Raw genomic sequence first — 141490 nt, 5'->3', positions numbered from 1 at the left:
CCAAAGGGAGTGCAGAAGTGCCACAACATGGCTGCTTTCACGGCTTTTCCCTTAGGAAGAACCCTAATACCCGGCTGATTTACCTTCCTAGGGTTACTGTTAGGCTTAGGCCTAGGACTTTTAAAACCAGGAAGCCCTGGGCTCCAGGCACACTGCAGCTGCGAAAGGCATCCCAAGGGGAGCGCAAAAGTGATGCAACTTGGCTGCCACCAATGATATTTCCATGAGACCATCCCGAACCATAGGCTGATTTTCCTTCCTAGGGTTAAGGTTTGAGTTACGCCTAGGGTAAGGGCTCTATTAACCAGAAAGCCCTGAGTTCCAAGAACACAGCAGCTGCGAAGGACTAGCCAAGAAGAGCGCAAAAGTACCACAACATGCCTGCCTCCACCGCTTTTTCCTTGGGGACATGCCTAATTCCTGGCTGATTTGCCTTTCTCGTCTTAGGGTTGGGGTTCGGCCTAGGGCTAGGATTTTTAAAATCAGGAAGCCCTGAGTTCCAGGCACACTGGAGCTGTGAAAGGCATCCAAAAGGGAGTGCAAAAGTGCCACAACATGGCTGCTTTCACGACTTTTTCCTTGGCAAGAAGCCTAACACCAGGCTGATTTACTTTCCCAGGGTTACTGTTAGGCTTAGGCCTAGGGCTAGGATTTTTAAAACTAGGAAGCCCTTAGCTCCAGGCACACTGCAGCTGTTCAAGGCATCCCAAGGGGAGTACAAAAGTGCAACAACATGGCAGCTTTCACAGCTTTTTCCTTGGCACCATCCCTATACCTAGGCTGATTTATCTGCCTAGGGTTAGGGTTCAGCCTAGGGCTTGGATTTCTTTAACCAGGAAGCCCTGAGTTCCAGGCTTACTTCATCTGCCAAAGGCATCCCAAAGGGAGTGCAGAAGTGCCACAACATGGCTGCTTTCACGGCTTTTCCCTTAGGAAGAACCCTAATACCCGGCTGATTTACCTTCCTAGGGTTACTGTTAGGCTTAGGCCTAGGACTTTTAAAACCAGGAAGCCCTGGGCTCCAGGCACACTGCAGCTGCGAAAGGCATCCCAAGGGGAGCGCAAAAGTGACGCAACTTGGCTGCCACCAATGATATTTCCATGAGACCATCCCGAACCATAGGCTGATTTTCCTTCCTAGGGTTAAGGTTTGAGTTACGCCTAGGGTAAGGGTTCTATTAACCAGAAAGCCCTGAGTTCCAAGAACACAGCAGCTGCGAAGGACTAGCCAAGAAGAGCGCAAAAGTACCACAACATGCCTGCCTCCACAGCTTTTTCCTTGGGGACATGCCTAATTCCTGGCTGATTTGCCTTTCTCGTCTTAGGGTTGGGGTTCGGCCTAGGGCTAGGATTTTTAAAATCAGGAAGCCCTGAGTTCCAGGCACACTGGAGCTGTGAAAGGCATCCAAAAGGGAGTGCAAAAGTGCCACAACATGGCTGCTTTCACGGCTTTTTCCTTGGCAAGAAGCCTAACACCAGGCTGATTTACCTTCCCAGGGTTACTGTTAGGCTTAGGCCTAGGGCTAGGATTTTTAAAACTAGGAAGCCCTTAGCTCCAGGCACACTGCAGCTGTTCAAGGCATCCCAAGGTGAGTACAAAAGTGCAACAACATGGCAGCTTTCACAGCTTTTTCCTTGGCACCATCCCTATACCTAGGCTGATTTATCTGCCTAGGGTTAGGGTTCAGCCTAGGGCTTGGATTTCTTTAACCAGGAAGCCCTGAGTTCCAGGCTTACTTCATCTGCCAAAGGCATCCCAAAGGGAGTGCAGAAGTGCCACAACATGGCTGCTTTCACGGCTTTTCCCTTAGGAAGAACCCTAATACCCGGCTGATTTACCTTCCTAGGATTACTGTTAGGCTTAGGCCTAGGACTTGTAAAACCAGGAAGCCCTGGGCTCCAGGCACACTGCAGCTGCGAAAGGCATCCCAAGGGGAGCGCAAAAGTGACGCGACGTGGCTGCCACCAATGATATTTCCATGAGACCATCCCGAACCATAGGCTGATTTTCCTTCCTAGGGTTAAGGTTTGAGTTACTCCTAGGGTAAGGGTTCTATTAACCAGAAAGCCCTGAGTTCCAAGAACACAGCAGCTGCGAAGGACTAGCCAAGAAGAGCGCAAAAGTACCACAACATGCCTGCCTCCACAGCTTTTAACTTGGGGACATGCCTAATTCCTGGCTGATTTGACTTTCTCGTCTTAGGGCTGGGGTTCGGCCTAGGGCTAGGATTTTTAAAATCAGGAAGCCCAGAGTTCCAGGCACACTGGAGCTGTGAAAGGCATCCAAAAGGGAGTGCAAAAGTGCCACAACATGGCTGCTTTCACGGCTTTTTCCTTGGCAAGAAGCCTAACACCAGGCTGATTTCCCTTCCCAGGGTTACTGTTAGGCTTAGGCCTAGGGCTAGGATTTTTAAAACTAGGAAGCCCTTAGCTCCAGGCACACTGCAGCTGTTCAAGGCATCCCAAGGGGAGTACAAAAGTGCAACAACATGGCAGCTTTTCCAGCTTTTTCCTTGGCACCATCCCTATACCTAGGCTGATTTATCTGCCTAGGGTTAGGGTTCAGCCTAGGGCTTGGATTTCTTTAACCAGGAAGCCCTGAGTTCCAGGCTTACTTCATCTGCCAAAGGCATCCCAAAGGGAGTGCAAAAGTGCCACAACATGGCTGCTTTCACGGATTTTTCCTTGGCAAGAAGCCTAACACCAGGCTGATTTGCCTTCCCAGGGTTACTGTTAGGCTTAGGCCTAGGGCTAGGATTTTTAAAACTAGGAAGCCCTTAGCTCCAGGCACACTGCAGCTGTTCAAGGCATCCCAAGGGGAGTACAAAAGTGCAACAACATGGCAGCTTTCACAGCTTTTTCCTTGGCACCATCCCTATACCTAGGCTGATTTATCTGCCTAGGGTTAGGGTTCAGCCTAGGGCTTGGATTTCTTTAACCAGGAAGCCCTGAGTTCCAGGCTTACTTCATCTGCCAAAGGCATCCCAAAGGGAGTGCAGAAGTGCCACAACATGGCTGCTTTCACGGCTTTTCCCTTAGGAAGAACCCTAATACCCGGCTGATTTACCTTCCTAGGGTTACTGTTAGGCTTAGGCCTAGGACTTTTAAAACCAGGAAGCCCTGGGCTCCAGGCACACTGCAGCTGCGAAAGGCATCCCAAGGGGAGCGCAAAAGTGACGCAACTTGGCTGCCACCAATGATATTTCCATGAGACCATCCCGAACCATAGGTTGATTTTCCTTCCTAGGGTTAAGGTTTGAGTTACGCCTAGGGTAAGGGCTCTATTAACCAGAAAGCCCTGAGTTCCAAGAACACAGCAGCTGCGAAGGACTAGCCAAGAAGAGCGCAAAAGTACCACAACATGCCTGCCTCCACCGCTTTTTCCTTGGGGACATGCCTAATTCCTGGCTGATTTGCCTTTCTCGTCTTAGGGTTGGGGTTCGGCCTAGGGCTAGGATTTTTAAAATCAGGAAGCCCTGAGTTCCAGGCACACTGGAGCTGTGAAAGGCATCCAAAAGGGAGTGCAAAAGTGCCACAACATGGCTGCTTTCACGGCTTTTTCCTTGGCAAGAAGCCTAACACCAGGCTGATTTGCCTTCCCAGGGTTACTGTTAGGCTTAGGCCTAGGGCTAGGATTTTTAAAACTAGGAAGCCCTTAGCTCCAGGCACACTGCAGCTGTTCAAGGCATCCCAAGGGGAGTACAAAAGTGCAACAACATGGCAGCTTTCACAGCTTTTTCCTTGGCACCATCCCTATACCTAGGCTGATTTATCTGCCTAGGGTTAGGGTTCAGCCTAGGGCTTGGATTTCTTTAACCAGGAAGCCCTGAGTTCCAGGCTTACTTCATCTGCCAAAGGCATCCCAAAGGGAGTGCAGAAGTGCCACAACATGGCTGCTTTCACGGCTTTTTCCTTAGGAAGAACCCTAATACCCGGCTGATTTACCTTCCTAGGGTTACTGTTAGGCTTAGGCCTAGGACTTTTAAAACCAGGAAGCCCTGGGCTCCAGGCACACTGCAGCTGCGAAAGGCATCCCAAGGGGAGCGCAAAAGTGACACAACTTGGCTGCCACCAATGATATTTCCATGAGACCATCCCGAACCATAGGCTGATTTTCCTTCCTAGGGTTAAGGTTTGAGTTACGCCTAGGGTAAGGGTTCTATTAACCAGAAAGCCCTGAGTTCCAAGAACACAGCAGCTGCGAAGGACTAGCCAAGAAGAGCGCAAAAGTACCACAACATGCCTGCCTCCACAGCTTTTTCCTTGGGGACATGCCTAATTCCTGGCTGATTTGCCTTTCTCGTCTTAGGGCTGGGGTTCGGCCTAGGGCTAGGATTTTTAAAATCAGGAAGCCCAGAGTTCCAGGCACACTGGAGCTGTGAAAGGCATCCAAAAGGGAGTGCAAAAGTGCCACAACATGGCTGCTTTCACGGCTTTTTCCTTGGCAAGAAGCCTAACACCAGGCTGATTTGCCTTCCCAGGGTTACTGTTAGGCTTAGGCCTAGGGCTAGGATTTTTAAAACTAGGAAGCCCTTAGCTCCAGGCACACTGCAGCTGTTCAAGGCATCCCAAGGGGAGTACAAAAGTGCAACAACATGGCAGCTTTCACAGCTTTTTCCTTGGCACCATCCCTATACCTAGGCTGATTTATCTGCCTAGGGTTAGGGTTCAGCCTAGGGCTTGGATTTCTTTAACCAGGAAGCCCTGAGTTCCAGGCTTACTTCATCTGCCAAAGGCATCCCAAAGGGAGTGCAGAAGTGCCACAACATGGCTGCTTTCACGGCTTTTCCCTTAGGAAGAACCCTAATACCCGGCTGATTTACCTTCCTAGGGTTACTGTTAGGCTTAGGCCTAGGACTTTTAAAACCAGGAAGCCCTGGGCTCCAGGCACACTGCAGCTGCGAAAGGCATCCCAAGGGGAGCGCAAAAGTGACACAACTTGGCTGCCACCAATGATATTTCCATGAGACCATCCCGAACCATAGGCTGATTTTCCTTCCTAGGCTTAAGGTTTGAGTTACGCCTAGGGTAAGGGTTCTATTAACCAGAAAGCCCTGAGTTCCAAGAACACAGCAGCTGCGAAGGACTAGCCAAGAAGAGCGCAAAAGTACCACAACATGCCTGCCTCCACAGCTTTTAACTTGGGGACATGCCTAATTCCTGGCTGATTTGACTTTCTCGTCTTAGGGCTGGGGTTCGGCCTAGGGCTAGGATTTTTAAAATCAGGAAGCCCTGAGTTCCAGGCACACTGGAGCTGTGAAAGGCATCCAAAAGGGAGTGCAAAAGTGCCACAACATGGCTGCTTTCACGGCTTTTTCCTTGGCAAGAAGCCTAACACCAGGCTGATTTGCCTTCCCAGGGTTACTGTTAGGCTTAGGCCTAGGGCTAGGATTTTTAAAACTAGGAAGCCCTTAGCTCCAGGCACACTGCAGCTGTTCAAGGCATCCCAAGGGGAGTACAAAAGTGCAACAACATGGCAGCTTTCACAGCTTTTTCCTTGGCACCATCCCTATACCTAGGCTGATTTATCTGCCTAGGGTTAGGGTTCAGCCTAGGGCTTGGATTTCTTTAACCAGGAAGCCCTGAGTTCCAGGCTTACTTCATCTGCCAAAGGCATCCCAAAGGGAGTGCAAAAGTGCCACAACATGGCTGCTTTCACGGCTTTTTCCTTGGCAAGAAGCCTAACACCAGGCTGATTTGCCTTCCCAGGGTTACTGTTAGGCTTAGGCCTAGGGCTAGGATTTTTAAAACTAGGAAGCCCTTAGCTCCAGGCACACTGCAGCTGTTCAAGGCATCCCAAGGGGAGTACAAAAGTGCAACAACATGGCAGCTTTCACAGCTTTTTCCTTGGCACCATCCCTATACCTAGGCTGATTTATCTGCCTAGGGTTAGGGTTCAGCCTAGGGCTTGGATTTCTTTAACCAGGAAGCCCTGAGTTCCAGGCTTACTTCATCTGCCAAAGGCATCCCAAAGGGAGTGCAGAAGTGCCACAACATGGCTGCTTTCACGGCTTTTCCCTTAGGAAGAACCCTAATACCCGGCTGATTTACCTTCCTAGGGTTACTGTTAGGCTTAGGCCTAGGACTTTTAAAACCAGGAAGCCCTGGGCTCCAGGCACACTGCAGCTGCGAAAGGCATCCCAAGGGGAGCGCAAAAGTGACACAACTTGGCTGCCACCAATGATATTTCCATGAGACCATCCCGAACCATAGGCTGATTTTCCTTCCTAGGGTTAAGGTTTGAGTTACGCCTAGGGTAAGGGTTCTATTAACCAGAAAGCCCTGAGTTCCAAGAACACAGCAGCTGCGAAGGACTAGCCAAGAAGAGCGCAAAAGTACCACAACATGCCTGCCTCCACAGCTTTTTCCTTGGGGACATGCCTAATTCCTGGCTGATTTGCCTTTCTCGTCTTAGGGCTGGGGTTCGGCCTAGGGCTAGGATTTTTAAAATCAGGAAGCCCTGAGTTCCAGGCACACTGGAGCTGTGAAAGGCATCCAAAAGGGAGTGCAAAAGTGCCACAACATGGCTGCTTTCACGGCTTTTTCCTTGGCAAGAAGCCTAACACCAGGCTGATTTGCCTTCCCAGGGTTACTGTTAGGCTTAAGCCTAGGGCTAGGATTTTTAAAACTAGGAAGCCCTTAGCTCCAGACACACTGCAGCTGTTCAAGGCATCCCAAGGGGAGTACAAAAGTGCAACAACATGGCAGCTTTCACAGCTTTTTCCTTGGCACCATCCCTATACCTAGGCTGATTTATCTGCCTAGGGTTAGGGTTCAGCCTAGGGCTTGGATTTCTTTAACCAGGAAGCCCTGAGTTCCAGGCTTACTTCATCTGCCAAAGGCATCCCAAAGGGAGTGCAGAAGTGCCACAACATGGCTGCTTTCACGGCTTTTCCCTTAGGAAGAACCCTAATACCCGGCTGATTTACCTTCCTAGGGTTACTGTTAGGCTTAGGCCTAGGACTTTTAAAACCAGGAAGCCCTGGGCTCCAGGCACACTGCAGCTGCGAAAGGCATCCCAAGGGGAGCGCAAAAGTGACGCGACTTGGTTGCCACCAATGATATTTCCATGAGACCATCCCGAACCATAGGCTGATTTTCCTTCCTAGGCTTAAGGTTTGAGTTACGCCTAGGGTAAGGGTTCTATTAACCAGAAAGCCCTGAGTTCCAAGAACACAGCAGCTGCGAAGGACTAGCCAAGAAGAGCGCAAAAGTAGCACAACATGCCTGCCTCCACAGCTTTTTCCTTGGGGACATGCCTAATTCCTGGCTGATTTGCCTTTCTCGTCTTAGGGTTGGGGTTCGGCCTAGGGCTAGGATTTTTAAAATCAGGAAGCCCTGAGTTCCAGGCACACTGGAGCTGTGAAAGGCATCCAAAAGGGAGTGCAAAAGTGCCACAACATGGCTGCTTTCACGGCTTTTTCCTTGGCAAGAAGCCTAACACCAGGCTGATTTGCCTTCCCAGGGTTACTGTTAGGCTTAGGCCTAGGGCTAGGATTTTTAAAACTAGGAAGCCCTTAGCTCCAGGCACACTGCAGCTGTTCAAGGCATCCCAAGGGGAGTACAAAAGTGCAACAACATGGCAGCTTTCACAGCTTTTTCCTTGGCACCATCCCTATACCTAGGCTGATTTATCTGCCTAGGGTTAGGGTTCAGCCTAGGGCTTGGATTTCTTTAACCAGGAAGCCCTGAGTTCCAGGCTTACTTCATCTGCCAAAGGCATCCCAAAGGGAGTGCAGAAGTGCCACAACATGGCTGCTTTCACGGCTTTTCCCTTAGGAAGAACCCTAATACCCGGCTGATTTACCTTCCTAGGGTTACTGTTAGGCTTAGGCCTAGGACTTGTAAAACCAGGAAGCCCTGGGCTCCGGGCACACTGCAGCTGCGAAAGGCATCCCAAGGGGAGCGCAAAAGTGACGCAACTTGGCTGCCACCAATGATATTTCCATGAGACCATCCCGAACCATAGGCTGATTTTCCTTCCTAGGGTTAAGGTTTGAGTTACGCCTAGGGTAAGGGTTCTATTAACCAGAAAGCCCTGAGTTCCAAGAACACAGCAGCTGCGAAGGACTAGCCAAGAAGAGCGCAAAAGTACCACAACATGCCTGCCTCCACAGCTTTTTCCTTGGGGACATGCCTAATTCCTGGCTGATTTGCCTTTCTCGTCTTAGGGCTGGGGTTCGGCCTAGGGCTAGGATTTTTAAAATCAGGAAGCCCTGAGTTCCAGGCACACTGGAGCTGTGAAAGGCATCCAAAAGGGAGTGCAAAAGTGCCACAACATGGCTGCTTTCACGGCTTTTTCCTTGGCAAGAAGCCTAACACCAGGCTGATTTACCTTCCCAGGGTTACTATTAGGCTTAGGCCTAGGGCTAGGATTTTTAAAACTAGGAAGCCCTTAGCTCCAGGCACACTGCAGCTGTTCAAGGCATCCCAAGGGGAGTACAAAAGTGCAACAACATGGCAGCTTTCACAGCTTTTTCCATGGCACCATCCCTATACCTAGGCTGATTTATCTGCCTAGGGTTAGGCTTCAGCCTAGGGCTTGGATTTCTTTAACCAGGAAGCCCTGAGTTCCAGGCTTACTTCATGTGCCAAAGGCATCCCAAAGGGAGTGCAGAAGTGCCACAACATGGCTGCTTTCACGGCTTTTCCCTTAGGAAGAACCCTAATACCCGGCTGATTTACCTTCCTAAGGTTACTGTTGGGCTTAGGCCTAGGACTTTTAAAACCAGGAAGCCCTGGGCTCCAGGCACACTGCAGCTGCGAAAGGCATCCCAAGGGGAGCGCAAAAGTGACGCAACTTGGCTGTCACCACTGATATTTCCATGAGATCATCCCGAACCATAGGCTGATTTTCCTTCCTAGGGTTAAGGTTTGAGTTACGCCTAGGGTAAGGGTTCTATTAACCAGAAAGCCCTGAGTTCCAAGAACACAGCAGCTGCGAAGGACTAGCCAAGAAGAGCGCAAAAGTACCACAACATGCCTGCCTCCACAGCTTTTTCCTTGGGGACATGCCTAATTCCTGGCTGATTTGCCTTTCTCGTCTTAGGGTTGGGGTTCGGCCTAGGGCTAGGATTTTTAAAATCAGGAAGCCCTGAGTTCCAGGCACACTGGAGCTGTGAAAGGCATCCAAAAGGGAGTGCAAAAGTGCCACAACATGGCTGCTTTCACGGCTTTTTCCTTGGCAAGAAGCCTAACACCAGGCTGATTTGCCTTCCCAGGGTTACTGTTAGGCTTAGGCCTAGGGCTAGGATTTTTAAAACTAGGAAGCCCTTAGCTCCAGGCACACTGCAGCTGTTCAAGGCATCCCAAGGGGAGTACAAAAGTGCAACAACATGGCAGCTTTCACAGCTTTTTCCTTGGCACCATCCCTATACCTAGGCTGATTTATCTGCCTAGGGTTAGGGTTCAGCCTAGGGCTTGGATTTCTTTAACCAGGAAGCCCTGAGTTCCAGGCTTACTTCATCTGCCAAAGGCATCCCAAAGGGAGTGCAGAAGTGCCACAACATGGCTGCTCTCACGGCTTTTCCCTTAGGAAGAACCCTAATACCCGGCTGATTTACCTTCCTAGGGTTACTGTTAGGCTTAGGCCTAGGACTTTTAAAACCAGGAAGCCCTGGGCTCCAGGCACACTGCAGCTGCGAAAGGCATCCCAAGGGGAGCGCAAAAGTGACACAACTTGGCTGCCACCAATGATATTTCCATGAGACCATCCCGAACCATAGGCTGATTTTCCTTCCTAGGCTTAAGGTTTGAGTTACGCCTAGGGTAAGGGTTCTATTAACCAGAAAGCCCTGAGTTCCAAGAACACAGCAGCTGCGAAGGACTAGCCAAGAAGAGCGCAAAAGTAGCACAACATGCCTGCCTCCACAGCTTTTTCCTTGGGGACATGCCTAATTCCTGGCTGATTTGCCTTTCTCGTCTTAGGGCTGGGGTTCGGCCTAGGGCTAGGATTTTTAAAATCAGGAAGCCCTGAGTTCCAGGCACACTGGAGCTGTGAAAGGCATCCAAAAGGGAGTGCAAAAGTGCCACAACATGGCTGCTTTCACGGCTTTTTCCTTGGCAAGAAGCCTAACACCAGGCTGATTTGCCTTCCCAGGGTTACTGTTAGGCTTAGGCCTAGGGCTAGGATTTTTAAAACTAGGAAGCCCTTAGCTCCAGGCACACTGCAGCTGTTCAAGGCATCCCAAGGGGAGTACAAAAGTGCAACAACATGGCAGCTTTCACAGCTTTTTCCTTGGCACCATCCCTATACCTAGGCTGATTTATCTGCCTAGGGTTAGGGTTCAGCCTAGGGCTTGGATTTCTTTAACCAGGAAGCCCTGAGTTCCAGGCTTACTTCATGTGCCAAAGGCATCCCAAAGGGAGTGCAGAAGTGCCACAACATGGCTGCTTTCACGGCTTTTCCCTTAGGAAGAACCCTAATACCCGGCTGATTTACCTTCCTAAGGTTACTGTTGGGCTTAGGCCTAGGACTTTTAAAACCAGGAAGCCCTGGGCTCCAGGCACACTGCAGCTGCGAAAGGCATCCCAAGGGGAGCGCAAAAGTGACGCAACTTGGCTGTCACCACTGATATTTCCATGAGATCATCCCGAACCATAGGCTGATTTTCCTTCCTAGGGTTAAGGTTTGAGTTACGCCTAGGGTAAGGGTTCTATTAACCAGAAAGCCCTGAGTTCCAAGAACACAGCAGCTGCGAAGGACTAGCCAAGAAGAGCGCAAAAGTACCACAACATGCCTGCCTCCACAGCTTTTTCCTTGGGGACATGCCTAATTCCTGGCTGATTTGCCTTTCTCGTCTTAGGGCTGGGGTTCGGCCTAGGGCTAGGATTTTTAAAATCAGGAAGCCCTGAGTTCCAGGCACACTGGAGCTGTGAAAGGCATCCAAAAGGGAGTGCAAAAGTGCCACAACATGGCTGCTTTCACGGCTTTTTCCTTGGCAAGAAGCCTAACACCAGGCTGATTTGCCTTCCCAGGGTTACTGTTAGGCTTAGGCCTAGGGCTAGGATTTTTAAAACTAGGAAGCCCTTAGCTCCAGGCACACTGCAGCTGTTCAAGGCATCCCAAGGGGAGTACAAAAGTGCAACAACATGGCAGCTTTCAGAGCTTTTTCCTTGGCACCATCCCTATACCTAGGCTGATTTATCTGCCTAGGGTTAGGGTTCAGCCTAGGGCTTGGATTTCTTTAACCAGGAAGCCCTGAGTTCCAGGCTTACTTCATCTGCCAAAGGCATCCCAAAGGGAGTGCAGAAGTGCCACAACATGGCTGCTCTCACGGCTTTTCCCTTAGGAAGAACCCTAATACCCGGCTGATTTACCTTCCTAGTGTTACTGTTAGGCTTAGGCCTAGGACTTTTAAAACCAGGAAGCCCTGGGCTCCAGGCACACTGCAGCTGCGAAAGGCATCCCAAGGGGAGCGCAAAAGTGACACAACTTGGCTGCCACCAATGATATTTCCATGAGACCATCCCGAACCATAGGCTGATTTTCCTTCCTAGGCTTAAGGTTTGAGTTACGCCTAGGGTAAGGGTTCTATTAACCAGAAAGCCCTGAGTTCCAAGAACACAGCAGCTGCGAAGGACTAGCCAAGAAGAGCGCAAAAGTAGCACAACATGCCTGCCTCCACAGCTTTTTCCTTGGGGACATGCCTAATTCCTGGCTGATTTGCCTTTCTCGTCTTAGGGCTGGGGTTCGGCCTAGGGCTAGGATTTTTAAAATCAGGAAGCCCTGAGTTCCAGGCACACTGGAGCTGTGAAAGGCATCCAAAAGGGAGTGCAAAAGTGCCACAACATGGCTGCTTTCACGGCTTTTTCCTTGGCAAGAAGCCTAACACCAGGCTGATTTGCCTTCCCAGGGTTACTGTTAGGCTTAGGCCTAGGGCTAGGATTTTTAAAACTAGGAAGCCCTTAGCTCCAGGCACACTGCAGCTGTTCAAGGCATCCCAAGGGGAGTACAAAAGTGCAACAACATGGCAGCTTTCACAGCTTTTTCCTTGGCACCATCCCTATACCTAGGCTGATTTATCTGCCTAGGGTTAGGGTTCAGCCTAGGGCTTGGATTTCTTTAACCAGGAAGCCCTGAGTTCCAGGCTTACTTCATCTGCCAAAGGCATCCCAAAGGGAGTGCAGAAGTGCCACAACATGGCTGCTTTCACGGCTTTTCCCTTAGGAAGAACCCTAATACCCGGCTGATTTACCTTCCTAGGGTTACTGTTAGGCTTAGGCCTAGGACTTGTAAAACCAGGAAGCCCTGGGCTCCGGGCACACTGCAGCTGCGAAAGGCATCCCAAGGGGAGCGCAAAAGTGACGCAACTTGGCTGCCACCAATGATATTTCCATGAGACCATCCCGAACCATAGGCTGATTTTCCTTCCTAGGGTTAAGGTTTGAGTTACGCCTAGGGTAAGGGTTCTATTAACCAGAAAGCCCTGAGTTCCAAGAACACAGCAGCTGCGAAGGACTAGCCAAGAAGAGCGCAAAAGTAGCACAACATGCCTGCCTCCACAGCTTTTTCCTTGGGGACATGCCTAATTCCTGGCTGATTTGCCTTTCTCGTCTTAGGGTTGGGGTTCGGCCTAGGGCTAGGATTTTTAAAATCAGGAAGCCCTGAGTTCCAGGCACACTGGAGCTGTGAAAGGCATCCAAAAGGGAGTGCAAAAGTGCCACAACATGGCTGCTTTCACGGCTTTTTCCTTGGCAAGAAGCCTAACACCAGGCTGATTTGCCTTCCCAGGGTTACTGTTAGGCTTAGGCCTAGGGCTAGGATTTTTAAAACTAGGAAGCCCTTAGCTCCAGGCACACTGCAGCTGTTCAAGGCATCCCAAGGGGAGTACAAAAGTGCAACAACATGGCAGCTTTCACAGCTTTTTCCTTGGCACCATCCCTATACCTAGGCTGATTTATCTGCCTAGGGTTAGGGTTCAGCCTAGGGCTTGGATTTCTTTAACCAGGAAGCCCTGAGTTCCAGGCTTACTTCATCTGCCAAAGGCATCCCAAAGGGAGTGCAGAAGTGCCACAACATGGCTGCTTTCACGGCTTTTCCCTTAGGAAGAACCCTAATACCCGGCTGATTTACCTTCCTAGGGTTACTGTTAGGCTTAGGCCTAGGACTTGTAAAACCAGGAAGCCCTGGGCTCCGGGCACACTGCAGCTGCGAAAGGCATCCCAAGGGGAGCGCAAAAGTGACGCAACTTGGCTGCCACCAATGATATTTCCATGAGACCATCCCGAACCATAGGCTGATTTTCCTTCCTAGGGTTAAGGTTTGAGTTACGCCTAGGGTAAGGGTTCTATTAACCAGAAAGCCCTGAGTTCCAAGAACACAGCAGCTGCGAAGGACTAGCCAAGAAGAGCGCAAAAGTACCACAACATGCCTGCCTCCACAGCTTTTTCCTTGGGGACATGCCTAATTCCTGGCTGATTTGCCTTTCTCGTCTTAGGGCTGGGGTTCGGCCTAGGGCTAGGATTTTTAAAATCAGGAAGCCCTGAGTTCCAGGCACACTGGAGCTGTGAAAGGCATCCAAAAGGGAGTGCAAAAGTGCCACAACATGGCTGCTTTCACGGCTTTTTCCTTGGCAAGAAGCCTAACACCAGGCTGATTTACCTTCCCAGGGTTACTATTAGGCTTAGGCCTAGGGCTAGGATTTTTAAAACTAGGAAGCCCTTAGCTCCAGGCACACTGCAGCTGTTCAAGGCATCCCAAGGGGAGTACAAAAGTGCAACAACATGGCAGCTTTCACAGCTTTTTCCATGGCACCATCCCTATACCTAGGCTGATTTATCTGCCTAGGGTTAGGCTTCAGCCTAGGGCTTGGATTTCTTTAACCAGGAAGCCCTGAGTTCCAGGCTTACTTCATGTGCCAAAGGCATCCCAAAGGGAGTGCAGAAGTGCCACAACATGGCTGCTTTCACGGCTTTTCCCTTAGGAAGAACCCTAATACCCGGCTGATTTACCTTCCTAAGGTTACTGTTGGGCTTAGGCCTAGGACTTTTAAAACCAGGAAGCCCTGGGCTCCAGGCACACTGCAGCTGCGAAAGGCATCCCAAGGGGAGCGCAAAAGTGACGCAACTTGGCTGTCACCACTGATATTTCCATGAGATCATCCCGAACCATAGGCTGATTTTCCTTCCTAGGGTTAAGGTTTGAGTTACGCCTAGGGTAAGGGTTCTATTAACCAGAAAGCCCTGAGTTCCAAGAACACAGCAGCTGCGAAGGACTAGCCAAGAAGAGCGCAAAAGTACCACAACATGCCTGCCTCCACAGCTTTTTCCTTGGGGACATGCCTAATTCCTGGCTGATTTGCCTTTCTCGTCTTAGGGTTGGGGTTCGGCCTAGGGCTAGGATTTTTAAAATCAGGAAGCCCTGAGTTCCAGGCACACTGGAGCTGTGAAAGGCATCCAAAAGGGAGTGCAAAAGTGCCACAACATGGCTGCTTTCACGGCTTTTTCCTTGGCAAGAAGCCTAACACCAGGCTGATTTGCCTTCCCAGGGTTACTGTTAGGCTTAGGCCTAGGGCTAGGATTTTTAAAACTAGGAAGCCCTTAGCTCCAGGCACACTGCAGCTGTTCAAGGCATCCCAAGGGGAGTACAAAAGTGCAACAACATGGCAGCTTTCACAGCTTTTTCCTTGGCACCATCCCTATACCTAGGCTGATTTATCTGCCTAGGGTTAGGGTTCAGCCTAGGGCTTGGATTTCTTTAACCAGGAAGCCCTGAGTTCCAGGCTTACTTCATCTGCCAAAGGCATCCCAAAGGGAGTGCAGAAGTGCCACAACATGGCTGCTCTCACGGCTTTTCCCTTAGGAAGAACCCTAATACCCGGCTGATTTACCTTCCTAGGGTTACTGTTAGGCTTAGGCCTAGGACTTTTAAAACCAGGAAGCCCTGGGCTCCAGGCACACTGCAGCTGCGAAAGGCATCCCAAGGGGAGCGCAAAAGTGACACAACTTGGCTGCCACCAATGATATTTCCATGAGACCATCCCGAACCATAGGCTGATTTTCCTTCCTAGGCTTAAGGTTTGAGTTACGCCTAGGGTAAGGGTTCTATTAACCAGAAAGCCCTGAGTTCCAAGAACACAGCAGCTGCGAAGGACTAGCCAAGAAGAGCGCAAAAGTAGCACAACATGCCTGCCTCCACAGCTTTTTCCTTGGGGACATGCCTAATTCCTGGCTGATTTGCCTTTCTCGTCTTAGGGCTGGGGTTCGGCCTAGGGCTAGGATTTTTAAAATCAGGAAGCCCTGAGTTCCAGGCACACTGGAGCTGTGAAAGGCATCCAAAAGGGAGTGCAAAAGTGCCACAACATGGCTGCTTTCACGGCTTTTTCCTTGGCAAGAAGCCTAACACCAGGCTGATTTGCCTTCCCAGGGTTACTGTTAGGCTTAGGCCTAGGGCTAGGATTTTTAAAACTAGGAAGCCCTTAGCTCCAGGCACACTGCAGCTGTTCAAGGCATCCCAAGGGGAGTACAAAAGTGCAACAACATGGCAGCTTTCACAGCTTTTTCCTTGGCACCATCCCTATACCTAGGCTGATTTATCTGCCTAGGGTTAGGGTTCAGCCTAGGGCTTGGATTTCTTTAACCAGGAAGCCCTGAGTTCCAGGCTTACTTCATGTGCCAAAGGCATCCCAAAGGGAGTGCAGAAGTGCCACAACATGGCTGCTTTCACGGCTTTTCCCTTAGGAAGAACCCTAATACCCGGCTGATTTACCTTCCTAAGGTTACTGTTGGGCTTAGGCCTAGGACTTTTAAAACCAGGAAGCCCTGGGCTCCAGGCACACTGCAGCTGCGAAAGGCATCCCAAGGGGAGCGCAAAAGTGACGCAACTTGGCTGTCACCACTGATATTTCCATGAGATCATCCCGAACCATAGGCTGATTTTCCTTCCTAGGGTTAAGGTTTGAGTTACGCCTAGGGTAAGGGTTCTATTAACCAGAAAGCCCTGAGTTCCAAGAACACAGCAGCTGCGAAGGACTAGCCAAGAAGAGCGCAAAAGTACCACAACATGCCTGCCTCCACAGCTTTTTCCTTGGGGACATGCCTAATTCCTGGCTGATTTGCCTTTCTCGTCTTAGGGCTGGGGTTCGGCCTAGGGCTAGGATTTTTAAAATCAGGAAGCCCTGAGTTCCAGGCACACTGGAGCTGTGAAAGGCATCCAAAAGGGAGTGCAAAAGTGCCACAACATGGCTGCTTTCACGGCTTTTTCCTTGGCAAGAAGCCTAACACCAGGCTGATTTGCCTTCCCAGGGTTACTGTTAGGCTTAGGCCTAGGGCTAGGATTTTTAAAACTAGGAAGCCCTTAGCTCCAGGCACACTGCAGCTGTTCAAGGCATCCCAAGGGGAGTACAAAAGTGCAACAACATGGCAGCTTTCAGAGCTTTTTCCTTGGCACCATCCCTATACCTAGGCTGATTTATCTGCCTAGGGTTAGGGTTCAGCCTAGGGCTTGGATTTCTTTAACCAGGAAGCCCTGAGTTCCAGGCTTACTTCATCTGCCAAAGGCATCCCAAAGGGAGTGCAGAAGTGCCACAACATGGCTGCTCTCACGGCTTTTCCCTTAGGAAGAACCCTAATACCCGGCTGATTTACCTTCCTAGTGTTACTGTTAGGCTTAGGCCTAGGACTTTTAAAACCAGGAAGCCCTGGGCTCCAGGCACACTGCAGCTGCGAAAGGCATCCCAAGGGGAGCGCAAAAGTGACACAACTTGGCTGCCACCAATGATATTTCCATGAGACCATCCCGAACCATAGGCTGATTTTCCTTCCTAGGCTTAAGGTTTGAGTTACGCCTAGGGTAAGGGTTCTATTAACCAGAAAGCCCTGAGTTCCAAGAACACAGCAGCTGCGAAGGACTAGCCAAGAAGAGCGCAAAAGTAGCACAACATGCCTGCCTCCACAGCTTTTTCCTTGGGGACATGCCTAATTCCTGGCTGATTTGCCTTTCTCGTCTTAGGGCTGGGGTTCGGCCTAGGGCTAGGATTTTTAAAATCAGGAAGCCCTGAGTTCCAGGCACACTGGAGCTGTGAAAGGCATCCAAAAGGGAGTGCAAAAGTGCCACAACATGGCTGCTTTCACGGCTTTTTCCTTGGCAAGAAGCCTAACACCAGGCTGATTTGCCTTCCCAGGGTTACTGTTAGGCTTAGGCCTAGGGCTAGGATTTTTAAAACTAGGAAGCCCTTAGCTCCAGGCACACTGCAGCTGTTCAAGGCATCCCAAGGGGAGTACAAAAGTGCAACAACATGGCAGCTTTCACAGCTTTTTCCTTGGCACCATCCCTATACCTAGGCTGATTTATCTGCCTAGGGTTAGGGTTCAGCCTAGGGCTTGGATTTCTTTAACCAGGAAGCCCTGAGTTCCAGGCTTACTTCATCTGCCAAAGGCATCCCAAAGGGAGTGCAGAAGTGCCACAACATGGCTGCTTTCACGGCTTTTCCCTTAGGAAGAACCCTAATACCCGGCTGATTTACCTTCCTAGGGTTACTGTTAGGCTTAGGCCTAGGACTTGTAAAACCAGGAAGCCCTGGGCTCCGGGCACACTGCAGCTGCGAAAGGCATCCCAAGGGGAGCGCAAAAGTGACGCAACTTGGCTGCCACCAATGATATTTCCATGAGACCATCCCGAACCATAGGCTGATTTTCCTTCCTAGGGTTAAGGTTTGAGTTACGCCTAGGGTAAGGGTTCTATTAACCAGAAAGCCCTGAGTTCCAAGAACACAGCAGCTGCGAAGGACTAGCCAAGAAGAGCGCAAAAGTAGCACAACATGCCTGCCTCCACAGCTTTTTCCTTGGGGACATGCCTAATTCCTGGCTGATTTGCCTTTCTCGTCTTAGGGCTGGGGTTCGGCCTAGGGCTAGGATTTTTAAAATCAGGAAGCCCTGAGTTCCAGGCACACTGGAGCTGTGAAAGGCATCCAAAAGGGAGTGCAAAAGTGCCACAACATGGCTGCTTTCACGGCTTTTTCCTTGGCAAGAAGCCTAACACCAGGCTGATTTACCTTCCCAGGGTTCCTGTTAGGCTTAGGCCTAGGGCTAGGATTTTTAAAACTAGGAAGCCCTTAGCTCCAGGCACACTGCAGCTGTTCAAGGCATCCCAAGGGGAGTACAAAAGTGCAACAACATGGCAGCTTTCACAGCTTTTTCCTTGGCACCATCCCTATACCTAGGCTGATTTATCTGCCTAGGGTTAGGCTTCAGCCTAGGGCTTGGATTTCTTTAACCAGGAAGCCCTGAGTTCCAGGCTTACTTCATCTGCCAAAGGCATCCCAAAGGGAGTGCAGAAGTGCCACAACATGGCTGCTTTCACGGCTTTTCCCTTAGGAAGAACCCTAATACCCGGCTGATTTACCTTCCTAGGGTTACTGTTAGGCTTAGGCCTAGGACTTTTAAAACCAGGAAGCCCTGGGCTCCAGGCACACTGCAGCTGCGAAAGGCATCCCAAGGGGAGCACAAAAGCGACGCAACTTGGCTGCCACCACTGATATTTCCATGAGACCATCCCGAACCATAGGCTGATTTTCCTTCCTAGGCTTAAGGTTTGAGTTACGCCTAGGGTAAGGGTTCTATTAACCAGAAAGCCCTGAGTTCCAAGAACACAGCAGCTGCGAAGGACTAGCCAAGAAGAGCGCAAAAGTAGCACAACATGCCTGCCTCCACAGCTTTTTCCTTGGGGACATGCCTAATTCCTGGCTGATTTGCCTTTCTCGTCTTAGGGCTGGGGTTCGGCCTAGGGCTAGGATTTTTAAAATCAGGAAGCCCTGAGTTCCAGGCACACTGGAGCTGTGAAAGGCATCCAAAAGGGAGTGCAAAAGTGCCACAACATGGCTGCTTTCACGGCTTTTTCCTTGGCAAGAAGCCTAACACCAGGCTGATTTGCCTTCCCAGGGTTACTGTTAGGCTTAGGCCTAGGGCTCGGATTTTTAAAACTAGGAAGCCCTTAGCTCCAGGCACACTGCAGCTGTTCAAGGCATCCCAAGGGAAGTACAAAAGTGCAACAACATGGCAGCTTTCACAGCTTTTTCCTTGGCACCATCCCTATACCTAGGCTGATTTATCTGCCTAGGGTTAGGGTTAGGGTTCAGCCTAGGGCTTGGATTTCTTTAACCAGGAAGCCCTGAGTTTCAGGCTTACTTCATCTGCCAAAGGCATCCCAAAGGGAGTGCAGAAGTGCCACAACATGGCTGCTTTCACGGCTTTTCCCTTAGGAAGAACCCTAATACCCGGCTGATTTACCTTCCTAGGGTTACTGTTAGGCTTAGGCCTAGGACTTTTAAAACCAGGAAGCCCTGGGCTCCAGGCACACTGCAGCTGCGAAAGGCATCCCAAGGGGAGCGCAAAAGTGACAAAACTTGGCTGCCACCAATGATATTTCCATGAGACCATCCCGAACCATAGGCTGATTTTCCTTCTAGGCTTAAGGTTTGAGTTACGCCTAGGGTAAGGGTTCTATTAACCAGAAAGCCCTGAGTTCCAAGAACACAGCAGCTGCGAAGGACTAGCCAAGAAGAGCGCAAAAGTACCACAACATGCCTGCCTCCACAGCTTTTTCCTTGGGGACATGCCTAATTCCTGGCTGATTTGCCTTTCTCGTCTTAGGGCTGGGGTTCGGCCTAGGGCTAGGATTTTTAAAATCAGGAAGCCCTGAGTTCCAGGCACACTGGAGCTGTGAAAGGAATCCAAAAGGGAGTGCAAAAGTGCCACAACATGGCTGCTTTCACGGCTTTTTCCTTGGCAAGAAGCCTAACACCAGGCTGATTTGCCTTCCCAGGGTTACTGAGGCTTAGGCCTAGGGCTAGGATTTTTAAAACTAGGAAGCCCTTAGCTCCAGGCACACTGCAGCTGTTCAAGGCATCCCAAGGGGAGTACAAAAGTGCAACAACATGGCAGCTTTCACAGCTTTTTCCTTGGCACCATCCCTATACCTAGGCTGATTTATCTGCCTAGGGTTAGGGTTCAGCCTAGGGCTTGGATTTCTTTAACCAGGAAGCCCTGAGTTCCAGGCTTACTTCATCTGCCAAAGGCATCCCAAAGGGAGTGCAGAAGTGCCACAACATCGCTGCTTTCACGGCTTTTCCCTTAGGAAGAACCCTAATACCCGGCTGATTTACCTTCCTAGGGTTACTGTTAGGCTTAGGCCTAGGACTTTTAAAACCAGGAAGCCCTGGGCTCCAGGCACACTGCAGCTGCGAAAGGCATCCCAAGGGGAGCGCAAAAGTGACGCGACTTGGTTGCCACCAATGATATTTCCATGAGACCATCCCGAACCATAGGCTGATTTTCCTTCCTAGGCTTAAGGTTTGAGTTACGCCTAGGGTAAGGGTTCTATTAACCAGAAAGCCCTGAGTTCCAAGAACACAGCAGCTGCGAAGGACTAGCCAAGAAGAGCGCAAAAGTAGCACAACATGCCTGCCTCCACAGCTTTTTCCTTGGGGACATGCCTAATTCCTGGCTGATTTGCCTTTCTCGTCTTAGGGCTGGGGTTCGGCCTAGGGCTAGGATTTTTAAAATCAGGAAGCCCTGAGTTCCAGGCACACTGGAGCTGTGAAAGGCATCCAAAAGGGAGTGCAAAAGTGCCACAACATGGCTGCTTTCACGGCTTTTTCCTTGGCAAGAAGCCTAACACCAGGCTGATTTCCCTTCCCAGGGTTACTGTTAGGCTTAGGCCTAGGGCTAGGATTTTTAAAACTAGGAAGCCCTTAGCTCCAGGCACACTGCAGCTGTTCAAGGCATCCCAAGGGGAGTACAAAAGTGCAACAACATGGCAGCTTTTCCAGCTTTTTCCTTGGCACCATCCCTATACCTAGGCTGATTTATCTGCCTAGGGTTAGGGTTCAGCCTAGGGCTTGGATTTCTTTAACCAGGAAGCCCTGAGTTCCAGGCTTACTTCATCTGCCAAAGGCATCCCAAAGGGAGTGCAGAAGTGCCACAACATGGCTGCTTTCACGGCTTTTCCCTTAGGAAGAACCCTAATACCCGGCTGATTTACCTTCCTAAGGTTACTGTTGGGCTTAGGCCTAGGACTTTTAAAACCAGGAAGCCCTGGGCTCCAGGCACACTGCAGCTGCGAAAGGCATCCCAAGGGGAGCGCAAAAGTGACGCAACTTGGCTGTCACCACTGATATTTCCATGAGATCATCCCGAACCATAGGCTGATTTTCCTTCCTAGGGTTAAGGTTTGAGTTACGCCTAGGGTAAGGGTTCTATTAACCAGAAAGCCCTGAGTTCCAAGAACACAGCAGCTGCGAAGGACTAGCCAAGAAGAGCGCAAAAGTACCACAACATGCCTGCCTCCACAGCTTTTTCCTTGGGGACATGCCTAATTCCTGGCTGATTTGCCTTTCTCGTCTTAGGGCTGGGGTTCGGCCTAGGGCTAGGATTTTTAAAATCAGGAAGCCCTGAGTTCCAGGCACACTGGAGCTGTGAAAGGCATCCAAAAGGGAGTGCAAAAGTGCCACAACATGGCTGCTTTCACGGCTTTTTCCTTGGCAAGAAGCCTAACACCAGGCTGATTTGCCTTCCCAGGGTTACTGTTAGGCTTAGGCCTAGGGCTAGGATTTTTAAAACTAGGAAGCCCTTAGCTCCAGGCACACTGCAGCTGTTCAAGGCATCCCAAGGGGAGTACAAAAGTGCAACAACATGGCAGCTTTCACAGCTTTTTCCTTGGCACCATCCCTATACCTAGGCTGATTTATCTGCCTAGGGTTAGGGTTCAGCCTAGGGCTTGGATTTCTTTAACCAGGAAGCCCTGAGTTCCAGGCTTACTTCATGTGCCAAAGGCATCCCAAAGGGAGTGCAGAAGTGCCACAACATGGCTGCTTTCACGGCTTTTCCCTTAGGAAGAACCCTAATACCCGGCTGATTTACCTTCCTAGTGTTACTGTTAGGCTTAGGCCTAGGACTTTTAAAACCAGGAAGCCCTGGGCTCCGGGCACACTGCAGCTGCGAAAGGCATCCCAAGGGGAGCGCAAAAGTGACGCAACTTGGCTGCCACCAATGATATTTCCATGAGACCATCCCGAACCATAGGCTGATTTTCCTTCCTAGGGTTAAGGTTTGAGTTACGCCTAGGGTAAGGGTTCTATTAACCAGAAAGCCCTGAGTTCCAAGAACACAGCAGCTGCGAAGGACTAGCCAAGAAGAGCGCAAAAGTAGCACAACATGCCTGCCTCCACAGCTTTTTCCTTGGGGACATGCCTAATTCCTGGCTGATTTGCCTTTCTCGTCTTAGGGTTGGGGTTCGGCCTAGGGCTAGGATTTTTAAAATCAGGAAGCCCTGAGTTCCAGGCACACTGGAGCTGTGAAAGGCATCCAAAAGGGAGTGCAAAAGTGCCACAACATGGCTGCTTTCACGGCTTTTTCCTTGGCAAGAAGCCTAACACCAGGCTGATTTACCTTCCCAGGGTTACTGTTAGGCTTAGGCCTAGGGCTAGGATTTTTAAAACTAGGAAGCCCTTAGCTCCAGGCACACTGCAGCTGTTCAAGGCATCCCAAGGGGAGTACAAAAGTGCAACAACATGGCAGCTTTCACAGCTTTTTCCATGGCACCATCCCTATACCTAGGCTGATTTATCTGCCTAGGGTTAGGGTTCAGCCTAGGGCTTGGATTTCTTTAACCAGGAAGCCCTGAGTTCCAGGCTTACTTCATGTGCCAAAGGCATCCCAAAGGGAGTGCAGAAGTGCCACAACATGGCTGCTTTCACGGCTTTTCCCTTAGGAAGAACCCTAATACCCGGCTGATTTACCTTCCTAGGGTTACTGTTAGGCTTAGGCCTAGGACTTTTAAAACCAGGAAGCCCTGGGCTCCAGGCACACTGCAGCTGCGAAAGGCATCCCAAGGGGAGCGCAAAAGTGACACAACTTGGCTGCCACCACTGATATTTCCATGAGACCATCCCGAACCATAGGCTGATTTTCCTTCCTAGGGTTAAGGTTTGAGTTACGCCTAGGGTAAGGGTTCTATTAACCAGAAAGCCCTGAGTTCCAAGAACACAGCAGCTGCGAAGGACTAGCCAAGAAGAGCGCAAAAGTACCACAACATGCCTGCCTCCACAGCTTTTTCCTTGGGGACATGCCTAATTCCTGGCTGATTTGCCTTTCTCGTCTTAGGGCTGGGGTTCGGCCTAGGGCTAGGATTTTTAAAATCAGGAAGCCCTGAGTTGCAGGCACACTGGAGCTGTGAAAGGCATCCAAAAGGGAGTGCAAAAGTGCCACAACATGGCTGCTTTCACGGCTTTTTCCTTGGCAAGAAGCCTAACACCAGGCTGATTTACCTTCCCAGGGTTCCTGTTAGGCTTAGGCCTAGGGCTAGGATTTTTAAAACTAGGAAGCCCTTAGCTCCAGGCACACTGCAGCTGTTCAAGGCATCCCAAGGGGAGTACAAAAGTGCAACAACATGGCAGCTTTCACAGCTTTTTCCTTGGCACCATCCCTATACCTAGGCTGATTTATCTGCCTAGGGTTAGGGTTCAGCCTAGGGCTTGGATTTCTTTAACCAGGAAGCCCTGAGTTCCAGGCTTACTTCATCTGCCAAAGGCATCCCAAAGGGAGTGCAGAAGTGCCACAACATGGCTGCTTTCACGGCTTTTCCCTTAGGAAGAACCCTAATACCCGGCTGATTTACCTTCCTAGGGTTACTGTTAGGCTTAGGCCTAGGACTTTTAAAACCAGGAAGCCCTGGGCTCCAGGCACACTGCAGCTGCGAAAGGCATCCCAAGGGGAGCGCAAAAGCGACGCAACTTGGCTGCCACCACTGATATTTCCATGAGACCATCCCGAACCATAGGCTGATTTTCCTTCCTAGGCTTAAGGTTTGAGTTACGCCTAGGGTAAGGGTTCTATTAACCAGAAAGCCCTGAGTTCCAAGAACACAGCAGCTGCGAAGGACTAGCCAAGAAGAGCGCAAAAGTACCACAACATGCCTGCCTCCACAGCTTTTTCCTTGGGGACATGCCTAATTCCTGGCTGATTTGCCTTTCTCGTCTTAGGGCTGGGGTTCGGCCTAGGGCTAGGATTTTTAAAATCAGGAAGCCCTGAGTTCCAGGCACACTGGAGCTGTGAAAGGCATCCAAAAGGGAGTGCAAAAGTGCCACAACATGGCTGCTTTCACGGCTTTTTCCTTGGCAAGAAGCCTAACACCAGGCTGATTTGCCTTCCCAGGGTTACTGTTAGGCTTAGGCCTAGGGCTCGGATTTTTAAAACTAGGAAGCCCTTAGCTCCAGGCACACTGCAGCTGTTCAAGGCATCCCAAGGGAAGTACAAAAGTGCAACAACATGGCAGCTTTCACAGCTTTTTCCTTGGCACCATCCCTATACCTAGGCTGATTTATCTGCCTAGGGTTAGGGTTAGGGTTCAGCCTAGGGCTTGGATTTCTTTAACCAGGAAGCCCTGAGTTTCAGGCTTACTTCATCTGCCAAAGGCATCCCAAAGGGAGTGCAGAAGTGCCACAACATGGCTGCTTTCACGGCTTTTCCCTTAGGAAGAACCCTAATACCCGGCTGATTTACCTTCCTAGGGTTACTGTTAGGCTTAGGCCTAGGACTTTTAAAACCAGGAAGCCCTGGGCTCCAGGCACACTGCAGCTGCGAAAGGCATCCCAAGGGGAGCGCAAAAGTGACGCAACTTGGCTGCCACCAATGATATTTCCATGAGACCATCCCGAACCATAGGCTGATTTTCCTTCCTAGGGTTAAGGTTTGAGTTACGCCTAGGGTAAGGGTTCTATTAACCAGAAAGCCCTGAGTTCCAAGAACACAGCAGCTGCGAAGGACTAGCCAAGAAGAGCGCAAAAGTACCACAACATGCCTGCCTCCACAGCTTTTTCCTTGGGGACATGCCTAATTCCTGGCTGATTTGCCTTTCTCGTCTTAGGGTTGGGGTTCGGCCTAGGGCTAGGATTTTTAAAATCAGGAAGCCCTGAGTTCCAGGCACACTGGAGCTGTGAAAGGCATCCAAAAGGGAGTGCAAAAGTGCCACAACATGGCTGCTTTCACGGCTTTTTCCTTGGCAAGAAGCCTAACACCAGGCTGATTTGCCTTCCCAGGGTTACTGTTAGGCTTAGGCCTAGGGCTAGGATTTTTAAAACTAGGAAGCCCTTAGCTCCAGGCACACTGCAGCTGTTCAAGGCATCCCAAGGGGAGTACAAAAGTGCAACAACATGGCAGCTTTCACAGCTTTTTCCTTGGCACCATCCCTATACCTAGGCTGATTTATCTGCCTAGGGTTAGGCTTCAGCCTAGGGCTTGGATTTCTTTAACCAGGAAGCCCTGAGTTCCAGGCTTACTTCATCTGCCAAAGGCATCCCAAAGGGAGTGCAGAAGTGCCACAACATGGCTGCTTTCACGGCTTTTCCCTTAGGAAGAACCCTAATACCCGGCTGATTTACCTTCCTAGGGTTACTGTTAGGCTTAGGCCTAGGACTTTTAAAACCAGGAAGCCCTGGGCTCCGGGCACACTGCAGCTGCGAAAGGCATCCCAAGGGGAGCGCAAAAGTGACGCAACTTGGCTGCCACCAATGATATTTCCATGAGACCATCCCGAACCATAGGCTGATTTTCCTTCCTAGGGTTAAGGTTTGAGTTACGCCTAGGGTAAGGGTTCTATTAACCAGAAAGCCCTGAGTTCCAAGAACACAGCAGCTGCGAAGGACTAGCCAAGAAGAGCGCAAAAGTACCACAACATGCCTGCCTCCACAGCTTTTTCCTTGGGGACATGCCTAATTCCTGGCTGATTTGCCTTTCTCGTCTTAGGGTTGGGGTTCGGCCTAGGGCTAGGATTTTTAAAATCAGGAAGCCCTGAGTTCCAGGCACACTGGAGCTGTGAAAGGCATCCAAAAGGGAGTGCAAAAGTGCCACAACATGGCTGCTTTCACGGCTTTTTCCTTGGCAAGAAGCCTAACACCAGGCTGATTTACCTTCCCAGGGTTACTGTTAGGCTTAGGCCTAGGGCTAGGATTTTTAAAACTAGGAAGCCCTTAGCTCCAGGCACACTGCAGCTGTTCAAGGCATCCCAAGGGGAGTACAAAAGTGCAACAACATGGCAGCTTTCACAGCTTTTTCCATGGCACCATCCCTATACCTAGGCTGATTTATCTGCCTAGGGTTAGGGTTCAGCCTAGGGCTTGGATTTCTTTAACCAGGAAGCCCTGAGTTCCAGGCTTACTTCATGTGCCAAAGGCATCCCAAAGGGAGTGCAGAAGTGCCACAACATGGCTGCTTTCACGGCTTTTCCCTTAGGAAGAACCCTAATACCCGGCTGATTTACCTTCCTAGGGTTACTGTTAGGCTTAGGCCTAGGACTTGTAAAACCAGGAAGCCCTGGGCTCCAGGCACACTGCAGCTGCGAAAGGCATCCCAAGGGGAGCGCAAAAGTGATGCAACTTGGCTGCCACCAATGATATTTCCATGAGATCATCCCGAATCATAGGGTGATTTTCCTTCCTAGGGTTAAGGTTTGAGTTACGCCTAGGGTAAGGGTTCTATTAACCAGAAAGCCCTGAGTTCCAAGAACACAGCAGCTGCGAAGGACTAGCCAAGAAGAGCGCAAAAGTAGCACAACATGCCTGCCTCCACAGCTTTTCCTTGGGGACATGCCTAATTCCTGGCTGATTTGCCTTTCTCGTCTTAGGGCTGGGGTTCGGCCTAGGGCTAGGATTTTTAAAATCAGGAAGCCCTGAGTTCCAGGCACACTGGAGATGTGAAAGGCATCCAAAAGGGAGTGCAAAAGTGCCACAACGTGGCTGCTTTCACGGCTTTTTCCTTGGCAAGAAGCCTAACACCAGGCTGATTTGCCTTCCCAGGGTTACTGTTAGGCTTAGGCCTAGGGCTAGGATTTTTAAAACTAGGAAGCCCTTAGCTCCAGGCACACTGCAGCTGTTCAAGGCATCCCAAGGGGAGTACAAAAGTGCAACAACATGGCAGCTTTCACAGCTTTTTCCTTGGCACCATCCCTATACCTAGGCTGATTTATCTGCCTAGGGTTAGGGTTAGGGTTCAGCCTAGGGCTTGGATTTCTTTAACCAGGAAGCCCTGAGTTCCAGGCTTACTTCATCTGCCAAATGGCATCCCAAAGGGAGTGCAGAAGTGCCACAACATGGCTGCTTTCACGGCTTTTCCCTTAGGAAGAACCCTAATACCCGGCTGATTTACCTTCCTAGGGTTACTGTTAGGCTTAGGCCTAGGACTTTTAAAACCAGGAAGCCCTGGGCTCCAGGCACACTGCAGCTGCGAAAGGCATCCCAAGGGGAGCGCAAAAGTGACACAACTTGGCTGCCACCACTGATATTTCCATGAGACCATCCCGAACCATAGGCTGATTTTCCTTCCTAGGGTTAAGGTTTGAGTTACGCCTAGGGTAAGGGTTCTATTAACCAGAAAGCCCTGAGTTCCAAGAACACAGCAGCTGCGAAGGACTAGCCAAGAAGAGCGCAAAAGTACCACAACATGCCTGCCTCCACAGCTTTTTCCTTGGGGACATGCCTAATTCCTGGCTGATTTGCCTTTCTCGTCTTAGGGCTGGGGTTCGGCCTAGGGCTAGGATTTTTAAAATCAGGAAGCCCTGAGTTGCAGGCACACTGGAGCTGTGAAAGGCATCCAAAAGGGAGTGCAAAAGTGCCACAACATGGCTGCTTTCACGGCTTTTTCCTTGGCAAGAAGCCTAACACCAGGCTGATTTACCTTCCCAGGGTTCCTGTTAGGCTTAGGCCTAGGGCTAGGATTTTTAAAACTAGGAAGCCCTTAGCTCCAGGCACACTGCAGCTGTTCAAGGCATCCCAAGGGGAGTACAAAAGTGCAACAACATGGCAGCTTTCACAGCTTTTTCCTTGGCACCATCCCTATACCTAGGCTGATTTATCTGCCTAGGGTTAGGGTTCAGCCTAGGGCTTGGATTTCTTTAACCAGGAAGCCCTGAGTTCCAGGCTTACTTCATCTGCCAAAGGCATCCCAAAGGGAGTGCAGAAGTGCCACAACATGGCTGCTTTCACGGCTTTTCCCTTAGGAAGAACCCTAATACCCGGCTGATTTACCTTCCTAGGGTTACTGTTAGGCTTAGGCCTAGGACTTTTAAAACCAGGAAGCCCTGGGCTCCAGGCACACTGCAGCTGCGAAAGGCATCCCAAGGGGAGCGCAAAAGCGACGCAACTTGGCTGCCACCACTGATATTTCCATGAGACCATCCCGAACCATAGGCTGATTTTCCTTCCTAGGCTTAAGGTTTGAGTTACGCCTAGGGTAAGGGTTCTATTAACCAGAAAGCCCTGAGTTCCAAGAACACAGCAGCTGCGAAGGACTAGCCAAGAAGAGCGCAAAAGTACCACAACATGCCTGCCTCCACAGCTTTTTCCTTGGGGACATGCCTAATTCCTGGCTGATTTGCCTTTCTCGTCTTAGGGCTGGGGTTCGGCCTAGGGCTAGGATTTTTAAAATCAGGAAGCCCTGAGTTCCAGGCACACTGGAGCTGTGAAAGGCATCCAAAAGGGAGTGCAAAAGTGCCACAACATGGCTGCTTTCACGGCTTTTTCCTTGGCAAGAAGCCTAACACCAGGCTGATTTGCCTTCCCAGGGTTACTGTTAGGCTTAGGCCTAGGGCTCGGATTTTTAAAACTAGGAAGCCCTTAGCTCCAGGCACACTGCAGCTGTTCAAGGCATCCCAAGGGAAGTACAAAAGTGCAACAACATGGCAGCTTTCACAGCTTTTTCCTTGGCACCATCCCTATACCTAGGCTGATTTATCTGCCTAGGGTTAGGGTTAGGGTTCAGCCTAGGGCTTGGATTTCTTTAACCAGGAAGCCCTGAGTTTCAGGCTTACTTCATCTGCCAAAGGCATCCCAAAGGGAGTGCAGAAGTGCCACAACATGGCTGCTTTCACGGCTTTTCCCTTAGGAAGAACCCTAATACCCGGCTGATTTACCTTCCTAGGGTTACTGTTAGGCTTAGGCCTAGGACTTTTAAAACCAGGAAGCCCTGGGCTCCAGGCACACTGCAGCTGCGAAAGGCATCCCAAGGGGAGCGCAAAAGTGACGCAACTTGGCTGCCACCAATGATATTTCCATGAGACCATCCCGAACCATAGGCTGATTTTCCTTCCTAGGGTTAAGGTTTGAGTTACGCCTAGGGTAAGGGTTCTATTAACCAGAAAGCCCTGAGTTCCAAGAACACAGCAGCTGCGAAGGACTAGCCAAGAAGAGCGCAAAAGTACCACAACATGCCTGCCTCCACAGCTTTTTCCTTGGGGACATGCCTAATTCCTGGCTGATTTGCCTTTCTCGTCTTAGGGTTGGGGTTCGGCCTAGGGCTAGGATTTTTAAAATCAGGAAGCCCTGAGTTCCAGGCACACTGGAGCTGTGAAAGGCATCCAAAAGGGAGTGCAAAAGTGCCACAACATGGCTGCTTTCACGGCTTTTTCCTTGGCAAGAAGCCTAACACCAGGCTGATTTGCCTTCCCAGGGTTACTGTTAGGCTTAGGCCTAGGGCTAGGATTTTTAAAACTAGGAAGCCCTTAGCTCCAGGCACACTGCAGCTGTTCAAGGCATCCCAAGGGGAGTACAAAAGTGCAACAACATGGCAGCTTTCACAGCTTTTTCCTTGGCACCATCCCTATACCTAGGCTGATTTATCTGCCTAGGGTTAGGCTTCAGCCTAGGGCTTGGATTTCTTTAACCAGGAAGCCCTGAGTTCCAGGCTTACTTCATCTGCCAAAGGCATCCCAAAGGGAGTGCAGAAGTGCCACAACATGGCTGCTTTCACGGCTTTTCCCTTAGGAAGAACCCTAATACCCGGCTGATTTACCTTCCTAGGGTTACTGTTAGGCTTAGGCCTAGGACTTTTAAAACCAGGAAGCCCTGGGCTCCGGGCACACTGCAGCTGCGAAAGGCATCCCAAGGGGAGCGCAAAAGTGACGCAACTTGGCTGCCACCAATGATATTTCCATGAGACCATCCCGAACCATAGGCTGATTTTCCTTCCTAGGGTTAAGGTTTGAGTTACGCCTAGGGTAAGGGTTCTATTAACCAGAAAGCCCTGAGTTCCAAGAACACAGCAGCTGCGAAGGACTAGCCAAGAAGAGCGCAAAAGTACCACAACATGCCTGCCTCCACAGCTTTTTCCTTGGGGACATGCCTAATTCCTGGCTGATTTGCCTTTCTCGTCTTAGGGTTGGGGTTCGGCCTAGGGCTAGGATTTTTAAAATCAGGAAGCCCTGAGTTCCAGGCACACTGGAGCTGTGAAAGGCATCCAAAAGGGAGTGCAAAAGTGCCACAACGTGGCTGCTTTCACGGCTTTTTCCTTGGCAAGAAGCCTAACACCAGGCTGATTTGCCTTCCCAGGGTTACTGTTAGGCTTAGGCCTAGGGCTAGGATTTTTAAAACTAGGAAGCCCTTAGCTCCAGGCACACTGCAGCTGTTCAAGGCATCCCAAGGGGAGTACAAAAGTGCAACAACATGGCAGCTTTCACAGCTTTTTCCTTGGCACCATCCCTATACCTAGGCTGATTTATCTGCCTAGGGTTAGGGTTAGGGTTCAGCCTAGGGCTTGGATTTCTTTAACCAGGAAGCCCTGAGTTCCAGGCTTACTTCATCTGCCAAATGGCATCCCAAAGGGAGTGCAGAAGTGCCACAACATGGCTGCTTTCACGGCTTTTCCCTTAGGAAGAACCCTAATACCCGGCTGATTTACCTTCCTAGGGTTACTGTTAGGCTTAGGCCTAGGACTTTTAAAACCAGGAAGCCCTGGGCTCCAGGCACACTGCAGCTGCGAAAGGCATCCCAAGGGGAGCGCAAAAGCGACGCAACTTGGCTGCCACCACTGATATTTCCATGAGACCATCCCGAACCATAGGCTGATTTTCCTTCCTAGGCTTAAGGTTTGAGTTACGCCTAGGGTAAGGGTTCTATTAACCAGAAAGCCCTGAGTTCCAAGAACACAGCAGCTGCGAAGGACTAGCCAAGAAGAGCGCAAAAGTACCACAACATGCCTGCCTCCACAGCTTTTTCCTTGGGGACATGCCTAATTCCTGGCTGATTTGCCTTTCTCGTCTTAGGGCTGGGGTTCGGCCTAGGGCTAGGATTTTTAAAATCAGGAAGCCCTGAGTTCCAGGCACACTGGAGCTGTGAAAGGCATCCAAAAGGGAGTGCAAAAGTGCCACAACATGGCTGCTTTCACGGCTTTTTCCTTGGCAAGAAGCCTAACACCAGGCTGATTTGCCTTCCCAGGGTTACTGTTAGGCTTAGGCCTAGGGCTAGGATTTTTAAAACTAGGAAGCCCTTAGCTCCAGGCACACTGCAGCTGTTCAAGGCATTCCAAGGGGAGTACAAAAGTGCAACAACATGGCAGCTTTTCCAGCTTTTTCCTTGGCACCATCCCTATACCTAGGCTGATTTATCTGCCTAGGGTTAGGGTTCAGCCTAGGGCTTGGATTTCTTTAACCAGGAAGCCCTGAGTTCCAGGCTTACTTCATCTGCCAAAGGCATCCCAAAGGGAGTGCAGAAGTGCCACAACATGGCTGCTTTCACGGCTTTTCCCTTAGGAAGAACCCTAATACCCGGCTGATTTACCTTCCTAAGGTTACTGTTGGGCTTAGGCCTAGGACTTTTAAAACCAGGAAGCCCTGGGCTCCAGGCACACTGCAGCTGCGAAAGGCATCCCAAGGGGAGCGCAAAAGTGACGCAACTTGGCTGTCACCACTGATATTTCCATGAGAGCATCCCGAACCATAGGCTGATTTTCCATCCTAGGCTTAAGGTTTGAGTTACGCCTAGGGTAAGGGTTCTATTAACCAGAAAGCCCTGAGTTCCAAGAACACAGCAGCTGCGAAGGACTAGCCAAGAAGAGCGCAAAAGTACCACAACATGCCTGCCTCCACAGCTTTTTCCTTGGGGACATGCCTAATTCCTGGCTGATTTGCCTTTCTCGTCTTAGGGTTGGGGTTCGGCCTAGGGCTAGGATTTTTAAAATCAGGAAGCCCTGAGTTCCAGGCACACTGGAGCTGTGAAAGGCATCCAAAAGGGAGTGCAAAAGTGCCACAACATGGCTGCTTTCACGGCTTTTTCCTTGGCAAGAAGCCTAACACCAGGCTGATTTGCCTTCCCAGGGTTACTGTTAGGCTTAGGCCTAGGGCTAGGATTTTTAAAACTAGGAAGCCCTTAGCTCCAGGCACACTGCAGCTGTTCAAGGCATCCCAAGGGGAGTACAAAAGTGCAACAACATGGCAGCTTTCACAGCTTTTTCCTTGGCACCATCCCTATACCTAGGCTGATTTATCTGCCTAGGGTTAGGGTTAGGCTTCAGCCTAGGGCTTGGATTTCTTTAACCAGGAAGCCCTGAGTTCCAGGCTTACTTCATCTGCCAAAGGCATCCCAAAGGGAGTGCAGAAGTGCCACAACATGGCTGCTTTCACGGCTTTTCCCTTAGGAAGAACCCTAATACCCGGCTGATTTACCTTCCTAGGGTTACTGTTAGGCTTAGGCCTAGGACTTTTAAAACCAGGAAGCCCTGGGCTCCAGGCACACTGCAGCTGCGAAAGGCATCCCAAGGGGAGCGCAAAAGCGACGCAACTTGGCTGCCACCACTGATATTTCCATGAGACCATCCCGAACCATAGGCTGATTTTCCTTCCTAGGCTTAAGGTTTGAGTTACGCCTAGGGTAAGGGTTCTATTAACCAGAAAGCCCTGAGTTCCAAGAACACAGCAGCTGCGAAGGACTAGCCAAGAAGAGCGCAAAAGTAGCACAACATGCCTGCCTCCACAGCTTTTTCCTTGGGGACATGCCTAATTCCTGGCTGATTTGCCTTTCTCGTCTTAGGGTTGGGGTTCGGCCTAGGGCTAGGATTTTTAAAATCAGGAAGCCCAGAGTTCCAGGCACACTGGAGCTGTGAAAGGCATCCAAAAGGGAGTGCAAAAGTGCCACAACATGGCTGCTTTCACGACTTTTTCCTTGGCAAGAAGCCTAACACCAGGCTGATTTGCCTTCCCAGGGTTACTGTTAGGCTTAGGCCTAGGGCTAGGATTTTTAAAACTAGGAAGCCCTTAGCTCCAGGCACACTGCAGCTGTTCAAGGCATCCCAAGGGGAGTACAAAAGTGCAACAACATGGCAGCTTTCACAGCTTTTTCCTTGGCACCATCCCTATACCTAGGCTGATTTATCTGCCTAGGGTTAGGGTTAGGGTTCAGCCTAGGGCTTGGATTTCTTTAACCAGGAAGCCCTGAGTTCCAGGCTTACTTCATCTGCCAAATGGCATCCCAAAGGGAGTGCAGAAGTGCCACAACATGGCTGCTTTCACGGCTTTTCCCTTAGGAAGAACCCTAATACCCGGCTGATTTACCTTCCTAGGGTTACTGTTAGGCTTAGGCCTAGGGCTAGGATTTTTAAAACTAGGAAGCCCTTAGCTCCAGGCACACTGCAGCTGTTCAAGGCATCCCAAGGGGAGTACAAAAGTGCAACAACATGGCAGCTTTCACAGCTTTTTCCATGGCACCATCCCTATACCTAGGCTGATTTATCTGCCTAGGGTTAGGGTTCAGCCTAGGGCTTGGATTTCTTTAACCAGGAAGCCCTGAGTTCCAGGCTTACTTCATGTGCCAAAGGCATCCCAAAGGGAGTGCAGAAGTGCCACAACATGGCTGCTTTCACGGCTTTTCCCTTAGGAAGAACCCTAATACCCGGCTGATTTACCTTCCTAGGGTTACTGTTAGGCTTAGGCCTAGGACTTTTAAAACCAGGAAGCCCTGGGCTCCAGGCACACTGCAGCTGCGAAAGGCATCCCAAGGGGAGCGCAAAAGTGACACAACTTGGCTGCCACCACTGATATTTCCATGAGACCATCCCGAACCATAGGCTGATTTTCCTTCCTAGGGTTAAGGTTTGAGTTACGCCTAGGGTAAGGGTTCTATTAACCAGAAAGCCCTGAGTTCCAAGAACACAGCAGCTGCGAAGGACTAGCCAAGAAGAGCGCAAAAGTACCACAACATGCCTGCCTCCACAGCTTTTTCCTTGGGGACATGCCTAATTCCTGGCTGATTTGCCTTTCTCGTCTTAGGGCTGGGGTTCGGCCTAGGGCTAGGATTTTTAAAATCAGGAAGCCCTGAGTTCCAGGCACACTGGAGCTGTGAAAGGCATCCAAAAGGGAGTGCAAAAGTGCCACAACATGGCTGCTTTCACGGCTTTTTCCTTGGCAAGAAGCCTAACACCAGGCTGATTTACCTTCCCAGGGTTCCTGTTAGGCTTAGGCCTAGGGCTAGGATTTTTAAAACTAGGAAGCCCTTAGCTCCAGGCACACTGCAGCTGTTCAAGGCATCCCAAGGGGAGTACAAAAGTGCAACAACATGGCAGCTTTCACAGCTTTTTCCTTGGCACCATCCCTATACCTAGGCTGATTTATCTGCCTAGGGTTAGGGTTCAGCCTAGGGCTTGGATTTCTTTAACCAGGAAGCCCTGAGTTCCAGGCTTACTTCATCTGCCAAAGGCATCCCAAAGGGAGTGCAGAAGTGCCACAACATGGCTGCTTTCACGGCTTTTCCCTTAGGAAGAACCCTAATACCCGGCTGATTTACCTTCCTAGGGTTACTGTTAGGCTTAGGCCTAGGACTTTTAAAACCAGGAAGCCCTGGGCTCCAGGCACACTGCAGCTGCGAAAGGCATCCCAAGGGGAGCGCAAAAGCGACGCAACTTGGCTGCCACCACTGATATTTCCATGAGACCATCCCGAACCATAGGCTGATTTTCCTTCCTAGGCTTAAGGTTTGAGTTACGCCTAGGGTAAGGGTTCTATTAACCAGAAAGCCCTGAGTTCCAAGAACACAGCAGCTGCGAAGGACTAGCCAAGAAGAGCGCAAAAGTACCACAACATGCCTGCCTCCACAGCTTTTTCCTTGGGGACATGCCTAATTCCTGGCTGATTTGCCTTTCTCGTCTTAGGGCTGGGGTTCGGCCTAGGGCTAGGATTTTTAAAATCAGGAAGCCCTGAGTTCCAGGCACACTGGAGCTGTGAAAGGCATCCAAAAGGGAGTGCAAAAGTGCCACAACATGGCTGCTTTCACGGCTTTTTCCTTGGCAAGAAGCCTAACACCAGGCTGATTTGCCTTCCCAGGGTTACTGTTAGGCTTAGGCCTAGGGCTAGGATTTTTAAAACTAGGAAGCCCTTAGCTCCAGGCACACTGCAGCTGTTCAAGGCATCCCAAGGGAAGTACAAAAGTGCAACAACATGGCAGCTTTCACAGCTTTTTCCTTGGCACCATCCCTATACCTAGGCTGATTTATCTGCCTAGGGTTAGGGTTAGGGTTCAGCCTAGGGCTTGGATTTCTTTAACCAGGAAGCCCTGAGTTTCAGGCTTACTTCATCTGCCAAAGGCATCCCAAAGGGAGTGCAGAAGTGCCACAACATGGCTGCTTTCACGGCTTTTCCCTTAGGAAGAACCCTAATACCCGGCTGATTTACCTTCCTAGGGTTACTGTTAGGCTTAGGCCTAGGACTTTTAAAACCAGGAAGCCCTGGGCTCCAGGCACACTGCAGCTGCGAAAGGCATCCCAAGGGGAGCGCAAAAGTGACGCAACTTGGCTGCCACCAATGATATTTCCATGAGACCATCCCGAACCATAGGCTGATTTTCCTTCCTAGGGTTAAGGTTTGAGTTACGCCTAGGGTAAGGGTTCTATTAACCAGAAAGCCCTGAGTTCCAAGAACACAGCAGCTGCGAAGGACTAGCCAAGAAGAGCGCAAAAGTACCACAACATGCCTGCCTCCACAGCTTTTTCCTTGGGGACATGCCTAATTCCTGGCTGATTTGCCTTTCTCGTCTTAGGGTTGGGGTTCGGCCTAGGGCTAGGATTTTTAAAATCAGGAAGCCCTGAGTTCCAGGCACACTGGAGCTGTGAAAGGCATCCAAAAGGGAGTGCAAAAGTGCCACAACATGGCTGCTTTCACGGCTTTTTCCTTGGCAAGAAGCCTAACACCAGGCTGATTTGCCTTCCCAGGGTTACTGTTAGGCTTAGGCCTAGGGCTAGGATTTTTAAAACTAGGAAGCCCTTAGCTCCAGGCACACTGCAGCTGTTCAAGGCATCCCAAGGGGAGTACAAAAGTGCAACAACATGGCAGCTTTCACAGCTTTTTCCTTGGCACCATCCCTATACCTAGGCTGATTTATCTGCCTAGGGTTAGGCTTCAGCCTAGGGCTTGGATTTCTTTAACCAGGAAGCCCTGAGTTCCAGGCTTACTTCATCTGCCAAAGGCATCCCAAAGGGAGTGCAGAAGTGCCACAACATGGCTGCTTTCACGGCTTTTCCCTTAGGAAGAACCCTAATACCCGGCTGATTTACCTTCCTAGGGTTACTGTTAGGCTTAGGCCTAGGACTTTTAAAACCAGGAAGCCCTGGGCTCCGGGCACACTGCAGCTGCGAAAGGCATCCCAAGGGGAGCGCAAAAGTGACGCAACTTGGCTGCCACCAATGATATTTCCATGAGACCATCCCGAACCATAGGCTGATTTTCCTTCCTAGGGTTAAGGTTTGAGTTACGCCTAGGGTAAGGGTTCTATTAACCAGAAAGCCCTGAGTTCCAAGAACACAGCAGCTGCGAAGGACTAGCCAAGAAGAGCGCAAAAGTACCACAACATGCCTGCCTCCACAGCTTTTTCCTTGGGGACATGCCTAATTCCTGGCTGATTTGCCTTTCTCGTCTTAGGGTTGGGGTTCGGCCTAGGGCTAGGATTTTTAAAATCAGGAAGCCCTGAGTTCCAGGCACACTGGAGCTGTGAAAGGCATCCAAAAGGGAGTGCAAAAGTGCCACAACATGGCTGCTTTCACGGCTTTTTCCTTGGCAAGAAGCCTAACACCAGGCTGATTTACCTTCCCAGGGTTACTGTTAGGCTTAGGCCTAGGGCTAGGATTTTTAAAACTAGGAAGCCCTTAGCTCCAGGCACACTGCAGCTGTTCAAGGCATCCCAAGGGGAGTACAAAAGTGCAACAACATGGCAGCTTTCACAGCTTTTTCCATGGCACCATCCCTATACCTAGGCTGATTTATCTGCCTAGGGTTAGGGTTCAGCCTAGGGCTTGGATTTCTTTAACCAGGAAGCCCTGAGTTCCAGGCTTACTTCATGTGCCAAAGGCATCCCAAAGGGAGTGCAGAAGTGCCACAACATGGCTGCTTTCACGGCTTTTCCCTTAGGAAGAACCCTAATACCCGGCTGATTTACCTTCCTAGGGTTACTGTTAGGCTTAGGCCTAGGACTTGTAAAACCAGGAAGCCCTGGGCTCCAGGCACACTGCAGCTGCGAAAGGCATCCCAAGGGGAGCGCAAAAGTGATGCAACTTGGCTGCCACCAATGATATTTCCATGAGATCATCCCGAATCATAGGGTGATTTTCCTTCCTAGGGTTAAGGTTTGAGTTACGCCTAGGGTAAGGGTTCTATTAACCAGAAAGCCCTGAGTTCCAAGAACACAGCAGCTGCGAAGGACTAGCCAAGAAGAGCGCAAAAGTAGCACAACATGCCTGCCTCCACAGCTTTTCCTTGGGGACATGCCTAATTCCTGGCTGATTTGCCTTTCTCGTCTTAGGGCTGGGGTTCGGCCTAGGGCTAGGATTTTTAAAATCAGGAAGCCCTGAGTTCCAGGCACACTGGAGATGTGAAAGGCATCCAAAAGGGAGTGCAAAAGTGCCACAACGTGGCTGCTTTCACGGCTTTTTCCTTGGCAAGAAGCCTAACACCAGGCTGATTTGCCTTCCCAGGGTTACTGTTAGGCTTAGGCCTAGGGCTAGGATTTTTAAAACTAGGAAGCCCTTAGCTCCAGGCACACTGCAGCTGTTCAAGGCATCCCAAGGGGAGTACAAAAGTGCAACAACATGGCAGCTTTCACAGCTTTTTCCTTGGCACCATCCCTATACCTAGGCTGATTTATCTGCCTAGGGTTAGGGTTAGGGTTCAGCCTAGGGCTTGGATTTCTTTAACCAGGAAGCCCTGAGTTCCAGGCTTACTTCATCTGCCAAATGGCATCCCAAAGGGAGTGCAGAAGTGCCACAACATGGCTGCTTTCACGGCTTTTCCCTTAGGAAGAACCCTAATACCCGGCTGATTTACCTTCCTAGGGTTACTGTTAGGCTTAGGCCTAGGACTTTTAAAACCAGGAAGCCCTGGGCTCCAGGCACACTGCAGCTGCGAAAGGCATCCCAAGGGGAGCGCAAAAGCGACGCAACTTGGCTGCCACCACTGATATTTCCATGAGACCATCCCGAACCATAGGCTGATTTTCCTTCCTAGGCTTAAGGTTTGAGTTACGCCTAGGGTAAGGGTTCTATTAACCAGAAAGCCCTGAGTTCCAAGAACACAGCAGCTGCGAAGGACTAGCCAAGAAGAGCGCAAAAGTACCACAACATGCCTGCCTCCACAGCTTTTTCCTTGGGGACATGCCTAATTCCTGGCTGATTTGCCTTTCTCGTCTTAGGGCTGGGGTTCGGCCTAGGGCTAGGATTTTTAAAATCAGGAAGCCCTGAGTTCCAGGCACACTGGAGCTGTGAAAGGCATCCAAAAGGGAGTGCAAAAGTGCCACAACATGGCTGCTTTCACGGCTTTTTCCTTGGCAAGAAGCCTAACACCAGGCTGATTTGCCTTCCCAGGGTTACTGTTAGGCTTAGGCCTAGGGCTAGGATTTTTAAAACTAGGAAGCCCTTAGCTCCAGGCACACTGCAGCTGTTCAAGGCATCCCAAGGGGAGTACAAAAGTGCAACAACATGGCAGCTTTTCCAGCTTTTTCCTTGGCACCATCCCTATACCTAGGCTGATTTATCTGCCTAGGGTTAGGGTTCAGCCTAGGGCTTGGATTTCTTTAACCAGGAAGCCCTGAGTTCCAGGCTTACTTCATCTGCCAAAGGCATCCCAAAGGGAGTGCAGAAGTGCCACAACATGGCTGCTTTCACGGCTTTTCCCTTAGGAAGAACCCTAATACCCGGCTGATTTACCTTCCTAAGGTTACTGTTGGGCTTAGGCCTAGGACTTTTAAAACCAGGAAGCCCTGGGCTCCAGGCACACTGCAGCTGCGAAAGGCATCCCAAGGGGAGCGCAAAAGTGACGCAACTTGGCTGTCACCACTGATATTTCCATGAGAGCATCCCGAACCATAGGCTGATTTTCCATCCTAGGCTTAAGGTTTGAGTTACGCCTAGGGTAAGGGTTCTATTAACCAGAAAGCCCTGAGTTCCAAGAACACAGCAGCTGCGAAGGACTAGCCAAGAAGAGCGCAAAAGTACCACAACATGCCTGCCTCCACAGCTTTTTCCTTGGGGACATGCCTAATTCCTGGCTGATTTGCCTTTCTCGTCTTAGGGCTGGGGTTCGGCCTAGGGCTAGGATTTTTAAAATCAGGAAGCCTTGAGTTCCAGGCACACTGGAGCTGTGAAAGGCATCCAAAAGGGAGTGCAAAAGTGCCACAACATGGCTGCTTTCACGGCTTTTTCCTTGGCAAGAAGCCTAACACCAGGCTGATTTGCCTTCCCAGGGTTACTGTTAGGCTTAGGCCTAGGGCTAGGATTTTTAAAACTAGGAAGCCCTTAGCTCCAGGCACACTGCAGCTGTTCAAGGCATCCCAAGGGGAGTACAAAAGTGCAACAACATGGCAGCTTTCACAGCTTTTTCCTTGGCACCATCCCTATACCTAGGCTGATTTATCTGCCTAGGGTTAGGGTTAGGCTTCAGCCTAGGGCTTGGATTTCTTTAACCAGGAAGCCCTGAGTTCCAGGCTTACTTCATCTGCCAAAGGCATCCCAAAGGGAGTGCAGAAGTGCCACAACATGGCTGCTTTCACGGCTTTTCCCTTAGGAAGAACCCTAATACCCGGCTGATTTACCTTCCTAGGGTTACTGTTAGGCTTAGGCCTAGGACTTTTAAAACCAGGAAGCCCTGGGCTCCAGGCACACTGCAGCTGCGAAAGGCATCCCAAGGGGAGCGCAAAAGCGACGCAACTTGGCTGCCACCACTGATATTTCCATGAGACCATCCCGAACCATAGGCTGATTTTCCTTCCTAGGCTTAAGGTTTGAGTTACGCCTAGGGTAAGGGTTCTATTAACCAGAAAGCCCTGAGTTCCAAGAACACAGCAGCTGCGAAGGACTAGCCAAGAAGAGCGCAAAAGTAGCACAACATGCCTGCCTCCACAGCTTTTTCCTTGGGGACATGCCTAATTCCTGGCTGATTTGCCTTTCTCGTCTTAGGGTTGGGGTTCGGCCTAGGGCTAGGATTTTTAAAATCAGGAAGCCCAGAGTTCCAGGCACACTGGAGCTGTGAAAGGCATCCAAAAGGGAGTGCAAAAGTGCCACAACATGGCTGCTTTCACGACTTTTTCCTTGGCAAGAAGCCTAACACCAGGCTGATTTCCCTTCCCAGGGTTACTGTTAGGCTTAGGCCTAGGGCTAGGATTTTTAAAACTAGGAAGCCCTTAGCTCCAGGCACACTGCAGCTGTTCAAGGCATCCCAAGGGGAGTACAAAAGTGCAACAACATGGCAGCTTTCACAGCTTTTTCCTTGGCACCATCCCTATACCTAGGCTGATTTATCTGCCTAGGGTTAGGGTTAGGGTTCAGCCTAGGGCTTGGATTTCTTTAACCAGGAAGCCCTGAGTTCCAGGCTTACTTCATCTGCCAAATGGCATCCCAAAGGGAGTGCAGAAGTGCCACAACATGGCTGCTTTCACGGCTTTTCCCTTAGGAAGAACCCTAATACCCGGCTGATTTACCTTCCTAGGGTTACTGTTAGGCTTAGGCCTAGGACTTTTAAAACCAGGAAGCCCTGGGCTCCAGGCACACTGCAGCTGCGAAAGGCATCCCAAGGGGAGCGCAAAAGTGACGCAACTTGGCTGCCACCAATGATATTTCCATGAGACCATCCCGAACCATAGGCTGATTTTCCTTCCTAGGGTTAAGGTTTGAGTTACGCCTAGGGTAAGGGTTCTATTAACCAGAAAGCCCTGAGTTCCAAGAACACAGCAGCTGCGAAGGACTAGCCAAGAAGAGCGCAAAAGTACCACAACATGCCTGCCTCCACAGCTTTTTCCTTGGGGACATGCCTAATTCCTGGCTGATTTGCCTTTCTCGTCTTAGGGTTGGGGTTCGGCCTAGGGCTAGGATTTTTAAAATCAGGAAGCCCAGAGTTCCAGGCACACTGGAGCTGTGAAAGGCATCCAAAAGGGAGTGCAAAAGTGCCACAACATGGCTGCTTTCACGACTTTTTCCTTGGCAAGAAGCCTAACACCAGGCTGATTTCCCTTCCCAGGGTTACTGTTAGGCTTAGGCCTAGGGCTAGGATTTTTAAAACTAGGAAGCCCTTAGCTCCAGGCACACTGCAGCTGTTCAAGGCATCCCAAGGGGAGTACAAAAGTGCAACAACATGGCAGCTTTCACAGCTTTTTCCTTGGCACCATCCCTATACCTAGGCTGATTTATCTGCCTAGGGTTAGGGTTAGGGTTCAGCCTAGGGCTTGGATTTCTTTAACCAGGAAGCCCTGAGTTCCAGGCTTACTTCATCTGCCAAATGGCATCCCAAAGGGAGTGCAGAAGTGCCACAACATGGCTGCTTTCACGGCTTTTCCCTTAGGAAGAACCCTAATACCCGGCTGATTTACCTTCCTAGGGTTACTGTTAGGCTTAGGCCTAGGACTTGTAAAACCAGGAAGCCCTGGGCTCCAGGCACACTGCAGCTGCGAAAGGCATCCCAAGGGGAGCGCAAAAGCGACGCAACTTGGCTGCCACCACTGATATTTCCATGAGACCATCCCGAACCATAGGCTGATTTTCCTTCCTAGGGTTAAGGTTTGAGTTACGCCTAGGGTAAGGGTTCTATTAACCAGAAAGCCCTGAGTTCCAAGAACACAGCAGCTGCGAAGGACTAGCCAAGAAGAGCGCAAAAGTAGCACAACATGCCTGCCTCCACAGCTTTTTCCTTGGGGACATGCCTAATTCCTGGCTGATTTGCCTTTCTCGTCTTAGGGCTGGGGTTCGGCCTAGGGCTAGGATTTTTAAAATCAGGAAGCCCTGAGTTCCAGGCACACTGGAGCTGTGAAAGGCATCCAAAAGGGAGTGCAAAAGTGCCACAACATGGCTGCTTTCACGGCTTTTTCCTTGGCAAGAAGCCTAACACCAGGCTGATTTCCCTTCCCAGGGTTACTGTTAGGCTTAGGCCTAGGGCTAGGATTTTTAAAACTAGGAAGCCCTTAGCTCCAGGCACACTGCAGCTGTTCAAGGCATCCCAAGGGGAGTACAAAAGTGCAACAACATGGCAGCTTTTCCAGCTTTTTCCTTGGCACCATCCCTATACCTAGGCTGATTTATCTGCCTAGGGTTAGGGTTCAGCCTAGGGCTTGGATTTCTTTAACCAGGAAGCCCTGAGTTCCAGGCTTACTTCATCTGCCAAAGGCATCCCAAAGGGAGTGCAGAAGTGCCACAACATGGCTGCTTTCACGGCTTTTCCCTTAGGAAGAACCCTAATACCCGGGTGATTTACCTTCCTAAGGTTACTGTTGGGCTTAGGCCTAGGACTTTTAAAACCAGGAAGCCCTGGGCTCCAGGCACACTGCAGCTGCGAAAGGCATCCCAAGGGGAGCGCAAAAGTGACACAACTTGGCTGCCACCAATGATATTTCCATGAGACCATCCCGAACCATAGGCTGATTTTCCTTCCTAGGGTTAAGGTTTGAGTTACACCTAGGGTAAGGGTTCTATTAACCAGAAAGCCCTGAGTTCCAAGAACACAGCAGCTGCGAAGGACTAGCCAAGAAGAGCGCAAAAGTACCACAACATGCCTGCCTCCACAGCTTTTTCCTTGGGGACATGCCTAATTCCTGGCTGATTTGCCTTTCTCGTCTTAGGGCTGGGGTTCGGCCTAGGGCTAGGATTTTTAAAATCAGGAAGCCCTGAGTTCCAGGCACACTGGAGCTGTGAAAGGCATCCAAAAGGGAGTGCAAAAGTGCCACAACATGGCTGCTTTCACGGCTTTTTCCTTGGCAAGAAGCCTAACACCAGGCTGATTTGCCTTCCCAGGGTTACTGTTAGGCTTAGGCCTAGGGCTAGGATTTTTAAAACTAGGAAGCCCTTAGCTCCAGGCACACTGCAGCTGTTCAAGGCATCCCAAGGGGAGTACAAAAGTGCAACAACATGGCAGCTTTCACAGCTTTTTCCTTGGCACCATCCCTATACCTAGGCTGATTTATCTGCCTAGGGTTAGGGTTAGGGTTCAGCCTAGGGCTTGGATTTCTTTAACCAGGAAGCCCTGAGTTCCAGGCTTACTTCATCTGCCAAAGGCATCCCAAAGGGAGTGCAGAAGTGCCACAACATGGCTGCTTTCACGGCTTTTCCCTTAGGAAGAACCCTAATACCCGGCTGATTTACCTTCCTAGGGTTACTGTTAGGCTTAGGCCTAGGACTTGTAAAACCAGGAAGCCCTGGGCTCCAGGCACACTGCAGCTGCGAAAGGCATCCCAAGGGGAGCGCAAAAGCGACGCAACTTGGCTGCCACCACTGATATTTCCATGAGACCATCCCGAACCATAGGCTGATTTTCCTTCCTAGGGTTAAGGTTTGAGTTACGCCTAGGGTAAGGGTTCTATTAACCAGAAAGCCCTGAGTTCCAAGAACACAGCAGCTGCGAAGGACTAGCCAAGAAGAGCGCAAAAGTACCACAACATGCCTGCCTCCACAGCTTTTTCCTTGGGGACATGCCTAATTCCTGGCTGATTTGCCTTTCTCGTCTTAGGGCTGGGGTTCGGCCTAGGGCTAGGATTTTTAAAATCAGGAAGCCCTGAGTTCCAGGCACACTGGAGCTGTGAAAGGCATCCAAAAGGGAGTGCAAAAGTGCCACAACATGGCTGCTTTCACGACTTTTTCCTTGGCAAGAAGCCTAACACCAGGCTGATTTGCCTTCCCAGGGTTACTGTTAGGCTTAGGCCTAGGGCTAGGATTTTTAAAACTAGGAAGCCCTTAGCTCCAGGCACACTGCAGCTGTTCAAGGTATCCCAAGGGGAGTACAAAAGTGCAACAACATGGCAGCTTTCACAGCTTTTTCCTTGGCACCATCCCTATACCTAGGCTGATTTATCTGCCTAGGGTTAGGGTTCAGCCTAGGGCTTGGATTTCTTTAACCAGGAAGCCCTGAGTTCCAGGCTTACTTCATCTGCCAAAGGCATCCCAAAGGGAGTGCAGAAGTGCCACAACATGGCTGCTTTCACGGCTTTTCCCTTAGGAAGAACCCTAATACCCAGCTGATTTACCTTCCTAGGGTTACTGTTAGGCTTAGGCCTAGGACTTGTAAAACCAGGAAGCCCTGGGCTCCAGGCACACTGCAGCTGTTCAAGGCATCCCAAGGGGAGCGCAAAAGTGACGCAACTTGGCTGCCACCAATGATATTTCCATGAGACCATCCCGAACCATAGGCTGATTTTCCTTCCTAGGGTTAAGGTTTGAGTTACGCCTAGGGTAAGGGTTCTATTAACCAGAAAGCCCTGAGTTCCAAGAACACAGCAGCTGCGAAGGACTAGCCAAGAAGAGCACAAAAGTACCACAACATGCCTGCCTCCACAGCTTTTTCCTTGGGGACATGCCTAATTCCTGGCTGATTTGCCTTTCTCGTCTTAGGGTTGGTGTTCGGCCTAGGGCTAGGATTTTTAAAATCAGGAAGCCCTGAGTTCCAGGCACACTGGAGCTGTGAAAGGCATCCAAAAGGGAGTGCAAAAGTGCCACAACATGGCTGCTTTCACGGCTTTTTCCTTGGCAAGAAGCCTAACACCAGGCTGATTTCCCTTCCCAGGGTTACTGTTAGGCTTAGGCCTAGGGCTAGGATTTTTAAAACTAGGAAGCCCTTAGCTCCAGGCACACTGCAGCTGTTCAAGGTATCCCAAGGGGAGTACAAAAGTGCAACAACATGGCAGCTTTCACAGCTTTTTCCATGGCACCATCCCTATACCTAGGCTGATTTATCTGCCTAGGGTTAGGGTTCAGCCTAGGGCTTGGATTTCTTTAACCAGGAAGCCCTGAGTTCCAGGCTTACTTCATCTGCCAAAGGCATCCCAAAGGGAGTGCAGAAGTGCCACAACATGGCTGCTTTCACGGCTTTTCCCTTAGGAAGAACCCTAATACCCGGCTGATTTACCTTCCTAGGGTTACTGTTAGGCTTAGGCCTAGGACTTGTAAAACCAGGAAGCCCTGGGCTCCAGGCACACTGCAGCTGCGAAAGGCATCCCAAGGGGAGCGCAAAAGTGATGCAACTTGGCTGCCACCAATGATATTTCCATGAGACCATCCCGAACCATAGGCTGATTTTCCTTCCTAGGCTTAAGGTTTGAGTTACGCCTAGGGTAAGGGTTCTATTAACCAGAAAGCCCTGAGTTCCAAGAACACAGCAGCTGCGAAGGACTAGCCAAGAAGAGCGCAAAAGTAGCACAACATGCCTGCCTCCACAGCTTTTTCCTTGGGGACATGCCTAATTCCTGGCTGATTTGCCTTTCTCGTCTTAGGGCTGGGGTTCGGCCTAGGGCTAGGATTTTTAAAATCAGGAAGCCCTGAGTTCCAGGCACACTGGAGCTGTGAAAGGCATCCAAAAGGGAGTGCAAAAGTGCCACAACATGGCTGCTTTCACGGCTTTTTCCTTGGCAAGAAGCCTAACACCAGGCTGATTTACCTTCCCAGGGTTACTGTTAGGCTTAGGCCTAGGGCTAGGATTTTTAAAACTAGGAAGCCCTTAGCTCCAGGCACACTGCAGCTGTTCAAGGCATCCCAAGGGGAGTACAAAAGTGCAACAACATGGCAGCTTTCACAGCTTTTTCCTTGGCACCATCCCTATACCTAGGCTGATTTATCTGCCTAGGGTTAGGCTTCAGCCTAGGGCTTGGATTTCTTTAACCAGGAAGCCCTGAGTTCCAGGCTTACTTCATCTGCCAAAGGCATCCCAAAGGGAGTGCAGAAGTGCCACAACATGGCTGCTTTCACGGCTTTTCCCTTAGGAAGAACCCTAATACCCGGCTGATTTACCTTCCTAGGGTTACTGTTAGGCTTAGGCCTAGGACTTTTAAAACCAGGAAGCCCTGGGCTCCAGGCACACTGCAGCTGCGAAAGGCATCCCAAGGGGAGCGCAAAAGTGACGCAACTTGGCTGCCACCAATGATATTTCCATGAGACCATCCCGAACCATAGGCTGATTTTCCTTCCTAGGGTTAAGGTTTGAGTTACGCCTAGGGTAAGGGTTCTATTAACCAGAAAGCCCTGAGTTCCAAGAACACAGCAGCTGCGAAGGACTAGCCAAGAAGAGCGCAAAAGTACCACAACGTGCCTGCCTCCACAGCTTTTTCCTTGGGGACATGCCTAATTCCTGGCTGATTTGCCTTTCTCGTCTTAGGGTTGGGGTTCGGCCTAGGGCTAGGATTTTTAAAATCAGGAAGCCCTGAGTTCCAGGCACACTGGAGCTGTGAAAGGCATCCAAAAGGGAGTGCAAAAGTGCCACAACATGGCTGCTTTCACGACTTTTTCCTTGGCAAGAAGCCTAACACCAGGCTGATTTGCCTTCCCAGGGTTACTGTTAGGCTTAGGCCTAAAGCTAGGATTTTTGAAACTAGGAAGCCCTGGGCTCCAGGCACACTGCAGCTGTTCAAGGCATCCCAAGGGGAGTACAAAAGTGCAACAACATGGCAGCTTTCACAGCTTTTTCCTTGGCACCATCCCTATACCTAGGCTGATTTATCTGCCTAGGGTTAGGGTTAGGCTTCAGCCTAGGGCTTGGATTTCTTTAACCAGGAAGCCCTGAGTTCCAGGCTTACTTCATCTGCCAAATGGCATCCCAAAGGGAGTGCAGAAGTGCCACAACATGGCTGCTTTCACGGCTTTTCCCTTAGGAAGAACCCTAATACCCGGCTGATTTACCTTCCTAGGGTTACTGTTAGGCTTAGGCCTAGGACTTTTAAAACCAGGAAGCCCTGGGCTCCAGGCACACTGTAGCTGCGAAAGGCATCCCAAGGGGAGCGCAAAAGTGACGCAACTTGGCTGTCACCACTGATATTTCCATGAGACCATCCCGAACCATAGGCTGATTTTCCTTCCTAGGGTTAAGGTTTGAGTTACGCCTAGGGTAAGGGTTCTATTAACCAGAAAGCCCTGAGTTCCAAGAACACAGCAGCTGCGAAGGACTAGCCAAGAAGAGCGCAAAAGTACCACAACGTGCCTGCCTCCACAGCTTTTTCCTTGGGGACATGCCTAATTCCTGGCTGATTTGCCTTTCTCGTCTTAGGGCTGGGGTTCGGCCTAGGGCTAGGATTTTTAAAATCAGGAAGCCCTGAGTTCCAGGCACACTGGAGCTGTGAAAGGCATCCAAAAGGGAGTGCAAAAGTGCCACAACATGGCTGCTTTCACGGCTTTTTCCTTGGCAAGAAGCCTAACACCAGGCTGATTTACCTTCCCAGGGTTACTGTTAGGCTTAGGCCTAGGGCTAGGATTTTTAAAACTAGGAAGCCCTTAGCTCCAGGCACACTGCAGCTGTTCAAGGCATCCCAAGGGGAGTACAAAAGTGCAACAACATGGCAGCTTTCACAGCTTTTTCCTTGGCACCATCCCTATACCTAGGCTGATTTATCTGCCTAGGGTTAGGGTTCAGCCTAGGGCTTGGATTTCTTTAACCAGGAAGCCCTGAGTTCCAGGCTTACTTCATCTGCCAAAGGCATCCCAAAGGGAGTGCAGAAGTGCCACAACATGGCTGCTTTCACGGCTTTTCCCTTAGGAAGAACCCTAATACCCGGCTGATTTACCTTCCTAGGGTTACTGTTAGGCTTAGGCCTAGGACTTTTAAAACCAGGAAGCCCTGGGCTCCAGGCACACTGCAGCTGCGAAAGGCATCCCAAGGGGAGCGCAAAAGTGACGCAACTTGGCTGCCACCAATGATATTTCCATGAGACCATCCCGAACCATAGGCTGATTTTCCTTCCTAGGGTTAAGGTTTGAGTTACGCCTAGGGTAAGGGTTCTATTAACCAGAAAGCCCTGAGTTCCAAGAACACAGCAGCTGCGAAGGACTAGCCAAGAAGAGCGCAAGAGTACCACAACATGCCTGCCTCCACCGCTTTTTCCTTGGGGACATGCCTAATTCCTGGCTGATTTGCCTTTCTCGTCTTAGGGTTGGGGTTCGGCCTAGGGCTAGGATTTTTAAAATCAGGAAGCCCTGAGTTCCAGGCACACTGGAGCTGTGAAAGGCATCCAAAAGGGAGTGCAAAAGTGCCACAACATGGCTGCTTTCACGACTTTTTCCTTGGCAAGAAGCCTAACACCAGGCTGATTTGCCTTCCCAGGGTTACTGTTAGGCTTAGGCCTAGGGCTAGGATTTTTAAAACTAGGAAGCCCTTAGCTCCAGGCACACTGCAGCTGTTCAAGGCATCCCAAGGGGAGTACAAAAGTGCAACAACATGGCAGCTTTCACAGCTTTTTCCTTGGCACCATCCCTATACCTAGGCTGATTTATCTGCCTAGGGTTAGGGTTAGGGTTCAGCCTAGGGCTTGGATTTCTTTAACCAGGAAGCCCTGAGTTCCAGGCTTACTTCATCTGCCAAAGGCATCCCAAAGGGAGTGCAGAAGTGCCACAACATGGCTGCTTTCACGGCTTTTCCCTTAGGAAGAACCCTAATACCCGGCTGATTTACCTTCCTAGGGTTACTGTTAGGCTTAGGCCTAGGACTTGTAAAACCAGGAAGCCCTGGGCTCCAGGCACACTGCAGCTGTTCAAGGCATCCCAAGGGGAGCGCAAAAGTGACGCAACTTGGCTGCCACCACTGATATTTCCATGAGATCATCCCGAACCATAGGCTGATTTTCCTTCCTAGGGTTAAGGTTTGAGTTACGCCTAGGGTAAGGGTTCTATTAACCAGAAAGCCCTGAGTTCCAAGAACACAGCAGCTGCGAAGGACTAGCCAAGAAGAGCGCAAAAGTACCACAACATGCCTGCCTCCACAGCTTTTTCCTTGGGGACATGCCTAATTCTTGGCTGATTTGCCTTTCTCGTCTTAGGGTTGGGGTTGGGCCTAGGGCTAGGATTTTTAAAATCAGGAAGCCCTGAGTTCCAGGCACACTGGAGCTGTGAAAGGCATCCAAAAGGGAGTGCAAAAGTGCCACAACATGGCTGCTTTCACGGCTTTTTCCTTGGCAAGAAGCCTAACACCAGGCTGATTTGCCTTCCCAGGGTTACTGTTAGGCTTAGGCCTAGGGCTAGGATTTTTAAAACTAGGAAGCCCTTAGCTCCAGGCACACTGCAGCTGTTCAAGGCATCCCAAGGGGAGTACAAAAGTGCAACAACATGGCAGCTTTCACAGCTTTTTCCTTGGCACCATCCCTATACCTAGGCTGATTTATCTGCCTAGGGTTAGGGTTCAGCCTAGGGCTTGGATATTTTTAACCAGGAAGCCCTGAGTTCCAGGCTTACTTCATCTGCCAAAGGCATCCCAAAGGGAGTGCAGAAGTGCCACAACATGGCTGCTTTCACGGCTTTTCCCTTAGGAAGAACCCTAATACCCGGCTGATTTACCTTCCTAGGGTTACTGTTAGGCTTAGGCCTAGGACTTTTAAAACCAGGAAGCCCTGGGCTCCAGGCACACTGCAGCTGCAAAAGGCATCCCAAGGGGAGCGCAAAAGTGACGCAACTTGGCTGCCACCAATGATATTTCCATGAGACCATCCCGAACCATAGGCTGATTTTCCTTCCTAGGGTTAAGGTTTGAGTTACGCCTAGGGTAAGGGTTCTATTAACCAGAAAGCCCTGAGTTCCAAGAACACAGCAGCTGCGAAGGACTAGCCAAGAAGAGCGCAAAAGTAGCACAACATGCCTGCCTCCACAGCTTTTTCCTTGGGGACATGCCTAATTCCTGGCTGATTTGCCTTTCTCGTCTTAGGGTTGGGGTTCGGCCTAGGGCTAGGATTTTTAAAATCAGGAAGCCCTGAGTTCCAGGCACACTGGAGCTGTGAAAGGCATCCAAAAGGGAGTGCAAAAGTGCCACAACATGGCTGCTTTCACGGCTTTTTCCTTGGCAAGAAGCCTAACACCAGGCTGATTTACCTTCCCAGGGTTACTGTTAGGCTTAGGCCTAGGGCTAGGATTTTTAAAACTAGGAAGCCCTTAGCTCCAGGCACACTGCAGCTGTTCAAGGTATCCCAAGGGGAGTACAAAAGTGCAACAACATGGCAGCTTTCACAGCTTTTTCCATGGCACCATCCCTATACCTAGGCTGATTTATCTGCCTAGGGTTAGGGTTCAGCCTAGGGCTTGGATTTCTTTAACCAGGAAGCCCTGAGTTCCAGGCTTACTTCATGTGCCAAAGGCATCCCAAAGGGAGTGCAGAAGTGCCACAACATGGCTGCTTTCACGGCTTTTCCCTTAGGAAGAACCCTAATACCCGGCTGATTTACCTTCCTAGGGTTACTGTTAGGCTTAGGCCTAGGACTTGTAAAACCAGGAAGCCCTGGGCTCCAGGCACACTGCAGCTGCGAAAGGCATCCCAAGGGGAGCGCAAAAGTGATGCAACTTGGCTGCCACCAATGATATTTCCATGAGACCATCCCGAACCATAGGCTGATTTTCCTTCCTAGGCTTAAGGTTTGAGTTACGCCTAGGGTAAGGGTTCTATTAACCAGAAAGCCCTGAGTTCCAAGAACACAGCAGCTGCGAAGGACTACCCAAGAAGAGCGCAAAAGTAGCACAACATGCCTGCCTCCACAGCTTTTTCCTTGGGGACATGCCTAATTCCTGGCTGATTTGCCTTTCTCGTCTTAGGGCTGGGGTTCGGCCTAGGGCTAGGATTTTTAAAATCAGGAAGCCCTGAGTTCCAGGCACACTGGAGCTGTGAAAGGCATCCAAAAGGGAGTGCAAAAGTGCCACAACATGGCTGCTTTCACGGCTTTTTCCTTGGCAAGAAGCCTAACACCAGGCTGATTTACCTTCCCAGGGTTACTGTTAGGCTTAGGCCTAGGGCTAGGATTTTTAAAACTAGGAAGCCCTTAGCTCCAGGCACACTGCAGCTGTTCAAGGCATCCCAAGGGGAGTACAAAAGTGCAACAACATGGCAGCTTTTCCAGCTTTTTCCTTGGCACCATCCCTATACCTAGGCTGATTTATCTGCCTAGGGTTAGGGTTCAGCCTAGGGCTTGGATTTCTTTAACCAGGAAGCCCTGAGTTCCAGGCTTACTTCATCTGCCAAAGGCATCCCAAAGGGAGTGCAGAAGTGCCACAACATGGCTGCTTTCACGGCTTTTCCCTTAGGAAGAACCTAATACCCGGCTGATTTACCTTCCTAAGGTTACTGTTGGGCTTAGGCCTAGGACTTTTAAAACCAGGAAGCCCTGGGCTCCAGGCACACTGCAGCTGCGAAAGGCATCCCAAGGGGAGCGCAAAAGTGACGCAACTTGGCTGTCACCACTGATATTTCCATGAGACCATCCCGAACCATAGGCTGATTTTCCTTCCTAGGCTTAAGGTTTGAGTTACGCCTAGGGTAAGGGTTCTATTAACCAGAAAGCCCTGAGTTCCAAGAACACAGCAGCTGCGAAGGACTAGCCAAGAAGAGGGCAAAAGTACCACAACATGCCTGCCTCCACAGCTTTTTCCTTGGGGACATGCCTAATTCCTGGCTGATTTGCCTTTCTCGTCTTAGGGCTGGGGTTCGGCCTAGGGCTAGGATTTTTAAAATCAGGAAGCCCTGAGTTCCAGGCACACTGGAGCTGTGAAAGGCATCCAAAAGGGAGTGCAAAAGTGCCACAACATGGCTGCTTTCACGGCTTTTTCCTTGGCAAGAAGCCTAACACCAGGCTGATTTCCCTTCCCAGGGTTACTGTTAGGCTTAGGCCTAGGGCTAGGATTTTTAAAACTAGGAAGCCCTTAGCTCCAGGCACACTGCAGCTGTTCAAGGCATCCCAAGGGGAGTACAAAAGTGCAACAACATGGCAGCATTTCCAGCTTTTTCCTTGGCACCATCCCTATACCTAGGCTGATTTATCTGCCTAGGGTTAGGGTTAGGGTTCAGCCTAGGGCTTGGATTTCTTTAACCAGGAAGCCCTGAGTTCCAGGCTTACTTCATCTGCCAAAGGCATCCCAAAGGGAGTGCAGAAGTGCCACAACATGGCTGCTTTCACGGCTTTTCCCTTAGGAAGAACCCTAATACCCGGCTGATTTACCTTCCTAGGGTTACTGTTAGGCTTAGGCCTAGGACTTGTAAAACCAGGAAGCCCTGGGCTCCAGGCACACTGCAGCTGTTCAAGGCATCCCAAGGGGAGCGCAAAAGCGACGCAACTTGGCTGCCACCACTGATATTTCCATGAGACCATCCCGAACCATAGGCTGATTTTCCTTCCTAGGCTTAAGGTTTGAGTTACGCCTAGGGTAAGGGTTCTATTAACCAGAAAGCCCTGAGTTCCAAGAACACAGCAGCTGCGAAGGACTAGCCAAGAAGAGCGCAAAAGTACCACAACATGCCTGCCTCCACAGCTTTTTCCTTGGGGACATGCCTAATTCCTGGCTGATTTGCCTTTCTCGTCTTAGGGTTGGGGTTCGGCCTAGGGCTAGGATTTTTAAAATCAGGAAGCCCTGAGTTCCAGGCACACTGGAGCTGTGAAAGGCATCCAAAAGGGAGTGCAAAAGTGCCACAACATGGCTGCTTTCACGGCTTTTTCCTTGGCAAGAAGCCTAACACCAGGCTGATTTGCCTTCCCAGGGTTACTGTTAGGCTTAGGCCTAGGGCTAGGATTTTTAAAACTAGGAAGCCCTTAGCTCCAGGCACACTGCAGCTGTTCAAGGTATCCCAAGGGGAGTACAAAAGTGCAACAACATGGCAGCTTTCACAGCTTTTTCCTTGGCACCATCCCTATACCTAGGCTGATTTATCTGCCTAGGGTTAGGGTTCAGCCTAGGGCTTGGATTTCTTTAACCAGGAAGCCCTGAGTTCCAGGCTTACTTCATCTGCCAAAGGCATCCCAAAGGGAGTGCAGAAGTGCCACAACATGGCTGCTTTCACGGCTTTTCCCTTAGGAAGAACCCTAATACCCGGCTGATTTACCTTCCTAGGGTTACTGTTAGGCTTAGGCCTAGGACTTGTAAAACCAGGAAGCCCTGGGCTCCAGGCACACTGCAGCTGTTCAAGGCATCCCAAGGGGAGCGCAAAAGTGACGCAACTTGGCTGCCACCAATGATATTTCCATGAGACCATCCCGAACCATAGGCTGATTTTCCTTCCTAGGGTTAAGGTTTGAGTTACGCCTAGGGTAAGGGTTCTATTAACCAGAAAGCCCTGAGTTCCAAGAACACAGCAGCTGCGAAGGACTAGCCAAGAAGAGCGCAAAAGTACCACAACATGCCTGCCTCCACAGCTTTTTCCTTGGGGACATGCCTAATTCCTGGCTGATTTGCCTTTCTCGTCTTAGGGCTGGGGTTCGGCCTAGGGCTAGGATTTTTAAAATCAGGAAGCCCTGAGTTCCAGGCACACTGGAGCTGTGAAAGGCATCCAAAAGGGAGTGCAAAAGTGCCACAACATGGCTGCTTTCACGGCTTTTTCCTTGGCAAGAAGCCTAACACCAGGCTGATTTGCCTTCCCAGGGTTACTGTTAGGCTTAGGCCTAGGGCTAGGATTTTTAAAACTAGGAAGCCCTTAGCTCCAGGCACACTGCAGCTGTTCAAGGCATCCCAAGGGGAGTACAAAAGTGCAACAACATGGCAGCTTTCACAGCTTTTTCCTTGGCACCATCCCTATACCTAGGCTGATTTATCTGCCTAGGGTTAGGGTTCAGCCTAGGGCTTGGATTTCTTTAACCAGGAAGCCCTGAGTTCCAGGCTTACTTCATCTGCCAAAGGCATCCCAAAGGGAGTGCAGAAGTGCCACAACATGGCTGCTTTCACGGCTTTTCCCTTAGGAAGAACCCTAATACCCGGCTGATTTACCTTCCTAGGGTTACTGTTAGGCTTAGGCCTAGGACTTGTAAAACCAGGAAGCCCTGGGCTCCAGGCACACTGCAGCTGTTCAAGGCATCCCAAGGGGAGCGCAAAAGTGACGCAACTTGGCTGCCACCAATGATATTTCCATGAGACCATCCCGAACCATAGGCTGATTTTCCTTCCTAGGGTTAAGGTTTGAGTTACGCCTAGGGTAAGGGTTCTATTAACCAGAAAGCCCTGAGTTCCAAGAACACAGCAGCTGCGAAGGACTAGCCAAGAAGAGCGCAAAAGTACCACAACATGCCTGCCTCCACAGCTTTTTCCTTGGGGACATGCCTAATTCCTGGCTGATTTGCCTTTCTCGTCTTAGGGTTGGGGTTCGGCCTAGGGCTAGGATTTTTAAAATCAGGAAGCCCTGAGTTCCAGGCACACTGGAGCTGTGAAAGGCATCCAAAAGGGAGTGCAAAAGTGCCACAACATGGCTGCTTTCACGGCTTTTTCCTTGGCAAGAAGCCTAACACCAGGCTGATTTACCTTCCCAGGGTTACTGTTAGGCTTAGGCCTAGGGCTAGGATTTTTAAAACTAGGAAGCCCTTAGCTCCAGGCACACTGCAGCTGTTCAAGGTATCCCAAGGGGAGTACAAAAGTGCAACAACATGGCAGCTTTCACAGCTTTTTCCATGGCACCATCCCTATACCTAGGCTGATTTATCTGCCTAGGGTTAGGGTTCAGCCTAGGGCTTGGATTTCTTTAACCAGGAAGCCCTGAGTTCCAGGCTTACTTCATCTGCCAAAGGCATCCCAAAGGGAGTGCAGAAGTGCCACAACATGGCTGCTTTCACGGCTTTTCCCTTAGGAAGAACCCTAATACCCGGCTGATTTACCTTCCTAGGGTTACTGTTAGGCTTAGGCCTAGGACTTGTAAAACCAGGAAGCCCTGGGCTCCAGGCACACTGCAGCTGCGAAAGGCATCCCAAGGGGAGCGCAAAAGTGATGCAACTTGGCTGCCACCAATGATATTTCCATGAGACCATCCCGAACCATAGGCTGATTTTCCTTCCTAGGCTTAAGGTTTGAGTTACGCCTAGGGTAAGGGTTCTATTAACCAGAAAGCCCTGAGTTCCAAGAACACAGCAGCTGCGAAGGACTACCCAAGAAGAGCGCAAAAGTAGCACAACATGCCTGCCTCCACAGCTTTTTCCTTGGGGACATGCCTAATTCCTGGCTGATTTGCCTTTCTCGTCTTAGGGCTGGGGTTCGGCCTAGGGCTAGGATTTTTAAAATCAGGAAGCCCTGAGTTCCAGGCACACTGGAGCTGTGAAAGGCATCCAAAAGGGAGTGCAAAAGTGCCACAACATGGCTGCTTTCACGGCTTTTTCCTTGGCAAGAAGCCTAACACCAGGCTGATTTACCTTCCCAGGGTTACTGTTAGGCTTAGGCCTAGGGCTAGGATTTTTAAAACTAGGAAGCCCTTAGCTCCAGGCACACTGCAGCTGTTCAAGGCATCCCAAGGGGAGTACAAAAGTGCAACAACATGGCAGCTTTCACAGCTTTTTCCTTGGCACCATCCCTATACCTAGGCTGATTTATCTGCCTAGGGTTAGGCTTCAGCCTAGGGCTTGGATTTCTTTAACCAGGAAGCCCTGAGTTCCAGGCTTACTTCATCTGCCAAAGGCATCCCAAAGGGAGTGCAGAAGTGCCACAACATGGCTGCTTTCACGGCTTTTCCCTTAGGAAGAACCCTAATACCCGGCTGATTTACCTTCCTAGGGTTACTGTTAGGCTTAGGCCTAGGACTTTTAAAACCAGGAAGCCCTGGGCTCCAGGCACACTGCAGCTGCGAAAGGCATCCCAAGGGGAGCGCAAAAGCGACGCAACTTGGCTGCCACCAATGATATTTCCATGAGACCATCCCGAACCATAGGCTGATTTTCCTTCCTAGGCTTAAGGTTTGAGTTACGCCTAGGGTAAGGGTTCTATTAACCAGAAAGCCCTGAGTTCCAAGAACACAGCAGCTGCGAAGGACTAGCCAAGAAGAGCGCAAGAGTACCACAACATGCCTGCCTCCACAGCTTTTTCCTTGGGGACATGCCTAATTCCTGGCTGATTTGCCTTTCTCGTCTTAGGGTTGGGGTTCGGCCTAGGGCTAGGATTTTTAAAATCAGGAAGCCCTGAGTTCCAGGCACACTGGAGCTGTGAAAGGCATCCAAAAGGGAGTGCAAAAGTGCCACAACATGGCTGCTTTCACGGCTTTTTCCTTGGCAAGAAGCCTAACACCAGGCTGATTTCCCTTCCCAGGGTTACTGTTAGGCTTAGGCCTAGGGCTAGGATTTTTAAAACTAGGAAGCCCTTAGCTCCAGGCACACTGCAGCTGTTCAAGGCATCCCAAGGGGAGTACAAAAGTGCAACAACATGGCAGCTTTTCCAGCTTTTTCCTTGGCACCATCCCTATACCTAGGCTGATTTATCTGCCTAGGGTTAGGGTTCAGCCTAGGGCTTGGATTTCTTTAACCAGGAAGCCCTGAGTTCCAGGCTTACTTCATCTGCCAAAGGCATCCCAAAGGGAGTGCAGAAGTGCCACAACATGGCTGCTTTCACGGCTTTTCCCTTAGGAAGAACCCTAATACCCGGCTGATTTACCTTCCTAAGGTTACTGTTGGGCTTAGGCCTAGGACTTTTAAAACCAGGAAGCCCTGGGCTCCAGGCACACTGCAGCTGCGAAAGGCATCCCAAGGGGAGCGCAAAAGTGACGCAACTTGGCTGTCACCACTGATATTTCCATGAGACCATCCCGAACCATAGGCTGATTTTCCTTCCTAGGCTTAAGGTTTGAGTTACGCCTAGGGTAAGGGTTCTATTAACCAGAAAGCCCTGAGTTCCAAGAACACAGCAGCTGCGAAGGACTAGCCAAGAAGAGCGCAAAAGTACCACAACATGCCTGCCTCCACAGCTTTTTCCTTGGGGACATGCCTAATTCCTGGCTGATTTGCCTTTCTCGTCTTAGGGTTGGGGTTCGGCCTAGGGCTAGGATTTTTAAAATCAGGAAGCCCTGAGTTCCAGGCACACTGGAGCTGTGAAAGGCATCCAAAAGGGAGTGCAAAAGTGCCACAACATGGCTGCTTTCACGGCTTTTTCCTTGGCAAGAAGCCTAACACCAGGCTGATTTGCCTTCCCAGGGTTACTGTAAGGCTTAGGCCTAGGGCTAGGATTTTTAAAACTAGGAAGCCCTTAGCTCCAGGCACACTGCAGCTGTTCAAGGTATCCCAAGGGGAGTACAAAAGTGCAACAACATGGCAGCTTTCACAGCTTTTTCCTTGGCACCATCCCTATACCTAGGCTGATTTATCTGCCTAGGGTTAGGGTTCAGCCTAGGGCTTGGATTTCTTTAACCAGGAAGCCCTGAGTTCCAGGCTTACTTCATCTGCCAAAGGCATCCCAAAGGGAGTGCAGAAGTGCCACAACATGGCTGCTTTCACGGCTTTTCCCTTAGGAAGAACCCTAATACCCGGCTGATTTACCTTCCTAGGGTTACTGTTAGGCTTAGGCCTAGGACTTGTAAAACCAGGAAGCCCTGGGCTCCAGGCACACTGCAGCTGTTCAAGGCATCCCAAGGGGAGCGCAAAAGTGACGCAACTTGGCTGCCACCAATGATATTTCCATGAGACCATCCCGAACCATAGGCTGATTTTCCTTCCTAGGGTTAAGGTTTGAGTTACGCCTAGGGTAAGGGTTCTATTAACCAGAAAGCCCTGAGTTCCAAGAACACAGCAGCTGCGAAGGACTAGCCAAGAAGAGCGCAAAAGTACCACAACATGCCTGCCTCCACAGCTTTTTCCTTGGGGACATGCCTAATTCCTGGCTGATTTGCCTTTCTCGTCTTAGGGCTGGGGTTCGGCCTAGGGCTAGGATTTTTAAAATCAGGAAGCCCTGAGTTCCAGTCACACTGGAGCTGTGAAAGGCATCCAAAAGGGAGTGCAAAAGTGCCACAACATGGCTGCTTTCACGGCTTTTTCCTTGGCAAGAAGCCTAACACCAGGCTGATTTACCTTCCCAGGGTTACTGTTAGGCTTAGGCCTAGGGCTAGGATTTTTAAAACTAGGAAGCCCTTAGCTCCAGGCACACTGCAGCTGTTCAAGGTATCCCAAGGGGAGTACAAAAGTGCAACAACATGGCAGCTTTCACAGCTTTTTCCATGGCACCATCCCTATACCTAGGCTGATTTATCTGCCTAGGGTTAGGCTTCAGCCTAGGGCTTGGATTTCTTTAACCAGGAAGCCCTGAGTTCCAGGCTTACTTCATCTGCCAAAGGCATCCCAAAGGGAGTGCAGAAGTGCCACAACATGGCTGCTTTCACGGCTTTTCCCTTAGGAAGAACCCTAATACCCGGCTGATTTACCTTCCTAGGGTTACTGTTAGGCTTAGGCCTAGGACTTTTAAAACCAGGAAGCCCTGGGCTCCAGGCACACTGCAGCTGCGAAAGGCATCCCAAGGGGAGCGCAAAAGTGATGCAACTTGGCTGCCACCAATGATATTTCCATGAGACCATCCCGAACCATAGGCTGATTTTCCTTCCTAGGGTTAAGGTTTGAGTTACGCCTAGGGTAAGGGTTCTATTAACCAGAAAGCCCTGAGTTCCAAGAACACAGCAGCTGCGAAGGACTACCCAAGAAGAGCGCAAAAGTACCACAACATGCCTGCCTCCACAGCTTTTTCCTTGGGGACATGCCTAATTCCTGGCTGATTTGCCTTTCTCGTCTTAGGGCTGGGGTTGGGCCTAGGGCTAGGATTTTTAAAATCAGGAAGCCCTGAGTTCCAGGCACACTGGAGCTGTGAAAGGCATCCAAAAGGGAGTGCAAAAGTGCCACAACATGGCTGCTTTCACGGCTTTTTCCTTGGCAAGAAGCCTAACACCAGGCTGATTTACCTTCCCAGGGTTACTGTTAGGCTTAGGCCTAGGGCTAGGATTTTTAAAACTAGGAAGCCCTTAGCTCCAGGCACACTGCAGCTGTTCAAGGCATCCCAAGGGGAGTACAAAAGTGCAACAACATGGCAGCTTTCACAGCTTTTTCCTTGGCACCATCCCTATACCTAGGCTGATTTATCTGCCTAGGGTTAGGCTTCAGCCTAGGGCTTGGATTTCTTTAACCAGGAAGCCCTGAGTTCCAGGCTTACTTCATCTGCCAAAGGCATCCCAAAGGGAGTGCAGAAGTGCCACAACATGGCTGCTTTCACGGCTTTTCCCTTAGGAAGAACCCTAATACCCGGCTGATTTACCTTCCTAGGGTTACTGTTAGGCTTAGGCCTAGGACTTTTAAAACCAGGAAGCCCTGGGCTCCAGGCACACTGCAGCTGCGAAAGGCATCCCAAGGGGAGCGCAAAAGTGACGCAACTTGGCTGCCACCAATGATATTTCCATGAGAGCATCCCGAACCATAGGCTGATTTTCCTTCCTAGGGTTAAGGTTTGAGTTACGCCTAGGGTAAGGGTTCTATTAACCAGAAAGCCCTGAGTTCCAAGAACACAGCAGCTGCGAAGGACTAGCCAAGAAGAGCGCAAAAGTACCACAACATGCCTGCCTCCACAGCTTTTTCCTTGGGGACATGCCTAATTCCTGGCTGATTTGCCTTTCTCGTCTTAGGGTTGGGGTTCGGCCTAGGGCTAGGATTTTTAAAATCAGGAAGCCCTGAGTTCCAGGCACACTGGAGCTGTGAAAGGCATCCAAAAGGGAGTGCAAAAGTGCCACAACATGGCTGCTTTCACGGCTTTTTCCTTGGCAAGAAGCCTAACACCAGGCTGATTTCCCTTCCCAGGGTTACTGTTAGGCTTAGGCCTAGGGCTAGGATTTTTAAAACTAGGAAGCCCTTAGCTCCAGGCACACTGCAGCTGTTCAAGGCATCCCAAGGGGAGTACAAAAGTGCAACAACATGGCAGCTTTCACAGCTTTTTCCTTGGCACCATCCCTATACCTAGGCTGATTTATCTGCCTAGGGTTAGGGTTAGGCTTCAGCCTAGGGCTTGGATTTCTTTAACCAGGAAGCCCTGAGTTCCAGGCTTACTTCATCTGCCAAATGGCATCCCAAAGGGAGTGCAGAAGTGCCACAACATGGCTGCTTTCACGGCTTTTCCCTTAGGAAGAACCCTAATACCCGGCTGATTTACCTTCCTAGGGTTACTGTTAGGCTTAGGCCTAGGACTTTTAAAACCAGGAAGCCCTGGGCTCCAGGCACACTGTAGCTGCGAAAGGCATCCCAAGGGGAGCGCAAAAGTGACGCAACTTGGCTATCACCACTGATATTTCCATGAGACCATCCCGAACCATAGGCTGATTTTCCTTCCTAGGGTTAAGGTTTGAGTTACGCCTAGGGTAAGGGTTCTATTAACCAGAAAGCCCTGAGTTCCAAGAACACAGCAGCTGCGAAGGACTAGCCAAGAAGAGCGCAAAAGTACCACAACATGCCTGCCTCCACAGCTTTTTCCTTGGGGACATGCCTAATTCCTGGCTGATTTGCCTTTCTCGTCTTAGGGCTGGGGTTCGGCCTAGGGCTAGGATTTTTAAAATCAGGAAGCCCTGAGTTCCAGGCACACTGGAGCTGTGAAAGGCATCCAAAAGGGAGTGCAAAAGTGCCACAACATGGCTGCTTTCACGGCTTTTTCCTTGGCAAGAAGCCTAACACCAGGCTGATTTACCTTCCCAGGGTTACTGTTAGGCTTAGGCCTAGGGCTAGGATTTTTAAAACTAGGAAGCCCTTAGCTCCAGGCACACTGCAGCTGTTCAAGGTATCCCAAGGGGAGTACAAAAGTGCAACAACATGGCAGCTTTCACAGCTTTTTCCATGGCACCATCCCTATACCTAGGCTGATTTATCTGCCTAGGGTTAGGCTTCAGCCTAGGGCTTGGATTTCTTTAACCAGGAAGCCCTGAGTTCCAGGCTTACTTCATGTGCCAAAGGCATCCCAAAGGGAGTGCAGAAGTGCCACAACATGGCTGCTTTCACGGCTTTTCCCTTAGGAAGAACCCTAATACCCGGCTGATTTACCTTCCTAGGGTTACTGTTAGGCTTAGGCCTAGGACTTTTAAAACCAGGAAGCCCTGGGCTCCAGGCACACTGCAGCTGCGAAAGGCATCCCAAGGGGAGCGCAAAAGTGATGCAACTTGGCTGCCACCAATGATATTTCCATGAGACCATCCCGAACCATAGGCTGATTTTCCTTCCTAGGCTTAAGGTTTGAGTTACGCCTAGGGTAAGGGTTCTATTAACCAGAAAGCCCTGAGTTCCAAGAACACAGCAGCTGCGAAGGACTACCCAAGAAGAGCGCAAAAGTAGCACAACATGCCTGCCTCCACAGCTTTTTCCTTGGGGACATGCCTAATTCCTGGCTGATTTGCCTTTCTCGTCTTAGGGCTGGGGTTGGGCCTAGGGCTAGGATTTTTAAAATCAGGAAGCCCTGAGTTCCAGGCACACTGGAGCTGTGAAAGGCATCCAAAAGGGAGTGCAAAAGTGCCACAACATGGCTGCTTTCACGGCTTTTTCCTTGGCAAGAAGCCTAACACCAGGCTGATTTACCTTCCCAGGGTTACTGTTAGGCTTAGGCCTAGGGCTAGGATTTTTAAAACTAGGAAGCCCTTAGCTCCAGGCACACTGCAGCTGTTCAAGGCATCCCAAGGGGAGTACAAAAGTGCAACAACATGGCAGCTTTCACAGCTTTTTCCTTGGCACCATCCCTATACCTAGGCTGATTTATCTGCCTAGGGTTAGGCTTCAGCCTAGGGCTTGGATTTCTTTAACCAGGAAGCCCTGAGTTCCAGGCTTACTTCATCTGCCAAAGGCATCCCAAAGGGAGTGCAGAAGTGCCACAACATGGCTGCTTTCACGGCTTTTCCCTTAGGAAGAACCCTAATACCCGGCTGATTTACCTTCCTAGGGTTACTGTTAGGCTTAGGCCTAGGACTTTTAAAACCAGGAAGCCCTGGGCTCCAGGCACACTGCAGCTGCGAAAGGCATCCCAAGGGGAGCGCAAAAGTGACGCAACTTGGCTGCCACCAATGATATTTCCATGAGACCATCCCGAACCATAGGCTGATTTTCCTTCCTAGGGTTAAGGTTTGAGTTACGCCTAGGGTAAGGGTTCTATTAACCAGAAAGCCCTGAGTTCCAAGAACACAGCAGCTGCGAAGGACTAGCCAAGAAGAGCGCAAAAGTACCACAACATGCCTGCCTCCACAGCTTTTTCCTTGGGGACATGCCTAATTCCTGGCTGATTTGCCTTTCTCGTCTTAGGGTTGGGGTTCGGCCTAGGGCTAGGATTTTTAAAATCAGGAAGCCCTGAGTTCCAGGCACACTGGAGCTGTGAAAGGCATCCAAAAGGGAGTGCAAAAGTGCCACAACATGGCTGCTTTCACGGCTTTTTCCTTGGCAAGAAGCCTAACACCAGGCTGATTTCCCTTCCCAGGGTTACTGTTAGGCTTAGGCCTAGGGCTAGGATTTTTAAAACTAGGAAGCCCTTAGCTCCAGGCACACTGCAGCTGTTCAAGGCATCCCAAGGGGAGTACAAAAGTGCAACAACATGGCAGCTTTCACAGCTTTTTCCTTGGCACCATCCCTATACCTAGGCTGATTTATCTGCCTAGGGTTAGGGTTAGGCTTCAGCCTAGGGCTTGGATTTCTTTAACCAGGAAGCCCTGAGTTCCAGGCTTACTTCATCTGCCAAATGGCATCCCAAAGGGAGTGCAGAAGTGCCACAACATGGCTGCTTTCACGGCTTTTCCCTTAGGAAGAACCCTAATACCCGGCTGATTTACCTTCCTAGGGTTACTGTTAGGCTTAGGCCTAGGACTTTTAAAACCAGGAAGCCCTGGGCTCCAGGCACACTGTAGCTGCGAAAGGCATCCCAAGGGGAGCGCAAAAGTGACGCAACTTGGCTATCACCACTGATATTTCCATGAGACCATCCCGAACCATAGGCTGATTTTCCTTCCTAGGGTTAAGGTTTGAGTTACGCCTAGGGTAAGGGTTCTATTAACCAGAAAGCCCTGAGTTCCAAGAACACAGCAGCTGCGAAGGACTAGCCAAGAAGAGCGCAAAAGTACCACAACGTGCCTGCCTCCACAGATTTTCCTTGGGGACATGCCTAATTCCTGGCTGATTTGCCTTTCTCGTCTTAGGGCTGGGGTTCGGCCTAGGGCTAGGATTTTTAAAATCAGGAAGCCCTGAGTTCCAGGCACACTGGAGCTGTGAAAGGCATCCAAAAGGGAGTGCAAAAGTGCCACAACATGGCTGCTTTCACGGCTTTTTCCTTGGCAAGAAGCCTAACACCAGGCTGATTTACCTTCCCAGGGTTACTGTTAGGCTTAGGCCTAGGGCTAGGATTTTTAAAACTAGGAAGCCCTTAGCTCCAGGCACACTGCAGCTGTTCAAGGCATCCCAAGGGGAGTACAAAAGTGCAACAACATGGCAGCTTTCACAGCTTTTTCCTTGGCACCATCCCTATACCTAGGCTGATTTATCTGCCTAGGGTTAGGGTTCAGCCTAGGGCTTGGATTTCTTTAACCAGGAAGCCCTGAGTTCCAGGCTTACTTCATCTGCCAAATGGCATCCCAAAGGGAGTGCAGAAGTGCCACAACATGGCTGCTTTCACGGCTTTTCCCTTAGGAAGAACCCTAATACCCGGCTGATTTACCTTCCTAGGGTTACTGTTAGGCTTAGGCCTAGGACTTGTAAAACCAGGAAGCCCTGGGCTCCAGGCACACTGCAGCTGCGAAAGGCATCCCAAGGGGAGCGCAAAAGTGACGCAACTTGGCTGCCACCACTGATATTTCCATGAGACCATCCCGAACCATAGGCTGATTTTCCTTCCTAGGCTTAAGGTTTGAGTTACGCCTAGGGTAAGGGTTCTATTAACCAGAAAGCCCTGAGTTCCAAGAACACAGCAGCTGCGAAGGACTAGCCAAGAAGAGCGCAAAGGTACCACAACGTGCCTGCCTCCACAGCTTTTTCCTTGGGGACATGCCTAATTCCTGGCTGATTTGCCTTTCTCGTCTTAGGGCTGGGGTTCGGCCTAGGGCTAGGATTTTTAAAATCAGGAAGCCCTGAGTTCCAGGCACACTGGAGCTGTGAAAGGCATCCAAAAGGGAGTGCAAAAGTGCCACAACATGGCTGCTTTCACGGCTTTTTCCTTGGCAAGAAGCCTAACACCAGGCTGATTTGCCTTCCCAGGGTTACTGTTAGGCTTAGGCCTAGGGCTAGGATTTTTAAAACTAGGAAGCCCTTAGCTCCAGGCACACTGCAGCTGTTCAAGGCATCCCAAGGGGAGTACAAAAGTGCAACAACATGGCAGCTTTCACAGCTTTTTCCTTGGCACCATCCCTATACCTAGGCTGATTTATCTGCCTAGGGTTAGGGTTCAGCCTAGGGCTTGGATTTCTTGAACCAGGAAGCCCTGAGTTCCAGGCTTACTTCATCTGCCAAAGGCATCCCAAAGGGAGTGCAGAAGTGCCACAACATGGCTGCTTTCACGGCTTTTCCCTTAGGAAGAACCCTAATACCCGGCTGATTTACCTTCCTAGGGTTACTGTTAGGCTTAGGCCTAGGACTTGTAAAACCAGGAAGCCCTGGGCTCCAGGCACACTGCAGCTGTTCAAGGCATCCCAAGGGGAGCGCAAAAGTGACGCAACTTGGCTGCCACCACTGATATTTCCATGAGATCATCCCGAACCATAGGCTGATTTTCCTTCCTAGGGTTAAGGTTTGAGTTAAGCCTAGGGTAAGGGTTCTATTAACCAGAAAGCCCTGAGTTCCAAGAACACAGCAGCTGCGAAGGACTAGCCAAGAAGAGCGCAAAAGTACCACAACATGCCTGCCTCCACAGCTTTTTCCTTGGGGACATGCCTAATTCCTGGCTGATTTGCCTTTCTCGTCTTAGGGCTGGGGTTCGGCCTAGGGCTAGGATTTTTAAAATCAGGAAGCCCTGAGTTCCAGGCACACTGGAGCTGTGAAAGGCATCCAAAAGGGAGTGCAAAAGTGCCACAACGTGGCTGCTTTCACGGCTTTTTCCTTGGCAAGAAGCCTAACACCAGGCTGATTTGCCTTCCCAGGGTTACTGTTAGGCTTAGGCCTAGGGCTAGGATTTTTAAAACTAGGAAGCCCTTAGCTCCAGGCACACTGCAGCTGTTCAAGGCATCCCAAGGGGAGTACAAAAGTGCAACAACATGGCAGCTTTCACAGCTTTTTCCTTGGCACCATCCCTATACCTAGGCTGATTTATCTGCCTAGGGTTAGGGTTAGGGTTCAGCCTAGGGCTTGGATTTCTTTAACCAGGAAGCCCTGAGTTCCAGGCTTACTTCATCTGCCAAAGGCATCCCAAAGGGAGTGCAGAAGTGCCACAACATGGCTGCTTTCACGGCTTTTCCCTTAGGAAGAACCCTAATACCCGGCTGATTTACCTTCCTAGGGTTACTGTTAGGCTTAGGCCTAGGACTTTTAAAACCAGGAAGCCCTGGGCTCCAGGCACACTGCAGCTGCGAAAGGCATCCCAAGGGGAGCGCAAAAGCGATGCAACTTGGCTGCCACCACTGATATTTCCATGAGACCATCCCGAACCATAGGCTGATTTTCCTTCCTAGGCTTAAGGTTTGAGTTACGCCTAGGGTAAGGGTTCTATTAACCAGAAAGCCCTGAGTTCCAAGAACACAGCAGCTGCGAAGGACTAGCCAAGAAGAGTGCAAAAGTACCACAACATGCCTGCCTCCACAGCTTTTTCCTTGGGGACATGCCTAATTCCTGGCTGATTTGCCTTTCTCGTCTTAGGGCTGGGGTTCGGCCTAGGGCTAGGATTTTTAAAATCAGGAAGCCCTGAGTTCCAGGTACACTGGAGCTGTGAAAGGTATCCAAAAGGGAGTGCAAAAGTGCCACAACATGGCTGCTTTCACGGCTTTTTCCTTGGCAAGAAGCCTAACACCAGGCTGATTTCCCTTCCCAGGGTTACTGTTAGGCTTAGGCCTAGGGCTAGGATTTTTAAAACTAGGAAGCCCTTAGCTCCAGGCACACTGCAGCTGTTCAAGGCATCCCAAGGGGAGTACAAAAGTGCAACAACATGGCAGCTTTCACAGCTTTTTCCTTGGCACCATCCCTATACCTAGGCTGATTTATCTGCCTAGGGTTAGGGTTCAGCCTAGGGCTTGGATTTCTTTAACCAGGAAGCCCTGAGTTCCAGGCTTACTTCATCTGCCAAAGGCATCCCAAAGGGAGTGCAGAAGTGCCACAACATGGCTGCTTTCACGGCTTTTCCCTTAGGAAGAACCCTAATACCCGGCTGATTTACCTTCCTAGGGTTACTGTTAGGCTTAGGCCTAGGACTTTTAAAACCAGGAAGCCCTGGGCTCCAGGCACACTGCAGCTGCGAAAGGCATCCCAAGGGGAGCGCAAAAGCGACGCAACTTGGCTGCCACCACTGATATTTCCATGAGACCATCCCGAACCATAGGCTGATTTTCCTTCCTAGGGTTAAGGTTTGAGTTACGCCTAGGGTAAGGGTTCTATTAACCAGAAAGCCCTGAGTTCCAAGAACACAGCAGCTGCGAAGGACTAGCCAAGAAGAGCGCAAAAGTAGCACAACATGCCTGCCTCCACAGCTTTTTCCTTGGGGACATGCCTAATTCCTGGCTGATTTGCCTTTCTCGTCTTAGGGCTGGGGTTCGGCCTAGGGCTAGGATTTTTAAAATCAGGAAGCCCTGAGTTCCAGGCACACTGGAGCTGTGAAAGGCATCCAAAAGGGAGTGCAAAAGTGCCACAACATGGCTGCTTTCACGGCTTTTTCCTTGGCAAGAAGCCTAACACCAGGCTGATTTGCCTTCCCAGGGTTACTGTTAGGCTTAGGCCTAGGGCTAGGATTTTTAAAACTAGGAAGCCCTTAGCTCCAGGCACAGGGCAGCTGTTCAAGGCATCCCAAGGGGAGTACAAAAGTGCAACAACATGGCAGCTTTCACAGCTTTTTCCTTGGCACCATCCCTCTACCTAGGCTGATTTATCTGCCTAGGGTTAGGGTTAGGGTTCAGCCTAGGGCTTGGATTTCTTTAACCAGGAAGCCCTGAGTTCCAGGCTTACTTCATCTGCCAAAGGCATCCCAAAGGGAGTGCAGAAGTGCCACAACATGGCTGCTTTCACGGCTTTTCCCTTAGGAAGAACCCTAATACCCGGCTGATTTACCTTCCTAGGGTTACTGTTAGGCTTAGGCCTAGGACTTGTAAAACCAGGAAGCCCTGGGCTCCAGGCACACTGCAGCTGCGAAAGGCATCCCAAGGGGAGCGCAAAAGTGACGCAACTTGGCTGCCACCAATGATATTTCCATGAGAGCATCCCGAACCATAGGCTGATTTTCCTTCCTAGGGTTAAGGTTCGAGTTACGCCTAGGGTAAGGGTTCTATTAACCAGAAAGCCCTGAGTTCCAAGAACACAGCAGCTGCGAAGGACTAGCCAAGAAGAGCGCAAAAGTACCACAACATGCCTGCCTCCACAGCTTTTTCCTTGGGGACATGCCTAATTCCTGGCTGATTTGCCTTTCTCGTCTTAGGGCTGGGGTTCGGCCTAGGGCTAGGATTTTTAAAATCAGGAAGCCCTGAGTTCCAGGCACACTGGAGCTGTGAAAGGCATCCAAAAGGGAGTGCAAAAGTGCCACAACATGGCTGCTTTCACGACTTTTTCCTTGGCAAGAAGCCTAACACCAGGCTGATTTGCCTTCCCAGGGTTACTGTTAGGCTTAGGCCTAGGGCTAGGATTTTTAAAACTAGGAAGCCCTTAGCTCCAGGCACACTGCAGCTGTTCAAGGCATCCCAAGGGGAGTACAAAAGTGCAACAACATGGCAGCTTTTCCAGCTTTTTCCTTGGCACCATCCCTATACCTAGGCTGATTTATCTGCCTAGGGTTAGGGTTCAGCCTAGGGCTTGGATTTCTTTAACCAGGGAGCCCTGAGTTCCAGGCTTACTTCATCTGCCAAAGGCATCCCAAAGGGAGTGCAGAAGTGCCACAACATGGCTGCTTTCACGGCTTTTCCCTTAGGAAGAACCCTAATACCCGGCTGATTTACCTTCCTAGGGTTACTGTTAGGCTTAGGCCTAGGACTTTTAAAACCAGGAAGCCCTGGGCTCCAGGCACACTGCAGCTGCGAAAGGCATCCCAAGGGGAGCGCAAAAGCGACGCAACTTGGCTGCCACCACTGATATTTCCATGAGACCATCCCGAACCATAGGCTGATTTTCCTTCCTAGGCTTAAGGTTTGAGTTACGCCTAGGGTAAGGGTTCTATTAACCAGAAAGCCCTGAGTTCCAAGAACACAGCAGCTGCGAAGGACTAGCCAAGAAGAGCGCAAAAGTACCACAACATGCCTGCCTCCACAGCTTTTTCCTTGGGGACATGCCTAATTCCTGGCTGATTTGCCTTTCTCGTCTTAGGGCTGGGGTTCGGCCTAGGGCTATGATTTTTAAAATCAGGAAGCCCTGAGTTCCAGGCACACTGGAGCTGTGAAAGGCATCCAAAAGGGAGTGCAAAAGTGCCACAACATGGCTGCTTTCACGGCTTTTTCCTTGGCAAGAAGCCTAACACCAGGCTGATTTGCCTTCCCAGGGTTACTGTTAGGCTTAGGCCTAGGGCTAGGATTTTTAAAACTAGGAAGCCCTGGGCTCCAGGCACACTGCAGCTGTTCAAGGCATCCCAAGGGGAGTACAAAAGTGCAACAACATGGCAGCTTTCACAGCTTTTTCCTTGGCACCATCCCTATACCTAGGCTGATTTATCTGCCTAGGGTTAGGGTTAGGGTTCAGCCTAGGGCTTGGATTTCTTTAACCAGGAAGCCCTGAGTTCCAGGCTTACTTCATCTGCCAAAGGCATCCCAAAGGGAGTGCAGAAGTGCCACAACATGGCTGCTTTCACGGCTTTTCCCTTAGGAAGAACCCTAATACCCGGCTGATTTACCTTCCTAGGGTTACTGTTAGGCTTAGGCCTAGGACTTTTAAAACCAGGAAGCCCTGGGCTCCAGGCACACTGCAGCTGCGAAAGGCATCCCAAGGGGAGCGCAAAAGTGACGCAACTTGGCTGCCACCAATGATATTTCCATGAGAGCATCCCGAACCATAGGCTGATTTTCCTTCCTAGGGTTAAGGTTCGAGTTACGCCTAGGGTAAGGGTTCTATTAACCAGAAAGCCCTGAGTTCCAAGAACACAGCAGCTGCGAAGGACTAGCCAAGAAGAGCGCAAAAGTACCACAACATGCCTGCCTCCACAGCTTTTTCCTTGGGGACATGCCTAATTCCTGGCTGATTTGCCTTTCTCGTCTTAGGGCTGGGGTTCGGCCTAGGGCTAGGATTTTTAAAATCAGGAAGCCCTGAGTTCCAGGCACACTGGAGCTGTGAAAGGCATCCAAAAGGGAGTGCAAAAGTGCCACAACATGGCTGCTTTCACGGCTTTTTCCTTGGCAAGAAGCCTAACACCAGGCTGATTTGCCTTCCCAGGGTTACTGTTAGGCTTAGGCCTAGGGCTAGGATTTTTAAAACTAGGAAGCCCTTAGCTCCAGGCACACTGCAGCTGTTCAAGGCATCCCAAGGGGAGTACAAAAGTGCAACAACATGGCAGCTTTCACAGCTTTTTCCTTGGCACCATCCCTATACCTAGGCTGATTTATCTGCCTAGGGTTAGGCTTCAGCCTAGGGCTTGGATTTCTTTAACCAGGAAGCCCTGAGTTCCAGGCTTACTTCATCTGCCAAAGGCATCCCAAAGGGAGTGCAGAAGTGCCACAACATGGCTGCTTTCACGGCTTTTCCCTTAGGAAGAACCCTAATACCCGGCTGATTTACCTTCCTAGGGTTACTGTTAGGCTTAGGCCTAGGACTTTTAAAACCAGGAAGCCCTGGGCTCCAGGCACACTGCAGCTGCGAAAGGCATCCCAAGGGGAGCGCAAAAGCGACGCAACTTGGCTGCCACCACTGATATTTCCATGAGACCATCCCGAACCATAGGCTGATTTTCCTTCCTAGGCTTAAGGTTTGAGTTACGCCTAGGGTAAGGGTTCTATTAACCAGAAAGCCCTGAGTTCCAAGAACACAGCAGCTGCGAAGGACTAGCCAAGAAGAGCGCAAAAGTACCACAACATGCCTGCCTCCACAGCTTTTTCCTTGGGGACATGCCTAATTCCTGGCTGATTTGCCTTTCTCGTCTTAGGGCTGGGGTTCGGCCTAGGGCTAGGATTTTTAAAATCAGGAAGCCCTGAGTTCCAGGCACACTGGAGCTGTGAAAGGCATCCAAAAGGGAGTGCAAAAGTGCCACAACATGGCTGCTTTCACGGCTTTTTCCTTGGCAAGAAGCCTAACACCAGGCTGATTTACCTTCCCAGGGTTACTGTTAGGCTTAGGCCTAGGGCTAGGATTTTTAAAACTAGGAAGCCCTTAGCTCCAGGCACACTGCAGCTGTTCAAGGCATCCCAAGGGGAGTACAAAAGTGCAACAACATGGCAGCTTTCACAGCTTTTTCCTTGGCACCATCCCTATACCTAGGCTGATTTATCTGCCTAGGGTTAGGCTTCAGCCTAGGGCTTGGATTTCTTTAACCAGGAAGCCCTGAGTTCCAGGCTTACTTCATCTGCCAAAGGCATCCCAAAGGGAGTGCAGAAGTGCCACAACATGGCTGCTTTCACGGCTTTTCCCTTAGGAAGAACCCTAATACCCGGCTGATTTACCTTCCTAGGGTTACTGTTAGGCTTAGGCCTAGGACTTTTAAAACCAGGAAGCCCTGGGCTCCAGGCACACTGCAGCTGCGAAAGGCATCCCAAGGGGAGCGCAAAAGTGACGCAACTTGGCTGCCACCAATGATATTTCCATGAGACCATCCCGAACCATAGGCTGATTTTCCTTCCTAGGGTTAAGGTTTGAGTTACGCCTAGGGTAAGGGTTCTATTAACCAGAAAGCCCTGAGTTCCAAGAACACAGCAGCTGCGAAGGACTAGCCAAGAAGAGCGCAAAAGTACCACAACATGCCTGCCTCCACAGCTTTTTCCTTGGGGACATGCCTAATTCCTGGCTGATTTGCCTTTCTCGTCTTAGGGTTGGGGTTCGGCCTAGGGCTAGGATTTTTAAAATCAGGAAGCCCTGAGTTCCAGGCACACTGGAGCTGTGAAAGGCATCCAAAAGGGAGTGCAAAAGTGCCACAACATGGCTGCTTTCACGGCTTTTTCCTTGGCAAGAAGCCTAACACCAGGCTGATTTCCCTTCCCAGGGTTACTGTTAGGCTTAGGCCTAGGGCTAGGATTTTTAAAACTAGGAAGCCCTTAGCTCCAGGCACACTGCAGCTGTTCAAGGCATCCCAAGGGGAGTACAAAAGTGCAACAACATGGCAGCTTTCACAGCTTTTTCCTTGGCACCATCCCTATACCTAGGCTGATTTATCTGCCTAGGGTTAGGGTTAGGCTTCAGCCTAGGGCTTGGATTTCTTTAACCAGGAAGCCCTGAGTTCCAGGCTTACTTCATCTGCCAAATGGCATCCCAAAGGGAGTGCAGAAGTGCCACAACATGGCTGCTTTCACGGCTTTTCCCTTAGGAAGAACCCTAATACCCGGCTGATTTACCTTCCTAGGGTTACTGTTAGGCTTAGGCCTAGGACTTTTAAAACCAGGAAGCCCTGGGCTCCAGGCACACTGCAGCTGCGAAAGGCATCCCAAGGGGAGCGCAAAAGTGACGCAACTTGGCTATCACCACTGATATTTCCATGAGACCATCCCGAACCATAGGCTGATTTTCCTTCCTAGGGTTAAGGTTTGAGTTACGCCTAGGGTAAGGGTTCTATTAACCAGAAAGCCCTGAGTTCCAAGAACACAGCAGCTGCGAAGGACTAGCCAAGAAGAGCGCAAAAGTACCACAACGTGCCTGCCTCCACAGATTTTCCTTGGGGACATGCCTAATTCCTGGCTGATTTGCCTTTCTCGTCTTAGGGCTGGGGTTCGGCCTAGGGCTAGGATTTTTAAAATCAGGAAGCCCTGAGTTCCAGGCACACTGGAGCTGTGAAAGGCATCCAAAAGGGAGTGCAAAAGTGCCACAACATGGCTGCTTTCACGGCTTTTTCCTTGGCAAGAAGCCTAACACCAGGCTGATTTCCCTTCCCAGGGTTACTGTTAGGCTTAGGCCTAGGGCTAGGATTTTTAAAACTAGGAAGCCCTTAGCTCCAGGCACACTGCAGCTGTTCAAGGCATCCCAAGGGGAGTACAAAAGTGCAACAACATGGCAGCTTTCACAGCTTTTTCCTTGGCACCATCCCTATACCTAGGCTGATTTATCTGCCTAGGGTTAGGGTTCAGCCTAGGGCTTGGATTTCTTTAACCAGGAAGCCCTGAGTTCCAGGCTTACTTCATCTGCCAAATGGCATCCCAAAGGGAGTGCAGAAGTGCCACAACATGGCTGCTTTCACGGCTTTTCCCTTAGGAAGAACCCTAATACCCGGCTGATTTACCTTCCTAGGGTTACTGTTAGGCTTAGGCCTAGGACTTGTAAAACCAGGAAGCCCTGGGCTCCAGGCACACTGCAGCTGCGAAAGGCATCCCAAGGGGAGCGCAAAAGCGACGCAACTTGGCTGCCACCACTGATATTTCCATGAGACCATCCCGAACCATAGGCTGATTTTCCTTCCTAGGCTTAAGGTTTGAGTTACGCCTAGGGTAAGGGTTCTATTAACCAGAAAGCCCTGAGTTCCAAGAACACAGCAGCTGCGAAGGACTAGCCAAGAAGAGCGCAAAGGTACCACAACGTGCCTGCCTCCACAGCTTTTTCCTTGGGGACATGCCTAATTCCTGGCTGATTTGCCTTTCTCGTCTTAGGGCTGGGGTTCGGCCTAGGGCTAGGATTTTTAAAATCAGGAAGCCCTGAGTTCCAGGCACACTGGAGCTGTGAAAGGCATCCAAAAGTGAGTGCAAAAGTGCCACAACATGGCTGCTTTCACGGCTTTTTCCTTGGCAAGAAGCCTAACACCAGGCTGATTTCCCTTCCCAGGGTTACTGTTAGGCTTAGGCCTAGGGCTAGGATTTTTAAAACTAGGAAGCCCTTAGCTCCAGGCACACTGCAGCTGTTCAAGGCATCCCAAGGGGAGTACAAAAGTGCAACAACATGGCAGCTTTCACAGCTTTTTCCTTGGCACCATCCCTATACCTAGGCTGATTTATCTGCCTAGGGTTAGGGTTCAGCCTAGGGCTTGGATTTCTTGAACCAGGAAGCCCTGAGTTCCAGGCTTACTTCATCTGCCAAAGGCATCCCAAAGGGAGTGCAGAAGTGCCACAACATGGCTGCTTTCACGGCTTTTCCCTTAGGAAGAACCCTAATACCCGGCTGATTTACCTTCCTAGGGTTACTGTTAGGCTTAGGCCTAGGACTTGTAAAACCAGGAAGCCCTGGGCTCCAGGCACACTGCAGCTGTTCAAGGCATCCCAAGGGGAGCGCAAAAGTGACGCAACTTGGCTGCCACCACTGATATTTCCATGAGATCATCCCGAACCATAGGCTGATTTTCCTTCCTAGGGTTAAGGTTTGAGTTAAGCCTAGGGTAAGGGTTCTATTAACCAGAAAGCCCTGAGTTCCAAGAACACAGCAGCTGCGAAGGACTAGCCAAGAAGAGCGCAAAAGTACCACAACATGCCTGCCTCCACAGCTTTTTCCTTGGGGACATGCCTAATTCCTGGCTGATTTGCCTTTCTCGTCTTAGGGCTGGGGTTCGGCCTAGGGCTAGGATTTTTAAAATCAGGAAGCCCTGAGTTCCAGGCACACTGGAGCTGTGAAAGGCATCCAAAAGGGAGTGCAAAAGTGCCACAACGTGGCTGCTTTCACGGCTTTTTCCTTGGCAAGAAGCCTAACACCAGGCTGATTTGCCTTCCCAGGGTTACTGTTAGGCTTAGGCCTAGGGCTAGGATTTTTAAAACTAGGAAGCCCTTAGCTCCAGGCACACTGCAGCTGTTCAAGGCATCCCAAGGGGAGTACAAAAGTGCAACAACATGGCAGCTTTCACAGCTTTTTCCTTGGCACCATCCCTATACCTAGGCTGATTTATCTGCCTAGGGTTAGGGTTAGGGTTCAGCCTAGGGCTTGGATTTCTTTAACCAGGAAGCCCTGAGTTCCAGGCTTACTTCATCTGCCAAAGGCATCCCAAAGGGAGTGCAGAAGTGCCACAACATGGCTGCTTTCACGGCTTTTCCCTTAGGAAGAACCCTAATACCCGGCTGATTTACCTTCCTAGGGTTACTGTTAGGCTTAGGCCTAGGACTTTTAAAACCAGGAAGCCCTGGGCTCCAGGCACACTGCAGCTGCGAAAGGCATCCCAAGGGGAGCGCAAAAGCGATGCAACTTGGCTGCCACCACTGATATTTCCATGAGACCATCCCGAACCATAGGCTGATTTTCCTTCCTAGGCTTAAGGTTTGAGTTACGCCTAGGGTAAGGGTTCTATTAACCAGAAAGCCCTGAGTTCCAAGAACACAGCAGCTGCGAAGGACTAGCCAAGAAGAGTGCAAAAGTACCACAACATGCCTGCCTCCACAGCTTTTTCCTTGGGGACATGCCTAATTCCTGGCTGATTTGCCTTTCTCGTCTTAGGGCTGGGGTTCGGCCTAGGGCTAGGATTTTTAAAATCAGGAAGCCCTGAGTTCCAGGTACACTGGAGCTGTGAAAGGTATCCAAAAGGGAGTGCAAAAGTGCCACAACATGGCTGCTTTCACGGCTTTTTCCTTGGCAAGAAGCCTAACACCAGGCTGATTTCCCTTCCCAGGGTTACTGTTAGGCTTAGGCCTAGGGCTAGGATTTTTAAAACTAGGAAGCCCTTAGCTCCAGGCACACTGCAGCTGTTCAAGGCATCCCAAGGGGAGTACAAAAGTGCAACAACATGGCAGCTTTCACAGCTTTTTCCTTGGCACCATCCCTATACCTAGGCTGATTTATCTGCCTAGGGTTAGGGTTCAGCCTAGGGCTTGGATTTCTTTAACCAGGAAGCCCTGAGTTCCAGGCTTACTTCATCTGCCAAAGGCATCCCAAAGGGAGTGCAGAAGTGCCACAACATGGCTGCTTTCACGGCTTTTCCCTTAGGAAGAACCCTAATACCCGGCTGATTTACCTTCCTAGGGTTACTGTTAGGCTTAGGCCTAGGACTTTTAAAACCAGGAAGCCCTGGGCTCCAGGCACACTGCAGCTGCGAAAGGCATCCCAAGGGGAGCGCAAAAGCGACGCAACTTGGCTGCCACCACTGATATTTCCATGAGACCATCCCGAACCATAGGCTGATTTTCCTTCCTAGGGTTAAGGTTTGAGTTACGCCTAGGGTAAGGGTTCTATTAACCAGAAAGCCCTGAGTTCCAAGAACACAGCAGCTGCGAAGGACTAGCCAAGAAGAGCGCAAAAGTAGCACAACATGCCTGCCTCCACAGCTTTTTCCTTGGGGACATGCCTAATTCCTGGCTGATTTGCCTTTCTCGTCTTAGGGCTGGGGTTCGGCCTAGGGCTAGGATTTTTAAAATCAGGAAGCCCTGAGTTCCAGGCACGCTGGAGCTGTGAAAGGCATCCAAAAGGGAGTGCAAAAGTGCCACAACATGGCTGCTTTCACGGCTTTTTCCTTGGCAAGAAGCCTAACACCAGGCTGATTTGCCTTCCCAGGGTTACTGTTAGGCTTAGGCCTAGGGCTAGGATTTTTAAAACTAGGAAGCCCTTAGCTCCAGGCACTGGGCAGCTGTTCAAGGCATCCCAAGGGGAGTACAAAAGTGCAACAACATGGCAGCTTTCACAGCTTTTTCCTTGGCACCATCCCTCTACCTAGGCTGATTTATCTGCCTAGGGTTAGGGTTAGGGTTCAGCCTAGGGCTTGGATTTCTTTAACCAGGAAGCCCTGAGTTCCAGGCTTACTTCATCTGCCAAAGGCATCCCAAAGGGAGTGCAGAAGTGCCACAACATGGCTGCTTTCACGGCTTTTCCCTTAGGAAGAACCCTAATACCCGGCTGATTTACCTTCCTAGGGTTACTGTTAGGCTTAGGCCTAGGACTTGTAAAACCAGGAAGCCCTGGGCTCCAGGCACACTGCAGCTGCGAAAGGCATCCCAAGGGGAGCGCAAAAGTGACGCAACTTGGCTGCCACCAATGATATTTCCATGAGAGCATCCCGAACCATAGGCTGATTTTCCTTCCTAGGGTTAAGGTTCGAGTTACGCCTAGGGTAAGGGTTCTATTAACCAGAAAGCCCTGAGTTCCAAGAACACAGCAGCTGCGAAGGACTAGCCAAGAAGAGCGCAAAAGTACCACAACATGCCTGCCTCCACAGCTTTTTCCTTGGGGACATGCCTAATTCCTGGCTGATTTGCCTTTCTCGTCTTAGGGCTGGGGTTCGGCCTAGGGCTAGGATTTTTAAAATCAGGAAGCCCTGAGTTCCAGGCACACTGGAGCTGTGAAAGGCATCCAAAAGGGAGTGCAAAAGTGCCACAACATGGCTGCTTTCACGACTTTTTCCTTGGCAAGAAGCCTAACACCAGGCTGATTTGCCTTCCCAGGGTTACTGTTAGGCTTAGGCCTAGGGCTAGGATTTTTAAAACTAGGAAGCCCTTAGCTCCAGGCACACTGCAGCTGTTCAAGGCATCCCAAGGGGAGTACAAAAGTGCAACAACATGGCAGCTTTTCCAGCTTTTTCCTTGGCACCATCCCTATACCTAGGCTGATTTATCTGCCTAGGGTTAGGGTTCAGCCTAGGGCTTGGATTTCTTTAACCAGGGAGCCCTGAGTTCCAGGCTTACTTCATCTGCCAAAGGCATCCCAAAGGGAGTGCAGAAGTGCCACAACATGGCTGCTTTCACGGCTTTTCCCTTAGGAAGAACCCTAATACCCGGCTGATTTACCTTCCTAGGGTTACTGTTAGGCTTAGGCCTAGGACTTTTAAAACCAGGAAGCCCTGGGCTCCAGGCACACTGCAGCTGCGAAAGGCATCCCAAGGGGAGCGCAAAAGCGACGCAACTTGGCTGCCACCACTGATATTTCCATGAGACCATCCCGAACCATAGGCTGATTTTCCTTCCTAGGCTTAAGGTTTGAGTTACGCCTAGGGTAAGGGTTCTATTAACCAGAAAGCCCTGAGTTCCAAGAACACAGCAGCTGCGAAGGACTAGCCAAGAAGAGCGCAAAAGTACCACAACATGCCTGCCTCCACAGCTTTTTCCTTGGGGACATGCCTAATTCCTGGCTGATTTGCCTTTCTCGTCTTAGGGCTGGGGTTCGGCCTAGGGCTAGGATTTTTAAAATCAGGAAGCCCTGAGTTCCAGGCACACTGGAGCTGTGAAAGGCATCCAAAAGGGAGTGCAAAAGTGCCACAACATGGCTGCTTTCACGGCTTTTTCCTTGGCAAGAAGCCTAACACCAGGCTGATTTGCCTTCCCAGGGTTACTGTTAGGCTTAGGCCTAGGGCTAGGATTTTTAAAACTAGGAAGCCCTGGGCTCCAGGCACACTGCAGCTGTTCAAGGCATCCCAAGGGGAGTACAAAAGTGCAACAACATGGCAGCTTTCACAGCTTTTTCCTTGGCACCATCCCTATACCTAGGCTGATTTATCTGCCTAGGGTTAGGGTTAGGCTTCAGCCTAGGGCTTGGATTTCTTTAACCAGGAAGCCCTGAGTTCCAGGCTTACTTCATCTGCCAAAGGCATCCCAAAGGGAGTGCAGAAGTGCCACAACATGGCTGCTTTCACGGCTTTTCCCTTAGGAAGAACCCTAATACCCGGCTGATTTACCTTCCTAGGGTTACTGTTAGGCTTAGGCCTAGGACTTTTAAAACCAGGAAGCCCTGGGCTCCAGGCACACTGCAGCTGCGAAAGGCATCCCAAGGGGAGCGCAAAAGTGACGCAACTTGGCTGCCACCAATGATATTTCCATGAGAGCATCCCGAACCATAGGCTGATTTTCCTTCCTAGGGTTAAGGTTTGAGTTACGCCTAGGGTAAGGGTTCTATTAACCAGAAAGCCCTGAGTTCCAAGAACACAGCAGCTGCGAAGGACTAGCCAAGAAGAGCGCAAAAGTACCACAACATGCCTGCCTCCACAGCTTTTTCCTTGGGGACATGCCTAATTCCTGGCTGATTTGCCTTTCTCGTCTTAGGGCTGGGGTTCGGCCTAGGGCTAGGATTTTTAAAATCAGGAAGCCCTGAGTTCCAGGCACACTGGAGCTGTGAAAGGCATCCAAAAGGGAGTGCAAAAGTGCCACAACATGGCTGCTTTCACGGCTTTTTCCTTGGCAAGAAGCCTAACACCAGGCTGATTTGCCTTCCCAGGGTTACTGTTAGGCTTAGGCCTAGGGCTAGGATTTTTAAAACTAGGAAGCCCTTAGCTCCAGGCACACTGCAGCTGTTCAAGGCATCCCAAGGGGAGTACAAAAGTGCAACAACATGGCAGCTTTCACAGCTTTTTCCTTGGCACCATCCCTATACCTAGGCTGATTTATCTGCCTAGGGTTAGGCTTCAGCCTAGGGCTTGGATTTCTTTAACCAGGAAGCCCTGAGTTCCAGGCTTACTTCATCTGCCAAAGGCATCCCAAAGGGAGTGCAGAAGTGCCACAACATGGCTGCTTTCACGGCTTTTCCCTTAGGAAGAACCCTAATACCCGGCTGATTTACCTTCCTAGGGTTACTGTTAGGCTTAGGCCTAGGACTTTTAAAACCAGGAAGCCCTGGGCTCCAGGCACACTGCAGCTGCGAAAGGCATCCCAAGGGGAGCGCAAAAGCGACGCAACTTGGCTGCCACCACTGATATTTCCATGAGACCATCCCGAACCATAGGCTGATTTTCCTTCCTAGGCTTAAGGTTTGAGTTACGCCTAGGGTAAGGGTTCTATTAACCAGAAAGCCCTGAGTTCCAAGAACACAGCAGCTGCGAAGGACTAGCCAAGAAGAGGGCAAAAGTACCACAACGTGCCTGCCTCCACAGCTTTTTCCTTGGGGACATGCCTAATTCCTGGCTGATTTGCCTTTCTCGTCTTAGGGCTGGGGTTCGGCCTAGGGCTAGGATTTTTAAAATCAGGAAGCCCAGAGTTCCAGGCACACTGGAGCTGTGAAAGGCATCCAAAAGGGAGTGCAAAAGTGCCACAACATGGCTGCTTTCACGGCTTTTTTCTTGGCAAGAAGCCTAACACCAGGCTGATTTGCCTTCCCAGGGTTACTGTTAGGCTTAGGCCTAGGGCTAGGATTTTTAAAACTAGGAAGCCCTTGGCTCCAGGCACACTGCAGCTGTTCAAGGCATCCCAAGGGGAGTACAAAAGTGCAACAACATGGCAGCTTTTCCAGCTTTTTCCTTGGCACCATCCCTATACCTAGGCTGATTTATCTGCCTAGGGTTAGGGTTCAGCCTAGGGCTTGGATTTCTTTAACCAGGAAGCCCTGAGTTCCAGGCTTACTTCATCTGCCAAAGGCATCCCAAAGGGAGTGCAGAAGTGCCACAACATGGCTGCTTTCACGGCTTTTCCCTTAGGAAGAACCCTAATACCCGGCTGATTTACATTCCTAGGGTTACTGTTAGGCTTAGGCCTAGGACTTTTAAAACCAGGAAGCCCTGGGCTCCAGGCACACTGCAGCTGCGAAAGGCATCCCAGGGGGAGCGCAAAAGTGACGCAACTTGGCTGCCACCAATGATATTTCCATGAGTGCATCCCGAACCATAGGCTGATTTTCCTTCCTAGGGTTAAGGTTTGAGTTACGCCTAGGGTAAGGGTTCTATTAACCAGAAAGTCCTGAGTTCCAAGAACACAGCAGCTGCGAAGGACTAGCCAAGAAGAGCGCAAAAGTACCACAACATGCCTGCCTCCACAGCTTTTTCCTTGGGGACATGCCTAATTCCTGGCTGATTTGCCTTTCTCGTCTTAGGGCTGGGGTTCGGCCTAGGGCTAGGATTTTTAAAATCAGGAAGCCCTGAGTTCCAGGCACACTGGAGCTGTGAAAGGCATCCAAAAGGGAGTGCAAAAGTGCCACAACATGGCTGCTTTCACGGCTTTTTCCTTGGCAAGAAGCCTAACACCAGGCTGATTTGCCTTCCCAGGGTTACTGTTAGGCTTAGGCCTAGGGCTAGGATTTTTAAAACTAGGAAGCCCTTAGCTCCAGGCACACTGCAGCTGTTCAAGGCATCCCAAGGGGAGTACAAAAGTGCAACAACATGGCAGCTTTCACAGCTTTTTCCTTGGCACCATCCCTATACCTAGGCTGATTTATCTGCCTAGGGTTAGGCTTCAGCCTAGGGCTTGGATTTCTTTAACCAGGAAGCCCTGAGTTCCAGGCTTACTTCATCTGCCAAAGGCATCCCAAAGGGAGTGCAGAAGTGCCACAACATGGCTGCTTTCACGGCTTTTCCCTTAGGAAGAACCCTAATACCCGGCTGATTTACCTTCCTAGGGTTACTGTTAGGCTTAGGCCTAGGACTTTTAAAACCAGGAAGCCCTGGGCTCCAGGCACACTGCAGCTGCGAAAGGCATCCCAAGGGGAGCGCAAAAGTGACGCAACTTGGCTGCCACCACTGATATTTCCATGAGACCATCCCGAACCATAGGCTGATTTTCCTTCCTAGGCTTAAGGTTTGAGTTACGCCTAGGGTAAGGGTTCTATTAACCAGAAAGCCCTGAGTTCCAAGAACACAGCAGCTGCGAAGGACTAGCCAAGAAGAGCGCAAAAGTACCACAACGTGCCTGCCTCCACAGCTTTTTCCTTGGGGACATGCCTAATTCCTGGCTGATTTGCCTTTCTCGTCTTAGGGCTGGGGTTCGGCCTAGGGCTAGGATTTTTAAAATCAGGAAGCCCTGAGTTCCAGGCACACTGGAGCTGTGAAAGGCATCCAAAAGGGAGTGCAAAAGTGCCACAACATGGCTGCTTTCACGGCTTTTTTCTTGGCAAGAAGCCTAACACCAGGCTGATTTGCCTTCCCAGGGTTACTGTTAGGCTTAGGCCTAGGGCTAGGATTTTTAAAACTAGGAAGCCCTTGGCTCCAGGCACACTGCAGCTGTTCAAGGCATCCCAAGGGGAGTACAAAAGTGCAACAACATGGCAGCTTTTCCAGCTTTTTCCTTGGCACCATCCCTATACCTAGGCTGATTTATCTGCCTAGGGTAAGGGTTCAGCCTAGGGCTTGGATTTCTTTAACCAGGAAGCCCTGAGTTCCAGGCTTACTTCATCTGCCAAAGGCATCCCAAAGGGAGTGCAGAAGTGCCACAACATGGCTGCTTTCACGGCTTTTCCCTTAGGAAGAACCCTAATACCCGGCTGATTTACCTTCCTAGGGTTACTGTTAGGCTTAGGCCTAGGACTTTTAAAACCAGGAAGCCCTGGGCTCCAGGCACACTGCAGCTGCGAAAGGCATCCCAAGGGGAGCGCAAAAGCGACGCAACTTGGCTGCCACCACTGATATTTCCATGAGACCATCCCGAACCATAGGCTGATTTTCCTTCCTAGGGTTAAGGTTTGAGTTACGCCTAGGGTAAGGGTTCTATTAACCAGAAAGCCCTGAGTTCCAAGAACACAGCAGCTGCGAAGGACTAGCCAAGAAGAGCGCAAAAGTACCAAAACGTGCCTGCCTCCACAGCTTTTTCCTTGGGGACATGCCTAATTCCTGGCTGATTTGCCTTTCTCGTCTTAGGGCTGGGGTTCGGCCTAGGGCTAGGATTTTTAAAATCAGGAAGCCCTGAGTTCCAGGCACACTGGAGCTGTGAAAGGCATCCAAAAGGGAGTGCAAAAGTGCCACAACATGGCTGCTTTCACGGCTTTTTTCTTGGCAAGAAGCCTAACACCAGGCTGATTTGCCTTCCCAGGGTTACTGTTAGGCTTAGGCCTAGGGCTAGGATTTTTAAAACTAGGAAGCCCTTAGCTCCAGGCACACAGCAGCTGTTCAAGGCATCCCAAGGGGAGTACAAAAGTGCAACAACATGGCAGCTTTCACAGCTTTTTCCTTGGCACCATCCCTATACCTAGGCTGATTTATCTGCCTAGGGTTAGGGTTAGGGTTCAGCCTAGGGCTTGGATTTCTTTAACCAGGAAGCCCTGAGTTCCAGGCTTACTTCATCTGCCAAAGGCATCCCAAAGGGAGTGCAGAAGTGCCACAACATGGCTGCTTTCACGGCTTTTCCCTTAGGAAGAACCCTAATACCCGGCTGATTTACCTTCCTAGGGTTACTGTTAGGCTTAGGCCTAGGACTTTTAAAACCAGGAAGCCCTGGGCTCCAGGCACACTGCAGCTGCGAAAGGCATCCCAAGGGGAGCGCAAAAGTGACGCAACTTGGCTGCCACCAATGATATTTCCATGAGAGCATCCCGAACCATAGGCTGATTTTCCTTCCTAGGGTTAAGGTTCGAGTTACGCCTAGGGTAAGGGTTCTATTAACCAGAAAGCCCTGAGTTCCAAGAACACAGCAGCTGCGAAGGACTAGCCAAGAAGAGCGCAAAAGTAGCACAACATGCCTGCCTCCACAGCTTTTTCCTTGGGGACATGCCTAATTCCTGGCTGATTTGCCTTTCTCGTCTTAGGGCTGGGGTTCGGCCTAGGGCTAGGATTTTTAAAATCAGGAAGCCCTGAGTTCCAGGCACACTGGAGCTGTGAAAGGCATCCAAAAGGGAGTGCAAAAGTGCCACAACATGGCTGCTTTCACGGCTTTTTCCTTGGCAAGAAGCCTAACACCAGGCTGATTTGCCTTCCCAGGGTTACTGTTAGGCTTAGGCCTAGGGCTAGGATTTTTAAAACTAGGAAGCCCTTAGCTCCAGGCACACTGCAGCTGTTCAAGGCATCCCAAGGGGAGTACAAAAGTGCAACAACATGGCAGCTTTCACAGCTTTTTCCTTGGCACCATCCCTATACCTAGGCTGATTTATCTGCCTAGGGTTAGGCTTCAGCCTAGGGCTTGGATTTCTTTAACCAGGAAGCCCTGAGTTCCAGGCTTACTTCATCTGCCAAAGGCATCCCAAAGGGAGTGCAGAAGTGCCACAACATGGCTGCTTTCACGGCTTTTCCCTTAGGAAGAACCCTAATACCCGGCTGATTTACCTTCCTAGGGTTACTGTTAGGCTTAGGCCTAGGACTTTTAAAACCAGGAAGCCCTGGGCTCCAGGCACACTGCAGCTGCGAAAGGCATCCCAAGGGGAGCGCAAAAGCGACGCAACTTGGCTGCCACCACTGATATTTCCATGAGACCATCCCGAACCATAGGCTGATTTTCCTTCCTAGGCTTAAGGTTTGAGTTACGCCTAGGGTAAGGGTTCTATTAACCAGAAAGCCCTGAGTTCCAAGAACACAGCAGCTGCGAAGGACTAGCCAAGAAGAGCGCAAAAGTACCACAACGTGCCTGCCTCCACAGCTTTTTCCTTGGGGACATGCCTAATTCCTGGCTGATTTGCCTTTCTCGTCTTAGGGCTGGGGTTCGGCCTAGGGCTAGGATTTTTAAAATCAGGAAGCCCTGAGTTCCAGGCACACTGGAGCTGTGAAAGGCATCCAAAAGGGAGTGCAAAAGTGCCACAACATGGCTGCTTTCACGGCTTTTTTCTTGGCAAGAAGCCTAACACCAGGCTGATTTGCCTTCCCAGGGATACTGTTAGGCTTAGGCCTAGGGCTAGGATTTTTAAAACTAGGAAGCCCTTGGCTCCAGGCACACTGCAGCTGTTCAAGGCATCCCAAGGGGAGTACAAAAGTGCAACAACATGGCAGCTTTTCCAGCTTTTTCCTTGGCACCATCCCTATACCTAGGCTGATTTATCTGCCTAGGGTTAGGGTTCAGCCTAGGGCTTGGATTTCTTTAACCAGGAAGCCCTGAGTTCCAGGCTTACTTCATCTGCCAAAGGCATCCCAAAGGGAGTGCAGAAGTGCCACAACATGGCTGCTTTCACGGCTTTTCCCTTAGGAAGAACCCTAATACCCGGCTGATTTACCTTCCTAGGGTTACTGTTAGGCTTAGGCCTAGGACTTTTAAAACCAGGAAGCCCTGGGCTCCAGGCACACTGCAGCTGCGAAAGGCATCCCAGGGGGAGCGCAAAAGTGACGCAACTTGGCTGCCACCAATGATATTTCCATGAGTGCATCCCGAACCATAGGCTGATTTTCCTTCCTAGGGTTAAGGTTTGAGTTACGCCTAGGGTAAGGGTTCTATTAACCAGAAAGTCCTGAGTTCCAAGAACACAGCAGCTGCGAAGGACTAGCCAAGAAGAGCGCAAAAGTACCACAACATGCCTGCCTCCACAGCTTTTTCCTTGGGGACATGCCTAATTCCTGGCTGATTTGCCTTTCTCGTCTTAGGGCTGGGGTTCGGCCTAGGGCTAGGATTTTTAAAATCAGGAAGCCCTGAGTTCCAGGCACACTGGAGCTGTGAAAGGCATCCAAAAGGGAGTGCAAAAGTGCCACAACATGGCTGCTTTCACGGCTTTTTCCTTGGCAAGAAGCCTAACACCAGGCTGATTTGCCTTCCCAGGGTTACTGTTAGGCTTAGGCCTAGGGCTAGGATTTTTAAAACTAGGAAGCCCTTAGCTCCAGGCACACTACAGCTGTTCAAGGCATCCCAAGGGGAGTACAAAAGTGCAACAACATGGCAGCTTTCACAGCTTTTTCCTTGGCACCATCCCTATACCTAGGCTGATTTATCTGCCTAGGGTTAGGCTTCAGCCTAGGGCTTGGATTTCTTTAACCAGGAAGCCCTGAGTTCCAGGCTTACTTCATCTGCCAAAGGCATCCCAAAGGGAGTGCAGAAGTGCCACAACATGGCTGCTTTCACGGCTTTTCCCTTAGGAAGAACCCTAATACCCGGCTGATTTACCTTCCTAGGGTTACTGTTAGGCTTAGGCCTAGGACTTTTAAAACCAGGAAGCCCTGGGCTCCAGGCACACTGCAGCTGCGAAAGGCATCCCAAGGGGAGCGCAAAAGCGACGCAACTTGGCTGCCACCACTGATATTTCCATGAGACCATCCCGAACCATAGGCTGATTTTCCTTCCTAGGCTTAAGGTTTGAGTTACGCCTAGGGTAAGGGTTCTATTAACCAGAAAGCCCTGAGTTCCAAGAACACAGCAGCTGCGAAGGACTAGCCAAGAAGAGCGCAAAAGTACCACAACGTGCCTGCCTCCACAGCTTTTTCCTTGGGGACATGCCTAATTCCTGGCTGATTTGCCTTTCTCGTCTTAGGGCTGGGGTTCGGCCTAGGGCTAGGATTTTTAAAATCAGGAAGCCCTGAGTTCCAGGCACACTGGAGCTGTGAAAGGCATCCAAAAGGGAGTGCAAAAGTGCCACAACATGGCTGCTTTCACGGCTTTTTTCTTGGCAAGAAGCCTAACACCAGGCTGATTTGCCTTCCCAGGGTTACTGTTAGGCTTAGGCCTAGGGCTAGGATTTTTAAAACTAGGAAGCCCTTGGCTCCAGGCACACTGCAGCTGTTCAAGGCATCCCAAGGGGAGTACAAAAGTGCAACAACATGGCAGCTTTTCCAGCTTTTTCCTTGGCACCATCCCTATACCTAGGCTGATTTATCTGCCTAGGGTTAGGGTTCAGCCTAGGGCTTGGATTTCTTTAACCAGGAAGCCCTGAGTTCCAGGCTTACTTCATCTGCCAAAGGCATCCCAAAGGGAGTGCAGAAGTGCCACAACATGGCTGCTTTCACGGCTTTTCCCTTAGGAAGAACCCTAATACCCGGCTGATTTACCTTCCTAGGGTTACTGTTAGGCTTAGGCCTAGGACTTTTAAAACCAGGAAGCCCTGGGCTCCAGGCACACTGCAGCTGCGAAAGGCATCCCAAGGGGAGCGCAAAAGCGACGCAACTTGGCTGCCACCACTGATATTTCCATGAGACCATCCCGAACCATAGGCTGATTTTCCTTCCTAGGGTTAAGGTTTGAGTTACGCCTAGGGTAAGGGTTCTATTAACCAGAAAGCCCTGAGTTCCAAGAACACAGCAGCTGCGAAGGACTAGCCAAGAAGAGCGCAAAAGTACCAAAACGTGCCTGCCTCCACAGCTTTTTCCTTGGGGACATGCCTAATTCCTGCCTGATTTGCCTTTCTCGTCTTAGGGCTGGGGTTCGGCCTAGGGCTAGGATTTTTAAAATCAGGAAGCCCTGAGTTCCAGGCACACTGGAGCTGTGAAAGGCATCCAAAAGGGAGTGCAAAAGTGCCACAACATGGCTGCTTTCACGGCTTTTTCCTTGGCAAGAAGCCTAACACCAGGCTGATTTGCCTTCCCAGGGTTACTGTTAGGCTTAGGCCTAGGGCTAGGATTTTTAAAACTAGGAAGCCCTTAGCTCCAGGCACACTGCAGCTGTTCAAGGCATCCCAAGGGGAGTACAAAAGTGCAACAACATGGCAGCTTTCACAGCTTTTTCCTTGGCACCATCCCTATACCTAGGCTGATTTATCTGCCTAGGGTTAGGGTTAGGGTTCGGCCTAGGGCTTGGATATTTTTAACCAGGAAGCCCTGAGTTCCAGGCTTACTTCATCTGCCAAAGGCATCCCAAAGGGAGTGCAGAAGTGCCACAACATGGCTGCTTTCACGGCTTTTCCCTTAGGAAGAACCCTAATACCCGGCTGATTTACCTTCCTAGGGTTACTGTTAGGCTTAGGCCTAGGACTTTTAAAACCAGGAAGCCCTGGGCTCCAGGCACACTGCAGCTGCGAAAGGCATCCCAAGGGGAGCGCAAAAGTGACGCAACTTGGCTGCCACCAATGATATTTCCATGAGACCATCCCGAACCATAGGCTGATTTTCCTTCCTAGGGTTAAGGTTTGAGTTACGCCTAGGGTAAGGGTTCTATTAACCAGAAAGCCCTGAGTTCCAAGAACACAGCAGCTGCGAAGGACTATCCAAGAAGAGGGCAAAAGTACCACAACGTGCCTGCCTCCACAGCTTTTTCCTTGGGGACATGCCTAATTCCTGGCTGATTTGCCTTTCTCGTCTTAGGGCTGGGGTTCGGCCTAGGGCTAGGATTTTTAAAATCAGGAAGCCCTGAGTTCCAGGCACACTGGAGCTGTGAAAGGCATCCAAAAGGGAGTGCAAAAGTGCCACAACATGGCTGCTTTCACGGCTTTTTCCTTGGCAAGAAGCCTAACACCAGGCTGATTTGCCTTCCCAGGGTTATTATTAGGCTTAGGCCTAGGGCTAGGATTTTTAAAACTAGGAAGCCCTTAGCTCCAGGCACACTGCAGCTGTTCAAGGCATCCCAAGGGGAGTACAAAAGTGCAACAACATGGCAGCTTTCACAGCTTTTTCCTTGGCACCATCCCTATACCTAGGCTGATTTATCTGCCTAGGGTTAGGTTTCAGCCTAGGGCTTGGATTTCTTTAACCAGGAAGCCCTGAGTTCCAGGCTTACTTCATCTGCCAAAGGCATCCCAAAGGGAGTGCAGAAGTGCCACAACATGGCTGCTTTCACGGCTTTTCCCTTAGGAAGAACCCTAATACCCGGCTGATTTACCTTCCTAGGGTTACTGTTAGGCTTAGGCCTAGGACTTTTAAAACCAGGAAGCCCTGGGCTCCAGGCACACTGCAGCTGCGAAAGGCATCCCAAGGGGAGCGCAAAAGCGACGCAACTTGGCTGCCACCACTGATATTTCCATGAGACCATCCCGAACCATAGGCTGATTTTCCTTCCTAGGGTTAAGGTTTGAGTTACGCCTAGGGTAAGGGTTCTATTAACCAGAAAGCCCTGAGTTCCAAGAACACAGCAGCTGCGAAGGACTAGCCAAGAAGAGCGCAAAAGTACCACAACGTGCCTGCCTCCACAGCTTTTTCCTTGGGGACATGCCTAATTCCTGGCTGATTTGCCTTTCTCGTCTTAGGGCTGGGGTTCGGCCTAGGGCTAGGATTTTTAAAATCAGGAAGCCCTGAGTTCCAGGCACACTGGAGCTGTGAAAGGCATCCAAAAGGGAGTGCAAAAGTGCCACAACATGGCTGCTTTCACGACTTTTTCCTTGGCAAGAAGCCTAACACCAGGCTGATTTGCCTTCCCAGGGTTACTGTTAGGCTTAGGCCTAGGGCTAGGATTTTTAAAACTAGGAAGCCCTTAGCTCCAGGCACACTGCAGCTGTTCAAGGCATCCCAAGGGGAGTACAAAAGTGCAACAACATGGCAGCTTTCACAGCTTTTTCCTTGGCACCATCCCTATACCTAGGCTGATTTATCTGCCTAGGGTTAGGGTTAGGGTTCGGCCTAGGGCTTGGATATTTTTAACCAGGAAGCCCTGAGTTCCAGGCTTACTTCATCTGCCAAAGGCATCCCAAAGGGAGTGCAGAAGTGCCACAACATGGCTGCTTTCACGGCTTTTCCCTTAGGAAGAACCCTAATACCCGGCTGATTTACCTTCCTAGGGTTACTGTTAGGCTTAGGCCTAGGACTTTTAAAACCAGGAAGCCCTGGGCTCCAGGCACACTGCAGCTGCGAAAGGCATCCCAAGGGGAGCGCAAAAGCGACGCAACTTGGCTGCCACCACTGATATTTCCATGAGACCATCCCGAACCATAGGCTGATTTTCCTTCCTAGGCTTAAGGTTTGAGTTACGCCTAGGGTAAGGGTTCTATTAACCAGAAAGCCCTGAGTTCCAAGAACACAGCAGCTGCGAAGGACTAGCCAAGAAGAGGGCAAAAGTACCACAACGTGCCTGCCTCCACAGCTTTTTCCTTGGGGACATGCCTAATTCCTGGCTGATTTGCCTTTCTCGTCTTAGGGCTGGGGTTCGGCCTAGGGCTAGGATTTTTAAAAGCAGGAAGCCCTGAGTTCCAGGCACACTGGAGCTGTGAAAGGCATCCAAAAGGGAGTGCAAAAGTGCCACAACATGGCTGCTTTCACGGCTTTTTCCTTGGCAAGAAGCCTAACACCAGGCTGATTTGCCTTCCCAGGGTTACTGTTAGGCTTAGGCCTAGGGCTAGGATTTTTAAAACTAGGAAGCCCTTAGCTCCAGGCACACTGCAGCTGTTCAAGGCATCCCAAGGAAAGTACAAAAGTGCAACAACATGGCAGCTTTCACAGCTTTTTCCTTGGCACCATCCCTATACCTAGGCTGATTTATCTGCCTAGGGTTAGGGTTAGGGTTCAACCTAGGGCTTGGATTTCTTTAACCAGGAAGCCCTGAGTTCCAGGCTTACTTCATCTGCCAAAGGCATCCCAAAGGGAGTGCAGAAGTGCCACAACATGGCTGCTTTCACGGCTTTTCCCTTAGGAAGAACCCCAATACCCGGCTGATTTACCTTCCTAGGGTTACTGTTAGGCTTAGGCCTAGGACTTTTAAAACCAGGAAGCCCTGGGCTCCAGGCACACTGCAGCTGCGAAAGGCATCCCAAGGGGAGCGCAAAAGCGACGCAACTTGGCTGCCACCACTGATATTTCCATGAGACCATCCCGAACCATAGGCTGATTTTCCTTCCTAGGGTTAAGGTTTGAGTTACGCCTAGGGTAAGGGTTCTATTAACCAGAAAGCCCTGAGTTCCAAGAACACAGCAGCTGCGAAGGACTACCCAAGAAGAGGGCAAAAGTACCACAACATGCCTGCCTCCACAGCTTTTTCCTTGGGGACATGCCTAATTCCTGGCTGATTTGCCTTTCTCGTCTTAGGGCTGGGGTTCGGCCTAGGGCTAGGATTTTTAAAATCAGGAAGCCCTGAGTTCCAGGCACACTGGAGCTGTGAAAGGCATCCAAAAGGGAGTGCAAAAGTGCCACAACATGGCTGCTTTCACGGCTTTTTCCTTGGCAAGAAGCCTAACACCAGGCTGATTTGCCTTCCCAGGGTTATTATTAGGCTTAGGCCTAGGGCTAGGATTTTTAAAACTAGGAAGCCCTTAGCTCCAGGCACACTGCAGCTGTTCAAGGCATCCCAAGGGGAGTACAAAAGTGCAACAACATGGCAGCTTTCACAGCTTTTTCCTTGGCACCATCCCTATACCTAGGCTGATTTATCTGCCTAGGGTTAGGGTTCAGCCTAGGGCTTGGATTTCTTTAACCAGGAAGCCCTGAGTTCCAGGCTTACTTCATCTGCCAAAGGCATCCCAAAGGGAGTGCAGAAGTGCCACAACATGGCTGCTTTCACGGCTTTTCCCTTAGGAAGAACCCTAATACCCGGCTGATTTACCTTCCTAGGGTTACTGTTAGGCTTAGGCCTAGGGCTTTTAAAACCAGGAAGCCCTGGGCTCCAGGCACACTGCAGCTGCGAAAGGCATCCCAAGGGGAGCGCAAAAGCGACGCAACTTGGCTGCCACCACTGATATTTCCATGAGACCATCCCGAACCATAGGCTGATTTTCCTTCCTAGGGTTAAGCTTTGAGTTACGCCTAGGGTAAGGGTTCTATTAACCAGAAAGCCCTGAGTTCCAAGAACACAGCAGCTGCGAAGGACTAGCCAAGAAGAGCGCAAAAGTACCACAACATGCCTGCCTCCACAGCTTTTTCCTTGGGGACATGCCTAATTCCTGGCTGATTTGCCTTTCTCGTCTTAGGGCTGGGGTTCGGCCTAGGGCTAGGATTTTTAAAATCAGGAAGCCCTGAGTTCCAGGCACACTGGAGCTGTGAAAGGCATCCAAAAGGGAGTGCAAAAGTGCCACAACGTGGCTGCTTTCACGGCTTTTTCCTTGGCAAGAAGCCTAACACCAGGCTGATTTGCCTTCCCAGGGTTACTGTTAGGCTTAGGCCTAGGGCTAGGATTTTTAAAACTAGGAAGCCCTTAGCTCCAGGCACACTGCAGCTGTTCAAGGCATCCCAAGGGGAGTACAAAAGTGCAACAACATGGCAGCTTTCACAGCTTTTTCCTTGGCACCATCCCTATACCTAGGCTGATTTATCTGCCTAGGGTTAGGGTTAGGGTTCGGCCTAGGGCTTGGATATTTTTAACCAGGAAGCCCTGAGTTCCAGGCTTACTTCATCTGCCAAAGGCATCCCAAAGGGAGTGCAGAAGTGCCACAACATGGCTGCTTTCACGGCTTTTCCCTTAGGAAGAACCCTAATACCCGGCTGATTTACCTTCCTAGGGTTACTGTTAGGCTTAGGCCTAGGACTTTTAAAACCAGGAAGCCCTGGGCTCCAGGCACACTGCAGCTGCGAAAGGCATCCCAAGGGGAGCGCAAAAGCGACGCAACTTGGCTGCCACCACTGATATTTCCATGAGACCATCCCGAACCATAGGCTGATTTTCCTTCCTAGGGTTAAGGTTTGAGTTACGCCTAGGGTAAGGGTTCTATTAACCAGAAAGCCCTGAGTTCCAAGAACACAGCAGCTGCGAAGGACTAGCCAAGAAGAGGGCAAAAGTACCACAACGTGCCTGCCTCCACAGCTTTTTCCTTGGGGACATGCCTAATTCCTGGCTGATTTGCCTTTCTCGTCTTAGGGCTGGGGTTCGGCCTAGGGCTAGGATTTTTAAAATCAGGAAGCCCTGAGTTCCAGGCACACTGGAGCTGTGAAAGGCATCCAAAAGGGAGTGCAAAAGTGCCACAACATGGCTGCTTTCACGGCTTTTTCCTTGGCAAGAAGCCTAACACCAGGCTGATTTGCCTTCCCAGGGTTACTGTTAGGCTTAGGCCTAGGGCTAGGATTTTTAAAACTAGGAAGCCCTTAGCTCCAGGCACACTGCAGCTGTTCAAGGCATCCCAAGGGGAGTACAAAAGTGCAACAACATGGCAGCTTTCACAGCTTTTTCCTTGGCACCATCCCTATACCTAGGCTGATTTATCTGCCTAGGGTTAGGGTTAGGGTTCAGCCTAGGGCTTGGATTTCTTTAACCAGGAAGCCCTGAGTTCCAGGCTTACTTCATCTGCCAAAGGCATCCCAAAGGGAGTGCAGAAGTGCCACAACATGGCTGCTTTCACGGCTTTTCCCTTAGGAAGAACCCCAATACCCGGCTGATTTACCTTCCTAGGGTTACTGTTAGGCTTAGGCCTAGGACTTTTAAAACCAGGAAGCCCTGGGCTCCAGGCACACTGCAGCTGCGAAAGGCATCCCAAGGGGAGCGCAAAAGCGACGCAACTTGGCTGCCACCACTGATATTTCCATGAGACCATCCCGAACCATAGGCTGATTTTCCTTCCTAGGCTTAAGGTTTGAGTTACGCCTAGGGTAAGGGTTCTATTAACCAGAAAGCCCTGAGTTCCAAGAACACAGCAGCTGCGAAGGACTAGCCAAGAAGAGGGCAAAAGTACCACAACGTGCCTGCCTCCACAGCTTTTTCCTTGGGGACATGCCTAATTCCTGGCTGATTTGCCTTTCTCGTCTTAGGGCTGGGGTTCGGCCTAGGGCTAGGATTTTTAAAATCAGGAAGCCCTGAGTTCCAGGCACACTGGAGCTGTGAAAGGCATCCAAAAGGGAGTGCAAAAGTGCCACAACATGGCTGCTTTCACGGCTTTTTCCTTGGCAAGAAGCCTAACACCAGGCTGATTTCCCTTCCCAGGGTTACTGTTAGGCTTAGGCCTAGGGCTAGGATTTTTAAAACTAGGAAGCCCTTAGCTCCAGGCACACTGCAGCTGTTCAAGGCATCCCAAGGGGAGTACAAAAGTGCAACAACATGGCAGCTTTCACAGCTTTTTCCTTGGCACCATCCCTATACCTAGGCTGATTTATCTGCCTAGGGTTAGGGTTAGGGTTCGGCCTAGGGCTTGGATTTCTTTAACCAGGAAGCCCTGAGTTCCAGGCTTACTTCATCTGCCAAAGGCATCCCAAAGGGAGTGCAGAAGTGCCACAACATGGCTGCTTTCACGGCTTTTCCCTTAGGAAGAACCCCAATACCCGGCTGATTTACCTTCCTAGGGTTACTGTTAGGCTTAGGCCTAGGACTTTTAAAACCAGGAAGCCCTGGGCTCCAGGCACACTGCAGCTGCGAAAGGCATCCCAAGGGGAGCGCAAAAGCGACGCAACTTGGCTGCCACCACTGATATTTCCATGAGACCATCCCGAACCATAGGCTGATTTTCCTTCCTAGGGTTAAGGTTTGAGTTACGCCTAGGGTAAGGGTTCTATTAACCAGAAAGCCCTGAGTTCCAAGAACACAGCAGCTGCGAAGGACTAGCCAAGAAGAGGGCAAAAGTACCACAACGTGCCTGCCTCCACAGCTTTTTCCTTGGGGACATGCCTAATTCCTGGCTGATTTGCCTTTCTCGTCTTAGGGCTGGGGTTCGGCCTAGGGCTAGGATTTTTAAAATCAGGAAGCCCTGAGTTCCAGGCACACTGGAGCTGTGAAAGGCATCCAAAAGGGAGTGCAAAAGTGCCACAACATGGCTGCTTTCACGGCTTTTTCCTTGGCAAGAAGCCTAACACCAGGCTGATTTGCCTTCCCAGGGTTACTATTAGGCTTAGGCCTAGGGCTAGGATTTTTAAAACTAGGAAGCCCTTAGCTCCAGGCACACTGCAGCTGTTCAAGGCATCCCAAGGGGAGTACAAAAGTGCAACAACATGGCAGCTTTCACAGCTTTTTCCTTGGCACCATCCCTATACCTAGGCTGATTTATCTGCCTAGGGTTAGGGTTAGGGTTCGGCCTAGGGCTTGGATATTTTTAACCAGGAAGCCCTGAGTTCCAGGCTTACTTCATCTGCCAAAGGCATCCCAAAGGGAGTGCAGAAGTGCCACAACATGGCTGCTTTCACGGCTTTTCCCTTAGGAAGAACCCTAATACCCGGCTGATTTACCTTCCTAGGGTTACTGTTAGGCTTAGGCCTAGGACTTTTAAAACCAGGAAGCCCTGGGCTCCAGGCACACTGCAGCTGCGAAAGGCATCCCAAGGGGAGCGCAAAAGCGACGCAACTTGGCTGCCACCACTGATATTTCCATGAGAGCATCCCGAACCATAGGCTGATTTTCCTTCCTAGGGTTAAGGTTTGAGTTACGCCTAGGGTAAGGGTTCTATTAACCAGAAAGCCCTGAGTTCCAAGAACACAGCAGCTGCGAAGGACTAGCCAAGAAGAGCGCAAAAGTACCACAACATGCCTGCCTCCACAGCTTTTTCCTTGGGGACATGCCTAATTCCTGGCTGATTTGCCTTTCTCGTCTTAGGGCTGGGGTTCGGCCTAGGGCTAGGATTTTTAAAATCAGGAAGCCCTGAGTTCCAGGCACACTGGAGCTGTGAAAGGCATCCAAAAGGGAGTGCAAAAGTGCCACAACATGGCTGCTTTCACGGCTTTTTCCTTGGCAAGAAGCCTAACACCAGGCTGATTTCCCTTCCCAGGGTTACTATTAGGCTTAGGCCTAGGGCTAGGATTTTTAAAACTAGGAAGCCCTTAGCTCCAGGCACACTGCAGCTGTTCAAGGCATCCCAAGGGGAGTACAAAAGTGCAACAACATGGCAGCTTTTCCAGCTTTTTCCTTGGCACCATCCCTATACCTAGGCTGATTTATCTGCCTAGGGTTAGGGTTCAGCCTAGGGCTTGGATTTCTTTAACCAGGAAGCCCTGAGTTCCAGGCTTACTTCATCTGCCAAAGGCATCCCAAAGGGAGTGCAGAAGTGCCACACCATGGCTGCTTTCACGGCTTTTCCCTTAGGAAGAACCCTAATACCCGGCTGATTTACCTTCCTAGGGTTACTGTTAGGCTTAGGCCTAGGGCTTTTAAAACCAGGAAGCCCTGGGCTCCAGGCACACTGCAGCTGCGAAAGGCATCCCAAGGGGAGCGCAAAAGCGACGCAACTTGGCTGCCACCACTGATATTTCCATGAGACCATCCCGAACCATAGGCTGATTTTCCTTCCTAGGGTTAAGGTTTGAGTTACGCCTAGGGTAAGGGTTCTATTAACCAGAAAGCCCTGAGTTCCAAGAACACAGCAGCTGCGAAGGACTAGCCAAGAAGAGCGCAAAAGTACCACAACATGCCTGCCTCCACAGCTTTTTCCTTGGGGACATGCCTAATTCCTGGCTGATTTGCCTTTCTCGTCTTAGGGCTGGGGTTCGGCCTAGGGCTAGGATTTTTAAAATCAGGAAGCCCTGAGTTCCAGGCACACTGGAGCTGTGAAAGGCATCCAAAAGGGAGTGCAAAAGTGCCACAACATGGCTGCTTTCACGGCTTTTTCCTTGGCAAGAAGCCTAACACCAGGCTGATTTGCCTTCCCAGGGTTACTGTTAGGCTTAGGCCTAGGGCTAGGATTTTTAAAACTCGGAAGCCCTTAGCTCCAGGCACACTGCAGCTGTTCAAGGCATCCCAAGGGGAGTACAAAAGTGCAACAACATGGCAGCTTTTCCAGCTTTTTCCTTGGCACCATCCCTATACCTAGGCTGATTTATCTGCCTAGGGTTAGGGTTAGCGTTCAGCCTAGGGCTTGGATTTCTTTAACCAGGAAGCCCTGAGTTCCAGGCTTACTTCATCTGCCAAAGGCATCCCAAAGGGAGTGCAGAAGTGCCACAACATGGCTGCTTTCACGGCTTTTCCCTTAGGAAGAACCCTAATACCCGGCTGATTTACCTTCCTAGGGTTACTGTTAGGCTTAGGCCTAGGACTTTTAAAACCAGGAAGCCCTGGGCTCCAGGCACACTGCAGCTGCGAAAGGCATCCCAAGGGGAGCGCAAAAGTGACGCAACTTGGCTGCCACCACTGATATTTCCATGAGACCATCCCGAACCATAGGCTGATTTTCCTTCCTAGGCTTAAGGTTTGAGTTACGCCTAGGGTAAGGGTTCTATTAACCAGAAAGCCCTGAGTTCCAAGAACACAGCAGCTGCGAAGGACTAGCCAAGAAGAGCGCAAAAGTACCACAACATGCCTGCCTCCACAGCTTTTTCCTTGGGGACATGCCTAATTCCTGGCTGATTTGCCTTTCTCGTCTTAGGGCTGGGGTTCGGCCTAGGGCTAGGATTTTTAAAATCAGGAAGCCCTGAGTTCTAGGCACACTGGAGCTGTGAAAGGCATACAAAAGGGAGTGCAAAAGTGCCACAACATGGCTGCTTTCACGGCTTTTTCCTTGGCAAGAAGCCTAACACCAGGCTGATTTACCTTCCCAAGGTTACGGTTAGGCTTAGGCCTAGGGCTAGGATTTTTGAAACTAGGAAGCCCTTAGCTCCAGGCACACTGCAGCTGTTCAAGGCATCCCAAGGGGAGTACAAAAGTGCAACAACATGGCAGCTTTCACAGCTTTTTCCTTGGCACCATCCCTATACCTAGGCTGATTTATCTGCCTAGAGTTAGGGTTAGGGTTCGGCCTAGGGCTTGGATATTTTTAACCAGGAAGTCCTGAGTTCCAGGCTTACTTCATCTGCCAAATGGCATCCCAAAGGGAGTGCAGAAGTGCCACAACATGGCTGCTTTCACGGCTTTTCCCTTAGGAAGAACCCTAATACCCGGCTGATTTACCTTCCTAGGGTTACTGTTAGGCTTAGGCCTAGGACTTTTAAAACCAGGAAGCCCTGGGCTCCAGGCACACTGCAGCTGCGAAAGGCATCCCAAGGGGAGCGCAAAAGCGACGCAACTTGGCTGCCACCACTGATATTTCCATGAGACCATCCCGAACCATAGGCTGATTTTCCTTCCTAGGGTTAAGGTTTGAGTTACGCCTAGGGTAAGGGTTCTATTAACCAGAAAGCCCTGAGTTCCAAGAACACAGCAGCTGCGAAGGACTAGCCAAGAAGAGCGCAAAAGTACCACAACGTGCCTGCCTCCACAGCTTTTTCCTTGGGGACATGCCTAATTCCTGCCTGATTTGCCTTTCTCGTCTTAGGGCTGGGGTTCGGCCTAGGGCTAGGATTTTTAAAATCAGGAAGCCCTGAGTTCCAGGCACACTGGAGCTGTGAAAGGCATCCAAAAGGGAGTGCAAAAGTGCCACAACATGGCTGCTTTCACGGCTTTTTTCTTGGCAAGAAGCCTAACACCAGGCTGATTTGCCTTCCCAGGGTTACTGTTAGGCTTAGGCCTAGGGCTAGGATTTTTAAAACTAGGAAGCCCTTGGCTCCAGGCACACTGCAGCTGTTCAAGGCATCCCAAGGGGAGTACAAAAGTGCAACAACATGGCAGCTTTTCCAGCTTTTTCCTTGGCACCATCCCTATACCTAGGCTGATTTATCTGCCTAGGGTTAGGGTTCAGCCTAGGGCTTGGATTTCTTTAACCAGGAAGCCCTGAGTTCCAGGCTTACTTCATCTGCCAAAGGCATCCCAAAGGGAGTGCAGAAGTGCCACAACATGGCTGCTTTCACGGCTTTTCCCTTAGGAAGAACCCTAATACCCGGCTGATTTACCTTCCTAGGGTTACTGTTAGGCTTAGGCCTAGGACTTTTAAAACCAGGAAGCCCTGGGCTCCAGGCACACTGCAGCTGCGAAAGGCATCCCAAGGGGAGCGCAAAAGCGACGCAACTTGGCTGCCACCACTGATATTTCCATGAGACCATCCCGAACCATAGGCTGATTTTCCTTCCTAGGGTTAAGGTTTGAGTTACGCCTAGGGTAAGGGTTCTATTAACCAGAAAGCCCTGAGTTCCAAGAACACAGCAGCTGCGAAGGACTAGCCAAGAAGAGCGCAAAAGTACCAAAACGTGCCTGCCTCCACAGCTTTTTCCTTGGGGACATGCCTAATTCCTGGCTGATTTGCCTTTCTCGTCTTAGGGCTGGGGTTCGGCCTAGGGCTAGGATTTTTAAAATCAGGAAGCCCTGAGTTCCAGGCACACTGGAGCTGTGAAAGGCATCCAAAAGGGAGTGCAAAAGTGCCACAACATGGCTGCTTTCACGGCTTTTTCCTTGGCAAGAAGCCTAACACCAGGCTGATTTGCCTTCCCAGGGTTACTGTTAGGCTTAGGCCTAGGGCTAGGATTTTTAAAACTAGGAAGCCCTTAGCTCCAGGCACACTGCAGCTGTTCAAGGCATCCCAAGGGGAGTACAAAAGTGCAACAACATGGCAGCTTTCACAGCTTTTTCCTTGGCACCATCCCTATACCTAGGCTGATTTATCTGCCTAGGGTTAGGGTTAGGGTTCGGCCTAGGGCTTGGATATTTTTAACCAGGAAGCCCTGAGTTCCAGGCTTACTTCATCTGCCAAAGGCATCCCAAAGGGAGTGCAGAAGTGCCACAACATGGCTGCTTTCACGGCTTTTCCCTTAGGAAGAACCCTAATACCCGGCTGATTTACCTTCCTAGGGTTACTGTTAGGCTTAGGCCTAGGACTTTTAAAACCAGGAAGCCCTGGGCTCCAGGCACACTGCAGCTGCGAAAGGCATCCCAAGGGGAGCGCAAAAGTGACGCAACTTGGCTGCCACCAATGATATTTCCATGAGACCATCCCGAACCATAGGCTGATTTTCCTTCCTAGGGTTAAGGTTTGAGTTACGCCTAGGGTAAGGGTTCTATTAACCAGAAAGCCCTGAGTTCCAAGAACACAGCAGCTGCGAAGGACTAGCCAAGAAGAGGGCAAAAGTACCACAACGTGCCTGCCTCCACAGCTTTTTCCTTGGGGACATGCCTAATTCCTGGCTGATTTGCCTTTCTCGTCTTAGGGCTGGGGTTCGGCCTAGGGCTAGGATTTTTAAAATCAGGAAGCCCTGAGTTCCAGGCACACTGGAGCTGTGAAAGGCATCCAAAAGGGAGTGCAAAAGTGCCACAACATGGCTGCTTTCACGGCTTTTTCCTTGGCAAGAAGCCTAACACCAGGCTGATTTGCCTTCCCAGGGTTATTATTAGGCTTAGGCCTAGGGCTAGGATTTTTAAAACTAGGAAGCCCTTAGCTCCAGGCACACTGCAGCTGTTCAAGGCATCCCAAGGGGAGTACAAAAGTGCAACAACATGGCAGCTTTCACAGCTTTTTCCTTGGCACCATCCCTATACCTAGGCTGATTTATCTGCCTAGGGTTAGGTTTCAGCCTAGGGCTTGGATTTCTTTAACCAGGAAGCCCTGAGTTCCAGGCTTACTTCATCTGCCAAAGGCATCCCAAAGGGAGTGCAGAAGTGCCACAACATGGCTGCTTTCACGGCTTTTCCCTTAGGAAGAACCCTAATACCCGGCTGATTTACCTTCCTAGGGTTACTGTTAGGCTTAGGCCTAGGGCTTTTAAAACCAGGAAGCCCTGGGCTCCAGGCACACTGCAGCTGCGAAAGGCATCCCAAGGGGAGCGCAAAAGCGACGCAACTTGGCTGCCACCACTGATATTTCCATGAGACCATCCCGAACCATAGGCTGATTTTCCTTCCTAGGGTTAAGGTTTGAGTTACGCCTAGGGTAAGGGTTCTATTAACCAGAAAGCCCTGAGTTCCAAGAACACAGCAGCTGCGAAGGACTAGCCAAGAAGAGCGCAAAAGTAGCACAACATGCCTGCCTCCACAGCTTTTTCCTTGGGGACATGCCTAATTCCTGGCTGATTTGCCTTTCTCGTCTTAGGGCTGGGGTTCGGCCTAGGGCTAGGATTTTTAAAATCAGGAAGCCCTGAGTTCCAGGCACACTGGAGCTGTGAAAGGCATCCAAAAGGGAGTGCAAAAGTGCCACAACATGGCTGCTTTCACGGCTTTTTCCTTGGCAAGAAGCCTAACACCAGGCTAATTTGCCTTCCCAGGGTTACTGTTAGGCTTAGGCCTAGGGCTAGGATTTTTAAAACTAGGAAGCCCTTAGCTCCAGGCACACTGCAGCTGTTCAAGGCATCCCAAGGGGAGTACAAAAGTGCAACAACATGGCAGCTTTCACAGCTTTTTCCTTGGCACCATCCCTATACCTAGGCTGATTTATCTGCCTAGGGTTAGGGTTAGGGTTCGGCCTAGGGCTTGGATATTTTTAACCAGGAAGCCCTGAGTTCCAGGCTTACTTCATCTGCCAAAGGCATCCCAAAGGGAGTGCAGAAGTGCCACAACATGGCTGCTTTCACGGCTTTTCCCTTAGGAAGAACCCTAATACCCGGCTGATTTACCTTCCTAGGGTTACTGTTAGGCTTAGGCCTAGGACTTTTAAAACCAGGAAGCCCTGGGCTCCAGGCACACTGCAGCTGCGAAAGGCATCCCAAGGGGAGCGCAAAAGCGACGCAACTTGGCTGCCACCACTGATATTTCCATGAGACCATCCCGAACCATAGGCTGATTTTCCTTCCTAGGGTTAAGGTTTGAGTTACGCCTAGGGTAAGGGTTCTATTAACCAGAAAGCCCTGAGTTCCAAGAACACAGCAGCTGCGAAGGACTAGCCAAGAAGAGGGCAAAAGTACCACAACGTGCCTGCCTCCACAGCTTTTTCCTTGGGGACATGCCTAATTCCTGGCTGATTTGCCTTTCTCGTCTTAGGGCTGGGGTTCGGCCTAGGGCTAGGATTTTTAAAAGCAGGAAGCCCTGAGTTCCAGGCACACTGGAGCTGTGAAAGGCATCCAAAAGGGAGTGCAAAAGTGCCACAACATGGCTGCTTTCACGGCTTTTTCCTTGGCAAGAAGCCTAACACCAGGCTGATTTGCCTTCCCAGGGTTACTGTTAGGCTTAGGCCTAGGGCTAGGATTTTTAAAACTAGGAAGCCCTTAGCTCCAGGCACACTGCAGCTGTTCAAGGCATCCCAAGGGGAGTACAAAAGTGCAACAACATGGCAGCTTTCACAGCTTTTTCCTTGGCACCATCCCTACACCTAGGCTGATTTATCTGCCTAGGGTTAGGGTTAGGGTTCAACCTAGGGCTTGGATTTCTTTAACCAGGAAGCCCTGAGTTCCAGGCTTACTTCATCTGCCAAAGGCATCCCAAAGGGAGTGCAGAAGTGCCACAACATGGCTGCTTTCACGGCTTTTCCCTTAGGAAGAACCCCAATACCCGGCTGATTTACCTTCCTAGGGTTACTGTTAGGCTTAGGCCTAGGACTTTTAAAACCAGGAAGCCCTGGGCTCCAGGCACACTGCAGCTGCGAAAGGCATCCCAAGGGGAGCGCAAAAGCGACGCAACTTGGCTGCCACCACTGATATTTCCATGAGACCATCCCGAACCATAGGCTGATTTTCCTTCCTAGGGTTAAGGTTTGAGTTACGCCTAGGGTAAGGGTTCTATTAACCAGAAAGCCCTGAGTTCCAAGAACACAGCAGCTGCGAAGGACTACCCAAGAAGAGGGCAAAAGTACCACAACATGCCTGCCTCCACAGCTTTTTCCTTGGGGACATGCCTAATTCCTGGCTGATTTGCCTTTCTCGTCTTAGGGCTGGGGTTCGGCCTAGGGCTAGGATTTTTAAAATCAGGAAGCCCTGAGTTCCAGGCACACTGGAGCTGTGAAAGGCATCCAAAAGGGAGTGCAAAAGTGCCACAACATGGCTGCTTTCACGGCTTTTTCCTTGGCAAGAAGCCTAACACCAGGCTGATTTGCCTTCCCAGGGTTATTATTAGGCTTAGGCCTAGGGCTAGGATTTTTAAAACTAGGAAGCCCTTAGCTCCAGGCACACTGCAGCTGTTCAAGGCATCCCAAGGGGAGTACAAAAGTGCAACAACATGGCAGCTTTCACAGCTTTTTCCTTGGCACCATCCCTATACCTAGGCTGATTTATCTGCCTAGGGTTAGGGTTCAGCCTAGGGCTTGGATTTCTTTAACCAGGAAGCCCTGAGTTCCAGGCTTACTTCATCTGCCAAAGGCATCCCAAAGGGAGTGCAGAAGTGCCACAACATGGCTGCTTTCACGGCTTTTCCCTTAGGAAGAACCCTAATACCCGGCTGATTTACCTTCCTAGGGTTACTGTTAGGCTTAGGCCTAGGGCTTTTAAAACCAGGAAGCCCTGGGCTCCAGGCACACTGCAGCTGCGAAAGGCATCCCAAGGGGAGCGCAAAAGCGACGCAACTTGGCTGCCACCACTGATATTTCCATGAGACCATCCCGAACCATAGGCTGATTTTCCTTCCTAGGGTTAAGCTTTGAGTTACGCCTAGGGTAAGGGTTCTATTAACCAGAAAGCCCTGAGTTCCAAGAACACAGCAGCTGCGAAGGACTAGCCAAGAAGAGCGCAAAAGTACCACAACATGCCTGCCTCCACAGCTTTTTCCTTGGGGACATGCCTAATTCCTGGCTGATTTGCCTTTCTCGTCTTAGGGCTGGGGTTCGGCCTAGGGCTAGGATTTTTAAAATCAGGAAGCCCTGAGTTCCAGGCACACTGGAGCTGTGAAAGGCATCCAAAAGGGAGTGCAAAAGTGCCACAACGTGGCTGCTTTCACGGCTTTTTCCTTGGCAAGAAGCCTAACACCAGGCTGATTTGCCTTCCCAGGGTTACTGTTAGGCTTAGGCCTAGGGCTAGGATTTTTAAAACTAGGAAGCCCTTAGCTCCAGGCACACTGCAGCTGTTCAAGGCATCCCAAGGGGAGTACAAAAGTGCAACAACATGGCAGCTTTCACAGCTTTTTCCTTGGCACCATCCCTATACCTAGGCTGATTTATCTGCCTAGGGTTAGGGTTAGGGTTCGGCCTAGGGCTTGGATATTTTTAACCAGGAAGCCCTGAGTTCCAGGCTTACTTCATCTGCCAAAGGCATCCCAAAGGGAGTGCAGAAGTGCCACAACATGGCTGCTTTCACGGCTTTTCCCTTAGGAAGAACCCTAATACCCGGCTGATTTACCTTCCTAGGGTTACTGTTAGGCTTAGGCCTAGGACTTTTAAAACCAGGAAGCCCTGGGCTCCAGGCACACTGCAGCTGCGAAAGGCATCCCAAGGGGAGCGCAAAAGCGACGCAACTTGGCTGCCACCACTGATATTTCCATGAGACCATCCCGAACCATAGGCTGATTTTCCTTCCTAGGGTTAAGGTTTGAGTTACGCCTAGGGTAAGGGTTCTATTAACCAGAAAGCCCTGAGTTCCAAGAACACAGCAGCTGCGAAGGACTAGCCAAGAAGAGGGCAAAAGTACCACAACGTGCCTGCCTCCACAGCTTTTTCCTTGGGGACATGCCTAATTCCTGGCTGATTTGCCTTTCTCGTCTTAGGGCTGGGGTTCGGCCTAGGGCTAGGATTTTTAAAATCAGGAAGCCCTGAGTTCCAGGCACACTGGAGCTGTGAAAGGCATCCAAAAGGGAGTGCAAAAGTGCCACAACATGGCTGCTTTCACGGCTTTTTCCTTGGCAAGAAGCCTAACACCAGGCTGATTTCCCTTCCCAGGGTTACTGTTAGGCTTAGGCCTAGGGCTAGGATTTTTAAAACTAGGAAGCCCTTAGCTCCAGGCACACTGCAGCTGTTCAAGGCATCCCAAGGGGAGTACAAAAGTGCAACAACATGGCAGCTTTCACAGCTTTTTCCTTGGCACCATCCCTATACCTAGGCTGATTTATCTGCCTAGGGTTAGGGTTAGGGTTCGGCCTAGGGCTTGGATATTTTTAACCAGGAAGCCCTGAGTTCCAGGCTTACTTCATCTGCCAAAGGCATCCCAAAGGGAGTGCAGAAGTGCCACAACATGGCTGCTTTCACGGCTTTTCCCTTAGGAAGAACCCTAATACCCGGCTGATTTACCTTCCTAGGGTTACTGTTAGGCTTAGGCCTAGGACTTTTAAAACCAGGAAGCCCTGGGCTCCAGGCACACTGCAGCTGCGAAAGGCATCCCAAGGGGAGCGCAAAAGCGACGCAACTTGGCTGCCACCACTGATATTTCCATGAGACCATCCCGAACCATAGGCTGATTTTCCTTCCTAGGGTTAAGGTTTGAGTTACGCCTAGGGTAAGGGTTCTATTAACCAGAAAGCCCTGAGTTCCAAGAACACAGCAGCTGCGAAGGACTAGCCAAGAAGAGCGCAAAAGTACCACAACATGCCTGCCTCCACAGCTTTTTCCTTGGGGACATGCCTAATTCCTGGCTGATTTGCCTTTCTCGTCTTAGGGCTGGGGTTCGGCCTAGGGCTAGGATTTTTAAAATCAGGAAGCCCTGAGTTCCAGGCACACTGGAGCTGTGAAAGGCATCCAAAAGGGAGTGCAAAAGTGCCACAACATGGCTGCTTTCACGGCTTTTTCCTTGGCAAGAAGCCTAACACCAGGCTGATTTGCCTTCCCAGGGTTACTGTTAGGCTTAGGCCTAGGGCTAGGATTTTTAAAACTCGGAAGCCCTTAGCTCCAGGCACACTGCAGCTGTTCAAGGCATCCCAAGGGGAGTACAAAAGTGCAACAACATGGCAGCTTTTCCAGCTTTTTCCTTGGCACCATCCCTATACCTAGGCTGATTTATCTGCCTAGGGTTAGGGTTAGCGTTCAGCCTAGGGCTTGGATTTCTTTAACCAGGAAGCCCTGAGTTCCAGGCTTACTTCATCTGCCAAAGGCATCCCAAAGGGAGTGCAGAAGTGCCACAACATGGCTGCTTTCACGGCTTTTCCCTTAGGAAGAACCCTAATACCCGGCTGATTTACCTTCCTAGGGTTACTGTTAGGCTTAGGCCTAGGACTTTTAAAACCAGGAAGCCCTGGGCTCCAGGCACACTGCAGCTGCGAAAGGCATCCCAAGGGGAGCGCAAAAGTGACGCAACTTGGCTGCCACCACTGATATTTCCATGAGACCATCCCGAACCATAGGCTGATTTTCCTTCCTAGGCTTAAGGTTTGAGTTACGCCTAGGGTAAGGGTTCTATTAACCAGAAAGCCCTGAGTTCCAAGAACACAGCAGCTGCGAAGGACTAGCCAAGAAGAGCGCAAAAGTACCACAACATGCCTGCCTCCACAGCTTTTTCCTTGGGGACATGCCTAATTCCTGGCTGATTTGCCTTTCTCGTCTTAGGGCTGGGGTTCGGCCTAGGGCTAGGATTTTTAAAATCAGGAAGCCCTGAGTTCCAGGCACACTGGAGCTGTGAAAGGCATACAAAAGGGAGTGCAAAAGTGCCACAACATGGCTGCTTTCACGGCTTTTTCCTTGGCAAGAAGCCTAACACCAGGCTGATTTACCTTCCCAAGGTTACGGTTAGGCTTAGGCCTAGGGCTAGGATTTTTGAAACTAGGAAGCCCTTAGCTCCAGGCACACTGCAGCTGTTCAAGGCATCCCAAGGGGAGTACAAAAGTGCAACAACATGGCAGCTTTCACAGCTTTTTCCTTGGCACCATCCCTATACCTAGGCTGATTTATCTGCCTAGAGTTAGGGTTAGGGTTCGGCCTAGGGCTTGGATATTTTTAACCAGGAAGTCCTGAGTTCCAGGCTTACTTCATCTGCCAAATGGCATCCCAAAGGGAGTGCAGAAGTGCCACACCATGGCTGCTTTCACGGCTTTTCCCTTAGGAAGAACCCTAATACCCGGCTGATTTACCTTCCTAGGGTTACTGTTAGGCTTAGGCCTAGGGCTTTTAAAACCAGGAAGCCCTGGGCTCCAGGCACACTGCAGCTGCGAAAGGCATCCCAAGGGGAGCGCAAAAGCGACGCAACTTGGCTGCCACCACTGATATTTCCATGAGACCATCCCGAACCATAGGCTGATTTTCCTTCCTAGGCTTAAGGTTTGAGTTACGCCTAGGGTAAGGGTTCTATTAACCAGAAAGCCCTGAGTTCCAAGAACACAGCAGCTGCGAAGGACTAGCCAAGAAGAGCGCAAAAGTACCACAACATGCCTGCCTCCACAGCTTTTTCCTTGGGGACATGCCTAATTCCTGGCTGATTTGCCTTTCTCGTCTTAGGGCTGGGGTTCGGCCTAGGGCTAGGATTTTTAAAATCAGGAAGCCCTGAGTTCCAGGCACACTGGAGCTGTGAAAGGCATCCAAAAGGGAGTGCAAAAGTGCCACAACATGGCTGCTTTCACGGCTTTTTCCTTGGCAAGAAGCCTAACACCAGGCTGATTTACCTTCCCAGGGTTACGGTTAGGCTTAGGCCTAGGGCTAGGATTTTTGAAACTAGGAAGCCCTTAGCTCCAGGCACACTGCAGCTGTTCAAGGCATCCCAAGGGGAGTACAAAAGTGCAACAACATGGCAGCTTTCACAGCTTTTTCCTTGGCACCATCCCTATACCTAGGCTGATTTATCTGCCTAGGGTTAGGGTTAGCGTTCAGCCTAGGGCTTGGATTTCTTTAACCAGGAAGCCCTGAGTTCCAGGCTTACTTCATCTGCCAAAGGCATCCCAAAGGGAGTGCAGAAGTGCCACAACATGGCTGCTTTCACGGCTTTTCCCTTAGGAAGAACCCTAATACCCGGCTGATTTACCTTCCTAGGGTTACTGTTAGGCTTAGGCCTAGGACTTTTAAAACCAGGAAGCCCTGGGCTCCAGGCACACTGTAGCTGCGAAAGGCATCCCAAGGGGAGCGCAAAAGTGACGCAACTTGGCTGCCACCACTGATATTTCCATGCGAGCATCCCGAACCATAGGCTGATTTTCCTTCCTAGGGTTAAGGTTTGAGTTACGCCTAGGGTAAGGGTTCTATTAACCAGAAAGCCCTGAGTTCCAAGAACACAGCAGCTGCGAAGGACTAGCCAAGAAGAGCGCAAAAGTACCACAACATGCCTGCCTCCACAGCTTTTTCCTTGGGGACATGCCTAATTCCTGGCTGATTTGCCTTTCTCGTCTTAGGGTTGGGGTTCGGCCTAGGGCTAGGATTTTTAAAATCAGGAAGCCCTGAGTTCCAGGCACACTGGAGCTGTGAAAGGCATCCAAAAGGGAGTGCAAAAGTGCCACAACATGGCTGCTTTCACGGCTTTTTCCTTGGCAAGAAGCCTAACACCAGGCTGATTTACCTTCCCAGGGTTACGGTTAGGCTTAGGCCTAGGGCTAGGATTTTTGAAACTAGGAAGCCCTTAGCTCCAGGCACACTGCAGCTGTTCAAGGCATCCCAAGGGGAGTACAAAAGTGCAACAACATGGCAGCTTTCACAGCTTTTTCCTTGGCACCATCCCTATACCTAGGCTGATTTATCTGCCTAGAGTTAGGGTTAGGGTTCGGCCTAGGGCTTGGATATTTTTAACCAGGAAGTCCTGAGTTCCAGGCTTACTTCATCTGCCAAATGGCATCCCAAAGGGAGTGCAGAAGTGCCACAACATGGCTGCTTTCACGGCTTTTCCCTTAGGAAGAACCCTAATACCCGGCTGATTTACCTTCCTAGGGTTACTGTTAGGCTTAGGCCTAGGACTTTTAAAACCAGGAAGCCCTGGGCTCCAGGCACACTGCAGCTGCGAAAGGCATCCCAAGGGGAGCGCAAAAGCGACGCAAGTTGGCTGCCACCACTGATATTTCCATGAGACCATCCCGAACCATAGGCTGATTTTCCTTCCTAGGGTTAAGGTTTGAGTTACGCCTAGGGTAAGGGTTCTATTAACCAGAAAGCCCTGAGTTCCAAGAACACAGCAGCTGCGAAGACTAGCCAAGAAGAGCGCAAAAGTACCACAACATGCCTGCCTCCACAGCTTTTTCCTTGGGGACATGCCTAATTCCTGGCTGATTTGCCTTTCTCGTCTTAGGGCTGGGGTTCGGCCTAGGGCTAGGATTTTTAAAATCAGGAAGCCCTGAGTTCCAGGCACACTGGAGCTGTGAAAGGCATCCAAAAGGGAGTGCAAAAGTGCCACAACATGGCTGCTTTCACGGCTTTTTCCTTGGCAAGAAGCCTAACACCAGGCTGATTTGCCTTCCCAGGGTTACTGTTAGGCTTAGGCCTAGGGCTAGGATTTTTAAAACTAGGAAGCCCTTAGCTCCAGGCACACTGCAGCTGTTCAAGGCATCCCAAGGGGAGTACAAAAGTGCAACAACATGGCAGCTTTCACAGCTTTTTCCTTGGCACCATCCCTATACCTAGGCTGATTTATCTGCCTAGGGTTAGGGTTAGCGTTCAGCCTAGGGCTTGGATTTCTTTAACCAGGAAGCCCTGAGTTCCAGGCTTACTTCATCTGCCAAAGGCATCCCAAAGGGAGTGCAGAAGTGCCACAACATGGCTGCTTTCACGGCTTTTCCCTTAGGAAGAACCCTAATACCCGGCTGATTTACCTTCCTAGGGTTACTGTTAGGCTTAGGCCTAGGACTTTTAAAACCAGGAAGCCCTGGGCTCCAGGCACACTGTAGCTGCGAAAGGCATCCCAAGGGGAGCGCAAAAGTGACGCAACTTGGCTGCCACCACTGATATTTCCATGCGAGCATCCCGAACCATAGGCTGATTTTCCTTCCTAGGGTTAAGGTTTGAGTTACGCCTAGGGTAAGGGTTCTATTAACCAGAAAGCCCTGAGTTCCAAGAACACAGCAGCTGCGAAGGACTAGCCAAGAAGAGCGCAAAAGTACCACAACGTGCCTGCCTCCACAGCTTTTTCCTTGGGGACATGCCTAATTCCTGGCTGATTTGCCTTTCTCGTCTTAGGGTTGGGGTTCGGCCTAGGGCTAGGATTTTTAAAAGCAGGAAGCCCTGAGTTCCAGGCACACTGGAGCTGTGAAAGGCATCCAAAAGGGAGTGCAAAAGTGCCACAACATGGCTGCTTTCACGGCTTTTTCCTTGGCAAGAAGCCTAACACCAGGCTGATTTACCTTCCCAGGGTTACTGTTAGGCTTAGGCCTAGGGCTAGGATTTTTGAAACTAGGAAGCCCTTAGCTCCAGGCACACTGCAGCTGTTCAAGGCATCCCAAGGTGAGTACAAAAGTGCAACAACATGGCAGCTTTCACAGCTTTTTCCTTGGCACCATCCCTATACCTAGGCTGATTTATCTGCCTAGGGTTAGGCTTCAGCCTAGGGCTTGGATTTCTTTAACCAGGAAGCCCTGAGTTCCAGGCTTACTTCATCTGCCAAAGGCATCCCAAAGGGAGTGCAGAAGTGCCACAACATGGCTGCTTTCACGGCTTTTCCCTTAGGAAGAACCCTAATACCCGGCTGATTTACCTTCCTAGGGTTACTGTTAGGCTTAGGCCTAGGACTTTTAAAACCAGGAAGCCCTGGGCTCCAGGCACACTGCAGCTGCGAAAGACATCCCAAGGGGCGCGCAAAAGCGACGCAACTTGGCTGCCACCACTGATATTTCCATGAGACCATCCCGAACCATAGGCTGATTTTCCTTCCTAGGGTTAAGGTTTGAGTTACGCCTAGGGTAAGGGTTCTATTAACCAGAAAGCCCTGAGTTCCAAGAACACAGCAGCTGCGAAGGACTAGCCAAGAAGAGCGCAAAAGTACCACAACATGCCTGCCTCCACAGCTTTTTCCTTGGGGACATGCCTAATTCCTGGCTGATTTGCCTTTCTCGTCTTAGGGCTGGGGTTCGGCCTAGGGCTAGGATTTTTAAAATCAGGAAGCCCTGAGTTCCAGGCACACTGGAGCTGTGAAAGGCATCCAAAAGGGAGTGCAAAAGTGCCACAACATGGCTGCTTTCACGGCTTTTTCCTTGGCAAGAAGCCTAACACCAGGCTGATTTGCCTTCCCAGGGTTACTGTTAGGCTTAGGCCTAGGGCTAGGATTTTTAAAACTAGGAAGCCCTTAGCTCCAGGCACACTGCAGCTGTTCAAGGCATCCCAAGGGGAGTACAAAAGTGCAACAACATGGCAGCTTTCACAGCTTTTTCCTTGGCACCATCCCTATACCTAGGCTGATTTATCTGCCTAGGGTTAGGGTTCAGCCTAGGGCTTGGATTTCTTTAACCAGGAAGCCCTGAGTTCCAGGCTTACTTCATCTGCCAAAGGCATCCCAAAGGGAGTGCAGAAGTGCCACACCATGGCTGCTTTCACGGCTTTTCCCTTAGGAAGAACCCTAATACCCGGCTGATTTACCTTCCTAGGGTTACTGTTAGGCTTAGGCCTAGGACTTTTAAAACCAGGAAGCCCTGGGCTCCAGGCACACTGCAGCTGCGAAAGGCATCCCAAGGGGAGCGCAAAAGCGACGCAACTTGGCTGCCACCACTGATATTTCCATGAGACCATCCCGAACCATAGGCTGATTTTCCTTCCTAGGGTTAAGGTTTGAGTTACGCCTAGGGTAAGGGTTCTATTAACCAGAAAGCCCTGAGTTCCAAGAACACAGCAGCTGCGAAGGACTAGCCAAGAAGAGCGCAAAAGTACCACAACATGCCTGCCTCCACAGCTTTTTCCTTGGGGACATGCCTAATTCCTGGCTGATTTGCCTTTCTCGTCTTAGGGCTGGGGTTCGGCCTAGGGCTAGGATTTTTAAAATCAGGAAGCCCTGAGTTCCAGGCACACTGGAGCTGTGAAAGGCATCCAAAAGGGAGTGCAAAAGTGCCACAACATGGCTGCTTTCACGGCTTTTTCCTTGGCAAGAAGCCTAACACCAGGCTGATTTGCCTTCCCAGGGTTACTGTTAGGCTTAGGCCTAGGGCTAGGATTTTTAAAACTAGGAAGCCCTTAGCTCCAGGCACACTGCAGCTGTTCAAGGCATCCCAAGGGGAGTACAAAAGTGCAACAACATGGCAGCTTTCACAGCTTTTTCCTTGGCACCATCCCTATACCTAGGCTGATTTATCTGCCTAGGGTTAGGGTTAGCGTTCAGCCTAGGGCTTGGATTTCTTTAACCAGGAAGCCCTGAGTTGCAGGCTTACTTCATCTGCCAAAGGCATCCCAAAGGGAGTGCAGAAGTGCCACAACATGGCTGCTTTCACGGCTTTTCCCTTAGGAAGAACCCTAATACCCGGCTGATTTACCTTCCTAGGGTTACTGTTAGGCTTAGGCCTAGGACTTTTAAAACCAGGAAGCCCTGGGCTCCAGGCACACTGCAGCTGCGAAAGGCATCCCAAGGGGAGCGCAAAAGTGACGCAACTTGGCTGCCACCACTGATATTTCCATGCGAGCATCCCGAACCATAGGCTGATTTTCCTTCCTAGGCTTAAGGTTTGAGTTACGCCTAGGGTAAGGGTTCTATTAACCAGAAAGCCCTGAGTTCCAAGAACACAGCAGCTGCGAAGGACTAGCCAAGAAGAGCGCAAAAGTACCACAACATGCCTGCCTCCACAGCTTTTTCCTTGGGGACATGCCTAATTCCTGGCTGATTTGCCTTTCTCGTCTTAGGGCTGGGGTTCAGCCTAGGGCTAGGATTTTTAAAATCAGGAAGCCCTGAGTTCTAGGCACACTGGAGCTGTGAAAGGCATACAAAAGGGAGTGCAAAAGTGCCACAACATGGCTGCTTTCACGGCTTTTTCCTTGGCAAGAAGCCTAACACCAGGCTGATTTACCTTCCCAGGGTTACGGTTAGGCTTAGGCCTAGGGCTAGGATTTTTGAAACTAGGAAGCCCTTAGCTCCAGGCACACTGCAGCTGTTCAAGGCATCCCAAGGGGAGTACAAAAGTGCAACAACATGGCAGCTTTCACAGCTTTTTCCTTGGCACCATCCCTATACCTAGGCTGATTTATCTGCCTAGAGTTAGGGTTAGGGTTCGGACTAGGGCTTGGATATTTTTAACCAGGAAGTCCTGAGTTCCAGGCTTACTTCATCTGCCAAATGGCATCCCAAAGGGAGTGCAGAAGTGCCACAACATGGCTGCTTTCACGGCTTTTCCCTTAGGAAGAACCCTAATACCCGGCTGATTTACCTTCCTAGGGTTACTGTTAGGCTTAGGCCTAGGACTTTTAAAACCAGGAAGCCCTGGGCTCCAGGCACACTGCAGCTGCGAAAGGCATCCCAAGGGGAGCGCAAAAGCGACGCAACTTGGCTGCCACCACTGATATTTCCATGAGACCATCCCGAACCATAGGCTGATTTTCCTTCCTAGGCTTAAGGTTTGAGTTACGCCTAGGGTAAGGGTTCTATTAACCAGAAAGCCCTGAGTTCCAAGAACACAGCAGCTGCGAAGGACTAGCCAAGAAGAGCGCAAAAGTACCACAACATGCCTGCCTCCACAGCTTTTTCCTTGGGGACATGCCTAATTCCTGGCTGATTTGCCTTTCTCGTCTTAGGGCTGGGGTTCGGCCTAGGGCTAGGATTTTTAAAATCAGGAAGCCCTGAGTTCCAGGCACACTGGAGCTGTGAAAGGCATCCAAAAGGGAGTGCAAAAGTGCCACAACATGGCTGCTTTCACGGCTTTTTCCTTGGCAAGAAGCCTAACACCAGGCTGATTTGCCTTCCCAGGGTTACTGTTAGGCTTAGGCCTAGGGCTAGGATTTTTAAAACTAGGAAGCCCTTAGCTCCAGGCACACTGCAGCTGTTCAAGGCATCCCAAGGGGAGTACAAAAGTGCAACAACATGGCAGCTTTCACAGCTTTTTCCTTGGCACCATCCCTATACCTAGGCTGATTTATCTGCCTAGGGTTAGGGTTAGCGTTCAGCCTAGGGCTTGGATTTCTTTAACCAGGAAGCCCTGAGTTCCAGGCTTACTTCATCTGCCAAAGGCATCCCAAAGGGAGTGCAGAAGTGCCACAACATGGCTGCTTTCACGGCTTTTCCCTTAGGAAGAACCCTAATACCCGGCTGATTTACCTTCCTAGGGTTACTGTTAGGCTTAGGCCTAGGACTTTTAAAACCAGGAAGCCCTGGGCTCCAGGCACACTGCAGCTGCGAAAGGCATCCCAAGGGGAGCGCAAAAGCGACGCAACTTGGCTGCCACCACTGATATTTCCATGAGACCATCCCGAACCATAGGCTGATTTTCCTTCCTAGGGTTAAGGTTTGAGTTACGCCTAGGGTAAGGGTTCTATTAACCAGAAAGCCCTGAGTTCCAAGAACACAGCAGCTGCGAAGGACTAGCCAAGAAGAGCGCAAAAGTACCACAACATGCCTGCCTCCACAGCTTTTTCCTTGGGGACATGCCTAATTCCTGGCTGATTTGCCTTTCTCGTCTTAGGGCTGGGGTTCGGCCTAGGGCTAGGATTTTTAAAATCAGGAAGCCCTGAGTTCCAGGCACACTGGAGCTGTGAAAGGCATCCAAAAGGGAGTGCAAAAGTGCCACAACATGGCTGCTTTCATGGCTTTTTCCTTGGCAAGAAGCCTAACACCAGGCTGATTTGCCTTCCCAGGGTTACTGTTAGGCTTAGGCCTAGGGCTAGGATTTTTGAAACTAGGAAGCCCTTAGCTCCAGGCACACTGCAGCTGTTCAAGGCATCCCAAGGGGAGTACAAAAGTGCAACAACATGGCAGCTTTCACAGCTTTTTCCTTGGCACCATCCCTATACCTAGGCTGATTTATCTGCCTAGGGTTAGGGTTCAGCCTAGGGCGTGGATTTCTTTAACCAGGAAGCCCTGAGTTCCAGGCTTACTTCATCTGCCAAAGGCATCCCAAAGGGAGTGCAGAAGTGCCACAACATGGCTGCTTTCACGGCTTTTCCCTTAGGAAGAACCCTAATACCCGGCTGATTTACCTTCCTAGGGTTACTGTTAGGCTTAGGCCTAGGACTTTTAAAACCAGGAAGCCCTGGGCTCCAGGCACACTGCAGCTGCGAAAGACATCCCAAGGGGAGCGCAAAAGCGACGCAACTTGGCTGCCACCACTGATATTTCCATGCGAGCATCCCGAACCATAGGCTGATTTTCCTTCCTAGGCTTAAGGTTTGAGTTACGCCTAGGGTAAGGGTTCTATTAACCAGAAAGCCCTGAGTTCCAAGAACACAGCAGCTGCGAAGGACTAGCCAAGAAGAGCGCAAAAGTAGCACAACATGCCTGCCTCCACAGCTTTTTCCTTGGGGACATGCCTAATTCCTGGCTGATTTGCCTTTCTCGTCTTAGGGCTGGGGTTCGGCCTAGGGCTAGGATTTTTAAAATCAGGAAGCCCTGAGTTCCAGGCACACTGGAGCTGTGAAAGGCATCCAAAAGGGAGTGCAAAAGTGCCACAACATGGCTGCTTTCACGGCTTTTTCCTTGGCAAGAAGCCTAACACCAGGCTGATTTGCCTTCCCAGGGTTACTGTTAGGCTTAGGCCTAGGGCTAGGATTTTTAAAACTAGGAAGCCCTTAGCTCCAGGCACACTGCAGCTGTTCAAGGCATCCCAAGGGGAGTACAAAAGTGCAACAACATGGCAGCTTTCACAGCTTTTTCCTTGGCACCATCCCTATACCTAGGCTGATTTATCTGCCTAGGGTTAGGGTTAGGGTTCAGCCTAGGGCTTGGATTTCTTTAACCAGGAATCCCTGAGTTCCAGGCTTACTTCATCTGCCAAAGGCATCCCAAAGGGAGTGCAGAAGTGCCACAACATGGCTGCTTTCACGGCTTTTCCCTTAGGAAGAACCCTAATACCCGGCTGATTTACCTTCCTAGGGTTACTGTTAGGCTTAGGCCTAGGACTTTTAAAACCAGGAAGCCCTGGGCTCCAGGCACACTGCAGCTGCGAAAGGCATCCCAAGGGGAGCGCAAAAGTGACGCAACTTGGCTGCCACCACTGATATTTCCATGCGAGCATCCCGAACCATAGGCTGATTTTCCTTCCTAGGCTTAAGGTTTGAGTTACGCCTAGGGTAAGGGTTCTATTAACCAGAAAGCCCTGAGTTCCAAGAACACAGCAGCTGCGAAGGACTAGCCAAGAAGAGCGCAAAAGTACCACAACATGCCTGCCTCCACAGCTTTTTCCTTGGGGACATGCCTAATTCCTGGCTGATTTGCCTTTCTCGTCTTAGGGCTGGGGTTCAGCCTAGGGCTAGGATTTTTAAAATCAGGAAGCCCTGAGTTCTAGGCACACTGGAGCTGTGAAAGGCATACAAAAGGGAGTGCAAAAGTGCCACAACATGGCTGCTTTCACGGCTTTTTCCTTGGCAAGAAGCCTAACACCAGGCTGATTTACCTTCCCAGGGTTACGGTTAGGCTTAGGCCTAGGGCTAGGATTTTTGAAACTAGGAAGCCCTTAGCTCCAGGCACACTGCAGCTGTTCAAGGCATCCCAAGGGGAGTACAAAAGTGCAACAACATGGCAGCTTTCACAGCTTTTTCCTTGGCACCATCCCTATACCTAGGCTGATTTATCTGCCTAGAGTTAGGGTTAGGGTTCGGCCTAGGGCTTGGATATTTTTAACCAGGAAGTCCTGAGTTCCAGGCTTACTTCATCTGCCAAATGGCATCCCAAAGGGAGTGCAGAAGTGCCACAACATGGCTGCTTTCACGGCTTTTCCCTTAGGAAGAACCCTAATACCCGGCTGATTTACCTTCCTAGGGTTACTGTTAGGCTTAGGCCTAGGACTTTTAAAACCAGGAAGCCCTGGGCTCCAGGCACACTGCAGCTGCGAAAGGCATCCCAAGGGGAGCGCAAAAGCGACGCAAGTTGGCTGCCACCACTGATATTTCCATGAGAGCATCCCGAACCATAGGCTGATTTTCCTTCCTAGGCTTAAGGTTTGAGTTACGCCTAGGGTAAGGGTTCTATTAACCAGAAAGCCCTGAGTTCCAAGAACACAGCAGCTGCGAAGGACTAGCCAAGAAGAGCGCAAAAGTACCACAACATGCCTGCCTCCACAGCTTTTTCCTTGGGGACATGCCTAATTCCTGGCTGATTTGCCTTTCTCGTCTTAGGGCTGGGGTTCGGCCTAGGGCTAGGATTTTTAAAATCAGGAAGCCCTGAGTTCCAGGCACACTGGAGCTGTGAAAGGCATCCAAAAGGGAGTGCAAAAGTGCCACAACATGGCTGCTTTCACGGCTTTTTCCTTGGCAAGAAGCCTAACACCAGGCTGATTTGCCTTCCCAGGGTTACTGTTAGGCTTAGGCCTAGGGCTAGGATTTTTAAAACTAGGAAGCCCTTAGCTCCAGGCACACTGCAGCTGTTCAAGGCATCCCAAGGGGAGTACAAAAGTGCAACAACATGGCAGCTTTCACAGCTTTTTCCTTGGCACCATCCCTATACCTAGGCTGATTTATCTGCCTAGGGTTAGGGTTAGGGTTCAGCCTAGGGCTTGGATTTCTTTAACCAGGAAGCCCTGAGTTCCAGGCTTACTTCATCTGCCAAAGGCATCCCAAAGGGAGTGCAGAAGTGCCACAACATGGCTGCTTTCACGGCTTTTCCCTTAGGAAGAACCCTAATACCCGGCTGATTTACCTTCCTAGGGTTACTGTTAGGCTTAGGCCTAGGACTTTTAAAACCAGGAAGCCCTGGGCTCCAGGCACACTGCAGCTGCGAAAGGCATCCCAAGGGGAGCGCAAAAGCGACGCAACTTGGCTGCCACCACTGATATTTCCATGAGACCATCCCGAACCATAGGCTGATTTTCCTTCCTAGGGTTAAGGTTTGAGTTACGCCTAGGGTAAGGGTTCTATTAACCAGAAAGCCCTGAGTTCCAAGAACACAGCAGCTGCGAAGGACTAGCCAAGAAGAGCGCAAAAGTACCACAACATGCCTGCCTCCACAGCTTTTTCCTTGGGGACATGCCTAATTCCTGGCTGATTTGCCTTTCTCGTCTTAGGGCTGGGGTTCGGCCTAGGGCTAGGATTTTTAAAATCAGGAAGCCCTGAGTTCCAGGCACACTGGAGCTGTGAAAGGCATCCAAAAGGGAGTGCAAAAGTGCCACAACATGGCTGCTTTCACGGCTTTTTCCTTGGCAAGAAGCCTAACACCAGGCTGATTTGCCTTCCCAGGGTTACTGTTAGGCTTAGGCCTAGGGCTAGGATTTTTAAAACTAGGAAGCCCTTAGCTCCAGGCACACTGCAGCTGTTCAAGGCATCCCAAGGGGAGTACAAAAGTGCAACAACATGGCAGCTTTCACAGCTTTTTCCTTGGCACCATCCCTATACCTAGGCTGATTTATCTGCCTAGGGTTAGGGTTAGCGTTCAGCCTAGGGCTTGGATTTCTTTAACCAGGAAGCCCTGAGTTCCAGGCTTACTTCATCTGCCAAAGGCATCCCAAAGGGAGTGCAGAAGTGCCACAACATGGCTGCTTTCACGGCTTTTCCCTTAGGAAGAACCCTAATACCCGGCTGATTTACCTTCCTAGGGTTACTGTTAGGCTTAGGCCTAGGACTTTTAAAACCAGGAAGCCCTGGGCTCCAGGCACACTGCAGCTGCGAAAGGCATCCCAAGGGGAGCGCAAAAGCGACGCAACTTGGCTGCCACCACTGATATTTCCATGAGACCATCCCGAACCATAGGCTGATTTTCCTTCCTAGGGTTAAGGTTTGAGTTACGCCTAGGGTAAGGGTTCTATTAACCAGAAAGCCCTGAGTTCCAAGAACACAGCAGCTGCGAAGGACTAGCCAAGAAGAGCGCAAAAGTACCACAACATGCCTGCCTCCACAGCTTTTTCCTTGGGGACATGCCTAATTCCTGGCTGATTTGCCTTTCTCGTCTTAGGGCTGGGGTTCGGCCTAGGGCTAGGATTTTTAAAATCAGGAAGCCCTGAGTTCCAGGCACACTGGAGCTGTGAAAGGCATCCAAAAGGGAGTGCAAAAGTGCCACAACATGGCTGCTTTCACGGCTTTTTCCTTGGCAAGAAGCCTAACACCAGGCTGATTTGCCTTCCCAGGGTTACTGTTAGGCTTAGGCCTAGGGCTAGGATTTTTGAAACTAGGAAGCCCTTAGCTCCAGGCACACTGCAGCTGTTCAAGGCATCCCAAGGGGAGTACAAAAGTGCAACAACATGGCAGCTTTCACAGCTTTTTCCTTGGCACCATCCCTATACCTAGGCTGATTTATCTGCCTAGGGTTAGGGTTCAGCCTAGGGCGTGGATTTCTTTAACCAGGAAGCCCTGAGTTCCAGGCTTACTTCATCTGCCAAAGGCATCCCAAAGGGAGTGCAGAAGTGCCACAACATGGCTGCTTTCACGGCTTTTCCCTTAGGAAGAACCCTAATACCCGGCTGATTTACCTTCCTAGGGTTACTGTTAGGCTTAGGCCTAGGACTTTTAAAACCAGGAAGCCCTGGGCTCCAGGCACACTGCAGCTGCGAAAGACATCCCAAGGGGAGCGCAAAAGCGACGCAACTTGGCTGCCACCACTGATATTTCCATGAGACCATCCCGAACCATAGGCTGATTTTCCTTCCTAGGGTTAAGGTTTGAGTTACGCCTAGGGTAAGGGTTCTATTAACCAGAAAGCCCTGAGTTCCAAGAACACAGCAGCTGCGAAGGACTAGCCAAGAAGAGCGCAAAAGTACCACAACATGCCTGCCTCCACAGCTTTTTCCTTGGGGACATGCCTAATTCCTGGCTGATTTGCCTTTCTCGTCTTAGGGCTGGGGTTCGGCCTAGGGCTAGGATTTTTAAAATCAGGAAGCCCTGAGTTCCAGGCACACTGGAGCTGTGAAAGGCATCCAAAAGGGAGTGCAAAAGTGCCACAACATGGCTGCTTTCACGGCTTTTTCCTTGGCAAGAAGCCTAACACCAGGCTGATTTGCCTTCCCAGGGTTACTGTTAGGCTTAGGCCTAGGGCTAGGATTTTTAAAACTAGGAAGCCCTTAGCTCCAGGCACACTGCAGCTGTTCAAGGCATCCCAAGGGGAGTACAAAAGTGCAACAACATGGCAGCTTTCACAGCTTTTTCCTTGGCACCATCCCTATACCTAGGCTGATTTATCTGCCTAGGGTTAGGGTTAGCGTTCAGCCTAGGGCTTGGATTTCTTTAACCAGGAAGCCCTGAGTTCCAGGCTTACTTCATCTGCCAAAGGCATCCCAAAGGGAGTGCAGAAGTGCCACAACATGGCTGCTTTCACGGCTTTTCCCTTAGGAAGAACCCTAATACCCGGCTGATTTACCTTCCTAGGGTTACTGTTAGGCTTAGGCCTAGGACTTTTAAAACCAGGAAGCCCTGGGCTCCAGGCACACTGCAGCTGCGAAAGGCATCCCAAGGGGAGCGCAAAAGCGACGCAACTTGGCTGCCACCACTGATATTTCCATGAGACCATCCCGAACCATAGGCTGATTTTCCTTCCTAGGGTTAAGGTTTGAGTTACGCCTAGGGTAAGGGTTCTATTAACCAGAAAGCCCTGAGTTCCAAGAACACAGCAGCTGCGAAGGACTAGCCAAGAAGAGCGCAAAAGTACCACAACATGCCTGCCTCCACAGCTTTTTCCTTGGGGACATGCCTAATTCCTGGCTGATTTGCCTTTCTCGTCTTAGGGCTGGGGTTCGGCCTAGGGCTAGGATTTTTAAAATCAGGAAGCCCTGAGTTCCAGGCACACTGGAGCTGTGAAAGGCATCCAAAAGGGAGTGCAAAAGTGCCACAACATGGCTGCTTTCACGGCTTTTTCCTTGGCAAGAAGCCTAACACCAGGCTGATTTGCCTTCCCAGGGTTACTGTTAGGCTTAGGCCTAGGGCTAGGATTTTTAAAACTAGGAAGCCCTTAGCTCCAGGCACACTGCAGCTGTTCAAGGCATCCCAAGGGGAGTACAAAAGTGCAACAACATGGCAGCTTTCACAGCTTTTTCCTTGGCACCATCCCTATACCTAGGCTGATTTATCTGCCTAGGGTTAGGGTTCAGCCTAGGGCTTGGATTTCTTTAACCAGGAAGCCCTGAGTTCCAGGCTTACTTCATCTGCCAAAGGCATCCCAAAGGGAGTGCAGAAGTGCCACAACATGGCTGCTTTCACGGCTTTTCCCTTAGGAAGAACCCTAATACCCGGCTGATTTACCTTCCTAGGGTTACTGTTAGGCTTAGGCCTAGGACTTTTAAAACCAGGAAGCCCTGGGCTCCAGGCACACTGCAGCTGCGAAAGGCATCCCAAGGGGAGCGCAAAAGTGACGCAACTTGGCTGCCACCACTGATATTTCCATGAGACCATCCCGAACCATAGGCTGATTTTCCTTCCTAGGCTTAAGGTTTGAGTTACGCCTAGGGTAAGGGCTCTATTAACCAGAAAGCCCTGAGTTCCAAGAACACAGCAGCTGCGAAGGACTAGCCAAGAAGAGCGCAAAAGTACCACAACATGCCTGCCTCCACAGCTTTTTCCTTGGGGACATGCCTAATTCCTGGCTGATTTGCCTTTCTCGTCTTAGGGCTGGGGTTCGGCCTAGGGCTAGGATTTTTAAAATCAGGAAGCCCTGAGTTCCAGGCACACTGGAGCTGTGAAAGGCATCCAAAAGGGAGTGCAAAAGTGCCACAACATGGCTGCTTTCACGGCTTTTTCCTTGGCAAGAAGCCTAACACCAGGCTGATTTGCCTTCCCAGGGTTACTGTTAGGCTTAGGCCTAGGGCTAGGATTTTTAAAACTAGGAAGCCCTTAGCTCCAGGCACACTGCAGCTGTTCAAGGCATCCCAAGGGGAGTACAAAAGTGCAACAACATGGCAGCTTTCACAGCTTTTTCCTTGGCACCATCCCTATACCTAGGCTGATTTATCTGCCTAGGGTTAGGGTTAGGGTTCAGCCTAGGGCTTGGATTTCTTTAACCAGGAAGCCCTGAGTTCCAGGCTTACTTCATCTGCCAAAGGCATCCCAAAGGGAGTGCAGAAGTGCCACAACATGGCTGCTTTCACGGCTTTTCCCTTAGGAAGAACCCTAATACCCGGCTGATTTACCTTCCTAGGGTTACTGTTAGGCTTAGGCCTAGGACTTTTAAAACCAGGAAGCCCTGGGCTCCAGGCACACTGCAGCTGCGAAAGACATCCCAAGGGGAGCGCAAAAGCGACGCAACTTGGCTGCCACCACTGATATTTCCATGAGACCATCCCGAACCATAGGCTGATTTTCCTTCCTAGGCTTAAGGTTTGAGTTACGCCTAGGGTAAGGGTTCTATTAACCAGAAAGCCCTGAGTTCCAAGAACACAGCAGCTGCGAAGGACTAGCCAAGAAGAGCGCAAAAGTACCAAAACGTGCCTGCCTCCACAGCTTTTTCCTTGGGGACATGCCTAATTCCTGGCTGATTTGCCTTTCTCGTCTTAGGGCTGGGGTTCGGCCTAGGGCTAGGATTTTTAAAATCAGGAAGCCCTGAGTTCCAGGCACACTGGAGCTGTGAAAGGCATCCAAAAGGGAGTGCAAAAGTGCCACAACATGGCTGCTTTCACGGCTTTTTCCTTGGCAAGAAGCCTAACACCAGGCTGATTTACCTTCCCAGGGTTACTGTTAGGCTTAGGCCTAGGGCTAGGATTTTTAAAACTAGGAAACCCTGGGCTCCAGGCACACTGCAGCTGTTCAAGGCATCCCAAGGGGAGTACAAAAGTGCAACAACATGGCAGCTTTCACAGCTTTTTCCTTGGCACCATCCCTATACCTAGGCTGATTTATCTGCCTAGGGTTAGGGTTAGGGTTCGGCCTAGGGCTTGGATATTTTTAACCAGGAAGTCCTGAGTTCCAGGCTTACTTCATCTGCCAAATGGCATCCCAAAGGGAGTGCAGAAGTGCCACAACATGGCTGCTTTCACGGCTTTTCCCTTAGGAAGAACCCTAATACCCGGCTGATTTACCTTCCTAGGGTTACTGTTAGGCTTAGGCCTAGGGCTTTTAAAACCAGGAAGCCCTGGGCTCCAGGCACACTGCAGCTGTTCAAGGCATCCCAAGGGGAGCGCAAAAGCGACGCAACTTGGCTGCCACCACTGATATTTCCATGAGACCATCCCGAACCATAGGCTGATTTTCCTTCCTAGGGTTAAGGTTTGAGTTACGCCTAGGGTAAGGGTTCTATTAACCAGAAAGCCCTGAGTTCCAAGAACACAGCAGCTGCGAAGGACTAGCCAAGAAGAGCGCAAAAGTACCACAACATGCCTGCCTCCACAGCTTTTTCCTTGGGGACATGCCTAATTCCTGGCTGATTTGCCTTTCTCGTCTTAGGGTTGGGGTTCGGCCTAGGGCTAGGATTTTTAAAATCAGGAAGCCCTGAGTTCCAGGCACAGTGGAGCTGTGAAAGGCATCCAAAAGGGAGTGCAAAAGTGCCACAACATGGCTGCTTTCACGGCTTTTTCCTTGGCAAGAAGCCTAACACCAGGCTGATTTGCCTTCCCAGGGTTACTGTTAGGCTTAGGCCTAGGGCTAGGATTTTTAAAACTAGGAAGCCCTTAGCTCCAGGCACACTGCAGCTGTTCAAGGCATCCCAAGGGGAGTACAAAAGTGCAACAACATGGCAGCTTTCACAGCTTTTTCCTTGGCACCATCCCTATACCTAGGCTGATTTATCTGCCTAGGGTTAGGCTTCAGCCTAGGGCTTGGATTTCTTTAACCAGGAAGCCCTGAGTTCCAGGCTTACTTCATCTGCCAAATGGCATCCCAAAGGGAGTGCAGAAGTGCCACAACATGGCTGCTTTCACGGCTTTTCCCTTAGGAAGAACCCTAATACCCGGCTGATTTACCTTCCTAGGGTTACTGTTAGGCTTAGGCCTAGGACTTTTAAAACCAGGAAGCCCTGGGCTCCAGGCACACTGTAGCTGCGAAAGGCATCCCAAGGGGAGCGCAAAAGTGACGCAACTTGGCTGCCACCACTGATATTTCCATGCGAGCATCCCGAACCATAGGCTGATTTTCCTTCCTAGGGTTAAGGTTTGAGTTACGCCTAGGGTAAGGGTTCTATTAACCAGAAAGCCCTGAGTTCCAAGAACACAGCAGCTGCGAAGGACTAGCCAAGAAGAGCGCAAAAGTACCACAACGTGCCTGCCTCCACAGCTTTTTCCTTGGGGACATGCCTAATTCCTGGCTGATTTGCCTTTCTCGTCTTAGGCTTGGGGTTCGGCCTAGGGCTAGGATTTTTAAAATCAGGAAGCCCTGAGTTCCAGGCACACTGGAGCTGTGAAAGGCATCCAAAAGGGAGTGCAAAAGTGCCACAACATGGCTGCTTTCACGGCTTTTTCCTTGGCAAGAAGCCTAACACCAGGCTGATTTACCTTCCCAGGGTTACTGTTAGGCTTAGGCCTAGGGCTAGGATTTTTGAAACTAGGAAGCCCTTAGCTCCAGGCACACTGCAGCTGTTCAAGGCATCCCAAGGTGAGTACAAAAGTGCAACAACATGGCAGCTTTCACAGCTTTTTCCTTGGCACCATCCCTATACCTAGGCTGATTTATCTGCCTAGGGTTAGGGTTCAGCCTAGGGCTTGGATTTCTTTAACCAGGAAGCCCTGAGTTCCAGGCTTACTTCATCTGCCAAAGGCATCCCAAAGGGAGTGCAGAAGTGCCACAACATGGCTGCTTTCACGGCTTTTCCCTTAGGAAGAACCCTAATACCCGGCTGATTTACCTTCCTAGGGTTACTGTTAGGCTTAGGCCTAGGACTTTTAAAACCAGGAAGCCCTGGGCTCCAGGCACACTGCAGCTGCGAAAGGCATCCCAAGGGGAGCGCAAAAGCGACGCAACTTGGCTGCCACCACTGATATTTCCATGAGACCATCCCGAACCATAGGCTGATTTTCCTTCCTAGGGTTAAGGTTTGAGTTACGCCTAGGGTAAGGGTTCTATTAACCAGAAAGCCCTGAGTTCCAAGAACACAGCAGCTGCGAAGGACTAGCCAAGAAGAGCGCAAAAGTACCACAACATGCCTGCCTCCACAGCTTTTTCCTTGGGGACATGCCTAATTCCTGGCTGATTTGCCTTTCTCGTCTTAGGGCTGGGGTTCGGCCTAGGGCTAGGATTTTTAAAATCAGGAAGCCCTGAGTTCCAGGCACACTGGAGCTGTGAAAGGCATCCAAAAGGGAGTGCAAAAGTGCCACAACATGGCTGCTTTCACGACTTTTTCCTTGGCAAGAAGCCTAACACCAGGCTGATTTGCCTTCCCAGGGTTACTGTTAGGCTTAGGCCTAGGGCTAGGATTTTTAAAACTAGGAAGCCCTTAGCTCCAGGCACACTGCAGCTGTTCAAGGCATCCCAAGGGGAGTACAAAAGTGCAACAACATGGCAGCTTTCACAGCTTTTTCCTTGGCACCATCCCTATACCTAGGCTGATTTATCTGCCTAGGGTTAGGGTTCAGCCTAGGGCTTGGATTTCTTTAACCAGGAAGCCCTGAGTTCCAGGCTTACTTCATCTGCCAAAGGCATCCCAAAGGGAGTGCAGAAGTGCCACAACATGGCTGCTTTCACGGCTTTTCCCTTAGGAAGAACCCTAATACCCGGCTGATTTACCTTCCTAGGGTTACTGTTAGGCTTAGGCCTAGGACTTTTAAAACCAGGAAGCCCTGGGCTCCAGGCACACTGCAGCTGCGAAAGGCATCCCAAGGGGAGCGCAAAAGTGACGCAACTTGGCTGCCACCACTGATATTTCCATGAGACCATCCCGAACCATAGGCTGATTTTCCTTCCTAGGCTTAAGGTTTGAGTTACGCCTAGGGTAAGGGCTCTATTAACCAGAAAGCCCTGAGTTCCAAGAACACAGCAGCTGCGAAGGACTAGCCAAGAAGAGCGCAAAAGTACCACAACATGCCTGCCTCCACAGCTTTTTCCTTGGGGACATGCCTAATTCCTGGCTGATTTGCCTTTCTCGTCTTAGGGCTGGGGTTCGGCCTAGGGCTAGGATTTTTAAAATCAGGAAGCCCTGAGTTCTAGGCACACTGGAGCTGTGAAAGGCATACAAAAGGGAGTGCAAAAGTGCCACAACATGGCTGCTTTCACGGCTTTTTCCTTGGCAAGAAGCCTAACACCAGGCTGATTTACCTTCCCAGGGTTACGGTTAGGCTTAGGCCTAGGGCTAGGATTTTTGAAACTAGGAAGCCCTTAGCTCCAGGCACACTGCAGCTGTTCAAGGCATCCCAAGGGGAGTACAAAAGTGCAACAACATGGCAGCTTTCACAGCTTTTTCCTTGGCACCATCCCTATACCTAGGCTGATTTATCTGCCTAGAGTTAGGGTTAGGGTTCGGCCTAGGGCTTGGATATTTTTAACCAGGAAGTCCTGAGTTCCAGGCTTACTTCATCTGCCAAATGGCATCCCAAAGGGAGTGCAGAAGTGCCACAACATGGCTGCTTTCACGGCTTTTCCCTTAGGAAGAACCCTAATACCCGGCTGATTTACCTTCCTAGGGTTACTGTTAGGCTTAGGCCTAGGACTTTTAAAACCAGGAAGCCCTGGGCTCCAGGCACACTGCAGCTGCGAAAGGCATCCCAAGGGGAGCGCAAAAGCGACGCAACTTGGCTGCCACCACTGATATTTCCATGAGACCATCCCGAACCATAGGCTGATTTTCCTTCCTAGGGTTAAGGTTTGAGTTACGCCTAGGGTAAGGGTTCTATTAACCAGAAAGCCCTGAGTTCCAAGAACACAGCAGCTGCGAAGGACTAGCCAAGAAGAGCGCAAAAGTACCACAACGTGCCTGCCTCCACAGCTTTTTCCTTGGGGACATGCCTAATTCCTGGCTGATTTGCCTTTCTCGTCTTAGGGCTGGGGTTCGGCCTAGGGCTAGGATTTTTAAAATCAGGAAGCCCTGAGTTCCAGGCACACTGGAGCTGTGAAAGGCATCCAAAAGGGAGTGCAAAAGTGCCACAACATGGCTGCTTTCACGACTTTTTCCTTGGCAAGAAGCCTAACACCAGGCTGATTTGCCTTCCCAGGGTTACTGTTAGGCTTAGGCCTAGGGCTAGGATTTTTAAAACTAGGAAGCCCTTAGCTCCAGGCACACTGCAGCTGTTCAAGGCATCCCAAGGGGAGTACAAAAGTGCAACAACATGGCAGCTTTCACAGCTTTTTCCTTGGCACCATCCCTATACCTAGGCTGATTTATCTGCCTAGGGTTAGGGTTCAGCCTAGGGCTTGGATTTCTTTAACCAGGAAGCCCTGAGTTCCAGGCTTACTTCATCTGCCAAAGGCATCCCAAAGGGAGTGCAGAAGTGCCACAACATGGCTGCTTTCACGGCTTTTCCCTTAGGAAGAACCCTAATACCCGGCTGATTTACCTTCCTAGGGTTACTGTTAGGCTTAGGCCTAGGACTTTTAAAACCAGGAAGCCCTGGGCTCCAGGCACACTGCAGCTGCGAAAGGCATCCCAAGGGGAGCGCAAAAGTGACGCAACTTGGCTGCCACCACTGATATTTCCATGAGACCATCCCGAACCATAGGCTGATTTTCCTTCCTAGGCTTAAGGTTTGAGTTACGCCTAGGGTAAGGGCTCTATTAACCAGAAAGCCCTGAGTTCCAAGAACACAGCAGCTGCGAAGGACTAGCCAAGAAGAGCGCAAAAGTACCACAACATGCCTGCCTCCACAGCTTTTTCCTTGGGGACATGCCTAATTCCTGGCTGATTTGCCTTTCTCGTCTTAGGGCTGGGGTTCGGCCTAGGGCTAGGATTTTTAAAATCAGGAAGCCCTGAGTTCCAGGCACACTGGAGCTGTGAAAGGCATCCAAAAGGGAGTGCAAAAGTGCCACAACATGGCTGCTTTCACGGCTTTTTCCTTGGCAAGAAGCCTAACACCAGGCTGATTTGCCTTCCCAGGGTTACTGTTAGGCTTAGGCCTAGGGCTAGGATTTTTAAAACTAGGAAGCCCTTAGCTCCAGGCACACTGCAGCTGTTCAAGGCATCCCAAGGGGAGTACAAAAGTGCAACAACATGGCAGCTTTCACAGCTTTTTCCTTGGCACCATCCCTATACCTAGGCTGATTTATCTGCCTAGGGTTAGGGTTAGGGTTCAGCCTAGGGCTTGGATTTCTTTAACCAGGAAGCCCTGAGTTCCAGGCTTACTTCATCTGCCAAAGGCATCCCAAAGGGAGTGCAGAAGTGCCACAACATGGCTGCTTTCACGGCTTTTCCCTTAGGAAGAACCCTAATACCCGGCTGATTTACCTTCCTAGGGTTACTGTTAGGCTTAGGCCTAGGACTTTTAAAACCAGGAAGCCCTGGGCTCCAGGCACACTGCAGCTGCGAAAGACATCCCAAGGGGAGCGCAAAAGCGACGCAACTTGGCTGCCACCACTGATATTTCCATGAGACCATCCCGAACCATAGGCTGATTTTCCTTCCTAGGCTTAAGGTTTGAGTTACGCCTAGGGTAAGGGTTCTATTAACCAGAAAGCCCTGAGTTCCAAGAACACAGCAGCTGCGAAGGACTAGCCAAGAAGAGCGCAAAAGTACCAAAACGTGCCTGCCTCCACAGCTTTTTCCTTGGGGACATGCCTAATTCCTGGCTGATTTGCCTTTCTCGTCTTAGGGCTGGGGTTCGGCCTAGGGCTAGGATTTTTAAAATCAGGAAGCCCTGAGTTCCAGGCACACTGGAGCTGTGAAAGGCATCCAAAAGGGAGTGCAAAAGTGCCACAACATGGCTGCTTTCACGGCTTTTTCCTTGGCAAGAAGCCTAACACCAGGCTGATTTACCTTCCCAGGGTTACTGTTAGGCTTAGGCCTAGGGCTAGGATTTTTAAAACTAGGAAACCCTGGGCTCCAGGCACACTGCAGCTGTTCAAGGCATCCCAAGGGGAGTACAAAAGTGCAACAACATGGCAGCTTTCACAGCTTTTTCCTTGGCACCATCCCTATACCTAGGCTGATTTATCTGCCTAGGGTTAGGGTTAGGGTTCGGCCTAGGGCTTGGATATTTTTAACCAGGAAGTCCTGAGTTCCAGGCTTACTTCATCTGCCAAATGGCATCCCAAAGGGAGTGCAGAAGTGCCACAACATGGCTGCTTTCACGGCTTTTCCCTTAGGAAGAACCCTAATACCCGGCTGATTTACCTTCCTAGGGTTACTGTTAGGCTTAGGCCTAGGGCTTTTAAAACCAGGAAGCCCTGGGCTCCAGGCACACTGCAGCTGTTCAAGGCATCCCAAGGGGAGCGCAAAAGCGACGCAACTTGGCTGCCACCACTGATATTTCCATGAGACCATCCCGAACCATAGGCTGATTTTCCTTCCTAGGGTTAAGGTTTGAGTTACGCCTAGGGTAAGGGTTCTATTAACCAGAAAGCCCTGAGTTCCAAGAACACAGCAGCTGCGAAGGACTAGCCAAGAAGAGCGCAAAAGTACCACAACATGCCTGCCTCCACAGCTTTTTCCTTGGGGACATGCCTAATTCCTGGCTGATTTGCCTTTCTCGTCTTAGGGTTGGGGTTCGGCCTAGGGCTAGGATTTTTAAAATCAGGAAGCCCTGAGTTCCAGGCACAGTGGAGCTGTGAAAGGCATCCAAAAGGGAGTGCAAAAGTGCCACAACATGGCTGCTTTCACGGCTTTTTCCTTGGCAAGAAGCCTAACACCAGGCTGATTTGCCTTCCCAGGGTTACTGTTAGGCTTAGGCCTAGGGCTAGGATTTTTAAAACTAGGAAGCCCTTAGCTCCAGGCACACTGCAGCTGTTCAAGGCATCCCAAGGGGAGTACAAAAGTGCAACAACATGGCAGCTTTCACAGCTTTTTCCTTGGCACCATCCCTATACCTAGGCTGATTTATCTGCCTAGGGTTAGGCTTCAGCCTAGGGCTTGGATTTCTTTAACCAGGAAGCCCTGAGTTCCAGGCTTACTTCATCTGCCAAATGGCATCCCAAAGGGAGTGCAGAAGTGCCACAACATGGCTGCTTTCACGGCTTTTCCCTTAGGAAGAACCCTAATACCCGGCTGATTTACCTTCCTAGGGTTACTGTTAGGCTTAGGCCTAGGACTTTTAAAACCAGGAAGCCCTGGGCTCCAGGCACACTGTAGCTGCGAAAGGCATCCCAAGGGGAGCGCAAAAGTGACGCAACTTGGCTGCCACCACTGATATTTCCATGCGAGCATCCCGAACCATAGGCTGATTTTCCTTCCTAGGGTTAAGGTTTGAGTTACGCCTAGGGTAAGGGTTCTATTAACCAGAAAGCCCTGAGTTCCAAGAACACAGCAGCTGCGAAGGACTAGCCAAGAAGAGCGCAAAAGTACCACAACGTGCCTGCCTCCACAGCTTTTTCCTTGGGGACATGCCTAATTCCTGGCTGATTTGCCTTTCTCGTCTTAGGCTTGGGGTTCGGCCTAGGGCTAGGATTTTTAAAATCAGGAAGCCCTGAGTTCCAGGCACACTGGAGCTGTGAAAGGCATCCAAAAGGGAGTGCAAAAGTGCCACAACATGGCTGCTTTCACGGCTTTTTCCTTGGCAAGAAGCCTAACACCAGGCTGATTTACCTTCCCAGGGTTACTGTTAGGCTTAGGCCTAGGGCTAGGATTTTTGAAACTAGGAAGCCCTTAGCTCCAGGCACACTGCAGCTGTTCAAGGCATCCCAAGGTGAGTACAAAAGTGCAACAACATGGCAGCTTTCACAGCTTTTTCCTTGGCACCATCCCTATACCTAGGCTGATTTATCTGCCTAGGGTTAGGGTTCAGCCTAGGGCTTGGATTTCTTTAACCAGGAAGCCCTGAGTTCCAGGCTTACTTCATCTGCCAAAGGCATCCCAAAGGGAGTGCAGAAGTGCCACAACATGGCTGCTTTCACGGCTTTTCCCTTAGGAAGAACCCTAATACCCGGCTGATTTACCTTCCTAGGGTTACTGTTAGGCTTAGGCCTAGGACTTTTAAAACCAGGAAGCCCTGGGCTCCAGGCACACTGCAGCTGCGAAAGGCATCCCAAGGGGAGCGCAAAAGCGACGCAACTTGGCTGCCACCACTGATATTTCCATGAGACCATCCCGAACCATAGGCTGATTTTCCTTCCTAGGGTTAAGGTTTGAGTTACGCCTAGGGTAAGGGTTCTATTAACCAGAAAGCCCTGAGTTCCAAGAACACAGCAGCTGCGAAGGACTAGCCAAGAAGAGCGCAAAAGTACCACAACATGCCTGCCTCCACAGCTTTTTCCTTGGGGACATGCCTAATTCCTGGCTGATTTGCCTTTCTCGTCTTAGGGCTGGGGTTCGGCCTAGGGCTAGGATTTTTAAAATCAGGAAGCCCTGAGTTCCAGGCACACTGGAGCTGTGAAAGGCATCCAAAAGGGAGTGCAAAAGTGCCACAACATGGCTGCTTTCACGACTTTTTCCTTGGCAAGAAGCCTAACACCAGGCTGATTTGCCTTCCCAGGGTTACTGTTAGGCTTAGGCCTAGGGCTAGGATTTTTAAAACTAGGAAGCCCTTAGCTCCAGGCACACTGCAGCTGTTCAAGGCATCCCAAGGGGAGTACAAAAGTGCAACAACATGGCAGCTTTCACAGCTTTTTCCTTGGCACCATCCCTATACCTAGGCTGATTTATCTGCCTAGGGTTAGGGTTCAGCCTAGGGCTTGGATTTCTTTAACCAGGAAGCCCTGAGTTCCAGGCTTACTTCATCTGCCAAAGGCATCCCAAAGGGAGTGCAGAAGTGCCACAACATGGCTGCTTTCACGGCTTTTCCCTTAGGAAGAACCCTAATACCCGGCTGATTTACCTTCCTAGGGTTACTGTTAGGCTTAGGCCTAGGACTTTTAAAACCAGGAAGCCCTGGGCTCCAGGCACACTGCAGCTGCGAAAGGCATCCCAAGGGGAGCGCAAAAGTGACGCAACTTGGCTGCCACCACTGATATTTCCATGAGACCATCCCGAACCATAGGCTGATTTTCCTTCCTAGGCTTAAGGTTTGAGTTACGCCTAGGGTAAGGGCTCTATTAACCAGAAAGCCCTGAGTTCCAAGAACACAGCAGCTGCGAAGGACTAGCCAAGAAGAGCGCAAAAGTACCACAACATGCCTGCCTCCACAGCTTTTTCCTTGGGGACATGCCTAATTCCTGGCTGATTTGCCTTTCTCGTCTTAGGGCTGGGGTTCGGCCTAGGGCTAGGATTTTTAAAATCAGGAAGCCCTGAGTTCTAGGCACACTGGAGCTGTGAAAGGCATACAAAAGGGAGTGCAAAAGTGCCACAACATGGCTGCTTTCACGGCTTTTTCCTTGGCAAGAAGCCTAACACCAGGCTGATTTACCTTCCCAGGGTTACGGTTAGGCTTAGGCCTAGGGCTAGGATTTTTGAAACTAGGAAGCCCTTAGCTCCAGGCACACTGCAGCTGTTCAAGGCATCCCAAGGGGAGTACAAAAGTGCAACAACATGGCAGCTTTCACAGCTTTTTCCTTGGCACCATCCCTATACCTAGGCTGATTTATCTGCCTAGAGTTAGGGTTAGGGTTCGGCCTAGGGCTTGGATATTTTTAACCAGGAAGTCCTGAGTTCCAGGCTTACTTCATCTGCCAAATGGCATCCCAAAGGGAGTGCAGAAGTGCCACAACATGGCTGCTTTCACGGCTTTTCCCTTAGGAAGAACCCTAATACCCGGCTGATTTACCTTCCTAGGGTTACTGTTAGGCTTAGGCCTAGGACTTTTAAAACCAGGAAGCCCTGGGCTCCAGGCACACTGCAGCTGCGAAAGGCATCCCAAGGGGAGCGCAAAAGCGACGCAACTTGGCTGCCACCACTGATATTTCCATGAGACCATCCCGAACCATAGGCTGATTTTCCTTCCTAGGGTTAAGGTTTGAGTTACGCCTAGGGTAAGGGTTCTATTAACCAGAAAGCCCTGAGTTCCAAGAACACAGCAGCTGCGAAGGACTAGCCAAGAAGAGCGCAAAAGTACCACAACGTGCCTGCCTCCACAGCTTTTTCCTTGGGGACATGCCTAATTCCTGGCTGATTTGCCTTTCTCGTCTTAGGGCTGGGGTTCGGCCTAGGGCTAGGATTTTTAAAATCAGGAAGCCCTGAGTTCCAGGCACACTGGAGCTGTGAAAGGCATCCAAAAGGGAGTGCAAAAGTGCCACAACATGGCTGCTTTCACGACTTTTTCCTTGGCAAGAAGCCTAACACCAGGCTGATTTGCCTTCCCAGGGTTACTGTTAGGCTTAGGCCTAGGGCTAGGATTTTTAAAACTAGGAAGCCCTTAGCTCCAGGCACACTGCAGCTGTTCAAGGCATCCCAAGGGGAGTACAAAAGTGCAACAACATGGCAGCTTTCACAGCTTTTTCCTTGGCACCATCCCTATACCTAGGCTGATTTATCTGCCTAGGGTTAGGGTTCAGCCTAGGGCTTGGATTTCTTTAACCAGGAAGCCCTGAGTTCCAGGCTTACTTCATCTGCCAAAGGCATCCCAAAGGGAGTGCAGAAGTGCCACAACATGGCTGCTTTCACGGCTTTTCCCTTAGGAAGAACCCTAATACCCGGCTGATTTACCTTCCTAGGGTTACTGTTAGGCTTAGGCCTAGGACTTTTAAAACCAGGAAGCCCTGGGCTCCAGGCACACTGCAGCTGCGAAAGGCATCCCAAGGGGAGCGCAAAAGTGACGCAACTTGGCTGCCACCACTGATATTTCCATGAGACCATCCCGAACCATAGGCTGATTTTCCTTCCTAGGCTTAAGGTTTGAGTTACGCCTAGGGTAAGGGCTCTATTAACCAGAAAGCCCTGAGTTCCAAGAACACAGCAGCTGCGAAGGACTAGCCAAGAAGAGCGCAAAAGTACCACAACATGCCTGCCTCCACAGCTTTTTCCTTGGGGACATGCCTAATTCCTGGCTGATTTGCCTTTCTCGTCTTAGGGCTGGGGTTCGGCCTAGGGCTAGGATTTTTAAAATCAGGAAGCCCTGAGTTCTAGGCACACTGGAGCTGTGAAAGGCATACAAAAGGGAGTGCAAAAGTGCCACAACATGGCTGCTTTCACGGCTTTTTCCTTGGCAAGAAGCCTAACACCAGGCTGATTTACCTTCCCAGGGTTACGGTTAGGCTTAGGCCTAGGGCTAGGATTTTTGAAACTAGGAAGCCCTTAGCTCCAGGCACACTGCAGCTGTTCAAGGCATCCCAAGGGGAGTACAAAAGTGCAACAACATGGCAGCTTTCACAGCTTTTTCCTTGGCACCATCCCTATACCTAGGCTGATTTATCTGCCTAGAGTTAGGGTTAGGGTTCGGCCTAGGGCTTGGATATTTTTAACCAGGAAGTCCTGAGTTCCAGGCTTACTTCATCTGCCAAATGGCATCCCAAAGGGAGTGCAGAAGTGCCACAACATGGCTGCTTTCACGGCTTTTCCCTTAGGAAGAACCCTAATACCCGGCTGATTTACCTTCCTAGGGTTACTGTTAGGCTTAGGCCTAGGACTTTTAAAACCAGGAAGCCCTGGGCTCCAGGCACACTGCAGCTGCGAAAGGCATCCCAAGGGGAGCGCAAAAGCGACGCAACTTGGCTGCCACCACTGATATTTCCATGAGACCATCCCGAACCATAGGCTGATTTTCCTTCCTAGGGTTAAGGTTTGAGTTACGCCTAGGGTAAGGGTTCTATTAACCAGAAAGCCCTGAGTTCCAAGAACACAGCAGCTGCGAAGGACTAGCCAAGAAGAGCGCAAAAGTACCACAACGTGCCTGCCTCCACAGCTTTTTCCTTGGGGACATGCCTAATTCCTGGCTGATTTGCCTTTCTCGTCTTAGGGCTGGGGTTCGGCCTAGGGCTAGGATTTTTAAAATCAGGAAGCCCTGAGTTCCAGGCACACTGGAGCTGTGAAAGGCATCCAAAAGGGAGTGCAAAAGTGCCACAACATGGCTGCTTTCACGGCTTTTTCCTTGGCAAGAAGCCTAACACCAGGCTGATTTGCCTTCCCAGGGTTACTGTTAGGCTTAGGCCTAGGGCTAGGATTTTTAAAACTAGGAAGCCCTTAGCTCCAGGCACACTGCAGCTGTTCAAGGCATCCCAAGGGGAGTACAAAAGTGCAACAACATGGCAGCTTTCACAGCTTTTTCCTTGGCACCATCCCTATACCTAGGCTGATTTATCTGCCTAGGGTTAGGGTTAGGGTTCAGCCTAGGGCTTGGATTTCTTTAACCAGGAAGCCCTGAGTTCCAGGCTTACTTCATCTGCCAAAGGCATCCCAAAGGGAGTGCAGAAGTGCCACAACATGGCTGCTTTCACGGCTTTTCCCTTAGGAAGAACCCTAATACCCGGCTGATTTACCTTCCTAGGGTTACTGTTAGGCTTAGGCCTAGGACTTTTAAAACCAGGAAGCCCTGGGCTCCAGGCACACTGCAGCTGCGAAAGGCATCCCAAGGGGAGCGCAAAAGTGACGCAACTTGGCTGCCACCACTGATATTTCCATGAGACCATCCCGAACCATAGGCTGATTTTCCTTCCTAGGCTTAAGGTTTGAGTTACGCCTAGGGTAAGGGTTCTATTAACCAGAAAGCCCTGAGTTCCAAGAACACAGCAGCTGCGAAGGACTAGCCAAGAAGAGCGCAAAAGTACCACAACATGCCTGCCTCCACAGCTTTTTCCTTGGGGACATGCCTAATTCCTGGCTGATTTGCCTTTCTCGTCTTAGGGCTGGGGTTCGGCCTAGGGCTAGGATTTTTAAAATCAGGAAGCCCTGAGTTCTAGGCACACTGGAGCTGTGAAAGGCATACAAAAGGGAGTGCAAAAGTGCCACAACATGGCTGCTTTCACGGCTTTTTCCTTGGCAAGAAGCCTAACACCAGGCTGATTTACCTTCCCAGGGTTACGGTTAGGCTTAGGCCTAGGGCTAGGATTTTTGAAACTAGGAAGCCCTTAGCTCCAGGCACACTGCAGCTGTTCAAGGCATCCCAAGGGGAGTACAAAAGTGCAACAACATGGCAGCTTTCACAGCTTTTTCCTTGGCACCATCCCTATGCCTAGGCTGATTTATCTGCCTAGAGTTAGGGTTAGGGTTCGGCCTAGGGCTTGGATATTTTTAACCAGGAAGTCCTGAGTTCCAGGCTTACTTCATCTGCCAAATGGCATCCCAAAGGGAGTGCAGAAGTGCCACAACATGGCTGCTTTCACGGCTTTTCCCTTAGGAAGAACCCTAATACCCGGCTGATTTACCTTCCTAGGGTTACTGTTAGGCTTAGGCCTAGGGCTTTTAAAACCAGGAAGCCCTGGGCTCCAGGCACACTGCAGCTGCGAAAGGCATCCCAAGGGGAGCGCAAAAGCGACGCAACTTGGCTGCCACCACTGATATTTCCATGAGACCATCCCGAACCATAGGCTGATTTTCCTTCCTAGGGTTAAGGTTTGAGTTACGCCTAGGGTAAGGGTTCTATTAACCAGAAAGCCCTGAGTTCCAAGAACACAGCAGCTGCGAAGGACTAGCCAAGAAGAGCGCAAAAGTACCACAACATGCCTGCCTCCACAGCTTTTTCCTTGGGGACATGCCTAATTCCTGGCTGATTTGCCTTTCTCGTCTTAGGGCTGGGGTTCGGCCTAGGGCTAGGATTTTTAAAATCAGGAAGCCCTGAGTTCCAGGCACACTGGAGCTGTGAAAGGCATCCAAAAGGGAGTGCAAAAGTGCCACAACATGGCTGCTTTCACGGCTTTTTCCTTGGCAAGAAGCCTAACACCAGGCTGATTTGCCTTCCCAGGGTTACTGTTAGGCTTAGGCCTAGGGCTAGGATTTTTAAAACTAGGAAGCCCTTAGCTCCAGGCACACTGCAGCTGTTCAAGGCATCCCAAGGGGAGTACAAAAGTGCAACAACATGGCAGCTTTCACAGCTTTTTCCTTGGCACCATCCCTATACCTAGGCTGATTTATCTGCCTAGGGTTAGGGTTAGGGTTCAGCCTAGGGCTTGGATTTCTTTAACCAGGAAGCCCTGAGTTCCAGGCTTACTTCATCTGCCAAAGGCATCCCAAAGGGAGTGCAGAAGTGCCACAACATGGCTGCTTTCACGGCTTTTCCCTTAGGAAGAACCCTAATACCCGGCTGATTTACCTTCCTAGGGTTACTGTTAGGCTTAGGCCTAGGACTTTTAAAACCAGGAAGCCCTGGGCTCCAGGCACACTGCAGCTGCGAAAGGCATCCCAAGGGGAGCGCAAAAGTGACGCAACTTGGCTGCCACCACTGATATTTCCATGAGACCATCCCGAACCATAGGCTGATTTTCCTTCCTAGGCTTAAGGTTTGAGTTACGCCTAGGGTAAGGGTTCTATTAACCAGAAAGCCCTGAGTTCCAAGAACACAGCAGCTGCGAAGGACTAGCCAAGAAGAGCGCAAAAGTACCACAACATGCCTGCCTCCACAGCTTTTTCCTTGGGGACATGCCTAATTCCTGGCTGATTTGCCTTTCTCGTCTTAGGGCTGGGGTTCGGCCTAGGGCTAGGATTTTTAAAATCAGGAAGCCCTGAGTTCTAGGCACACTGGAGCTGTGAAAGGCATCCAAAAGGGAGTGCAAAAGTGCCACAACATGGCTGCTTTCACGGCTTTTTCCTTGGCAAGAAGCCTAACACCAGGCTGATTTACCTTCCCAGGGTTACGGTTAGGCTTAGGCCTAGGGCTAGGATTTTTGAAACTAGGAAGCCCTTAGCTCCAGGCACACTGCAGCTGTTCAAGGCATCCCAAGGGGAGTACAAAAGTGCAACAACATGGCAGCTTTCACAGCTTTTTCCTTGGCACCATCCCTATACCTAGGCTGATTTATCTGCCTAGAGTTAGGGTTAGGGTTCGGCCTAGGGCTTGGATATTTTTAACCAGGAAGTCCTGAGTTCCAGGCTTACTTCATCTGCCAAATGGCATCCCAAAGGGAGTGCAGAAGTGCCACAACATGGCTGCTTTCACGGCTTTTCCCTTAGGAAGAACCCTAATACCCGGCTGATTTACCTTCCTAGGGTTACTGTTAGGCTTAGGCCTAGGACTTTTAAAACCAGGAAGCCCTGGGCTCCAGGCACACTGCAGCTGCGAAAGGCATCCCAAGGGGAGCGCAAAAGCGACGCAACTTGGCTGCCACCACTGATATTTCCATGAGACCATCCCGAACCATAGGCTGATTTTCCTTCCTAGGGTTAAGGTTTGAGTTACGCCTAGGGTAAGGGTTCTATTAACCAGAAAGCCCTGAGTTCCAAGAACACAGCAGCTGCGAAGGACTAGCCAAGAAGAGCGCAAAAGTACCACAACATGCCTGCCTCCACAGCTTTTTCCTTGGGGACATGCCTAATTCCTGGCTGATTTGCCTTTCTCGTCTTAGGGCTGGGGTTCGGCCTAGGGCTAGGATTTTTAAAATCAGGAAGCCCTGAGTTCCAGGCACACTGGAGCTGTGAAAGGCATCCAAAAGGGAGTGCAAAAGTGCCACAACATGGCTGCTTTCACGGCTTTTTCCTTGGCAAGAAGCCTAACACCAGGCTGATTTGCCTTCCCAGGGTTACTGTTAGGCTTAGGCCTAGGGCTAGGATTTTTAAAACTAGGAAGCCCTTAGCTCCAGGCACACTGCAGCTGTTCAAGGCATCCCAAGGGGAGTACAAAAGTGCAACAACATGGCAGCTTTCACAGCTTTTTCCTTGGCACCATCCCTATACCTAGGCTGATTTATCTGCCTAGGGTTAGGGTTAGGGTTCAGCCTAGGGCTTGGATTTCTTTAACCAGGAAGCCCTGAGTTCCAGGCTTACTTCATCTGCCAAAGGCATCCCAAAGGGAGTGCAGAAGTGCCACAACATGGCTGCTTTCACGGCTTTTCCCTTAGGAAGAACCCTAATACCCGGCTGATTTACCTTCCTAGGGTTACTGTTAGGCTTAGGCCTAGGACTTTTAAAACCAGGAAGCCCTGGGCTCCAGGCACACTGTAGCTGCGAAAGGCATCCCAAGGGGAGCGCAAAAGTGACGCAACTTGGCTGCCACCACTGATATTTCCATGCGAGCATCCCGAACCATAGGCTGATTTTCCTTCCTAGGCTTAAGGTTTGAGTTACGCCTAGGGTAAGGGTTCTATTAACCAGAAAGCCCTGAGTTCCAAGAACACAGCAGCTGCGAAGGACTAGCCAAGAAGAGCGCAAAAGTACCACAACATGCCTGCCTCCACAGCTTTTTCCTTGGGGACATGCCTAATTCCTGGCTGATTTGCCTTTCTCGTCTTAGGGCTGGGGTTCGGCCTAGGGCTAGGATTTTTAAAATCAGGAAGCCCTGAGTTCCAGGCACACTGGAGCTGTGAAAGGCATCCAAAAGGGAGTGCAAAAGTGCCACAACATGGCTGCTTTCACGGCTTTTTCCTTGGCAAGAAGCCTAACACCAGGCTGATTTGCCTTCCCAGGGTTACTGTTAGGCTTAGGCCTAGGGCTAGGATTTTTAAAACTAGGAAGCCCTTAGCTCCAGGCACACTGCAGCTGTTCAAGGCATCCCAAGGGGAGTACAAAAGTGCAACAACATGGCAGCTTTCACAGCTTTTTCCTTGGCACCATCCCTATACCTAGGCTGATTTATCTGCCTAGGGTTAGGGTTAGGGTTCAGCCTAGGGCTTGGATTTCTTTAACCAGGAAGCCCTGAGTTCCAGGCTTACTTCATCTGCCAAAGGCATCCCAAAGGGAGTGCAGAAGTGCCACAACATGGCTGCTTTCACGGCTTTTCCCTTAGGAAGAACCCTAATACCCGGCTGATTTACCTTCCTAGGGTTACTGTTAGGCTTAGGCCTAGGACTTTTAAAACCAGGAAGCCCTGGGCTCCAGGCACACTGCAGCTGCGAAAGGCATCCCAAGGGGAGCGCAAAAGTGACGCAACTTGGCTGCCACCACTGATATTTCCATGAGACCATCCCGAATCATAGGCTGATTTTCCTTCCTAGGGTTAAGGTTTGAGTTACGCCTAGGGTAAGGGTTCTATTAACCAGAAAGCCCTGAGTTCCAAGAACACAGCAGCTGCGAAGGACTAGCCAAGAAGAGCGCAAAAGTACCACAACATGCCTGCCTCCACAGCTTTTTCCTTGGGGACATGCCTAATTCCTGGCTGATTTGCCTTTCTCGTCTTAGGGCTGGGGTTCGGCCTAGGGCTAGGATTTTTAAAATCAGGAAGCCCTGAGTTCCAGGCACACTGGAGCTGTGAAAGGCATCCAAAAGGGAGTGCAAAAGTGCCACAACATGGCTGCTTTCACGGCTTTTTCCTTGGCAAGAAGCCTAACACCAGGCTGATTTGCCTTCCCAGGGTTACTGTTAGGCTTAGGCCTAGGGCTAGGATTTTTAAAACTAGGAAGCCCTTAGCTCCAGGCACACTGCAGCTGTTCAAGGCATCCCAAGGGGAGTACAAAAGTGCAACAACATGGCAGCTTTCACAGCTTTTTCCTTGGCACCATCCCTATACCTAGGCTGATTTATCTGCCTAGGGTTAGGGTTAGGCTTCAGCCTAGGGCTTGGATTTCTTTAACCAGGAAGCCCTGAGTTCCAGGCTTACTTCATCTGCCAAATGGCATCCCAAAGGGAGTGCAGAAGTGCCACAACATGGCTGCTTTCACGGCTTTTCCCTTAGGAAGAACCCTAATACCCGGCTGATTTACCTTCCTAGGGTTACTGTTAGGCTTAGGCCTAGGACTTTTAAAACCAGGAAGCCCTGGGCTCCAGGCACACTGTAGCTGCGAAAGGCATCCCAAGGGGAGCGCAAAAGTGACGCAACTTGGCTATCACCACTGATATTTCCATGAGACCATCCCGAACCATAGGCTGATTTTCCTTCCTAGGGTTAAGGTTTGAGTTACGCCTAGGGTAAGGGTTCTATTAACCAGAAAGCCCTGAGTTCCAAGAACACAGCAGCTGCGAAGGACTAGCCAAGAAGAGCGCAAAAGTAGCACAACATGCCTGCCTCCACAGCTTTTTCCTTGGGGACATGCCTAATTCCTGGCTGATTTGCCTTTCTCGTCTTAGGGCTGGGGTTCGGCCTAGGGCTAGGATTTTTAAAATCAGGAAGCCCTGAGTTCCAGGCACACTGGAGCTGTGAAAGGCATCCAAAAGGGAGTGCAAAAGTGCCACAACATGGCTGCTTTCACGGCTTTTTCCTTGGCAAGAAGCCTAACACCAGGCTGATTTGCCTTCCCAGGGTTACTGTTAGGCTTAGGCCTAGGGCTAGGATTTTTAAAACTAGGAAGCCCTTAGCTCCAGGCACACTGCAGCTGTTCAAGGCATCCCAAGGGGAGTACAAAAGTGCAACAACATGGCAGCTTTCACAGCTTTTTCCTTGGCACCATCCCTATACCTAGGCTGATTTATCTGCCTAGGGTTAGGGTTAGGCTTCAGCCTAGGGCTTGGATTTCTTTAACCAGGAAGCCCTGAGTTCCAGGCTTACTTCATCTGCCAAAGGCATCCCAAAGGGAGTGCAGAAGTGCCACAACATGGCTGCTTTCACGGCTTTTCCCTTAGGAAGAACCCTAATACCCGGCTGATTTACCTTCCTAGGGTTACTGTTAGGCTTAGGCCTAGGACTTTTAAAACCAGGAAGCCCTGGGCTCCAGGCACACTGCAGCTGCGAAAGGCATCCCAAGGGGAGCGCAAAAGTGACGCAACTTGGCTGCCACCAATGATATTTCCATGAGACCATCCCGAACCATAGGCTGATTTTCCTTCCTAGGGTTAAGGTTTGAGTTATGCCTAGGGTAAGGGTTCTATTAACCAGAAAGCCCTGAGTTCCAAGAACACAGCAGCTGCGAAGGACTAGCCAAGAAGAGCGCAAAAGTACCACAACATGCCTGCCTCCACAGCTTTTTCCTTGGGGACATGCCTAATTCCTGGCTGATTTGCCTTTCTCGTCTTAGGGCTGGGGTTCGGCCTAGGGCTAGGATTTTTAAAATCAGGAAGCCCTGAGTTCCAGGCACACTGGAGCTGTGAAAGGCATCCAAAAGGGAGTGCAAAAGTGCCACAACATGGCTGCTTTCACGGCTTTTTCCTTGGCAAGAAGCCTAACACCAGGCTGATTTGCCTTCCCAGGGTTACTGTTAGGCTTAGGCCTAGGGCTAGGATTTTTAAAACTAGGAAGCCCTTAGCTCCAGGCACACTGCAGCTGTTCAAGGCATCCCAAGGGGAGTACAAAAGTGCAACAACATGGCAGCTTTCACAGCTTTTTCCTTGGCACCATCCCTATACCTAGGCTGATTTATCTGCCTAGGGTTAGGGTTAGGGTTCGGCCTAGGGCTTGGATTTCTTTAACCAGGAAGCCCTGAGTTCCAGGCTTACTTCATCTGCCAAAGGCATCCCAAAGGGAGTGCAGAAGTGCCACAACATGGCTGCTTTCACGGCTTTTCCCTTAGGAAGAACCCTAATACCCGGCTGATTTACCTTCCTAGGGTTACTGTTAGGCTTAGGCCTAGGACTTTTAAAACCAGGAAGCCCTGGGCTCCAGGCACACTGCAGCTGCGAAAGGCATCCCAAGGGGAGCGCAAAAGCGACGCAACTTGGCTGCCACCACTGATATTTCCATGAGAGCATCCCGAACCATAGGCTGATTTTCCTTCCTAGGCTTAAGGTTTGAGTTACGCCTAGGGTAAGGGTTCTATTAACCAGAAAGCCCTGAGTTCCAAGAACACAGCAGCTGCGAAGGACTAGCCAAGAAGAGCGCAAAAGTACCACAACATGCCTGCCTCCACAGCTTTTTCCTTGGGGACATGCCTAATTCCTGGCTGATTTGCCTTTCTCGTCTTAGGGCTGGGGTTCGGCCTAGGGCTAGGATTTTTAAAATCAGGAAGCCCTGAGTTCCAGGCACACTGGAGCTGTGAAAGGCATCCAAAAGGGAGTGCAAAAGTGCCACAACATGGCTGCTTTCACGGCTTTTTCCTTGGCAAGAAGCCTAACACCAGGCTGATTTACCTTCCCAGGGTTACTGTTAGGCTTAGGCCTAGGGCTAGGATTTTTAAAACTAGGAAGCCCTTAGCTCCAGGCACACTGCAGCTGTTCAAGGCATCCCAAGGGGAGTACAAAAGTGCAACAACATGGCAGCTTTCACAGCTTTTTCCTTGGCACCATCCCTATACCTAGGCTGATTTATCTGCCTAGGGTTAGGGTTAGGCTTCGACCTAGGGCTTGGATATTTTTAACCAGGAAGTCCTGAGTTCCAGGCTTACTTCATCTGCCAAATGGCATCCCAAAGGGAGTGCAGAAGTGCCACAACATGGCTGCTTTCACGGCTTTTCCCTTAGGAAGAACCCTAATACCCGGCTGATTTACCTTCCTAGGGTTACTGTTAGGCTTAGGCCTAGGACTTTTAAAACCAGGAAGCCCTGGGCTCCAGGCACACTGCAGCTGCGAAAGGCATCCCAAGGGGACCGCAAAAGCGACGCAACTTGGCTGCCACCACTGATATTTCCATGAGACCATCCCGAACCATAGGCTGATTTTCCTTCCTAGGCTTAAGGTTTGAGTTACGCCTAGGGTAAGGGTTCTATTAACCAGAAAGCCCTGAGTTCCAAGAACACAGCAGCTGCGAAGGACTAGCCAAGAAGAGGGCAAAAGTACCACAACATGCCTGCCTCCACAGCTTCTT

Source organism: Ammospiza caudacuta, chromosome 23 (genome assembly GCF_027887145.1).
Source record: "Ammospiza caudacuta isolate bAmmCau1 chromosome 23, bAmmCau1.pri, whole genome shotgun sequence".
NCBI classification, from domain to species: Eukaryota; Metazoa; Chordata; class Aves; order Passeriformes; family Passerellidae; genus Ammospiza; species Ammospiza caudacuta.
Note: the sequence above shows the minus strand (reverse complement) of the source record.